The sequence below is a fragment of the Colossoma macropomum genome, unplaced genomic scaffold, assembly GCF_904425465.1.
Source record: "Colossoma macropomum unplaced genomic scaffold, Colossoma_macropomum, whole genome shotgun sequence".
NCBI classification, from domain to species: domain Eukaryota; kingdom Metazoa; phylum Chordata; class Actinopteri; order Characiformes; family Serrasalmidae; genus Colossoma; species Colossoma macropomum.
Window position 1 is genome coordinate 37,743,097 of NW_023494805.1, and position 109,288 is coordinate 37,852,384.

General features: G+C 40.5%; 5 protein-coding genes across 5 annotated transcripts; 3 read left to right on the plus strand and 2 right to left on the minus strand.

Moving 5' to 3' along the window:
- Positions 1 to 3,576: 3,576 nt before the first annotated feature.
- Positions 3,577 to 13,924, minus strand: asip2b (agouti signaling protein, nonagouti homolog (mouse) 2b). Its single transcript, XM_036596646.1, has 3 exons — positions 13,673 to 13,924; positions 7,160 to 7,242; positions 3,577 to 5,434 (listed from the first exon to the last, which is right to left on the minus strand). The coding sequence occupies exons 1-3, from the start codon at positions 13,812 to 13,814 to the stop codon at positions 5,258 to 5,260; spliced, it is 402 nt and encodes a 133-aa protein (XP_036452539.1). The 5' UTR covers positions 13,815 to 13,924; the 3' UTR covers positions 3,577 to 5,257.
- Positions 13,925 to 36,424: 22,500 nt separating this feature from the next.
- LOC118826159 (sorting nexin-16-like) lies at positions 36,425 to 49,347 on the minus strand. The gene is made up of 8 exons (XM_036597046.1): positions 49,228 to 49,347; positions 47,946 to 48,217; positions 46,499 to 46,585; positions 46,252 to 46,400; positions 40,802 to 40,871; positions 39,640 to 39,776; positions 37,763 to 37,909; positions 36,425 to 36,946 (listed from the first exon to the last, which is right to left on the minus strand). Exons 2-8 carry the CDS (start codon positions 48,207 to 48,209, stop codon positions 36,841 to 36,843), a joined length of 960 nt encoding a protein of 319 aa, XP_036452939.1. The 5' UTR covers positions 48,210 to 48,217; positions 49,228 to 49,347; the 3' UTR covers positions 36,425 to 36,840.
- A 2,926-nt stretch (positions 49,348 to 52,273) lies between these two features.
- Positions 52,274 to 65,050, plus strand: LOC118826197 (receptor-interacting serine/threonine-protein kinase 2-like). The gene is made up of 11 exons (XM_036597094.1): positions 52,274 to 52,974; positions 54,895 to 55,048; positions 55,234 to 55,389; positions 56,015 to 56,172; positions 57,605 to 57,654; positions 57,946 to 58,107; positions 58,944 to 59,029; positions 59,271 to 59,363; positions 59,641 to 59,734; positions 59,840 to 60,052; positions 61,267 to 65,050. Exons 1-11 carry the CDS (start codon positions 52,784 to 52,786, stop codon positions 61,647 to 61,649), a joined length of 1,740 nt encoding a protein of 579 aa, XP_036452987.1. The 5' UTR covers positions 52,274 to 52,783; the 3' UTR covers positions 61,650 to 65,050.
- A 689-nt stretch (positions 65,051 to 65,739) lies between these two features.
- Positions 65,740 to 87,496, plus strand: LOC118826044 (Y+L amino acid transporter 2). The gene is made up of 10 exons (XM_036596935.1): positions 65,740 to 65,909; positions 67,277 to 67,806; positions 73,581 to 73,706; positions 74,341 to 74,485; positions 75,976 to 76,099; positions 76,331 to 76,434; positions 77,615 to 77,711; positions 81,747 to 81,896; positions 82,023 to 82,206; positions 86,816 to 87,496. Exons 2-10 carry the CDS (start codon positions 67,278 to 67,280, stop codon positions 86,908 to 86,910), a joined length of 1,554 nt encoding a protein of 517 aa, XP_036452828.1. The 5' UTR covers positions 65,740 to 65,909; position 67,277; the 3' UTR covers positions 86,911 to 87,496.
- Positions 87,497 to 91,361: 3,865 nt separating this feature from the next.
- On the plus strand, positions 91,362 to 98,487 carry wu:fc46h12 (uncharacterized protein LOC568958 homolog). Its single transcript, XM_036597774.1, has 5 exons — positions 91,362 to 91,478; positions 94,982 to 95,090; positions 95,177 to 95,296; positions 96,556 to 96,634; positions 97,269 to 98,487. Exons 1-5 carry the CDS (start codon positions 91,381 to 91,383, stop codon positions 97,358 to 97,360), a joined length of 498 nt encoding a protein of 165 aa, XP_036453667.1. The 5' UTR covers positions 91,362 to 91,380; the 3' UTR covers positions 97,361 to 98,487.
- The last annotated feature ends 10,801 nt before the right edge of the window (positions 98,488 to 109,288 follow it).

A 109,288-nucleotide genomic window follows, 5' to 3' on the forward strand; every position in this document is an offset into this window, starting at 1 on the left:
GTTACCTCGTTATTTCATGACAAATTAAGCAGATAAAATATCTGTAGTTGATTTCAAGTGTTGAAGATTTTGAATGTGGGAGCTCTTCATGGGAACTCTCAATATGCGGAGTTGATGCAAGTGAAGGGGGGCATCAAACCTATCAGAGAGATAGCAGAAACTTTAGAAGGAATGCACTGGCAAGCTCAGCTACACCAAAAGGCCTGGAAGACCACAGAAGACAACTAAAGTGGATGTTGGCAGAATTCTTTCCATGAAAGAAAACGCCCCTTCACAACATCTAGTCAATCAAGGACTTTCTAGAGGAGGGTCTACAATCAGGAGACGCCTTCATGAATGTAAATACAGAGGATTTACTTCAAGATGCAAACCTCTTTAAGGTTTTATTTAAGGGGTTAACTTGTACCAGAATGATGGGAAGAGAGAGGAATGGAGAAGGAGCCGAAGCATACCACATCATCTGTGAAACATGGTGGAGGTAGTGTCGTGGCATGGGCAGCTATGGCTGCCAGTGGAACTGTGTCACTGGTGTTTATTGATGTGACTGTTGATAGAAGTAGCAGGATGAATTCTGAAGTGCTCACAGCTATACGTTCTGCTCAGATGCTGCTAGGACAGCGCTGCACTGTACAGATGGATAATGACCCAAAACACTCCACGAAAGCAACCTATGACCCTCTTCAGGCAAAGAAACGGAATGTTTTTTAATGGCCAAACATCTCAAAGGGAGGAAACTCAGCATTTGGTGATGTCCATGGGTTCCAGACTTGAATTTGCATCCAAGTGTTAAAAATAATCCTTGTATTTCTAATTATGTTGGTTTCTCTAATTACTTTTAAAAATGGAAAATGGAGAGACTATGTAAAAACTGGTGGTTAATGAAAATGTTTGATAAACCCCCTGAATTAAAATAAATTTAAATTAAAAATTAAATCTCGACTGCTTCGTTTCAAATCCACTGTGGTGGTGCAGAGGCAAAATCACTGTCCAAATACTTACAGAACCGACTGTATGTTGTTTCCAGGATGTCAAAGACATCTGTGCTCTACTGGAGCGCGTACGGCCTGCTGGAAGCCAGACCTCTTGCTCTGCGGACAGCAAAACCTGAGCAAAATAATTAGCACAGTTAAGCCCTGATTACACCATAAACTCTTATGTAAAAGGGCCTCCGACTGATGTTTAAACATGTCGTCCATTGCGAACCTGGGAAGGCCGCTGGGCGTTTTCCTGTTGTTCTCGGTGAGCAACGTTTCACTGAGAATTACTGAATCACCATTAAAGATTGATTTTCTGCTTTTTTGCATGTCAGTGCCAGACTTCCACTGTTTCCTGAAGTTATGCAGACGTCTCACATAAGATGCAGCGTGAAAGATGGTCAGAGACAGTTGCTGTTTAGGAATCCTCAAGGCACAGGGATGAACTCTTCCTGAGGTGAACCTATAGAATGGGGTGCCTGATCCTGGTCCTGGAGATCTACCACCCTGGAGAGTTCAGACCCATCACCCTGGAGGCCTTCAGGTGTGATAGATTAGGGTTGAGGCAGTATTCTCTATGTGTGGTAGATCTCCAGGACTGGTCACCACTGATCTACGAAGTAAACTGACCATACCTATACCCTCCTTTGGGATATACAAGGCCATTACGGCTATGTTCACATTACCAGGCTGAAGTGGCACACATCTGATTTTTTGCCCTAATGTGACTCAGATCTGATGTTTTCAGGGCTGTGTGGACACAAATCTGATCTTTTCAAATCTGACCTGAGCCACTTGCATATGTGGTCCTAGATCAGATTTATATCTGATTCGTGGCCATCCGACCTTAATGTGAACGTTCAGATCAGAATGTGCTTTTTCTCCCACTCATTCAGCGTTCCCATGGCAGCAGCGCCGAACAGAAGTTAAAGCAGCTCATCTCACCTTTTTCTCCTTCGTCTCGCTCTAATAATGAAGCTGAGAGCCGATCAGAGTTAATTATCTTCTCAGTGAAGCTCTTTCTGCTCGTTAGTTTGTGCTGATGATGCAGTGATTCATTCACGTGACGTTACTGAGTAGGATCTGCGCATGAGGGTCATTTCAGGACGCCGGTTTGTCACATAAATGACAGATTTGAATCCAAGTCATCACAGCTTTTGGATATGACTAACAAAACATTCTGAAGTAATTAGCATAGTTCAGTCATGCTGTCAAACCATCATTCATTTTTACTCGTTTTCGCATGTTTAGTGTCCAGTGTTTGCTCCTTTAGTTTTGCACTGACACTCCGAGGCTAATGTACACTATGGTTCACAAGCTTGTGAATCACTGTTTTTAAAAATACATAAACAATTTTGGTGCAAATATGTGAACAAAGCAATTCTCACGTGATGCTAATATTTTGAAACAATTGTTTCAAACAATTTGTAGGAAGCTGTAAAACTTAAGAGATGTTAAAAGTTAAGAGCTGTAGAAGGTCTCATATTCGAAAAGCGGTGAGCAAATCTCACTGCCCAAAAATAGCTTTTCATTAATAAATGATAATAAATATATTATTACAGTTTATTATTTAATAGTATTTACTAATTTTGTGTATCATGCTGTATTCTTATTTAAGTACCTTAAACTGTGAACCAACCATCAGTTTACATTTTGCTGTCTATACCATGTCAATATATACTGCATGTTATTATTCAATAACAATTATTAAAAATTAACAAATGATTCCAAACTTTTCAATGGTAGTGAAGCTAACAAGTAATGGAAATTTACACCTCACCAACTGGCATCATGCAAACTACATAAAACATAAATTATCACACTTGTCTCAAATCACAGTTATTAGGTGATATCAGATGGACTTGTCTTTGTGGTTTCAGACATTATATGACACTGTTGTCTACAAAATTAACTGAAGTATGAACAAAATCAGGCTTCAATATGGATGCAACTATTTTTTAACTACACTGTACTTTTGTCCAATTTTATACATAACAGCAGGTCATTCAGTGTCAGAAATCACATGGAAATGTATGCATGCAGTTTGCACAATGATAACCAGTAGTTCCCATTAGTTATCAACTACATTAGCCTTGTAGCTTCAGTAGCCACACACGTCTTGGCCTACTCACTACATTTGCAATAAGGGGGAAAAAACTATGTAAATGTAAATTTTTACTATGTAAATTTTTACTAAACTGTTTCTTTAAAGCACCGTATACATCACTGCTGGCTTACATAATTCTACCATAAGCAAGGTTTTTCCTCCAAGTGCACCAGCTACATTTGATGCCTTAAGGCAGCTGCTGGTTCTCTTCAGATGAGAAGCATTTGCAGACTGAGTTGCTTCAGCGAAGGTGTCTGCATTATACTTTCATATTAACACAAAGAAGCCCATGTCCTCAAACACACACCGCCCTCTTACTAGTGATCAAAACCTGATCTTAGTCCAAGTTAGAAGTGCGTGTCTTTTTCCACATCAGCACCAACCTAAGCCAGCAGAGGAATGTCTATAATAGCTGGGAGGGGGATCGACCTGAAAAACAACCCAAAAAACAACTTTTTTTTAAAGTATTTATTAAAAAAGAAATTACAAGAGAATTAGACAGTAATCATTCTGCTTCAGTCAATATGACCTGACAGTGGGTACGATCAGAACAATGGCTGGCACTCAATGGCTGTAAGGCGTTTCTCAGCCTCCTGTCTTTCGCAATTTTAATATTTCTAAAGGAATGAAAAGCCTCGAGTCAGTAGAAGCACTATGAACCTAATTACTTTAAGTCGGTGGTCGGATTGAGCCGTCCTGCATTCTCTCTGTTTGAGTGAACCAAACAAATACCGGTAAGGCTAGTTGTGACGGTACCATTGAACGCTGCACGATTAAACAGAGAATTGGCTCAATTGATTCAGTGGTACTGTCTAAAGAGAAACATCAGGACCGTTTCAAAGGATTCCTACTGGAATGTCCGTCACAGCAGGAATACTAATCCACTTGGCATAGAGCTGTGTGGTGAAGTTCATATATGCTATACATGCACGATACAAAAAAACTACTATAAACACTATTTACACGTTACCTCAAATGTATTCCATCTGTGCCATACAGCTTGTGCAGGAATTTCAATGCATGTGGAGGTGCAGGTCTGCTCTCATGTGTTAGCAATCTGTGCAGGAACCATGTGTGAGTTTGTGAGGTGTTGAAAGGCGTGTAAAAATGCACCAGTGCATCACTAAAGCTGATTTTGGAACGTCAAAATCATTTATAGTCTAATGAATAACACACAAAAAAGTATTTTTAATCAAAATCACATTCTTAGGCTATTTTAATACCCAAAAATAAAAAACGCTTGGGGTTGTTATTGTCTGTCTTCCGCTTAGGCCTGTGCCTGGTGATGGTTACCACAGTAACAGCCCCCTTTGACAGTAAAAAACAATTTAATGCTAGTTAAAAAACAACTTTTAAACAATGAGTGCGCTTACATGTATTTAATAATCCGATAACTGAAGAAAATCTGATTTTTTCAGTAATCCGATCAACGTGTTTATATGCACTTGAGTAATCAGATAAAGGGAAACTCCAGGTCTACATGATTCAGATGGTAATCGGATTTACTGATCTGCAACCAGCCAATAAACTCACAGAAGACGTGACGTAAGCGTAATGTAAAACTCAAACTTCATGCCGCGGCTTTTTTAAAAAAACATTGCATCACTTTGCCTGAAAATATGAACAAACATCATCTAGAAGATGAAGAAAATTTAATCCAAAAGTGTTTTGCTGCCATTTCGCGGCGGCGCTGCTCGCTTACTTCCAGTACCGCCGTCTGTTTACGCATATACACAGACTAAGAAAATCCGAAAGAAATCAGAGTAAGAGCACTGAGAAATCCGATTACTGAGCTAAAATCCAGCTCTCTATCAGATTTCCTAATCAGATTCCTAGACCTTACTCTGATCTAAGAAATAAGATTATGCTGTTTACACAACCATTTGAATAATTTGAAAACTGCAGAAATCCGATTATGATCGGAATATTGAGCGCATGTAAACACACTCATTGTTAGGAACCGTCTCAAAATTACCTTTAGACATAGTGTTTTAATACCCCCTGCCCCTAAAGTTCTGGTTTACCCCTTTGCTCTGATATTTTCCTCAGAGGATTCTGTCACTGGCATAGGCCTAATTCTACTACTGTGTAAATAGTTTTTAAATGATTCAGAGTCGTATCAAAATAACTGAAAAGAATCGTAACTGTGAGGTCAGAGATCACACCCTTCTGTATGTTAGGTCTTTTTGGGGCAGCCTCCCAGCCTCCAGCAGTGGCAGATAGTGTTGAACAGTCGACAGTGGCAGGAGGCGCAGGGCTCGCAGCAGGGGGTTCGTCCAGAGCAGCTTTCCATGAGGCCAGCACAGCGTCGAACAGGGACAGGGGCCGCACCCACCGGCTCCGGCTTGGGTCTCTGCAACGCACATGGGATACAGATTAGACAGGAAACTATATACCAGATATATGAAATTTCTCATCAAGCTCAACAGTCGCCTTTCTGTGGAATGCTGATACCAAAGATTTAGCATTTTTTAAGTTTCACCTATATTCCACAAGAAAAGCACAGTAAGCTTATGCAACTCAAAGGAGAATTACATACATTTTTCAAAATTCAGCACAACATGTAAATACAGCATTGCACTATAATCAACTGAAGGCAAACGGTAGCATTAGGAGTCTTGCCCAAGGACTCTTAATGGCATAGCGTGGTGAACTTGCCCAGGTCTGTTGGTGGAGGGTAATGGTATTACCAACTACACTGCACCAATTGCTACAAAATCATGCAATTATGAATTGTTATCAATTATGCAGAAATTTTGAAAAATTGATGTAATTCCCCTTTTAAACTCTGAAGATCCTAGTTGCTAATGCCAGCTGTCTCATATACAGATTGCTGGTTTTAATGAGTGATTTGGTAAGTAGCATTAAAAGAGAAATTCCACCAATTGTGAAATGGTTCATTGTAGAGAAACTTACCAACTCAAAGTTCTTTACAGTGGTGGTGATAGGAACCAGGGGTTTTGCCTTGCAACACTCTTCATGTACCCCTCCGCCATGAATATATTTAATAAATACGCTTTAGAGCAAAATTTCATCTAAAAACTATCGTAAAACAACGCCTCAGGCATCAGACAATGTGTTTGTTACTATTTAAGTTAATAACTTTTTTGAGGCAGGTTTTAGAGGCATTAAACTCTTCAAACGTCTCCACTGTGAACAATTCTGACTCTGTAAGTTTCTCTAAAACAGAGCATTTCACACCAAACCATTCTGATTGGCTTTGATGGCAGCTTAAAGATTTAATTAAGCAGAAAAAAAAATTTTATAATATAATAATAATAAATAATGAGAAAACTAAAGGTCTACATGAGTCAGACAATAACCAGAGTTCTGCTTTGCAACCAGCCAATAAACTCAAAGAAGACGCGACATAAACGTAATGTAAAACTCAAACTTCATGACGCAGCTTTTTAAAAAACATCTCGCCATTTTACTTGAAAATATGAACAAACATCATCTAGAAGATGAAGAATATTTAAATCCTTCATTTCATCGAGCATGTAGTTTCAGCATCGCTCCGAAAGTGTTTTGCTCCATCTGTTTTTGACAATGCGCAGACTGAGAAATCCGAAAGAAATCAGAGTAAGAGTTTACATGCACTGATTTCTAAATCGAATTTCTCAACCTTACTCCTATCTAAGAAATCAGAGTGTGTTGTTTACAAGACCAATTGAATAATCAGATAACTGCAGAAATCTGATTATGATCGGATTATTGAGTACATGTAAACGCACTCATTGTTGACACTGTCACTCTGCAACATTAGAGAGCGAGTATATGTGCAGACACAGGGTGCCGATGTATTGGTTGTAATTACAACATTGGACTAATAATAAGAATTCAATTATAACGTCCATCAGCTATAACATACTGGCCGTCAGTAAACTGTACACGCCTATTACAAGCTAGAATTCAACAGTGCTTTTCCTGCTCTAACACACCCACAGGGATTGTTAATGAGCTGATATGCTGGATGAGGCAGGGAGAATACAGATTCTGCAGGGTAGGGAACTCCGGGACTGAGAAACACTGAGATACTGGGTGTCCTTCATAGGTGCTACAGTGTGAAATAACATACCGGAACGTGGACTCTCTGCGTGGATATGTAACGTGTCCTGGCGAAGAGTCGCTTCGGTTTCTCCTCCCCTGGATTCCAGGCCCCTGGAAGAGAAAGAGCAAGTTCTTTGGAATAAGGACTTTTTTAAATATCTCTACAAACGTTTGGGCACCCCTGGTCAAATGACATGTGTTGTTGATTTTCTAAGTGAAAATATGTTACCATCTTTTACAGAGAGCTCTGCACAGTTTAATGCACAATTACTCTTTATTTGCTGAATTTAACATATTGGGAAAACAACAGTAATTTATATAGAATATAAAAATTTATTTGGAATAATTTATTCCCAAACTATTTTAAAGCAAAGTCTCAGGCACCAGGCAGCCATTTCATGTAATAATTTCCTCTGAGGGAGCTTTTAGAGGTATTAAACTCTTCAGACCTCTGGTTTATTTCACCACCACTGTGAACAATAATGACTCAGTCAGTTTCACTAGACCAGAATATTTCACACCAAACCACTCTGAATGACTCTGTTTACATCTTGACCATTTAATGATGCAGAATTCCAAACAATTGGTGGAATTGCCCATTAGGTTTGTTCCCTTAAAAGGATGTGTTAACCTATTCTCACTGCACTTTACAGAGAGACCAAAGCAATTTTAAGAAAGCAATGAAAGCCAACCTAAAGCTCATAAACAAATGGAGACTTCTGAACCCCCAGTGAGGCTTATTTGAGTTTCAGAGACTTTGTTTCCAGTATTTTGGGGACTTAACATGGATGGAAACCACAAAATACGCACTCACAATATACACTAGTATTACACTATTTCCAATGTACAGTTGTACAGTAATAAGTTATGAAATAAAAACTATGATATGTACTGTTGTACACATTTCTGTATGTGCAGTTAGTGAGTCTGAGGTAGACAATAAATGAGATGCAGGTACACAGGGGATAGAATATTGATATAGAAATCTTCCAGATTACACAAGATATGGATAGAATATGTACAACATGTCAATCTATATGTGTAAGTATAGATTGGCTAGATTTAAGGTATTAAAATATTAAAGATTAAAAGGTACTTTTAATGTAAGTCAATGACTTTTTTCCAAGTCATTTTGGGCTGTTTATTTTGGCCTATTTATCATGAAATTTACACACAATGTAAAGGACAACAAGCGTTTTCAGATAATGTCAAAAACTGAAAAACAAGAAAAATGGTGATACAAGGTTTTGTTCTGTTGGCAGCGATAGCCAGTGAGTAAGATGAGTAATTATCCAATGTGACCACTTCAGGTTTGTATGTTAACAGTTGCAAACAATAAAACAAGAAAAGACTCAAAAAAGAAGAGTCATTAACTATTATATATTATTATTATTTATAATAAATTATAATTAATAGATCACGAAATATGTGTGTACATATATATAATAATGTATAATAAAAAACTCTATGTACACACACACACACACACACACATATATATATTTCATGATCATGTCAGCCCCAGTGACAGCAAAGGTACTGCTATATTCAACCATTATTGGTTATGTCTAAAATCACTGTTTACTGACACTTGAGCTGCACGCTACAAAGCTGAATTGTCGAGAAGGGGCTGGCTGCAGACATGCACTCTCAGCCTGTCATGCACCGCCAGCCTATTGATGACGTCAGTGCCGCTCTGCTACGACAGTGTTTTTATTGGTTTTACGAGGAAAAACAGCGAATCACGAACTGCTGGGCAACAAGAGTCACACTGAATGTATATTAATGTTGTCATACTGATAATAAGGTAATTATTATCTTTATAACCTGTCTGTAAGGTACTTATAATTATTATTATTATTATAATTATTATATTATACTATACTATTATTTATTATACTATTATTATACTATTATTATTATTATTATTTTATTTTGTGAAACACTCCCCAGGTTTTAAGGCTTAAAGCTACAGATTGAACCATCTAAAATAATCTTCGTAAAACACTCTCACAGGGGTGGGCAATAGGATGGTATTTTACTGTATTTTATTGTGATAAATTGTGTCACAATACACTCGTCTGATCATATCGTCAGTACTGACTTACTTACTTACTTACTAACTGCATGTTTTATTACAAAGTGGGCGTGGTTCATTGGTTAATTGGATTTAGTGCAGTGCAGTTTGTAAAACCCTGAACAAAAATCATTGTAGTTGTAGATTTATTATTATCATTATTATTATTATTATAGTTTTTTGAAAATGCAACACTACTGGTTCAATTTCATCTGTTCCCACTGATTAAATCTCATAAAAACAAAATATCAAGATGCATCTTCTGTATCATGAAAATGTCCTGAAGTATCGTGATATAATATTTTTCGCCATATCGCCCACCTCTACACCCTCAGGCGTTCAAGGAGCTGAAAGGCTGAAATTTTGTGTGAAAACAGTTAGCATCAGTGGCTGTTTTTCTCATCAGGTTCATATTAAAATGGCTTGTCAAAATGACAGGCACAGCAGCTGAACTGTTTGGCAAATAACAGCTGGCACTTCCGAATACCTCACGAAGCATGAATCTTCAGTAAAGCTGAATAACTTAAGCCTGAAGCTGCCACATTTTTATCCAAGGGGAAAAAAATAAGTATCAGTGTAAACAAGGGAAATGTACATTGTCAGTAATGTTTTACGACCTCTTTGCCGTTCTCCTTTAGTGAATAAACTTCGTCAATACCTGAAATGCTGCGAAAGCCTACAGTGGAGTCTGAAAGTCTGAGACCGCTAGTGAAATTTTGCATTCCTTTTTTAATCCCATATGAAGTTTTTTTTAATAACAAATGGTATTATCTGCATACCAAATCAAGTAAAAAGTGAAATCTTTGAAATTCCATCATGAATTTCAGTCTGTCCCTTTTTGCTTTAATGACAGTGAGCTCTCGAGCTGGCAACGAACTCCACAAGTTTGGGCAAAAGCCTCTAATAAGTAGATTAAATCCACATGAGAGTGGTCCAAACGTGTTTTAATGGAAGGGATTAGTCTCTGAGCACTTTCTGTACAAAGGCCTTAAAGGGGAACTGATTTTTCAAATCTTCTGCACAGGTCAATCATTAAGATGTAAGCAAAGTCATCCAGAGCGGTTTGCTGTGAAATGCTCTGTTGTAGGGAAACTTGACGAGACAGAAATGTTCACAGTAATTCCGATAGGAACCAGACATCTGGAGAGTTTATCGCCTGCAAAAGCTCCCTCACTGGCACTTATTACAGGATATGGTTATCAATACACTGCTGATGTCTGAGACACTGAGTGTGTTTACGTGCACTCAATAATCTGATAACTGCAGAAAGTCAGATTTTGTCATAATCTGATCAACGCGTTTACATACGTTTGAGTAATCAGATAATGGGGAAACTCTGGGTCTACGAGTCAGACAGTAATCAGATTTCTGCTTTGCAACCAGCCAATAAACTCGCAGAAGAAGACGCGACGTAAACGTAATGCAAAATTCAAACTTCATGGCACTTTTTTTATCTGAAAATATGAACATAATAAGAATATTCAAGAATATTTTGAAGGCATATAATTCCCTAAATGTAACTAAAGCCCAGCAGTGAGGTTGCTGAGCTTTACCCTCCTCTGCTATCACTGCAGGCTGGCAGGGTCGCCTACAGAGCAGCGCTAGTAGCTGTTAATGAAGTAATGCTCTTTTTATTTGAGAGTCTCACCTCATAGGGAAGATTTCAACCACTACTCCTTGTAACTCAGTTCCAAGAGGCAATGTGACACTCGAAAACAAGGAATAGGAGTAAAAATAAGAAATGGGATTGAGCCTAATTTTTAAAAATTAAATAAAAATTTTAGCAGTAGGTTATGGGAAAGTCAGGGGAGCCAAACTTTGCAACAAATATAAAATCAGAGATGGATACGGAGCAATTACGCAAAGTATTTCTATCACTAAAAGTCAGCCTGATAGAAATCTCAAGCATTTTCTTAAAGCATTTTCATTTAATGCAATTTGGAAACATAGCAAGTGAAGAACATCCAACAGGAACGTCAGTGCTTCACTTTTAGCTTTTATTGCTTTATGAAAACCTCCTGCAGACCACAAGTAACATCCAGTTCTGTGTTTTGTCTGCTCCAACACACCTCAGCTACTTATCAGCCCTTCCAGAAAAGCTAATCACATGTGAGAGAGCAGAAAAAACCCAAAACTGCAGTACAGAGCCTCTCCGGACCTGTAACGGTCCGGCCCTGTCCCAGCCGAACAGAGTGGCTCTGGAGTTTATCATCTCTGAATGGAAACAAACACAAATCCCATTACTTGCTGATGTTTACAAGATAAATCAGAGATGAGATGAATCAAAGTTTGACCATTTGTCCTACCTAATCCACCGAACACACGGTCCAAGTACTCTGGCTCTAATCCTCTTTTGATGAGGGCCCAGACGCCTAAGGCCTTTGGAAAGGGTTTCTAATAGGATATTCGCTCCCTTTGATTTTCTCGAAAAAGCCTCACCAAAACGAAAATAACAACTGGTTTCCTCCCACCGCTGCTTTAGTCCAGCCTCAAGTGGGACTGGAAGAAAGGTTCACTTGTGGTTTACTCTTTTTTTTTGGGAAGATGACAAGACTTAAGCACAAAGGCTCACCTGGCAGGCTGACAGTACCTCAAATCTGTAGGGCCCTTTGTGGAGACGAAAGTAATTAGAGGAAAGTAATGAGAGGTCCATACAGGCCAACCTAGAGCTTTCAGAATGACACTTTCCCAAACCCAAGTGGGATTCTGAGGGCTACCCTGAGTGGGATTCTGAAGGCTCTAACGAGTGGGTTTCTGAAGGAGGCTCCCAAGAGTTTCAGAGAATTTATATATATACGAAAGGAAAAAAAAGAATTAAATGGGAATATCACTGATTTTCCAAAATGCCAGCATAATTAACCTCTTACCAAACCAAAGTTTTATTACACACTTCGATAACCTAAGAAATGCTCCATTAGTTTGCACTGAAGTCCCTGTAGTTACTGAATAATAAGCCTTAGTATGTAATAAGCCTGGAATGAGCTGTAATAAGCCTGTAGATTTTACCATCATCAACATTCCATATAAAAGCTCAGAAGACTCCTGTAGGTTCACTGGTGGTTTTGGATAGTAAATAAAATGGCTATATTTGTGTTGTAGTCATGGCGACCCCTGGTTCCTATCACCACCACTGAGTCTCTCCAATGAACCATTTCACACCAAACCACTCAGAATGACATCTCAACCCCTGAATTACACAGAAATTTTGAAAAATCTTTTTATTACTAAATTAAAAGTAAGCTACATAACTTAATTTGATTAGTGTGGCCAAGTTGTTGTTTTTGTTGTTTTTTGCTAAGGGGTGTGGTCAGTTTTTTAAAGCAACTGCCCTCTGTTCAACAGATAAAACAGAGTGCCATCTGGTGCAATAACTATGGCATTAACATATGGATTTAGTGGGGGGCAATAAAGCGATATGTTATCGTTATCGAGATAAACTGTCACAATACACTTTTTCTGAGCATATCGTGGATGTCAGTACTTAAAGAACTCTGACTAACTGCATGTTTCATTGCAAAGTGAGCATAATTGAATAAAAACCACTGTACTTGTAAGCAGAGCTGGGCAATAAGGCAAAAATATAATATCACGATACTTTAAGAACTTTTCATGATGGACGATAAGCCGCAATATTTTATTCTGACATCTGATCAGCTGGAACAGACAAAAAAAAACAGTAATGCCACATTTAAAAAAATATATATTATCAAAAGTAATAAATACAATAATTTCTACTAAACATTTCACATCTTAAACTGCAATATTTCCAATTAAACAGCTCTAATTTCGCCCTCTTTGTAATGGAATATGCAGCTGGTGGGTTTTTTAGTACTGACGATATCCACAATACACTCAGAGAAGCACTTTGTGACGTTATGTATCATGATAATGATAAATACCGTCATATTGCCCACCGCTGGTTTATTATTACTATTATTATTATTATAGTATTTTAATATGTGTCATCACAGCTGCTATTTTGTCTGTTCCAACTTATTAAATCTCAGAAAAACGAAATATTGTGATGCATATCGTGCATCATGAAAAGGTCTTGAAGTATCATGATATAATTATCGCGATGTTTCGCCATATCGCCAGCCTCTAGGTGTGTTTAATGAGAAAATCACGGTTAGCTGGTTAGCATCCAGCAGCAAGTCATACTGAAAATAAGACAACAGGTAATTCAATTTCACCCAGAAGAGAGAGATATGAGGAGAGAGAAGAGAAAAGACGGAGATAAACAGGTGTTTTCCCCAGATTAGAGCTGGAAACTACAGAGAAACCGTAAGCTGAGGTGAAATCTGCTGAGGTAAATCGATTTAAGTCTAATTCAAGTCACAAAATAACAGCCTTCACGCGCCAAAATCAAAATAAATCAAACTCCCGAAACGAACAACAGAAACAGAGCAAAGCACAGAGAAATGCGGAGGTTAGGAGCGAGAAGGGAGAACTCCTCAGTCCTACCTGGTCTAGCGGAGGAGGAGGTGATGTGATGGTGAGCCGCGTCGTTTTCGTGCTTTTTATGCGAGTCTGTGGCGCCCAGTGTCCGCTGGACGAGCGAGAAGACGAAGCAGACGCAGAAGCAGAGCCTCAGACCCCCAGCCATGCTGTCCGGGAGGAGCTCGACCAGACAGCCGTGAAACGGTGTGATGGTTCAGGTAGAGTCTGAGCTTAACGGAGTGATGAGAGCAGAGCATATAAACTCAGCTCCGTCTCGCCCAGCCTTATAGCTGGACTGAACAACAAGCCACGCCCCCTTTACCTCTGCTTCATTTTCATTCGGCTGCAGCAGATTTGTAAGGTGGCGTGGTTTAAAAAAAATAATGGAATTGCCTTCCCTTGCCAATGTTTTGCGTTCCCTCGCAATAATTTTGCATTCCCTTGCAAATGTTTTGCATTCTCTCACAATAATTCTGTACCCTCGCAAAAATTTTGCATTCTCTTGCAAATGCTTTGCGTTCTCACACAATGATTCTGTGTTCCCTCGCAATTATTCTGGTCCCGTGCAATAATGTGGCATTCCTGTGCAAATGTTTTGCGTTCCCTCGCAATAATTCTTTGTTCCCTCAAAATAATTTTGCTACTTTGCAATAATTTTGCATTCCCTTGCAAATGTTTTGCGTTCCCTCACAATAATTCTGTTTACTCTCACAATAATTCTGTTCCTTCGCAATAACTTTGCATTCCCTCACAGTAATTCTTCCCTTACAATAATTTTGCATTCTCTTGCAAATGTTTTTCCTCACAATAATTCTGTGTTCCATGGCGATAATTCTGTTCTCTCACAAAAATTTTACATTCCCTTATAAATGTTTTACATTTCCTCACAATAATTCAGTGTTCCCTTGCGCTAATTCTGTTCTCTCACAATAATTTTACATTCCATTGCAATAATTTTGTGTTCCCTTGCAATAATTTTGCATTCCTTGCAAATGTTTTGCGGTCCATCATAAGAACTTTACGTTCCCTCACTAACATTTTCCCACTACATGCTTTATTACAGCTTCCACTCATTTTATAGGACATTTTTACACACAGCCAAAGTTCAGTCTTAGAAGTTGGTTGCATTTTTTGCTTCTCAAGATCCAAGTAATCGCACGTTCAGTGGTGTTGAGGTCTGGACTCTGGGGTGGTCAGTCCATTGTTCAGCTTCTTTGTTTGATGTGTCCGTCTCCTTTTCTCAGTGAGGTTCTTCTTGACAGCTACACATCCTTTCAGACCCACAGCGCTGAGTCATCTTCTCACAGTGGAAGGATGGACAGTAACACCTGTGGATGTTTTCAGATCTGAAGCAGCTTGATTTTCTCCTCTCTCTCAAAGATGAAAGCTTTAAGTGCTGCTTATCTGATGGGGACAGTTTTGGTGTCTACCAGGTCTTCCAGGTGGTTACTAGGAGGCTCATTTTCTCTGTAGCTTTTAATCATTTTTCAACTCCAGTTTTGAAAAGGTTTTCACTTATTTTACACTGACTTGCTCCTTCCTTATTCAGGGGGTTTATCTTATATCTAATCTCCTCAGAAACATCTCCTGAAAAAAGGATGGGCTCTGACTTTTGCACAGTGCTGCAGGTCTAAAACACATATGTTTTAACAATGAAAGCCTTTGTGGTATTTTAATGAGCCGTGGTAGAGGCGTCCAGCTGTTTTTCTTTGTACTTGCACATGTGTAAGCATGTAAACCAGTGTTTGTATAGGATTGGCAGAAGTGTGTTAAACCCTTAAGCTCTAACAGGCCTATTTGTGGGTCCACACTTTTCTAGCGCTTATAACTACAGAAACGTAGCTATTAGTTATAGTAGTTACCAAATAATTTATGCTACTCACTGTGACTTAATCTTAGTCGTTACTGAATAATAGCTAAAGTCATAGAGTTATCAAATAACTTGCCATTGTTACAGACTATTAGACTAATAACTAAATAGTAAGCCTGCCTAGGTTATCCAGTGCAATCTAAATCCCTCAGTGTTTATCTGAAATAATTCAATAGACCTCGACCCAGCCTATAGTGCCATAAAGCCTAGAGATATGTTCTCATGTAAAGTTATAAATAGTCCTCTGTTTTTCAGGGCTGGGAAATCATAATAACCTGTCTCAAGTGACCATCATTAAATTTAATAATGCTGTCTGCCACAAATGCTATAAATAAGAGTTCTGGGAAATATATGGAAATATATGGAAATTCTTGGAAATAAAAAAAACTGCGGTTCTCAAGCAGCGCTGAACATACAGCATAGCATCTTATAGGAAATTTCTCTTTCAGTAAGGTAAAATATTATACCATTGTAGCATTCCTTACCTCTCATGGTAAACAACTGATATTAATTTGATTGCACAAAAGTCAAAATATGATGTTCAATAGTGGTCATTAAATGCATTTTTGCTGATACTCTTCATGAAGCTAATATACAAGAACATATTAAGTCAAGTCAAGTGGTCTTTATTGGTCATTCCTCAATACAACTTGTAGACATTGGAACAAAATGTTGTTCTTCAGGCCCCATAATGCAACACACAACAGCAGTAAATTACACAGAGTGCAGATCACTGCCTGCTTCAGTCCACTGCTGCTCCCACAATCCCTCAAGCAGGAGTCAAGTACAACACCATTGCTAAACTTATCACTCACCAACATGTCCACTGTAGAGGAGATTATTGGTTTGATTATCCCTCAAAAGAGCTCAGTAACACTGAGATTAATAACTGATTACCACATTGATTTATCAGTCTACTCAGGCTTTAGCAGAGCTCAGTAACACTGAGATTAATAACTGATCATCACATTGATTTATCAGTCTACTCAGGCTTTAGCAGAGCTCAGTAACACTGGGATTAATAACCGATCATCACACTGATTTATCAGTCTACTCAGGCTTTAGCAGAGCTCAGTAACACTGAGATTAATAACTGATCACCACATTGATTTATCAGTCTACTCAGGCTTTAGCAGAGCTCAGTAACACTGAGATTAATAACTGATCATCACATTGATTTATCAGTCTACTCAGGCTTTAGCAGAGCTCAGTAACACTGGGATTAATAACCGATCATCACACTGATTTATCAGTCTACTCAGGCTTTAGCAGAGCTCAGTAACACTGAGAATAATAGCCGATCATCACATTGATTTATCAGTCTACTCAGGCTTTAGCAGAGCTCAGTAACACTGAGATTAATAACTGATCACACTGATTTATCAGTCTACTCAGGCTTTAGCAGGCACTTCATTGTTTGTAAAGAGGCCAATAATTGAGGTCTTCTTTAGAATTCATGAATTGCGATCATGTTTGCTATATGCCATTGTTAATAAACAAGCATTGATGGTGTTTCTTTTGAAGATTGTTTTTTTATTTATGTAGTGGTGAGTATTCTAGGTATTCTCCTAAAATGTAAAGAGTAACTGTATTCTGAATACGGCCTTTACAAAATCTAACTTGGACTGAATACAGATACTTCATTTCTGTATTCTGAATCCGTATTCCTAATACTGGTTTTCTGTTACATCCCAAACCTGCATACATATGCATGGATTGGCATCAGACAGCATGTTAATGATGAAATTTTGACACTGACAATTTTCTTTTTAGTTATTTTCCGGCTGTACTGACGTAATTAAAGTGGCAAGTTGAGTGATATTGCTTCAGACCATTTCTGAGATATTGCACTGTTGCTTCAGACCATTTTTGAGATATTGCACTGTTGCTTCAGACCATTTCTGAGATATTGCACTGTTTCTTCAGACCATTTCTGAGTTGTTATACTGTAATCTTAACTGGTGATGATAACTCGTGGCCCGAAAGTTGCTAAACTTCACTCCAGGCTGGTTTACCAATCCGCATAGCGAAGCTGTGAGCACTTGGCGCTATCAATCTGTCGAGTGTGAGGTCATGGTTGGACATTCAAGTATCGATTCCATTTCCTTCTTAGCCTGGATGGGCCTTGAGTTTGCAACCTCCAGCTGTGGAAAAAGGCATAAACAAGTCTCTCTTGGTTCTTTTCTTGGCAGCTTCCATATCTGGAAGGAAACGAATCTATGATAGGTGCTCTTTTTTAAAACATCAGGTGGCTTAGGCCTTCTTGTGTCAACAAACAACACAGAACCAAGTGGAAATCCAGGCCTGATGGATGCATTTTGCAGTCAAACACTTTGTACAGCTGACAGATTCACATGGTGATTGCTGTTAGAGGAAATGGTTCATAGGTTTATTTCATTCTTTGGTAAAAGTTTGGTAAAATTACAACAGGAATGTAATGTGCATATTATTCAACATTAGTAAAGCCCAAAGCCTAAAACCATGTTTTCTTTCTAGTTATGTTAATTTTGCTTTTGTGGGCACAATACAGTCTATGCCCAAACAATCTTCCAGTGTTCAATAAATGTGCAGTGTATTTTGCTGAAATTCTCCATATTTGATGCATGCTGGGTGGTCCTTATCTTACATAAGCATTACCCTCACAAATCACAAGGTTGATGTGGCTTGTCCTGCCCCTGCAACTTTAAAAAAAAACATTTTTTCACACTATCTCTCTCTGAGTCAGATAAACTCACTGCACAAAAGCTAACAACCAAGTGAAAGCTAACCTAGGAAGCTGCGAGTGTTGGAGTGAGGTACATCAATCAAATGTGCTCATTAGAATATCAGGACCAGATAGTTCTCAGACAGGCCTGATGAGCGTTTTTTTTTATATTGGATGTTTAATGTAACACTCAATCTTCGCATCATTCACATATGTTTAATATTTTACTACGTTGGACGTTCAGATTTACATAATTCAAATCATACATCAGTTTATTGTGATGAAGTGCTAGAATGGGAACATGACCATGGAAATATTAAATGTTTAAAAAAATACAATTACATGTTCTGGGACCACGTTTCAAATCCCTCGTCCAGCTGTGCCGTCCAGAGGCCAGACTAATGAAATGGCTCATTGTAGTCAGCACCCACTAAAAATGTATGTTCGTAGCATGTTCCTTGAACAGAAGTCATGGCCAGTGCTCACTATGAAAACACAAGAAGTCATACCATAATTCTCCTGTGGTTAAAGTCTCACACGATCCTGAACTCAACTTTTCTCTTTCTTTTCAGAGCTCCAGTTCATGATTTGTAATTTAAGCTCTACAGTAGAGCAAGGCCAAGTATGCAACCACATTCATCATGCAAGTCCTGCTGTCAGACTTGTCCACTGACCCTGAGATTAGTCTCAATTGGGATGAAGGATGTTTTTCAGAGGGAATTTGTTCCAGAGAATCAAACAGCTTCCGCTCCCCTGATCATCAGCATCATTGGACACTAAGCCATAGCCAGTCTATCAACCCCTTTTGTAGACAAGCCATGTTACTATACATATGTACTGCAAACTGAAGGATAAATTAACAGTGTCAGGTCTGTAATATGGCTGCCATTTTAAATCGGTTTTATGTTTGTTTTGTATTGTTTGTGTATATGTTTTGATGTTTCCCAGCTGGCTAAGGAGTTTGCCATCATATCGACTGAGATAGCAGCGAGAGCTATTTTCCAACTGGGGCTCAGAGTCTTCTTGGCCTGGCTTTTTGGGTGACGCTACATCCAAGATATGATGAGGCCTGGACCGGTTGCTTGAGTAATGCTGTATCGTGGCTACAAGGCTCTCTGGACTGGGAGACCTGATCGAAGTGACATCGCAGCCTGGACTGGCTGCTTGGTTGTCACTGCACTGCAGTGGTGGGGCTGCCTGGACTGACAGTGTTAGGCTGCATGAGCAGTGCTACGCCGCAGCTACGAGGCCTCTCGGTCCACATTGCTGCCTAAGCTGGCCACTTGGGTGACTCTGCACTGCAGCTATGAGGCTGCCTGGACTGGTGGTGTTGGGCTGCAGGACAATGCCCCCCCTTCGAGGCTAAGGACATTTTCAGCCTTCAAGGCTTCCCGGGCCACCCTCCTGTGTGATGCACCTTAGCTGTGGTGTGAGACTTTCCCCCGCGGCTAAGGACTCTTTCCTAGATAGTGATGAAACGAAAACTGACCAAAGTTTTTTTCTCAAATGTGACAATCATGACAGTCAACATGCTACAAATGATGCTAACGTTAGCTTCACTTAACGTTTCACCTGCTCGGATATCTCCTCATCCTCCTTAGCTAGCTTTTTTATACCTGCAGTTCTTGCTGCTGCTTTCCATCTTCACGTATTTAACTTATAAAAATTGCAGAAACAGTGATAAACTCCGTAAGCTGTGTTAGCAGCATCACATCGTCGTGCTTAATTTGATAATCTCTCGAGGCTAATCTTAGCTTCTTACTGGAATTTCCATTCCACCTTAAATAGTGCAGCAGTTATATGCCTAGCACCTGAACAGGCGTCTGAATGAGCTACAACATTTAAGGTGGAACGGAAAATGAGAATGACAAGCTAACTTCAGCTTCGTCTAATCTCTCTCCCAATTAGCAAATCGTGGCTGTAGCACTTGAGCTGGAGGCTGCTAGTTTAACCCTTAAATCACTACATATACACACTTGGATTATTCATTTATAGTTTGTCTGAGTGTTCTTGTGCTTTATTCATTAGCTCATGGATAACTGGCCCAAAACGCTACCGGCCCACCTCCCGACTCTCTCGATTACCCACTCCGGCATTGCTGTGAAGGCCATAGCATATGACAGTGTTTCTCAACCCTAGTCCTGGAGATCCAGTACCCTGCACTTTTAGTGTTTTTTCTGCTTCACACACCTAAATCCAACTAATCAGCTCATTATCAGCCCATTATTGAGTTAAATTGGCTGTGTTAAAGTGGGGAAAGCACTGAAATGTGCAGGGCAGTGGGCCTCCAGGACCAGGGTTGAGAAACACTAGCATATGATTTACATCACTTTCATACTCAAACTAGTGACCTCTTGTGTCCTGTGGATCCTGGAAGAGACCACTATTATCTGGGTAGAAATATTTCCTCATAGGGTAAAAATAATCAGTCATTATTGGTTTGCAGTGACCCTTCCCAAACCATGTGGGCCCAAACCTTGCCAGCAAAAAGACTCCTACAGCATAACTGAGCCACCAGACCCATGAACTACATCTTGTGCAGAAAGATAGCCTTCAATAGAAAAGCTGTGTTTAGAGTTGGAATTGAGGTTGTAGCCCAGTGTTCTGGTTAGGTCTGCGCAATATGAACAAAATGCATTGTTGCAGTTGTTATTAATGGCAGTCAGACTTGTTTCTGCACTCATTGTCCATTTTATCAGCTCCACTGACCATATAGGAGCACTTTGTACTTCTACGGTTACAGACTGTAGTCCATCTGTTTCTCTGCATATGTTGCCACCCTGTTCTTTAATGGTCAGGACCCCCACAGGACCCCCACAGAGCAGGTATTATTTGGGTGGTGGATCATTCTCAGCACTGCAGTGACACTGACCTGGTGGTGGAGTGTTAGTTTGTGTTGTGCTGGTAAGAGTGGAACAGACACAGCAGTGATGCTGGAGTTTTAAACACTGTGTCCACTTAAGAGTATGTGAAATCTCAGGTCAAGAACCTTGGCATGGTTTTTGATTCTGACCTTAAGTTTGACAGGCAAATAAATTCTGTCATTAAAAATAGTTTCCAACTAAGATCGATAGCCAAAATTAAATCATTTCTTACTCCTTAGGGTTTGGAGGTTATACATGCCCTCATTTCATCTCGCTTGAATTGCTGCAATACACTCTACGTTGGTGTCAGTAAGACGTCACTGACTCCTTTACAGTTAGTGCAACATGCAGCTGCGAGATCGCTCACAGGCCCTAAGAAAAGAGATCATATCAATCTGGTTTTAGCCTCCCTCCACTGGCTCGCTGTCCATTACAGGGTTCAAGGTTCTTTTACTTGTTTTTAAGGCCCTTAATGGAGATGCACCCTGTTATATCTCAGTGCTACCAAAAGCTCATTCCTCTTCCAGGCCCCTGAGGTCTTTAGACCAGTTGCTCTTGGCTGTTCTTCGGTCTCAGCTGAAGCTCAAGGGTGGCCGAGCTTTTGCAGTTGCAGCACCAAGACTCTGGAATGGCCTGTCATTGGACATTAGAACTGCCTCCTATGTTTCAGTTTTAAAAGCAAGATTGAAAACTTATTTTTTACCTGTTTATTGGATCATATGTGTACAGCACTCCTCTATGGAGTCCAGTCCAGTCCATATGGGTGTGATGGCGCACTCCTCATGGGTGCACATCTTTTTAAACGAAGACAATAATTATCTAGCTTCTCAATCAAGGTTTAGTTACAGCTCTGGACAAAACACTATATGGACAAAAGTATTGGGACACCTACACATTACACCCACAGGAGCTTTTATTACATCCCGTTCTAAATCCATGGGCATTAATATGAAGTTGGTTCCCCTTTGCAGCCATAACAGCTTCCACTCTTCTGGGAAGCTTTCTAGAAGATTTTGGAGTGTGTCTGCCCATTCATCCCGAAGAGCATTAATGAGGTCAGACACTGATGTTGGACGAGAGGGCCTGGCTCACAATCTCTGTTTTAGTTCATCCCAAAGATGTTCGATGGGGTTGAGGTCAGGGCTCTGTGCGGGCCGGTCAAGTTCTTCCACACCAAACTCACCCAGCCAGGCCTTTGTGGACCTTGCTTTGTGCACTGGGGCTCAGTCATGCTGGAACAAAAAAGGTTCTTCCCCAAACTGTTCCCACAGAGTTGGGAGCGTAAAATTGTCCAAAATATCTTGGTCTCCTTCACTGGAACTAAGGATCCAAGGCCAACCCCTGAAAAACAACCCCATAGCATCATCATCCCTCCTCCACAAAACTTTACAGTTGGCACAGTGCAGTCAGGCAGGTAACGTTCTCCTGGCATCCGCCAAACCCAGAGTTATCCATCAGACTGACAGATAGAGAAGCCTGATTCGTCACTCCACAGAATACGTTTCCACTGCTCCAGAGTCAAGTGGTGGAGTGCTTTACACAACTGCCCATATAGTATAGTTTGAATGGGCCTGATGCAGCTAATAAAATTAATAATTGTATTATCTATCATTTTTTAGGTACTATGCTTAAGTTTGTCTGTACAAGAGATGTTGAATCGTCAGCCAGTACAAGCACAGACCAAGTCCAGCTGTGTGCTTGTAGTGGGGAGCACTGGGGTGTCGGATGTGACTATGTGGCAATTGCAAATGCTTTACATGGCTCACGGGTCAGTTAGGAGGCCCCCTTTCCAGATTTGGTCCTGACCACTGGAAAACAGGGTGAAAGGGGACTTACAGAGAAATAGAAACAGTCTGTAATATTAGAACTACAAAGTGCTCCTATATGATAAGTAGATTTGATAAAATAGACAATGAGTGTAGAAACAAGGGGGTGGCTTTAATGTTATGGCCGATAGGTGTATCTTGCAATACACTGGAAACACAGTAATGAATCCTTGATGAGCTGGCCTGCATTATTTTTGACCGAAATGATTCGCGTCTGTTGGATCATGCAAAGGCCTTGATTCATCCAAACATCAGAATTTTCAAATTTTGCATGTTGTACATTTGTGCATTATCAGTATTGTGAATGCTGAATTCACGATCATGAATAACAAATGATATATCATGCAGCCCTAATGGGAAAACATAGGCCCAATCCCATTTTACCCCTCACCCCTACCACTGAGCCCTTAGCCCTCTGTTTTGCGCGTTCACGTCTAGGGGTAGGGTGTCCTGATTTTTGGTTGAGACAGAGGGGTGGGGTGAAGTGTTATGGCCCTCCAAACAGAGGTTTTTCAGAGACTCCAAACAGAGAGTTATGAGAAAGAAATAAAAACCGGCAAGATGGCTGAACAAGAGACCAAAGAAACCCACAAATGTGAGAAAAAACTATGACAATCATTGTATTGTCTTAGTTTAATGTCATTTCAATGTATTATGGTCCTTTTCTTCATAACAACCATAAAAAATCGCTAATAGTATGCTGATGTCTCAGTAGCTAGATAGCTAATTTTCCCGTTCCACCTTGAGTAGTCCAGCAGTTCTGACGCCTGAAGTGCCAGAATGAAACTGCTGCTCTAATCAAGGTGGAATGGGAAAATTTGAAGAAGAAGCTGGCGAATATCTGACTTCAGCTTCATATCACTGAAGAATTAGGGGTGGGCGATAATAAATAATTGTCCCCTTTTTGAAGGCATATGATTCCCTAAATGTAACTAAAGCCCAGCAGTGAGGAGCTGAACTTTACCCTCCTCTGCTGTCACTGCAGACTGGCAGGGTCGCCTACAGAGCAGCGCTAGTAGCTGTTAATGAAGTAATGTTCTTTTTATTTGAGAGTCCCATTTCGTAGGGAAGATTTCCACCACTACCCCTTGTAACTCAGTTCCAATGGGCAAGGTGACACTGGAAAACAAGGAGTAGCGGTGAAACTAAGAAATAGGACTGGGCCATACTGTACTCTAAACTGCATGCGTGCCTAGGCTCCTAAACCCGTCCAGCTCGTCATTCAACAGAAGCGTAGGCCTCACTGAGCATCACAAAAACCAAACTAGCTGTGGGTAAAGTTGCTGGGTGAGCACAGTGGGATACTTAAAGCTTTAAACAGCTTTAAGCCAGTGCAGCCTTTGCCATATGTGTGTGTTGTGTGGGCTGTGGAGCTGGAACTGTATGTCTCCAAACCCTCAGCTGACCCCCAGCTCAACCTCATGTTCCATCTGCCTTCTTTTGGGTGCCTCAAGCTCAGCGAGAACTCCCACTGCACGCTAAAATCGAAAACATTTAGGTCGGGCAGCTTCCACTGGGTCCCTCTCTTCAATTTCAGCTGGAATGAGGCTCACTCAAGAAACACAGTGTACTCTTCTGGCCATACATTGCTCTCGCAGCCCTGCTGGGATCTGAGCCTGCAGTTTGATGGACTGCAGATGGCAGCGTATGGGCCTGGCTTTGTCTCTCTTTCTCACACAGTTGAATTCTGTCACATTTAAGCTAAACAGAGATGAGAAGGCGCAATCCAAAAATAAGCAGCTTTGAAAGTTTGTGCTTTGGCAAGACACAGCGGGAACTGTGTAGAAAGTGTCAAGAAGCAAGTTTTCAACCCTTATCTGCACTCTTTAAAATGATGGTTCGCCAAGGGTTTTTAGTAAAGAAAATGGTTCTATATAGAACCAGGAACATTCAAAGAACCCTTTGCATGATTACAGGGTTCTTTGCATCATGAAAAGCGTTCTTCAGATTGATGGAGGATGTGCTCTAGATGGTGCTATATAGAATCTTTTTGAAAATGGTTCTATATATCACCAAAAAGCGTTCTACTATCGTGAGGATGTCAAGCTTGTAACCATTTTTGAAAAAGGTTTTATATAGAACCATCTACAGCGCATTCTCCATCAATCTGAAGAGCAATTTCATGTTGCAAACAACCCTTTAATCATGCACAGGGTTCTTTGAGTGTTTATGGTTCTATATAGAACCATTTTTTTACTGAAGAATCCTTGCAGCACCATCATGCACAGCATGAGTGCATTTTTTAAACACAGTTTAGACTCTGAAAATGAGCCCTGAGTGGGGATTTTAATCAAAAGCACAATTACAAACACTTTGAAACACCAGATACCATGTTGGTAAATGAAACAGCTCATTAAAAATGCAGCATATTCCAGAACTTGGAAACCAACTCAGTTTTCTCAGCCAGGGTTATGTGGCTTGTGGTATTTCACCACCAATGGTAATCAGTGACTGCAAGAGATATACAATGCATATACTGACAGACTGTATTGCTTTCAGCATCTTCAACCTGAACCCTCAGGGTCTTTTGGCCTTCAGAGAAGACCTAAAGATTCCTGGGAACTTAAAAATAATAGTTTTTAAAATAATAGTTTATAGTAATAGTAATAATAGTTAATAGTTTATAATAGTTTATAGAGTTACTCTTGAACTCTATAAGTATTAGTTATCTTACTTCATTATTAATGTTTGGAAACAAGGGGTAAGATATTGAAACACTGTCCAATCAGATTTCTTTCTCTGTGGTATCTAAGTACAACCCCATTTCCAAAAAAGTTGAGATGCTGTGCAAGATGTAAATAAAAACAAACTGCAACGATGTGCAAATCATTTAAACCCTATATTTAATTGAAAATAGTACAAAGACAATATATCAAATGTTATATATTAAACTTTATTGTTTTTTGAAAAATGTATACCCATTTTGAATTTGATATCAACAACACGTTCCAAAAAAGTTGGGACGGGAGCAACAAAAGACTGGTAAAGTTGTATAATGCTAAAAAAAAATCACCTGGTGGTTGATGGGCAACAGGACAGTGACATGATTGGGTATAAAAAGAGCATCTCAGAGAGGCTGAGTCTTTCAGAAGTAAAGATGAGGAGGGGCTCACCACTTTGTGAAAGACTGGAGAAATCTCTGTATGCAAGGGACAAGATCAAAAAACAGTATTTGCTGGCTGTGATCTTTGGGCCCACAGACGGCACTGGATTAAAAACAGACGATTCTGTAGTGGAAATCACTGCATGGGCTTAGAAACACTTCTGAAAACCACTGTCTGGGAAAACAGTTTGTCGCTGCATCTACAAATGCAAGTTAAAACTCTAAAAAGCAAAGAAGAAACCAGATATAAACAGGATCCAGAAATGCTGCCACCTTCTCTGGGTCTGAACTCATTTAAATCGGACTGAGGGGAAGTGGAAAAGTGTCCTGTGGTCCAATGAATCGAAATTGAAATTCTTTTTGGAAATCATGGTCACTGTGTCCTCCTGGCTAAAGACCACTCAGCTTGTTATCAGTGACAGTTCAAAAGCCAGTGTTCATGATGGTATAGGGGTGCATTAGTGCACATGACATGGGTGATGTGCACATCTGTGGAGGTACTATTAATGCTGAACGATATAAACATGTTTTGGCAACATATGCTGCCATCCAGACGACGTCTTTTTCAGGGAAGGACTTGCTTATTTCTTACTGACAATGTCAAACCACATTCTGCATGTATTACAGCAGCATTGCTCACTATTAAAAGAGTCCGGGTGCCAAACTGGCCTGCCTGCAGTCCAGACCTGTCACTACTGAAAACTTCTGGCGTATTATGAAATGAAAACTACGATAAAAGAGACCCCGAACTGTTGAGCAGCTGAAATCCTATGTTAAGCAAGAATGGGAAAACATTTCACTTTCAAAACTACAGCAGTGTCTCCTCAGTTCTCAAATGCTTACAAAGTGTTGTTAAAAGAAGAGGTGATGAAACACAGTGGTAAACATGCCCCCGTCCAAACTTTTTTGGAAATGGGGTTGTAGATACAGCCAAGCGAGCTCTCCCATTGGTTGGGACTTCAGGAGCTGACCTAAAGGACTGTTAAATTAACCATCAATATAATTGAAAATGACAGTGGGATCAACCAATTATGGCTGGGCAGTTTAGATAAACAAACATCAAAGACGTCTGTCTAGGCCTTCTGGAAGTTCTAAATACATTACTTGCTGTGAACATGAGCTGTAGTTGAACCAGGTTTCAGTCAATAGTTAGAACTGGAAAACTGTATGCCATACTGTAAAACTGCTACAAGGTGAAATATAGTCAAAAAAACTTTCCAAGTATCTCCATTTTTTTAGATTTTGATTTATCTACATCATTTGAGCAGCTGCCCTTAACATTACGTGAAAATTACATGATGAAGGAACAGAAATGCTCTAAAATTGTGAATAAGATCTCTTCACATTAACTTACTTTAAAATTAAGGAACGTTTTTGCCTTCTTAAAGATACTTAGTATTATGATTTTTATTATTTTTTGGACAGCGACAATATGTTAATGTCTGTTGTCAGTTTAAATAAATATATGGAATGCCTTTTATGAGCTTCAAATGTCCTTGTTCAATCTAGAACGGACAAAAAATGTTAATGTGCTCCGGTTTTAGCTTAGCGCTAACATACTTTGACATACAAATGCCATAAAAGGCTAGCATAAATTAGCATTAGCATTATAAAGGTGTTTTTTTGACCACCTTTAGAAAATGGACAATGGACAAATGAGTGTACAGTCTTACGCCTGTGGTCAAACTACGTATGAACAAAAAATAAATAAAACAAAATGTAATGTGCAAAAGTTTTGCCAAATTTTAGAGTTTTTTCCAATATATTACATAAAACAAATTTCAAATTCAACAAAACGTGTGACCTTTGTACTGTAGATGTGTGTTGTAGTTGTGGTGTTGTGTCTTTTTTTCAGCTCTCGGTTCGTAAACTGTCTGTACTTATAGGAGAGTGTGGTGTGCTTGTCCTTCCCTTGAGCCAAGAATGTTGTGAGAACAGGCAGGCGTAGAAACACAGGGAAGAGAGCCAAAAGTGTGCAAAATCTCTTGAAGCAGAATGAGGGAAAAACCCTTCATGCCTGGACACCAGCAGTAATCATTTCCAGTCAGTCTGGTTCTGAAAGCCATTGACTCAACAAGCAGCAAACTGTTTGAGAGTACAGAGCCAGAACTGCCACTGGAAGCAGAAAGTCAAGGTAAATATGATTCTAATCCAGGCCTCCTTGATCAACAGGTTTATATGATTTATGGTTTAGTACTTTCTTTGCAAAGTAGCTGCGTGTAGCTGTATGTTTCTGATCAAGGAGTGGCAGGTAAGAAGGGATTTTTGGACTAGTCGCTTGACCACAATCAGTCCCGGCCTAAGAATGTTAGCCATCTAATTATCATGGTCTCATTTGGTTAGGCCGGTCTACTGAATGACACTGACCACAGAGCGGTGTAGTCATTTTTGCCATTACACACTGGCTGTGTTTACATGCAAAGGTTTTTGCCAATCGGATTGAATACATTCTGGTTATGGATTCAGACTGAGGTGTTTATTTGCTCACTCTACTCAACAATCTGATGGAAAATCTGATGAGGTGTTTACATCCTCACTATAAGTATTCCGATCCAAAATTACGTGCATGCGTAGAGAACCACGTAGTGTAGACGTTACCATGACAACAAGCATCACGTGAGTCCAGTCAGAGTGAGATGAGCAGCAGTGACCAGTGCTTGTGTTTTTAATTACTTTAAAATGATGTCAGACTCAGGAAAACGTCCTTCACATGTCCTTATTAAAGAAGGCCGAGAGGAAGACGTCGTGTTCTGAGACACATAAGCTGGACGTCCGTCCCACCGCCGTCTTTTAAAGATCACAGCATAAACTTTGTCTCCTCTGCAGACCAGTTTCTGCTCCGCCATGTTGAACGTTATAAACGAACATGATCAGAACAGACTTAAACTTTCTGATAGGGAATGTAATCAGATACAGGTGTTTACACGGATATTATTGTTCTATTTAACAGGTTATTTACAGGATTAACCACCTCGTTCAATCAGAATCAATCAAATTGTATTCCGAATGGCCTCAGCTGGACTAGACTATTCTGAGGTGTTTACCTGGATATATTCTATTCCGATTGAGCTATTAGTCGGATTATTAACCGATTATTAGGTTGCATGTAAACATGGCTACTGAATACTGTGTGTGTGACGTGTGTTGTGTGTGTGGTAAGACTTCTGCAGTACAGTCTGACATTTTTACTGGAAGTGCTCCAAGTCAATCACAGGTCAACCTGCCTCTCATGAAGCCCACTCTGTAACTGCTATAAATCTGATTTGTGCTTGTTTGAGTTGACCCCTCAAACATAAAGCAGTAGTGATAGTGAGATCAAAAATGGACTGGAAAAAACCTTTTAAATCAAATTAACACAGCTAGACCAAGTAAAAATGATATTATTATTATTATTATTATTATTATCATATTATTATTATTATTATTATAACACTCACATGGGCCCCAAAGTTGTGTATGGTGATCATAAAATGAGCGTGCCCACAGTTTTGTTATTCATAGGTTTCATCTTTGGCATATTTGTATGATCAACAACAATAACAAGCTGAAGAAAATGCTTATATCATCTATAATGTCAATAGCAAGAATAAAAACAGAAAATAACATTAATACTAATCATTTATGCACCTGGCAACCCAGTACAAAAGTGGATGTACCTATTTTGCATTCACATTGATATAAACAAATATACCACGTTAGAGGTGGGCAATATGACAAAAATATAATATTGTGATCGTTCATGAAATTTTAGTAATCGGCAATATGTCACAATATATATTCTGATCGGTTGGAACAGAGAAAACAGAACCAGTAGAGCTACATTTTACAAAATATTATTAAAAAATGAACACAATGATTTTTATTCAATATTTGGCACTAAATCCAGTTAAACAGGGCTAATTTTGCTCTCTTTGTGATGAAACATGCAGTTGGTCAGTGTTTCAAGTTATAAAATGCACAATATATTCAGAAAAGCATATTGTATTGTGACATAATTTATCACAATAATGATATATATTGTCATATTGCCCAGACCTAATACCACGTTTCATTTAAAGACATAATACACTGTGCTTTTCTGGTAAACTACTGACTCCGCCCACAAAATAAACACTACTATTCATATCATTAAAAACTAAGATGGTTTGTTTGTTTCACATTTTATTCTTTCCAGTCGTCGTAACTGTCACTATGTTACTATGTCAGTATCTCATAATTATGACTTAGAATCTCATAGTTATGATTTAGTAGCACATAATAATGAGTGTTTAATAATGACTTCATTTCATGTTAAAATGAAAGTATCTCATAATTACGACAAACTTTCTCACTATTATGAGACATTAAGTCATAATTATGAGATATTATACAGTCTTTTTTTCTTCAAGTGGTGTAAATGCGCTTCCTTAAGATATACCTTTGTTTTAGGGGAGACGGATAAGAAAATTATTTAATAAAATTAGTAAAAAAAAAAAGTATTTTGGATTATCCAATGGCTGCAATAACAGTGATCCAGAATGTTCTGCAGTTGAAGGCCAGCTGAAAATTTGGGGTGAAGACTGACAGGTGTAGTGCTGACTGACGAACACAAAGTTAGATCAGTTTAACCGAGTTTAACAGTGTAGATTGTGGGCTCACTATTTGGCAAGCAGCAGGTCACTGTTGCCCATTTCATTTATGCGTCATGACTGCTTATAATGATTTTTAGAGTGTTTATGACCCAATTAATAACCATCAATAAACTATTTTTAACCCCTTAACAAGCCATGGGCTTGCCATCAGGCCCCAAGTTTTATTACACACTATTATAACCTAAGAATCGCTCCATTAGTTTGCACTGAAGTCCATGTAGTTACTAAATAATAAGCCTTTGTATGAAATGAAGGGTTAAGGGTTAACTATTCATAAACCATTTATAAGGTTAGTCTTATTATAAAGTGTTATGTTTATGTATTGCAGGCTACAGATGATAAGGCCTTTTTTGTAACAATGACGTTTGTGCTAAGATCCTAGATTGAATTTAAAGTTGATTATAGGTTAATTTTTGTCTGATTGTTGTTTAATGTGTTTTCTGCCCCCTAGTGGTTCATGTGTGCACTTTTATACAGAGGTTTCCTATATTCCTGTTCAGGTGTTTGTGGTTTGCTGAGTGCTTATATTGTAAAAGGGGTTTGTTGTTGCTATACGTGGGCTGTGACCTGAATGCCTGTTCCTACGTGAGGCACCTGTTCTTGCTTTTGTATATAGTAAATGAAGCATTTTCACTTCTTGGTCAGACGAGTGTTTTGTTTTTTTCATTTCTGACAGTATTCTTCACCAAAGAGCACCTTCATCATGTTTAGTTGGACTTGTCTACTTTTTCCTGGATCTTCCCATCACTCCAGGCATTTAGCTTGATAATTACACCATGTATCCAAAATTATTCAGACACTTCCTCTAATTGAATTTAGCTACTTTAAAGGTGCCATAGAATGCATTTATTCAGTATTTTAAATTGTTCCCTCATGTCTACATAGAAGGTATGTGACTTTGTGCTTACAACCCTATGATTCGGCCCTAAAATGAAACAACATGAAATAATCTGTTGAGCTCTGCTCTGATTGGCTGGTTTACATTGAGGTACTGCGATGGCTCACACAGAAGCAACATGTCTGAATAGACACAGGCTGAAAAATAAAATGAACCTCTGTGTAAATAAACTAGGTCGTCATACTATTTTGTTAGCTATGCTAGTTACTTGGGGTTTGCTAGTAGCTGGCGTTACCTGCTTTTGATCTCGACAACACACACATTATCGAAGCTGCTTATCCTTCTGTGTTGCGAGGGGTGCTGGAGCCTATCCCAGCGGTCACTGGGCAGAAGGCAGCATATAGCCTGGACAGGTCGCTAGTTCACCACAGGGCAGACATACAGACATATACATTCACACCTAGGGGCAATTTAGCATCTCCAATTTTCCTGACAGCATGTATTTGGACTGTGGGAGTTAACAGAAGCTGCCAACCCATGCAGACATGTGGAGAACATGCAAACTCCACACAGAAAGGACTCTGGTCGCCCGTCTGGGGAATCGAACCCAGGCCCTTCTTGCTGTGAGGCGACGGCACCACCCACTCACTATGAAACTTTCAATGTAAGATGATCTGGCTTCAACCATCAAATCTGAATAAACTCACACAGCATGGCTACTTACAGGTTGGAATTGTGATGCTAAAAAAGCTGGAACTGCCCCTCTGCCTCCTCAGTGTCAAAGGCTGAGTGAAGCTGCTCGATATTGTCCAAGGTTTGAGAAACAATCCAGAGTGAAATTTTAAACAGTTTTGAATTAAAGGTGTCCGGGATCCTGTTTACAACACGGGAGCTGAAGGCTTCCTATTTGCCGGTTTGTTTTGCAAATTTTCCTGTTCCACCTTAAATGGTGCTGCAGTTACATTCTGGCACTGAACCTTCTGGCACCCATACAAGCTGTAGCATCTAAGGTGGAATGGAATATTTGACTAAGACTGGTGAATAGAAAGCCAACTTCAGCCTTGTTTAATCCCTTAAATGGCCAGGGCCCACTGATGGGCCTAAAGCTATTATACACTTGTATGTCCTAAGAGTAGCTCAACCAGGTTGCACTAAAGTCCCTGTAGTTACAGAACAGTAACATGTAACGCTGACAGTTCAGTTCTCTGGAAAGGCTATGAAAAGTGCCAACATCCCCTTCACAGCCTGGAATGGGACATTTCTACACATAGTCTGCCATTTTCATTGCTGTTGCTCAGTTGTCCTTGTTTCTTTCTTCACAATACCTGCAGGGTTAGAATGTGAGATTGTGTGTGTAAATTTCTAAGGATTGCTATGTCAGTTCAATAAACCGAACTCTCCTTATACAACTATGCCAACTATGTAAACACAGTTTTCCATTCTACGGCACCTTTAAGGCCAATATATAGTTCAGGCCACAAGCACTGCACTTTCAGACTAACCAGAATTTTTGGGAAAACCGCGAATCTGGCAACACTGCATGACGGAGAAAGAGCTTGTGAGTGAAACACAACGCGTGTGGAAAACAAGTAGTATTTCTGGTTGCCGTAGCAACCCTGCAGCCTAAAATCCTACTGTTAATGCAGTTTCACTGTAGCAGCTGTTTTCTGTTCTGTGCGGTTACACTGCTTCTTCATCAGCTGCTTTGTCATACAAGTTTTCATAGAAACTACAGGCGATGTCCTATTCTGACGTTATGCCGCTGGCGCAGGACTGCGAAAGGCTACAGCGCTGCGACATCTGTTGACCATACTATTTCTTTGTCGGGCGACTCTATAAATTGGCCTTTAAGGTGCATCCATTGCTGACACTGGCATTCAGTTGTTCACACAGCTTCTATAATCTCCTTAGAAAAGCACTGACAAACAGAAGAGCAGCCGCACAAGTCTAAGGTCACCATGTCCAATGCCAAGCTTCAGATGGAGGGGTATAAAGCCCCCCAGCATGTGAAGCAGCATGTGAAGGAGTGATGGAGCTCTGGTACCTTTGGGATGAGTTGGAGTGATCCAGAATTGATCATCCAACATTAGTTTCTGACCTCATTAATGCTTTTGTGGCTGAATTCAGTCAAATCCTCACAGCAATGTTCCAACATCTAGTGTAAAGCCTTCTGAGAAGAGTAGAGGCTGTTAGTGCAGCAGCGGGAGGACAAAATATTAATACCTTTAAATTCAGATGAGCAGGTGTCTACAAACTTTTGGATGTACAGTGTAGCTCATTATGGGAATTATCTGTTGCGGTTTATCACAAAAACCCAAAATACTGCAGTGTGGCTTTTTCTTTGGTATCATTCAGCCTTAATTCTTGTCCAACACTGCCTGTGACTTCATTGCTGAAGAGTTATAGCTACCATGTTGACTTTACTTAATACTACATCTAGAGTGTTTGACTAGGAGTCAAGAGTTCGTTCAACATCCAGAACAGTCTACACATTAAAAGCATATCAGCCCTCTGGGTAATGAACGTGGCTGAAATGGCCTGTGACAGCTCATTATATCACACTAATCAAGATTAACGTTCTATGAGTAACAGCGTCAGTGCTTATACAGCGTCAAACAAGTGGAGAAGGAGAAACATCTGGTCTCCTGCAATTGTTACTGACTAAGAAATCAACGTAGTGCGTCACCAGGTGGCCTATATTGGGCAAAAAAGGATCAGACCATGTTTTAATCGATATGTTCAAATCATATTTGGCCAAACAAAGTAATGACAGACAAACAGTCAAAGCTCATTATCTTACTCTCTTAAAGGGGTGCTTAAAGGGGAATGACAGTGACTTTTCAAAATGTGAAATGGTTCATTGAGAAACCCACTCAGATGTCTTTACAGTGGTGGTGATAGGAACCAGGGGTCACCATGTCTACAACACAAATATAGCCATTTTATTTACTATCCAAAACCATCAGTGAACCTACACGAGTCTTCTGAGTTTCAATATATAATGTTGATGGTAGTAAAATAGTGTTAAATCTGAAAAAAAGGGTTTTTTTGGTATTATTTTACATTAGAATGCACTTTATACCAGAGTGGGTAATCGGGAGATTCTGATAATGTATAAACTCACACATACAAGCACAAGAACGCTCAGACAAACTATTAATATTTATAAAAAAAAAGTGTATATCTGTAATAATTTAAGGCTAAAACCAGTGGCCTCCAACTCAAGTGGTACAGTCCCAGTTCGCTGATTGTAAAAGTCTTGCACGGTGGATTGAAATTCGGTCAAGCTGAAGTTTCCTGTTCCACCTTAAGTGTTGCAGCAGTTACATTCAGACTCCTGTACTGGTACTAGCGTCTAACTGCTGCACTATTTAAGGTGGAGCCGAAATTTGAATAAAAAACTAACATCAGCCTCAAGAGATTAGCATATAAAATTCAGCATGATGGTGTTAATCTGGCTGGCTGGCACAACAAACAGTGCTTTACAGAGTTCATAACTTTTTTTCGACGTAGCAATTTCCATATATGAAACATGTGAAGATGGATATCAGCAACAAGAACTGCAAAGATCCAAGGTGGCACCGAGAAGACAAAACTGAAAAAGCTGTTTAAGGAGGATGAGGACATATCCGAGCAGGTGGACCAGATTTTAACAGTGATTTCTGATATGTATTTGAAAAGTTAATATGTCTTTCGGTGTCGGTTTTATAGGTCTCTCCCCATTCAAAGAGAGCCTGGTCTTGTATGACTGGGAAATAACTACCTGGCAATGCTGCCAGGATGTGCATTGAGTGGACAGACTTCCGACAAGGACTTTGCTTAACCCCTTAAAATCCCAGTCTTGTTACATACTAACGCTCCTTATTCAGTAACTACAGGGGCTTCAATGCAAAATTCCTATCACCATCTCTAGAACAGAACTTTTCACATCAGACTACTCTGAATGACTTTTACATCTTAGCAATTTAATTACGCAAAAATCCATTAAACTCCCCTTTAAAAAGAACGCATACAATAAACCGAAGGCGCAGAAGTGAACTGTGCAAACGATCAGAACGATTAGGTCCATAGAACACATACAAGATATAAGAAGCGCTAGATTAACATGCTCACACAGAAGATAACACTTCACTGCTCCTGGTGATACGTAGCATCAAATACATTAAACAAATCTTGAATTATTCAGGTATAAAGCTGAGCACATAAAAGGCCTTTAAGTGCACTGTTTGCTGATTTAGGACTATGGGGTGGAAAAGGCACTGCATCCACTAAAGCTAAGTTTAAAAGGCTATCATGTGACACAAGTTAAATCCAAACAGTCGCCTCCTTACACATAATATTTCAACTCAGCTGTTCACGCTGTTATGGGGTTCACAAAGGTGTCTTCAGGGGGATACTATTGTTTTTTTCCAAAGTTCATTAAAATTCAATGATTAAGATGTAAAAAAAAAAAAGTGGTTTAATGAGAAACATGGTGTTTTAGAGAATCTTACCAAATCAGAATGGTTCACAGTGGTGGTGATAGGAACCAGACGTCTGAAGAGTTTAATGCATCTTAACGCTCCTCCACAGAATGTTATTACATGATGAAAGATCTTACATGAATATGCTGTTTTACGGTAGTTTTAGATAAAGTTTTGGACTAAAATATATATTTTTAATTTGCTGATGGTGAAGAGGTACATTCAGGGCCTTATGAGGCAAAACAGACCCCAAAGAAAACATTTTTTTTTCAGATGTAGCACTATTTTACCATCATCAAAAACACACATCGGTTCACTGGTGGTTCTAGATAGTAGGTAAAACGGCTATATTTATGTTGTAGACACTGTGACGTCTGGTTCCTATCACCACCACTGTAAAGAAATCTGAGTCTGTTTCTCTACAATGAAGCATTTCACATCACACCACTCTGAATGACTTTGTTTACATCTCAGCCATTGAATTATGCAGAAATTTTGAAAAACCGCTGGAATTCTCCTTCAATCTCCTAACTTCAGAGCCAAGAAAAAGTGAGGATATTGTTAATCATAAAAAAGTAATTTCTTTCTTACCATTTCTCAGCTGCTGTTTTTGAAAAAAAATATATATTATAATATTTTCTTAATTTTACAGGAAGTAAAACTGCTTTGGACCACAGCTGCCCAAAATGTGGCCTGCAGGGCAAAGTTAGCCCACGAGGATGTTTGATTTGGCCCGCCTGAACATTCCTTGAGCCCCACCCTTCTTACCACCTGAAAGTAAGTTCTTTGCTGTCGTGACGTGATGCTGATTTGTCCAATAGCGAAACTGCTCAAACAGATCCAGTCTTCTAAGGGTTAACTCTTAGAAGACACAGTCAATGTGGCCACAAGATCTAAACCTGGTCTTCTAGAACTGCTGATGTTTGGAAACAGACACGGTTCTCAGCTGGTCCACTCCAGCAGGCTCCATAGCTTCTCTTTGGCAACTGGATCTCCAAACTGTGGTGGCAGACAAACAGGAGTTTTATGTACACAACAAACAGTTCAGTTTTTGAGACATTTCAAGAACTTTAGGGTCACAATAATTTTATTCAACCTTATTCAGCTTAATCTGAAAATACCAGCTGGCTTTTACACTGTGTGCAGTTTTTATCACAAGTGGAGCAATAGATATGCTCCAAAATTGCTTGGAATGGAAACTATTATCTTTTCTCACGTTAAAAGTTTGACGAAAAATCAAATTTAAACAGCTTTCCACCTCCCCAGATGAGGTCCATCAGCCGAGACATCCTGCTTCTTTAGTTTAGTGCTGGAGCTACGAGGCTAACCTTCCTAATACTACTCAATAGTCACCCAAATCCTTTCCATAAACACATCCCCAACACTTCTCTCAGCCTCCTCAGAGTGCATCCAGGTCTTCATTAAGTTCGCACAGATGTGATGTGGTTTAAGACAGTGACCAACTGTGAGCCATAAAAATGAACAAAACACCCCGCAAAATCTGACCCCCTTTAAGATTTTGGAAATCTTTAATCTAGCTGAAGGAAGCAACATTATGTTCACAACTTCTGTTGACCTGGATGCGCTGTGAGCAGGCTGACTGGTTGGGTGACTATTGACTTCTAATGTTTCTTAGCAACATTAGCCTTGTAGGTCCAGCAATAAAGTATAGCCACAAAACTCGGACACCAAACATGTCTTGGTGGATCGACTACATTTGGGGTAAGTGGAAAATTGTGTGAATGTTTGCCAAAGTATCCCTTTTAATGCTGTTGTGAGCAGGAAGCGTACTGGGCATAAAGGATGAATGGTCACCTTGTGTCTGAGCTCCTCATGCAGTCCGGCTCTGCTGCTTTAAGCACCTGCTCTGTGTCAGCCTCCGCATTCACACCAGCATCAGCACCGCTCTCACTGATCACTGCTCGGAGTTCACGGAGCTCATGCTGGGTGCTGGAGATGCCACTGCAGGCAACACAACATGTGGTTCAATCTAGGCTGCACATCTTATGTTTGTCTCTCACACACACACACACACACACACACACACACACACATGCATATATATATATATATATATATATATATAGATAGATAGATATATATATATATAAAATTATTTGTTCTTATTGTTTACTACAGAAAAATATCTTTGTATTTTTGAGCCAAAACGTTACATTACGTTACATGTGATAGTACAAGCTATATATTTAGGATTTATTTTATATATATATGTGTATATATATATATATACACACGTGTGTGTGTGTGTATTATATAAAAATGATGAAAAAATATTAAAGATTCTACACTATTTCTCGGCCACTGTTCAAACTGAAGCCAATTTGTGACACTGACCATGTTGAGGCCTTTGTACAAAAAAGGTCATACTGTTTTAGCCTTATCTCTTCTACTAAGGCTTGTGTTCAGACGACTCTCAGGTGGCTCTGATCTACTCATCAGAGGCTTTCATTACTGTTAATGGTCAGAGTCAAGTGCCAGCTTCAAGTCAGAAATTCTGAAATTCATGTAAATATTTCACAGATTCTGCTTTTCATCATCATGAGACCTTTATTAAATTAGAGTAGAATGCAAAAGAGAAGCATTTTTATTATATATGTATAATATATGTATATATATATCACTGCTGTCGGAATTTTTCAGTTTTTGACAGAATTTGAAAATGTCTGTTACCCTTTACATCGTGTGTAAATTTCATGAAGAATGGACCAAAAGAAACGGCCTAACTTGACTGTCTGGTTCCATTGACTTACATTAAAAGTAAAGTAGGTTTTTTCCTTTTCCTGTAGCTGAAGTTACCATTTTGGACATACAAGGTTTTGTTTCGACAACAGCGATATATATATATATATATATATATATATATATATATATATATATATATATATATATATAATATGTAAAATAATATGTATAATAATTTTGGACCATTTCTGTTGGTCCGTTCATCATTAAATTTTAACACAATGTAAGGGTAACTGCAACTTCCAAATTAAACGTAAAAGATGTACGATATAGATGGAAAAAGATTAAAAGTAAAAAAGTAAAAATGACAAAAATGGAGAAGGTTTTTGCACAACAGTGACTATATATACATTTTTTAACTTTGTGTAGTTGATTAGTTGGTGATTTCCGTTCCGTTTGTAGAGCCTATAAATAAGTGCAATCTTTTCTATTGTATACATTTTGAACTAACCATAGATTAGGACGACTGTACAAAGGGATTAGTGAAGAAATAAAAAAAATGTGAGAACAAAAGAATGAAAACTTGTATAATTCCTGCACTTCAAATAATATTCACTAATATTAATTATCGGTCTAGGGCTGGTATGAAGGGAACTGAACAAAGCAGCATCTGACCTTCACTGGATGGAAATATCTGAGTGGCAGAGCTAAACCCTCAAGTCTATCCATCAAACTTCAACCACATCTAAATGCATATGTGCTTCCAACAGCCTCGTATGAAATATGTCCTGCATTCTCCTGAGGGCACAGTCAGCGCCAGTTTGTCCGCATAATTCACATAACGGTTTAACGTTACTCTTCATTGCCTTGAGGACAATAAACATTTGAATGGAGTCATTTGTTCCCCAGACTCAGGCCAGAGGACAATGCTCTCCTTCCAGCCTCTGCTTCCCCAGCAACCAACAAAACAGGTCATGTGGTTACATTACTTCTTTGTTTCCTCCAGCTTGCTGATCTGGAGCTCTCGGCCCTCCAGGATTCTTCTCAAAGACTCGATTTCTCTCTGTTTGTCCAACAGCTCCCTCTGCAGGCGATGGTTGGTCTCCTCTAGGGTCTCGCAGTAGGCCTGTAACAGGAGCCACAAACTGTTTCAGTTTCATGTCCAGTCTGAAGTAATGGGTATCCTGTGGCTAGCTAACCTGATCAAATCAAGCAAGATCAGTCCAGCCAGCTCATAGCAACAGTAATAAAACCTTAAAGGGGAATTCTAAGTTTCGAAATAATTAAATGGTTAAGCTGTAAACAAAGTCATTCAGAGTGGTTTGTTGAGAAAAGTTCCATTGTGGAGAAACTGAGTCAGGATTGTTCACAGTGGTGGTTATAGGAACCAGACATTCACCTCTAAAAGCTCCCTCACAGCAAGTTATTACATGAAATGGTTATTAATTCACTGCCTGATGACTGAGACACTGTTTTATTGTAGTTTTTAGATGAGGTTTGGGCCCAAAACATATATTTATAATCCATTTATGGTAAAGAGGTACATGCAGTGTGTTCAAAATAGCCTCCGAAGAAAACTTACTTTTTCAGATTTACTACCATTTTATCATCATCAACATTACAAATAAAAACAATGCAATATACTTATATTGTAAACAGGGTGACCCCTGGTTCCCATCACCACCACTGAAAAGAAATCAGAGTTGGTACATTTCTCTGCAGTGAACCATTTTACATGAAATCAGACGTTGTTTACATCTCAACCACAGAATTATGCAGAAATGTTGAAAAACTGGTGGAATTCCCCTTTTTCCTGCTTAGGTGGAGTCCAAGCAGAGCTGTATGTAGGCATATTTCAAACAGGAAGATGACACAAGTGGTCAGTGTAGGTCAAGTGGTACACTGGTAAACCACATATTCAAAAACACAAAGATAAATCACTAAATCAACCACACGACTCCGGCTAGCTGCACACAATAAATGAATGCTACCCTTCCGCATTTTGGTTTCCATTCATGACAACATAGAAGTGTTCCTCATCAGGATATTCCCATAGTAATCATTTAAAAACATGCATATACCAATATCAAAAAGTGTACGTATTGGAAATAACAGTGGTCAAATACCACTTATGAAGATAGAGGTTCTTACCCTGCTCTCTTCAAGACTGTCGAAAGGACCAGGTGGGTCATCCAAGCACAGGAACCCTCTTACTGCCTCACTGGGAAAAGAACAGACAGAAGACATCATTCAGTGTAATAACTGTCAAATCATTTACAATGAATTTCCATCATTGTATTGGTACCTCAGAGGTCGGCAACCCAAATGTTAAGAAGATCCATTTTGTCCTTTCAACAAAAATCAAACCACATTGAGAGCCACAATATTTAATGTCCATTTTACCATCTTGGCTGTAAATATGTCTCAGTTTGTGCTGATGTGCTAGTACAGGCTAAAAATACACAGACTTACTTTGCTCTGCTTTAAGCTTTAGCTCAGCTATAGCAGCTTTTCTCACATCTCCGGCAGGAAACTTTTGCACAAAAGTAGAACAGTTTCTTGTAAAACGTCTCTCAGCGTTCGACTTTTTACGAGGCTGAAGTCACCTTCTCATTCGCCAGCTTCTTTGAATTTTCCCGTGACACCCTAAATGGTGCCTGAGGCGCCAGAATGTAACCGCAGCACCATTTAAGGTGGAACGGGACAATTCGAACAAAAAGCTGGCGAAACTTCAGGTTCGCATCTTTTTAGTGTTTCTCGTTGCAGATTAAACAGACCGGAGTGATTAAACCAGCTGGAGTGTTTATAAATGCAAATAAGCCAATTTGTCTCCAAATTATTGATGTATATTAGCAGTTCTACATTAACTCCAACGTTTAAGACCATTTATTGTTAAACTGTGTTGAACGATCAGCAGAGCTTTATTTTACTGTAAAGGAGGATTATTTTATTTTTACCTACAAATCTAATTCAGCTGTGGAGCCACAACAGGGCAGCAAAAGAGCCGCATGTTGCTGACCCCTGGTATGCCTGAAGAAAACAGCGCCAGAGAACTGCAATGTCTTCTGGGTTTCTCAAACGCTAGAGGGCGCTCCGGAGCGAGTCCAAAATGAATGGGTTGATATGGAGCATTTGAGTAAAATCATAGTTTATAAATGCTAAAACATTTTTAATGTAAAAGAATACATTAATTTCACAGAACAACATAAACATTTTAACACCACTGTTATAGTTTAAGAGCTTTTAAACTCGGGTTATAGGAGTTTAAAACGGCGCCTCGTATTCGTTCATGATGTCTGTGAGCGAGAACAGCCAATGAGCTGCTCTGCTCGCCAGCCAATCATCATGCTCTAGCAGTAAAGCCCGCCTCCTGCTGCCCAAAACCCGTTTGCTGTAGAAAAAAGGAAACATACAGGTAAGATTTCTGTTTTTTGAGTGAAACACATCCTTCTACTTTCTAAAATTAGAGAAACGTTCTGGGCGCGGGATTAGAAACTATTTTAACTTTTTGTTTTTAGCCATTGAGCTCCATTTGCTCCCATTCATTGAGGACTCACTCGCGGGCGCCCTCTGCTGTTTAGCAGTCCTGTTTTTGATATAACGGGGGGAACAGGAAGTGGCCAGGCTCCTCGTAAACCGGTTCTGACAGCGCAAGTATCTGCAGGTAAACCTGTTTGACTACTAACAGCCGTCAGTTTCAGTACTCCTTTAGAACGTGCCCTCAAGAACTGGGCCTTGATATTTACTCTATTAGTTCAAGTGAAGTTTGTTAGATGAGAGGCGAGGAACTGAGGAATCAAGTGGACATTAGCAGAAGAACTTGCCCAGAAATCACTGCGATCTGATGTTATTCCCTTTTCAAAGGACAGACTAGGCTGTTTATAAGCCATAGCAAGAAAACACCCATCCATCTTTCAAGCTGCTTATCCTCCTGGGTTGCGGGGTGCGCTGGAGCCCATCCCCACGTTCAACGGGCAGTAGGCAGGAAACGCCCTGGAGAGGTCCATTGCAGGACAGACACATACAATACACATTCACACACACACACACATACATACTCAGGGGCAATTTAGCATCTCCAACTGGCCTGACTGCATGTCTTTGGACTGTGGGAGGAAACCTTCACAGACACCGGGAGAACATGCAAACTCCACACAGAAAGGACGCTGGTCACCCGGCCGGGGAATCGGACCCAGGCCCTTCTTGCTGTGAGATGACAGTGCTACCCACTACACCAAGCAAGAAAACACTTCTATAGCATTAATATTTCAAAACCTTTTTCTACACTCGATTTGCAGTACCTGCTAGAAAAACCAGCATATCATCAACCTTGCATCTCCATTTTTGTCGTTTACTTTTTTCCATAATTTCATAAAGTTTCCATGAAGTTCCTGTTACCCTTTGCATTGTGTCAAAATTTCATCATGAACGAACTGATTGAAATGAGCCAAAATGATGTGGGAAACAATCTTGTTCCATTAACTTCCAATTAAAGCTAAGAATGTTTTTTACCTTTTTCTTTAAAAAAGTTACCCCTTTGTTGATGGGAGGTTTTGTTCTGATCATGACCGTGTGTTGTGTTTTGGATGCTGGATATGACCAAGCTGGGTGTCCAGCTGAACCAGCACCAGACCAGCATAAACCAGCACCGGACCAGCATAAACCAGCATAGACCAGCTTAGACCAGTATTGGATGTAAGCTGTTTTTCCAGCAGGGATGCTCATGCTGAATTTATGTAGCATCTGTTTGCAATGACCGGGGATACAAGCTAAAGGCTACACAGCCTGCAACAACAAAATAGATCATTCATCAACGATTACAGTCAGACACAGCAATTATTCACAAGATGTACATTGTACTGCATTACAAAGCTTGCAGGACTAGCTGATTAGCACACTGAGGCCTCATCTGAGTGATTAGTCAAAGCTGGCGAAGGCATGTTAAAAAGTTCTGAAATGGGCTACAGGTCAGCTGGACTCACCCAACACTGCGGGGAGTTAATATAATAGAGAACATCATGCTGTTTTCAGCGCTCATATTGTGAAATGGGCATATGAAACATGAATGAATAGCTTTTGTTTTCCTTTGTCCTTTGTTTTCATCAAGTTTTTTCTGCTGGGTGATCAATCAGGTCTCGACTCACAGTGGAACTGCTTTGCTTTGTGTGCACAATGAACTGAACGTCTGACACACCTACAGCACTGCGCAAATGTCAGAGACCTACGGAGCCCTGCTATAGATCAAAATAATGTGTGGCCATGACTTAGTAAAGTGTGGGAATGAGATCATTAAGTTGTGGCCACAACTTAGTAAGGCATGGGAACGAGATCCTAATGCGTGGCCACGTCTTAGTGAGGCATGGGAATGAGATAATTAAGCCTTGACCACAGCTCAGATAGGCATGATCTTGTTCCCATGCCTTAATAAGTTGCGGCCACAACTTAATTATCTCGTTCCCATGCCTTACTAAGTTATGGCTACAACCTAATTATTTCATTACCATGCTTTACTAAGTTGTGCCCATGACTTACTTATCTCGTTCCCACGCCTTACTGAGTTGTGGCCACGACTTAATTATCCCATTCCCATGCCTTACTAAGTCATGGCCATCACTTAATTTTCTCATCCCCATGACTTACTAAGTTATGGCCATGACTTAACTATTTCGTTCCCACATCTTACTAAGTCATGGCCATGACTTAATAATCTTGTTCCCACAACTTACTAAGTTATGGCCATGACTTAATTATCTCATTCCCATACCTTACTAAGCTGTGTCCTTGACTTAATTATCTCGTTCCCACGCCTTACTCAGTTGCAGCCACGACTTAATTATCTTGTTCCCTCACCTTACTAAGTTGCGGCCACGGCTTAATTAGCTTGTTTCCATGCCTTAATAAGTTGTGGCCATGACTTAATTATCTCGTTCCCATGCCTTACTAAGTCATGGCCATGACTTAATTACCTTGTTCTTACACCTGACTAAATTGTGGCCATTACTTAATTATCTCATTCCCATGCCTTACTAGGTTGTGGCCACGACTTAATTATCTCATTCCCACACCTTACTAAGTTATGGCCACCACTTAATTATCTTGTTCCCAAGCCTTACTAAGTTGTGTCCACAACTTAATCATCTCATTCCCACATCTTACTATGACACATATTTCTTTTTGTACAGGATGTCACTAGCAGGGCTCCATAGAGACCACCCTTCATTTATTTACTTTCCAGTCAAAACAGCCAACAAGTGCAAGTTATTAATTTTTCAACTTCAGGAAAAAAACAGAAAACATGTTTAACAGAAGCCTCAACGACTTCATACAGAATCTTATTTTGGAGTGTTTAGTGTTTCCACTGTTCGCCTTCACTGTGGCTTTCATTCTTTTTCAGGAGACCTGCATTCAGTTTTTCAAAGAAATCTGCAGTCATGTTTGTCCACAGCTCCAAAGTTCAGTCTTAGAAGTTGGTTACATTTTCTGTCTCCCACAGTCCAAGTAATTAATCACATTCAGTGGTGTTGAGGTCCGGACTCTGGGGTGGTCAGTCCATTGTTGAGCTTCTTTGTTTGATGTGTCCGTCTCCTTTTCTCAGTGAGGTTCTTCTTGATCAGCTACACATCCTTTCAGACCCACAGCGCTGAGTCGTCTCCTCACAGTGGAAGGATGGACAGAAACACCTGTGGATGTTTTCAGATCTGAAGCAGCTTGATTTTCTCCTCTCTCTCAAAGATGAAAGCTTTCAGTGCTGTTTATGTGATGGGGGCAGTTTTGGTGTCTACCAGGTCTTCCAGGTGGTTGTTAGGAGGCCCATTTTCTCTGTAGCTTTTAAGCACTTTTTGTATGTCAGATTTGGAAACTCTTGTTTTTTTTTTCACTTATTTTCATTTGACTATCACCTTTCTTATCTAAGATTATCTTCTATCTAATCTCCTCTGAGATACCCTGTACGTAATGACCTTCTGACTGGGACTTAAATAAGTGAAAGGTGGACACCGATTTCTGCACAGTACTGTATTAAACATCTTACCCTCTGGGGTCTGAGGGCATTTTCTCGATTTGTGCATACCTTCTTAAATTCTCCTTTAAGGGCTCTTCATATAACGATACTCATGGGTTTCATATCAAATTGCCCTGTTATCTTTGTTGCTACTTTCCAAAACGTCAGCAGCTAAAGTACGTAAACACTGTACACGCCATTTCACACGTGTCTCCGATGTGGACTGAATGAAGAATGAAGGGTTTCAGACATGATGGGTCAGTCTTTAGTTATTTCCTGAGAGTGTTCATCGGTCAGTTTCACACAAAATGTCGACAGACACACAAATTCACCAATTACACGCAGTGAGAGGCACATGACGGGTATCTCGGGCCCCACTTCACAGGCTCATAACTCCGGATGTGAGTCACTTATGATCTCGTGCTGAGATGGAATGGAAAGGGTGACTCTACAGATTCGGGAAATGCTTGAACTGTATTTCTGAGCTGTATTATCACAAAGGCAGAGAAACTGATACAGAAACATCCAATTTGACGCGTGAGCGAGTTCACGGACCCCAGAGGGTTGAACTCGGCTTCAGATAGCTATAAAGGCTCGTCACCTGTTAGTGATGTCTTTATGGGCGACCAGGTTCTGGAGGAAAGCCTGCAGGCCCAGCTGTCTCTCTTCCAGGAAGTTCATGTCATAATTGTCTTTGAACCAACGCTTGGGCGGCAGAGCAAGTCTGAATTTGGGGAAGATCTCTTTGAGCTGACACACACACACACACACACAAAGAAGATCAGTGTGAGGCAGTGACTGTGCCTTTATTACTCTACTGTCACCTGACCCATACCACTTCCTCCTACCTTGTCATTAAGCCTGGAGAAGTCAGTGTATCGTCTGAAAATCACCCAGCTCTCGTCAGGCGCCCTCCTCACCAGTATCTTATAGACCTATAACAGACAGAGATGAATTCGTCATCTAGTTAACGATGAATAGTTAGGAAAGTTCAGTTTTACATGGATCATGATTTTCACAGTCAGTCGTTTTCCAAAGCAACTTTTTGGTAGCGTTTCAAAAATAGGTTTGAACTTCCACGTCTAACATCATGTGCGCATGACTGTTACACAGACCCACTTCATTTATTTTCAGAAAGGTTTGAGCATGACAGAACTGCATTCTGAGACAGAGAAGAAGGTATGCCTACTACATCTTCTACAGCAATTCAATTAAAGTACAGGCATCAGACTGATATGGTGGGAAATGCTGGAACCAATAACAAATGAAAAAACTGATTTCTATAATAAATGAGGCCTGAAATATCACAAATATCTTGTAGCATGTAATTAAAAGCAAAGGTGAAGTAGGTCAAGTGACAACAGTACATAGCCTTAAAACAGCTAGCTTTTACAATGAAAGGATAAGTATGTGCATTTTACTATAGTTTTACATGGCTGTCTTAACCCCTTACCAAGCCATGTTTTATTACACACTTCTATAACCTAAGAAAAGCTCCATTAGTTTGCACTGAAGTCCCTGTAGTTACTGAATAATAAGACTTAGTATGTAATAAGCCTGGAATGTTAAGGGGTTAATGGTGAATTACACTGATATTTCTTCATAATTCAGTCATCAAGTAGTAAACAAAGTCATTCAGAGTGATTTGATGTGAAATGGTTCATTGTAGAGAAAGTTACTGACGTCTTAACAGTGGTGGTGATAGGAACCAGGAGTCAGGATGTCTACAATACAAATATAGCCATTTTATTTACCATCCAAAACCACCAGGGAACCTAAATGTGTCTCCTGAATGTGTAAATGTAATGTTGATGATGCTAAAATAGTCGTGAATCTGAAAAAATACATTTTCTTTGGGGACTACTTCGCCTTACAATGCACTGCATGTACGTCTCTGCCATTAATATTTATTTAAAAAATATATTTTAGACCAAAATCTTACCCCAAAACTACCATAAACAATGTCTCTCATGTCTTTTAAACTCTTCAGACATCTGGTTCCCATCACCACCACTGTGAACAACTCTGACTCTGTAAGTTTCTCTAGAACAGAGCATTTCACACCAAACCACTCTGAATGACTCTGTTTGCATCTTAAAGGTTCAGTCATGCAGAAATATTGAAAAGCTGGTGGAATTCCCCTTTAAGTGATGTGTTTCAGGACATTTTAAAGCTTTTAAAAGAAAGAAAATTGTGTTAAAAAATAAAAACAAGGCATCGCACCATCTCTACTGATTTACCACTGTATTAAGGTTTTTATATCAGATGGACGACACCTTTAACTCAGAACCTTACCGTAAACTTGGCCCTTTCCTCCATGACCTCATAGCCAACTAAGGTGGCTACAGCCAGTCTGTCCTGCAGACTCTCTCTACTGGCTCCACTCTCCGAACTGTTTATCCTCCTCAGCCCTCGCTTCACCCATATGTTCTGGGACGATGCATCAGAGCTGGCGGAGAGGTTGCTCAGGCTGGAGGTTCTCCTGTACGCGAGTCTGGAGTGACGGACAGATGGACACCTTTCCACGGGGTAGGGGACAGGGACAAATGGGCCAGCCATCACTACAGCTTTAAGGAAGAAATTAAAGCGTTGTTATAAAGGAAATCTTTTCTTGAGTAGGAGTACAAAAGTACTCAGCCAAAAGACGTCCACAAGTTCTGAGTCCTCTTTAGAAGAACAGTGGAACTTAGTACATTCAGAGTCTGTTAACATAGTTTGTTAGGTGTTATTTTTCTATTTTAGGAAGTTTTTACAGCTGCAAAGTGAGAAATTACTACAAATTACTACACTGAGGCCACAAATTACTATACTGAGGCCATGAATTAATATACTGAGGCCATGAGTTAAGTTTTGTCAACTTGCAGCCTCAATATATTGATTTGTGGCCTTAATATTGAAATTTGTTGCCTAAATATAGTGACTTGTGGCCTCAATATATAAATTCAGGGCCTCAATATAGTAATTTGTGGCCTCAATATAGTAGTTCATGGCCTCAATATAGCAATTTGTGGCCTCAATATAGTAATTTGTGGCCTATATATCATAATTTGTGGCCTCAATATATAAATTCAGGGCCTCAGTATAGTAGTTTGTGGCCTCAATATCGCAATTTGTGGCCACAGTAGTAGTTCATGGCACCAATATAGCAATTTGTGATCTCAATATAGTAAATTGTGCCCCCAGTATAATAAATTGTAGCCTCAAAATATAACTTGTGGCCTCAATACATAAATTGGTGGCTTCACCTTATTAAAACGTAATCACCATGTCATCTTATTGGCTCCATACAGAAATGTTAGCAACAACAAAGCAGTCCAGAAGATGAACCAACACAACAGAATGAAATTCAACCCAGGAAAAAAAAAGAATTAAGCTGTAAAAATGACGTTACAGTGAAACTGAATTAAAGCAGATTCCTCTCCTCATAAACATACTCGTGTACAGTTAACAGCATTAGCTTCCATTAGAAAATACATCAAATCAAAATTGTACTTAAGTACATGTAAATAAGGCAATACAACTTGTTTTAGTTAAAGATCAACGCATTTGAGGTATCAGAATCTAGCAGGTTGCTTACCAGCAGCAGATTAGCTACGGAGGCTAATCAGCGATGTTCGGGAGAGCCGGAGCGAAATGACCGTTAAATGGCCGAGTTTAATGCGAGATTGTTGGTCCAAAATCAGCTGACAGCTTCTGCCTTTACCCCACCCGCATTCCGCCCCCTCTTCTAGGATTGGCTAGTCGCACCCCTGCTTCTGCGCTAGGATTGGCTAGTAGTTCATGCTCGCAGGCCAGCCCCGTGGAATTGGCCAATCGTAGCGGAGTTAGCGTGACGGTACTAGCCAATCCAAGCCAAGAAGGGCGGGACGTGTGGGAATACGGGTGGGATAAGAAGAACCCCGACATACTCACACAATCGCTGGAGTGTTTTCATTTAGAGGCGGGACAGTGAGGTCTCAGTATGATTGACAGCGAACGAAGCCAATCAGATCATGGGAAATATCGCCCTCGCTAAAAAACGGTGTGAAATATTTATTTTGATTGTTTAGCTTGATGTATTCGGTTCATGTTGGAGCCATGCAATAAAAAAATCAAGCAACTCACAAGACCAAAGCCTCCTTTAAAGGGACACTCTGACCAAAATTTAAAATTTAACCATGCTACATCTGTTGTATATCTCCCCTTATCCGACAGTAGCACCACAGTAATTTCTAGAGTGTGATTTTCCAGTTTAAAGACAAGGAAAACCACCTTCTGTTGGTGTATCTTACAGGTGGGAGGAAAAAATTCTCAGCTCCTTTAGCGTGGACTTGTGGTGGCGGAGTGTTTTGATAGATAGGCCTTATGTTATTGCGGTTGTATAACTGTAGTAACTGTTTTCAAACCATCATTACGATGGAGAGAGCTGATAACTCAAACTCCAGAAATGATTTGGCACATAAACAGTGCAACAAGCCAAAAGCTAAAGCTAGCTTGGTATCTGGCTATCTAGATATCTTACCACTGTTTAGCTTCTTTTCGCTGACTTAAAGTCAAAAAACAAAATGTGCATTTTATACTGAATAAAGATAGAATTGCTATTTTGATTTTATTTTGTTCAATGACAGAGCGAAGAGTTAAGGCACTGATGCTACAGTAACACTAGCTTGGTTGAATGTATTAGCCTGTAGCGTAGTAGCTAAGCTAGCTGTCTGGACTGGATGACACAACGGAGGCTACCAAAGATTGTATGATGTAGCCTATTTTGCGTAATGCATGCTGGGTATTGTAGTGAAAGAACATTGATGAAAAAATGAAATCTGTATAAAAATTAATTTGTCAAACCAATGAGGTTGAGGGATACAGTGCTGCACTACACAATACTGTATAACACAGCAAATAACACACTAAGCTGTAGTGTTTATGACAGACCGCCCCTGTAAGTATAATAGTGGGTGATCAGGTTAAGATATAAAATATTTTATTATACACACATCATCTAATCCACCCATCCTTCTGGGACACTGGAGCCTATCCCAGCTGTCATTGGGCGGAAGGCAGGATACACTCTGGACAGGTCGCCAGTCCATCGCAGGACAGACAGACAGACATACACATTCACACCTAGGGCAGTTTAGCATGTCCAGTTGTCCTGATTGCATGTCTTTGGACTGTGGGAGGAAACCAGAGAACCCGGAGAGAACATGCAAACTCCATACAGAAAGGACCCTGGTCACCCGGCCAGGAATCGAACCCAGGCCCTTCTTGCTGTGAGGCGACAGCGCTCACTGCGCCACTGTGCCACCAAATAGTTTATCATATTTTTTATATTCATAAAAACACAGACAAGGCACAAAGTTAAGAAAAAAGCTAATAGGACACTTTTTCTATATCTTTTCTCATATGTATATTATTATTATATTAAACGTTATATATTTCTTTTTTTTCCCACTATATATAATATGTTATAGGGGGAGCTAATAGGGGTACATAGGGGGAGCTGGAGATTCCCAAAAATCTGCTGAAGATTCCCTGAAGCCTATGACATCATGGGAATTCCCAAACCCTTTAGGCTCACTGTAATGCCAGGCCTAGGTTAAAGCTAGCTCAGGTGCATTACTGTATTACCACATTAACTGAAAGGCTTGGTCAGACCTCTAGCCTTAATGTGGAGCTCTGGTTTGTTCTGAAAGTGTTACGGCTCTGGATAATGTGATGAAACACTGGGTCTAACTGTGGGTCACAATCACAGATCAGACCAGCTAAAGCCGATAAGCCGCTGTTATTTTTATCTGACGGAGGCTGTTTGGCCAGGAGGTCATCTAAAACAAGAATTCCAGGAATGTCTTTCAGGAAACTCTCCTCGCTGGATTTAGTTGTGAACTCTGAATTTGACAGACTTTGCTTCGTCAAGTGTGCCTTCATTATTCATAATATAGATGAAAAGTATTGTTCATTGTGGAGATATATATTATTTGGTGAGAGCTAAATGCACACATGCATATATAATAAATCTTATACTTTTAATGGATTGATTTTTAAATGTCTACACACACATCTATTTTTTTTTATTCCAGTGATTTCAGTATTTATCTCTTTATTAACACTATTATTCGTATGTCCATTTTTTTTTTATCCACAGTGTAAATGGAGTGATAAACCTGAACCCTGTGCTGAATTTTTATCTTTATATGGTTGCTTAAGTTCCTGGTGTGTGTGTTATGTTTTAAAGAGTTGCTGCCTCTTCCTATATTTGCTGCCTCTTCTCTGTATTTATTGTAAATAAATAAATAAATATATATATATATTTTTTTTAAATGTTTTGCTTTCAATGAAAAAGCGCTGACGAGCGGCTGTGATTTATGCTCTGACCAATCACAGTGACTTATTTCTCCTGGGGGCGTGGCTTTCACGAAAACGGGTGCAAAGAGAAAATAAAAAAGCCACCCGTTCTGATGTCTCCGCCTCTCTTACCCACACGCACCTGCGACACGAAAAAAGGAGAATCTGAGAGAATGGACAGCCAAAATCGCAACCGTGAGCGCGAGGCGCCATTCTGAACGACTGCGCTTGACGCCGCCGCGTGCCGCGTTCGACTGGCGCGAGGGTAACGGCTGCTAACGGCGCTGCTGCGGTGTACGGGGACAGGGACGGGGACAGGGACGGGGACGGGGACGCTCCGGCTCTCGCCTTTATTTTGGGTTGAGGGGCGTAGCTGTGTGTGTGAGAGAGACACGGAGTGAGTTGGTTGGAAGCGCCACGCAGATTCACCGTAAACTGTCGTGTTTTTTCGTGAAAAGTTCCGAACATTCGTCGCGCGCTCTGCTGCGCGTTAGCTGACACATTAACGTTTACCTAAAAAAAAACAGCCGTTAAATTCGACCCAAAACTGCCGCGGCTGAGTTTTGTTTTCGTCAAAGTTCGACCGTTTCTCGTGTTTTTCACTTCTGTCGGTTCACGTTAGCAGGAGCGCTGAGCGCTAACCGTAGCCGTACCGTTCCCCCCGCCTCTCCTCCCTCAGACATGCCGTTAGCCAGGCGCCGGGGCTCGGCCGCGTCTCTCGCGGTGGTGCCGCGCGGGGACTTTCGCTAGGCAGCGGCGGAGAAACACTCCTCCTCCACCTCCTCCTCCACTCGGTTCCGTTTTCGGTCGCCATGGAGCCGGCGGGCTGCGTGAACATCGGCAGCCTGACGAGCGCTCTGCCCGTGATCCCCTACCGCAAGCTGACCGACCTGCACTACATCAGCAAAGGCGGCTTCGGCACCGTGTTCCGGGCTCAGCACAGCGACTGGAGGACCACCGTGGCCATCAAGTGCCTGAAGCTGGACTCGCCCGTCGGGGAGAGGTGAGCTCAAGGACTCGGGGCTTCGGTTCGGCCTTTTGCACAGCAGCGGCCGAGGCCTGTGGAGTGGAGTTTGTTTTCAGTGACTCCTCGTCTGTTGACTTGGACTTGAGCTGTGCTAGTACCTGAATCTGGGCCAGACTAGAACAGCTAAAGTACACTCTTGAAAGATGGTTCTGTATAGAACCACTAACACTCAGATAACCCTTTGCGTGATGAAAGTGTTCTTTGCTTTGTGAATTGGCTCTTCAGACTGATGCTATACATGCTTATACATAGGACCACTTTGAAAAGGGTTCTGCATAGCACCAAAAAGGGTTCTGCCATTGTTACAAGCTTGACATTTTAACAATAGAAGAACCCTTTTTGGTGATGCATGAAATCTAACTATGTCCTAGAAACGTGAAGAACCATCTTTTTTTAAGAGTGCATGAGGTCCGAAAACTCGTGTGCAGAGTTCCCCTTTAGAACTAACTTACAGTAGTACAGTACGTCCATCATCTGTCAGTCTGTCAGCTAAAAAAACTGAAGTTTGGCTTGGGTTTAGATCCCTTGGGTCTGAAGCAACATGCTGAAGCTCCAAAGTGAGAAGCAGTCCAGATGCTGTTCACCACTAGAGCAAGATAAAATGAAACTTTTAAAAAAAGAAATTGGGAACTGGACAAAAATGGCTCTGAGAAAGTAGATTCCTTTCCTCATGAATACAATGAGTATTATGAGTAAAAGCAAAAGTATTCACAGCTGAAAAGTACAGACTAATACAAACTGTACTCAAGCACATAGAACGGAGTAAATGGAACCAATTACTGTTAGGTTCTGAGCACAGATTGCTCAGTGTGCGTGTCCTCTTTCAGTATAGGTGTAATGTCATATTGGTGTAGACCAGAGGTCGGCAACCCAAATGTTTGTCTTTTTAACAAAAATTAAACCACGTTGGGAGCCACAACATTTTATGTCCATTTTACCATCTTGGCTGTAAATATGTCTCAGTACGTGCTGATGTGCTAGTATAGGCTAAAAAATATAATATAAACTAAAACACAGACTTACTTTGCTCTGCTTTAAGCTTTAGCTCAGCTATAGCTGCTTTTCTCACATCTCCGGCAGGAAACTTTTCCGCAAAAGTGTAATAGTTTCTTGTAAAATGTCTCTCAACGTTCGACTTTTTACGAGGCTGAAGTCGCTTCTCATTCGCCAGCTTCTTGTTAGAATTTTTCCGTTCCACCTTAAATGGAGCCTGAGGCGGCAGAATGTAACTGCTGCACTATTTAAGGTGGAACGGGAGAATTCAAAAAAGAAGCTGACGTCAGCTTTGTGACTTTTTAGTGTTTCTCGTTGCAGATTAAACATATCAGGAATCCAGCTGGAATGATTATAAATGCAAATAAGTCCATTCAGCTCCAAATGATCGATGTTCGTCTTAAATCTTTCTCTTTGGCGTTTCATTATCTACTTACTAGTAAGATTGTTGTCTGCGTTGCTAAGGGGACAAGCAGTTTGCGCGCCAAACTTCAGGGTAAAAGGTTGATGAATTAGCAGATACAGCTCATATTAACTCCAGCATTTATTGTTAAAACTGTGTTAAAACGATCAGCAGAGCTTTATTTTACTGCAAAGGAGGATTATTTTATTTGTACCTAGCAATCTAATTGTGGAGGTCAGTAAAAGAGCTACATGTTGCCGACCCCTGGTGTAGACGGTGGTTACGTTTCTAACAAGTCAGTGTAATGCACAACAGTTGATGATACACCAACCAAAATATCAAAATTAATATAATAATCAGAACTAATTAAACAACTTTGTCACTGCTGTCACGCTTGACTAACACTTTGGCTGTTGGGGCTTGTCTGTTGTAAGCTCTACTCAGCTGTTTCTGAGAGGGGGAATCCCGCAGACCTTACATAATTTTAAACTTCTTTGCAGAGAAAGGAATTGTTTACTGAAAGAGGCTGAGGTGCTTCACAAGGCCCGGTTCAACCATATCATTCAAATCTTCGGTGTGTGCAACGAGCCGGAGTTCTTCTGCATAGTCACAGAGTACATGACCAATGGATCTCTGGATGAACTTCTGCATGAGGTAAGTTTTCTGAGCCAAGCACATTCTTTGACCGCTAATTTTTTTTGGTGGTCGGTGGGGCAGAGGGGTGATTGGGTTTAAATGCTTACAGGGCATTCATTGTAGGCTTTCTTCCTTATTTGGTGTTTGTAACATTTTCTCAACTTTCTCCATCTTTCTCATGTGTTCTCTCTCTTGTGTGGCAGAAAAACATGTACCCGATGGTGGCCTGGCCACTGAGGCTTCGCATTCTGTATGAAATTGCACTAGGGGTCAACTTCCTCCATAACATGACCCCTCCGCTGCTCCATCACGATCTGAAAACACAAAATATTCTTCTGGATGGAGAGTACCATGTGAAGGTTTGTGAGCTTGTCTGCCATTACATTTGTCCTTTTTTTCACCACTTCAAAAGTGATAAACATGCTTCAGCTCCAAATTCAACACCTTTGTTTTAGGGAGTGTTTAAGAAACTGGCATTTCAGTCGAAAGTCTGTTGACTTTCTGTTCTTATTTGGAATGTGAGCCTGTGTGGGAGTACTTCCTCTTGAAATCCATGACTCCTAGTTTTGATATCCATGAGTAACCTTTTCCAAAAACCTCATGATTCCTTGCTAAACTTCACTTTTATTTCCACAGTGGGCACTTTTGGTACTCCTTAACCTCACTGACTATATTTCTGAGCCATTACTCGAAGAGAGTAGGCTCTTATTACCCTGTTTCATCTTCATATGTAAAGTAGAGGGTGATTTGCATTTGAACACAACCTTGATTATTCGAGAAACAGCCTTCTGTAAACCTCTTATATTAATAAGGATGTACTTAAAAGCTTTTAAGTGAGTTCTTTGCTTGATTGCAGGACACCAAATGATTCTTGAGTCATCACTTGGGTTTTATCTGAATGCGGTTGCTATATTAGGGAGTCTTGACCCCATAACCTTGTGGAGCTTCTCATTTAATTTGAGTTTTTTGTGTCTTCCTTGGCAGATTGCTGATTTTGGCCTTTCTAAATGGCGCCAGCTCTCAATCAGCAAAGGGTCTGGCTCAAAGCCTGCCGAGATGGGCGGCACAGTCATCTATATGCCGCCTGAGGAGTACGAACCCAATAAAAGCCGGCGAGCTGATGTCAAACAGGACATGTACAGGTCTGCCTCCTACTGATATAATGTACAGAAAATTTACAGTTGTATGGCAGTCGTCCAATGACTTAGTTGTAAAATGTTTAATGTAGTTTAAAAGGAAAACAAAGTGGATTTTTTTGTTCGGATTTGACCAAACATTCAGCACTGGAAAATTACCTTTTTGTGCTTTTTGTTTTGGGCTTTTTGTAGTGAAAGCTAATAAGATAAGCTTATGAAGATCAGCAGCAAATCAAACACTGTGAACTGTATTTATTCAAGAGTGAATCATTGCTTCTCTTTGAAAAGCAGAGGCAAAGCAAATGCCTTATCTGATAGACAAGTTTACTGATTAGCTGTTTAGAAAGCCAGTGTTATCATATGTTCCAGTTGGCTTTTTTTTCCAGCTCTGTCTGATAGCAGCGGGAAACTGAAGAAAAGTTCTCTGGCTACCTGAAAAATGCTGTCCCTGGCCTGATTTTCCTTAAATGACTGGATTGATTACAACTTAGTAGTTAATAGGCGGAATGCCTTTTATGGCTGTTATTATAAACTATGTCCAGTGGTGGTGTCCAGTCAGATCTCCAGTATTTAGGACTAGTACCATTTCCTCCCCAGTCCATCTGGTCCATATGTTGAAACTAAACTGCAAAAAGTATGTGCTTTGAACCAGCGCAATTACATGTGTGTGCCTATTCAGCTTGCAGCAGTTTTGCTCTACCTAGAAGTGCTGTATTTTGTTTTGGCCCAGACTGCCATACAAAGTGGACTTCAGAAGGAAAATAATAATTACAACAAGAAAAACAAGATATGGGCCCTTTAATTGCATTTTTTTTCCAAACAGACCGAGCAGACCTTACTATCCTGTTAGTTAATGGCTCTTCCCTTTTGGCATGAATTCCTCTGCATTCTCCGCCAGTCTTTTGACCAGACTGTCCAGCTCATCTGCCACCTCATATCCAGTACTAGTTGTGCTTTTGCCGAGGTGGTCAGACAGCAGGCGTGGGATAGTCAGAGTCCTGAAACGATTACATTTTCATTGTACTGTGTCACACATTTTTGCATTTCTGTTGGGCTTCCAGCGATTTCTGAATGCATTCCCAGAACAGTGAACAAGGCTGACAAGCAGCACTCTGCATTCACCACCGCTGACCACAAAGTCCAGTGTGGCCACACCTGCACGGACTCCTCCCTTTCTAAAGGGATGTTTTTTCCAGGCCTAGTTCAAGTGGTTCAGGTCTGTTCTGACCAAGAAGTGAGCAGAGAGTCCGGCACTTCCTCCAGCACATGACCAGACTTGTCTTGCGTTACACCCCAGTTTGTCCCAGATTACTCATAGAGGCCTGTTGAAATCTGTGTACCAAAGCGAGAGTTTTTCTTCCTCTAAGGGGAGTCCCTAGTGGGTAAGCTTGGCAGTTCTTCAGCCATTCACTGTGCTGCTCTCTGCTTCCTCTTTCAGTTATGCCATCATCATGTGGGAAGTCCTGTCGCGACGGATACCGTTTGAAGGTAGTGGAAGTGTTTTAATAAGTCGACTTGTTGAAATATGAAAGCCAGCAGACGTGACACATGAGTTTTTAGCCTTTAGTCATGTGAGCGTTGTCTGTTTCTTTGACTCTGTAGAGCATTAACAGATTAAATTGTTTACATTTCCCTGTCTTTAATTGGAAGGCAGGCAGCATGTTTTGTGATTGACAGAGTTATAGACAGCTGTGGTCAGTATGAGCTACGTGACTCTGCCTAACATGACAAAGCAGTGTTTCGTAACATGCTGAGTAATTGTTTCTCCATCTGTGCCAGATGCCACCAACCCCATGCAGATCATGTTTAGCGTTTTGCGGGGACTGAGGCCCGATACAGGACCGGACAGTCTGCCGACGGACATCCCCAGCAGGGAGACCCTCATCAGCCTCATGACCAATGGCTGGACCGCCAACCCAGACGACCGGCCCTCTTTCCTCAGTGAGTCTCTCACATTTCACCTTGAAAACATTCTTTTAAACTTTTGAACATTCTCTAACGAACACCATTAAACCTACAGTGTTCTCCCCCCATTCACACTGGTCTAGAATGTTCTCCTTCCTTTCTCACTGGTCTAGAATGTTCTTCCTCCCATTCGCAATGGTCTAGAATGTTCTCTCCTCCCATTCACATTGGTCTAAAATGTTCTCCTTCCATTCGCAATGGTCTAAAGTATTCTCCTTACGTTTACACTGGTCTAGAACGTTCTCCCTTCATTTGCATTGGTTTAGAATGTTCTCCTCCCATTTGCAGTGGTCTACAATGTTCCCCCCCTATTCACACCGGTATAGAACGTTCTCCCCTCATTCACACTGGTCTAGAATGTCCTCCCACCCATTATTACATTCACACTGGTACATTTGGCTTATCTGTTCTGATTCTGGAATAGCAAAAAGCCAAAGTGACCTTATCTAATTTGGCCCATATTTCACCTCTTACTAAACTGTGCTATATTTTGAACGCAGAGCTCTTCCCAGAATTGTAAATTACAGTGTGTTTTGTAACAGCCACAGAGCAGCCTGCCTATTTTTACCTTCCCTTATTGAGGGCTTCCTAATCCAAAGAGCCTTTTCCTTACAGTGGCCCGTTTTACTTGCTGTGTTTTTGCCACTTTTTTCTTTGGTTCCTCTTTCTGGTGGTGCACAAGTTTTCCTCATGCATCTTCTTTTTCCTCTTTTTAGTACTTTCTGTCAGGCAGTCAGTTAAAAGGTTATTTGTAGTTGTGTGTGGTGTCTTGGTTTGTGCTTGTTCATGTACATTCTCACTTTTCCCACAAGGCTGTCTTATCGAACTGGAGCCCATGTTACGGAGGTTTGACGAGATTGATGTCCTGGAGGCAGTACTGGAGGTCAAAAGGTCAAAGGTAAGTTTATGTCAAAAGAGGAGAAGATATACATTTGTGTCTCTGAGATGATTTAAATTCTAATTTAGCTCAATTCAGAGGCATAATGGGAATTGTACCGTTACGAATCCAACTTCTGTCAGACCTTTCTGAATGCAAAGAGAGCCACATGACAGATTCTGAGGTTTTCAAAAGATTTCACTTTCATTTTCCACAGTGGCTCCAAAATACAATATTCCTCTTTTTTTTCTCTTTCCTTTAGTTTATGCGGCCGCTGAGCAGCAGCCAGTCGATACCATCAAATGGGAAACCAGTGGGAGAAAAGTGTTTGAAGTTGCAAAGTACTCCCTGGCCAGTCAGTTCCTATGTCTTTTTTTTTTCCACTTAGATACATTTAATGATATCTGCTCATTTTTTGTGTTTGATAAGACCTTTTAAAGACTATGCTTCTGCTTAAAAAGTTGTGAATATTTTATAACTTTCTCAGAAAATTGTTTGGGATCATGCAAAACTACAGTCATTTTCAATTTAATGTTGATTTTATTGTGAAAAGAAATAATGTTGTTATTCCCTTCCAGTGTCGATTAGCTTGTTGTTTGGTGTATAACCATTTTACGACAATTTTGTGACAGGACAACAGCTCCACATCTGGATCAGGGTCCTGCTCCTCCCAGGAGACAGATATGTCCCAGCCAGGCTTTCTTACCATCTCAAATCCTTCTCATGGTAATTCATTCACACTGTTCAGCACCTCAGCTCTTTAATTGGCCTTCTAAATGTAGAATTCTCTATGTACTTAACTGTACCTTATGCCTTCCTTCTCTCTCTCAGGTACACACAGACCCTTGTTGTCAGTTTTGTCTTTGCCCTTGGATGCTCCAAAGCCTCTGATTGATCAGAGCTCTCAAAACAACCTGAACCCAGAGTACCAGACGGCCCAGCCCATCTCTGCATTCAACATCCCTGTTAAACCCCACCCTCCTCAAAGTGAAAGCGACCTGCCCCTAAATATCCACCCACTCACCCTGCAGACACACCAACAAGGTATGTCACATGCTACATTATTAGTACCCAGAGCTCTAACTACTTTAAGGCGCACACAGGTGTTCAGTTGTGCCCACACACAGCTCGTATAATCTCTATAGAAAAGCACTGACCAGTAGAATAGGCCACTATGGGTTACTAAGGGTTACCCTGCCCAGTGCCAAGCATCGGCCAGACGGGTATAAAGACCTCCAGTATTGTGCTGTGGAGCGGTGGAACTGCGCTCTCTGGAGTGACGGAGCATCGTCAAAGTGCTGTTTGGGATCCAAAACAAAAATAATTCAGCATTTATACCTGCCCTCACCAGTAGACATGTGGCTGAATGCAATCAAGTCCTTACAGCAGTGTTCCAACATGTAGTGTAAGGTCTTCCCAGAAGAGTAGAAGCTGTTACTGCAGCAAAAGGGGGCCAAACTCCATTTTAATACTCCTGATTTCAGAAGAAAGTTAGATGAGCAGATGTTTGTAAACTTTTGGATATGTAAATCTCAAACGGTACAAGCAAAATGAATCTATGAACCCACAGAAGCTGAGAGAAGCTTAGTTTATTATTCAAAAAGTAACTACATAAGTAACTGTGTAACTGCATATTAATTACATAGTTATTTGCAAAAGAACATTTCATTTTCTACTTTTTAATGCTACATTATGTATCGACAGCTTCAAGGTTGCCGTTCTTTTTTACCTCATTCTTTGAGTGACTGAAACCTGTGTTTTTGACAGAATTTCTCCAGTTGTTAAATGAGAAATAATTAATATTGCATCGCAGTGTATGTTTTGTAATAACTGCAGGTGATAAGGGCAGGTGAATTTCCCCCTCGTGGCCAATTTCCATCTTTTAGCTTGGTCTCCCCATCACACAATGCTACCACGCTGGGGGGGGTGAAAGGCTAGTATGTGCTTCCTTTGAGGCACATGAAGCCAACAGATGCCCACATTGGCTGATTGGCTGAATAGTGGGAAGAAAGAGGAGGCGCCAAGCCACCAACCAAAAGACAGTGAGGTGAAATATGCTGACTTGGACCCCTGGTCACTGATAGCGGTGGCATTGCAGGGGGTTGAATTTGCGATCTGACAACAGGGCCAACAGCTAGACAGTTGCATCACTCCTGACTTACAAGGGTTAAGTCACTTGTTCAAGGTTATTTCAAGAAAGTGAAAAATAAAAATATTTTTTTTCTGATCGACTCCCTGTCCTTTCCCCATGTTCTCAGACTTCCCGTCGCCGTCGGACAGCCAGGGCCCGGCAGCACGCTGGATTAGTTTGCGGCGGGAGGAGGTGGTACGGCAGATGACTGAGGCATGTTTGAACCAGAGCTTGGACGCACTGCTGGCCCGTGAGCTGCTGATGCGCGAGGACTACGAGCTGGTGTCCAACCAGCCCACGCGCACTGCCAAAGTGCGCAAGCTGCTGGACACGTGTGAACGCCACAGCGAGGAGTTTTGCCGCATAGTAGTGCGGAAGCTTCAAGAGAACAAGCAGATGGGCCTTCAGCCCTTTCCAGACCTCACCTCTCCAACACCTCCCCCACCCTATAGCGCCCCCAGCGCTCCTTTCCTCTCCACCTCCTACAACAACACCCGCAACATGTTCTGATCCTCCAAGCCCTTTCAGCCTTCCTCTGAACTGGACTCCTGTGAGGTTTGCGTCTTTTGGAATAGACATCTCCTGAAAGATGGATCACGTTTTTTGTTCCTTTTTTCAGGTTGTTTTTGCTTTTTTTTTGTGATTGGATACTTGCCTTTGGGGTACATTGTTGGAATTTTTCACATCAGCCCTTGTCAGAGCTTCTAGGCCCTCTCTCCTCCTGATGTGGAACTACAGCCCCAGTTATTTCATCAGAACTGGTTGCATTTGCTGTTGTGGGACACAAGGTTGTTGGAACATTTGATCGGCAAATATGAACATAGCGAAAGCTTTCTGTCCCACTGACTTTGCCAGCATTGTTTTGCCACGACTCGGTGAAAACCTCTTTTATTCAGCAAATTTTGTCTTCCTCTTGAAACCCATGACTTTTCCCATGACATGCACTTAAACAAAGCTCTTACAATGTAGCTTTTTTACGCTGTCCGAATCAGTTGGCTTTGCTGAAATTTATTATTTTTTCCTTCATAGCAGTTTTAGGCCATTTATTAGTCTGATGAAATTTGTAACAGTTGTCATACCTAAAATAATATTGTTAAAGTCAACCAGGTATCTGGATTCTGATCAAATTTAGTTTGGCTTCTTGTGTTTGTCTGTATGGAAATGGCAGCTTTTGAATAGCGTGCACAGTCAGCGGCAGTGTCTGAAATTGAAACTTGCTTGTCATGTACAGTTTTAGGTTTCGGCCGTTCTGTAGCTTGCCTCACCTCAGTACACTACTTATTACTCACAGTGATCCGTGATTTAACACACCAAAATAAGATACAGGTTTCCTGAGTGGAGCATCGCATTGTTGAAATGGTGCCAGAGGACGCTAATACTAATGAAATTAGCCTTTACTAATGCTGTTGCAAATTATTCAAGCATTTGAGAAAGAATGCACATTGATGTGCAATGCTTACGTTGGCATTAACTAAGTTTAAGCATCAGACGCATGGCAGGTTACCAAGGCACTGTAGCAGCGCGCAACAGATTCCTCCATCCAGAGCTGTGATGTAAAACCTCATACTTTCTCACCCGCAGCAGTTTGAGTATAGGAACTACTGAGCAAGTAAGTGAATAAGCGATTTCAAGCACTCTTATTGTTTTGCAAGTTAATATTTACCAGCCTTACGGACTTTTTTCCAGGAGGAAATGGGATTCGTCACTCTATTTGGATGAATTTTTCCATTCTTTGGAATACCAGACATGGCTTGAATTTATAGTCAATCTGTTGGAAACAGTAAGTAGATGGACACGAGGAGACAACTTCAACCGAACAACCGTGCTTTCTGCAGCAAAACGTTAACACTGTAGCAAACTGTCAACTTTCTCTGTTCGTTTCAAAAGGACAGACAAACCAATGCAGCCAGCCAAGCACTTCTGATATACTATATCTATGGACTGAACACTGGTGACCGAATATGCTGCTCTGGGGACTGTGGCTCAGTGCCTTAGCCAGCAGAGCCCATACTGAGAGGAAGAGTGCTGCAACACGTCTCCGGATGTCATGTTTATGAAAGAATATTTAGTCCTGACTGTAATAAGGGACTGTTGAGTCAGATCAGCTGGTTCTTGCCATTTTTAACCTTCACAGCCAGTTCCACCAGTACCTGTTGTGTCTTTGCGTTGCAACATTGTAGAATGTGTCAAAGTTTACACCAGAAGAGCCAGATAAAAAGGTTCTTCGCATACCTTTTTTCGTTCTCACCCTCCATGCTGTTTTTGGCATGTGGCCTAGTTGTGTTCTGAGCTTCACTGGATTGGATTAGCAGAATGAACTCTTAATGCTTCGTGGGTAAAGCCACCTAATAGCTGCGTTCCAAAGCCTAGGCTGCAGCCGAGATGTGCGTTGTCTACGAAGACTCCTTAGTAGCCTGTTGGTCACACCAATGGAACAGACCTCACGAGGCTGCGTGGTGACATCACCAGAGCGGCACGAAACTCCTGAGGGAACTGGTGAAAGAAAGTGGAGCCCGTTGCGTTGAGTTTGTTGCGTTTTTCATTTCCTCACGGAAATGGAGGAGAATGTAGTATGATGAAATACATATACACAAATACTTCTAAATAAACTACGATATGTGGACGAATTCTTTAATTAATCAGTGATTTTACAGTTTATAAGGTAACGAAGACGAATGTAAATACGTGAACAACTTACATTTTAAAACAAGCTCTGCTCCAACCGCTTTGTTTTCTGCCATTTTTGTGGTGCTGTTTTGTTTCTCCTTCGTGTCGCGCAGAGAACTGTGGGTAACCAAAGGCATCTGATGCATCCTTGAAATCACTTCGAACGTAGGCTGCATTTCTAGGCTGTACGTGAAGAATCCTTCACTTTGAAACGGCCTGCGATGACGTAGCAGCCGAGAAATGCAGCCTAGGCTTTGGAACGTAACTAATGTAATGGGAGCTTTTCGCTCATTCTCTCAGCTGGTCTGTGGATTGTTTTGGCTTTATCTTGTGCTTTTACATTGGCATTTTTTGGGAAAAACATGCCTTGCCTGAATTCTGTTCTGGTCTCTGCTTGGAGCGTTTATTCCTTTGTCAGTGTGCATGCCCTGGCTATAAACTCTGCCTTCATTTAGCTACCTAGGAGAGCACTAAGCTGATCTCCCACCACTGTAGCGCTGGACGACTCCCACATAGCTGCCGGTTTGCTCAGTCTTCCCTAAGGCTGCAAACCACACCTTCTTTTCATGCTGCAAACGTCAGGCTATCTTGCGAAGTCAGTTAGTTGGATAGGCCGCACTTTGTAATGATGTTTGGACTCTCCTCAGCCTTGATTCACAGCTGTTTGGCCTGCAGGTTTAGGTTTAGAAGTATTTTTTTCACTCCTCTAAATCAGTATCATAAACGTTATTTGCACTGTGTCCCTCCTGAATTGGCTCATAATTGTAATCGCTTCTTTTTGTAAAGTACTGTGCCAATTCTTAGGTGCTGTGTGGCTGAATACATTACTGCCTTTTATAATTCTGGTTATTAGAAAATCATTGCAATACCATTTTCACTGAACAAACAAACCCAGTGCCAAATGTATTGTGGCAGAATTGTCCATTGCCTTAATGTACAGGCTAGGCCTAAATTAAGATGATTTACTTTTTCTCTAATGGTGTCATTCCTTTGTCCTGTTTTATTTATATATATAAAAAAAAAACATTTTAAGTGCCACATCTTTGGGTGGCTCTTGCCTTTCCTCTGTAAGACTGGACGCTGTCATCTCTCCAGAACCATGTGCACATTACTAATAATGTATAGCCTATGTAGCAATGTACAGGTGGCAGGGATATGATTTTTCTGTATGTGTTCTGTACATGAAGAGGAACTTCCAGAAAAGGCTTATCTTTGAAGGGATGTTATTAAAATGTGTAAAATTCCTTCGGCTCTGCGAGTGCTGTCTTGTCGCTTCAACCAGTAGATCACAAGGCTCGACCCCAGAGATTTCGCAATGCTTATCATGCCAGGCGTCCACTTTTCCCATGGTCTGCTTACACTGACAGGTGGCTCAGGTGATTACTTACAGTCCCTCTTTAGTGAGTGTAGAGTAGACTAGTGCTTGGAAAGTTCTGGGAATTAAGTTCAGTTCAGGCTATTAAAAACTTCAGCCTTGCTGTGTTGCTGCTCCTAAAGAAACCTGTCTACACTAAGAGCAACTATGTTAAATGGAAAGTTGCTGTGTTGAATGACTTTCTAACAGACATAAGCACAAGAATTTGGTCTCTTCCCCTTAGCAGCAAGGATGGTTGCAGTCATTCTTTAATTTGGGATGCTCACATTTGAAGCTGTACTTAATTACCCTTGAAGCTGTTAATCATTATTAGAAAGCGTAAGTCGCTGTTCCCAAGACAAAAGTAAAAATATCAAAATTTTCACGGTTGCATATGTGGTTCAACTCTCCTATTGAAAGGGGGGGAGTCTCTCTATCTCTCTCTCTCTCTCTCTCTCGCTCCCTCTCTCACAGCACATCAGCACAGACGTCCAGAAATAGACGCTGGAACTTGAGAAGCCAACTGTCCTCTGTTTGGAAAAACACCTCCGAATCTCTGTCATCTGGGATTGCAACACCACTCTCTCTGGTGCTGTACCTCGACAGTTCACTCTGAGCCTCCGACTCTCGTCATCTGGACGTGGATCTCTAGGGGAAAAAACGTGTGAGGAGAAAACTTCTTGCCACTGTTATACTCCCCAGCGCTGACCTCCGTCTGCGATACGTCATCACGGTGAGGTGAATAGTAGGTAGGTTTCTCTTTTTCCTCTCTTTATTGGACGTGCTGGAGTGTGACCTTTACCCAAGATTAGTGCTGCAGGGCTTGTTTTGAACTGATTTTATATGTATAGTCTGCTGGCTCATCGGCAGTGAACATGACAAAAGAAGAGATTTTAATTACTTAAGACTGATAAAGTGGCAGAAGAGATGTTCCTTGGGCCTCTGCTTTGTGTTCACTTTGATGAGAAAACTATTTATCCCCATTACAGTTAACGTTCACAGAAGTAGTGTTATTAGATATGAGAATCCACATTTTCAAGCTTGGTTTGTAAGTGTGGCTCTTTTACCAAAGTTAGCTTGAAACACTTCGGCCCGATCCCATTTCTTATTTTTACCCCTACCTCTTGTTTTCGAGTGTCACTTTGTTCCTTGGAACTGAGTTACAAGGGGTAGTGGTTGAAATCTTCCTCTATGAAATGGGACCCTCAAACAAAGAAGACCGTTACTTCATTAACAGCTACTAGCTACTGCCAGTCGGCAGTGATGGCAGAGGAGGATGAAGTTCAGCAACCTCGCCACTGGGCTTTAGTTACGTTTAGGGCATCATATGCCTTCAAAGTTAGAGGGAATATTTATTATTATTTATCACCCACCTCTATTTCTTTGGTGATATGAAGCTGAAGTCAGCTATTCACCCGATTCTTGTTCGAATTTTCCCGTTCCACTTTAAACAGTACAGCAGTTCTGATGCCTGAGGTGCCAGAATGTAATTGCTGCACCATTTAAGGTGGAACGGGAAAGTTAGCTAGCTAGCTACCTAGACGCCAGCATAGTACTAGCAATTTTTATGCTTGTTATGAAGAAAAGGACCATAATACATTGAGACAATGTTAAACTAAGGTAATATAATGGTTATCGTAATTTTTAAATGGAGAAAATACTCACATTTGTGGGTTTCTTTGGCCGTGTAGCCCTAACATTTTGCCCTACCCCTCTATCTCAACAACAATTGTGACACCCTACCCCTAGACGTGAACACGCAAAATGAAGGGGTAAGGGCGAGGGGTGAAATGGGATTGGGCCCGAGGGGCATGCTTGTGAAAAACAAGACAGCATGGGATCATGCCTAAAGAACTGGCCTGTGACATTGCCCTCTTGGCTTGTTACATTACCCAGGCTTGTTATTCAGTAAATAATCTTAATTTAAGATTTATTATTCAGTAGCTACTATAAATCTAAAATGTAAGTGGTGTAATTATGCGAGTGAGGAACTCAAGTGTGGATAATAATTTCTGCAACGCAGGATCCTCCAGTATTTGACTATATAATTAGTCAGTGTTACCTTTACTGTTGTCACATCCTGTTATTCTATGTCTGTTTTTTTTTTGTCGATTAGTATGAAGCAGAAGCTGCTAGCCATGGGGCGAACGCTTTGCCCCTCGTCCCGTGCAGAATCCGACCTGGATCTGAAGGCTCCAGCGGGTGCCGCTTCAGGTCCACAGGGCCAGGAAGAAAAGATGGTCATGAGGAGGGAAATCTCTCTGGCCAACGGCATCTGCCTCATCGTGGGTAACATGATCGGCTCGGGCATCTTTGTGTCCCCCAAGGGCGTGTTGCTCTACAGCACCTCCTACGGGCTGTCCTTGGTCATCTGGGCTCTCGGGGGCATGTTCTCCGTTTTCGGTGCTCTGTGCTACGCCGAGTTGGGGACCACCATCACCAAGTCTGGTGCCAGCTACGCCTACATCCTGGAGGCGTTCGGCGGGTTCCTGGCCTTCATCCGGCTGTGGACCTCCATCCTGCTGGTTGAGCCTGCCAGCCAGGCTGTCATCTCCTTGACTTTCGCCAACTACCTGGTAGAAGCTCTGTACCCAACCTGTCAGCCGCCGTATGACGCCGTCAGACTCATCGCTGCAGCTTGTCTCTGTGAGTCGCAGTGTGAGAAGAAAATATGGCTTAAAAGTTTTGTTTTTTGGTAACACTTTACTGAAGGGTTCTTGCGTAAGCTTTTCATGATAAACTTGTATGTAAAATGTATATGTTTATAAAGCTTTGTTCCAACGAACATTGGGTGTCATAACACTTGCTAAGGTGAAGTAACATCAAAATTGACAACTGACGCTTGTTGGAATAAGCCTTTATAAATGTTTATATAGGTTTAAGTCAGTCATTGTGAAAGGTTTATCACAGCCTTTCGAAATCTCTAAGGTGTTACTGCTTTTTCGTATTATTTCGTGTCTGTTGTAAGAAAAATTTGTATCTTCAGTGCTATAATTTCTAAAGAATAAGAAAAATATGTTTATGGTAACTTGTTACAGAAGCGTTTCAACAAAAAAGTGTAATAACTGAAAACAGCAGCCATTTGCACGCCTTACTATTGATAGATATTTATCCATATTTATAGATAAACAATGTTTTACAGTGTCAGAAACCACATAAGCAAGTCTATTTGAAATCACTTAACAACTCAACATGGATTGATGCAACTGTGTGACGATTAAGGCATGCAGTTTGCACAATGCAAATTGGTGGGGGTATAACTTGTTAGCTACATTAATCTCAGCGAAAGAAAGACGACAACATCAGACACTAAACATGTCTTGGCTGATCGTCTGTCTTTGGGCTAAAGGGAAAACTGTAAGCTTCTATAGGCTGATTAGTCATGAATGTTCAAAGTAAGTTGACGTAAAAGGTTCAAAGGAAGTTGACGCCATCAAAAGGTATGTAAATGAAGGTATAACCTCAATAATTTGTTTATACTTCTGCAGAACGTATTCAACCATTGTTTATTTTTGTTGGGCAAGATTTTATTAGCATGTCATCTCAGGAAGTCAAAACATTCCACAGAAAGGCAGCTGGCTGTTTGAGGGACGTGGAATTTTACTGAATGAAAACTGAGCAGGGTGGCAGACGTTCGGTGGTTTCCTGCAAAGGCCTAGCTAATCGCTACGTGCTGTTAGTCACTGTGGTTAACTTTTACAAGAGAACTGGGCTGTAGTTTCCTGCTTTACTGTCCCCCCCAGTGCTGTTAGATACTCTTTATTCATTATCTTGGGTCTCTCACAAAGTAGGTTTATTAGTAAGCTGGATGATTTGAGTCTAAAGTGAGGATTTTCCATTAGGAATGTCCCTGCTTTTGGACAGGCCTGACTTTTGACTTGTGTTATCTGGCTAAGTGAGACGTCCTGCTTTGTGAAACACCCCCTGGACGTCTCCCAGCTTTGACAGGTGTTGTGTACGTCCTAAGAAAACATTGCCCCTTCAGAAACGGTAGAAATTAGGTACAGGTTGGTCAAATTCTGTATGTGAGAACTCAAATATAGTTAGGAGGTCTTACCAGGAGTTGTCAGTTGGCACTGACTGTTATATTGTGCCAACCAGAAACGAGGCCAGACTATTTCAGTAGTCTGAAGGGGCCTCATCTTGTCTGAGTGTACCTGATACTCTACGATGGGAATTTAGGTGAAAGATCACCAGGCATTGACGTATTCGATTAGTTCAGGATTGAACGATTTTCTCAAGCAAGCGTCATGCAGTCACGGATGTTCCCGACTGTGGCGTCTGTGTTGCTTCACTACGTTTTCCGTTACAATGCCCTTGGTGGTTGTGGCGGAGTTTCCCTGAGTCATTTAATTGCCCCTCTCGCATGTAAACAAAGGTGAAGGCCCATGCAAGTCAAAACACAGCACGTGTTTCACTGCTGTGTCTGGAGCGAGGCAGATCTTTTTCTTTCTCTTTCTTTTTTAGAATCTGTTGCTGAGCCATTGACCCACCCTCCCCCCCCCAGCAAATCCGTAAGCTCGCTCTGCTGACAGAATAGAGGATAGACTGTTCTGCCAGTAGGGCTGTATTCCGGCCAAGCCCCTCCGGGCAAGAACAGACCACAGCATTACGCACTCAGTGCTCACTACTGAGTGGGCCTTGCACTAGCATAATTTCAGTTACTAGCAAAAGCATTAGCATTAGGGGGTGCTGTTTAGACCAGGCCACACAGATTATGTTGAAAGCCATGGTTTGTGAGACTTTATGTTCTTGATGAAGGTTTTCTATTATCCTCTTTCCAGTTGGTAGATTGGATCACATCCAACAAGGTTGAGGTTTAATCCACATTCTTTGCCAAGTAGGGGAAGTGATCTGTTTGTGGGTGTCTCCGTATCGAGTTTTATTTTTTCCAGCTTGTTGTTGTTGTTGTTATAATAATAATAATAATAATAATAATAATAATAATAATTATTATTATTATTATTATTATTATTATTAGTAGTAGTAGTAGTAGTAGTAGTAGTATTACTGTTAGTTGTTATTATTATTATTATTAATATTATTATTATTATTATTATTATTATATCATTACAAAACGTTATGAAATGGTAAGTTTACAGGATGACAAAACATGCTTAACCTTAATACGTACCGTTGTATGGAAACCTTTTAGGCACCCCTGGTCAAACGTTTGGTTGATTTTCCTCTACACGAATTTCAAAGTCTTTACAGATTATAAAAGACTGGGCTTCTCACACTGTCCGACTGGTTTTTGCAGATTTTTGGGCGACTAAAATATCAGGGATCACACACTAAACAATTAAGGATCACATACTACTCATCTTTTAAGCTGCTGCTGAACCGAACTGAACTCATGGGAACTTGTGTTCTCCTGTTACTAGGAGACCCAAATAAACAAAAGCCGAGCTGCTTCTGCTGTTTTCTCTGCCGTTTGCACTGAGACAGGAAAGAAGCAGCAGGTAAACATGTTTAAGTGAGGCTCATGGGTTTAAAAATGTGATCAGTTTGGTATTGTTTAGAGTCTTAAACCTACATAAACTCGATTGTTCTCGTGTCTTGAACTCGGCTCATTAAACAGCTTGATATTTCGCCATTTTTCTTTGTTTACTTGCTGTATTTTCTTCTTTTGCGCTCCCAGTTCTCATTGGCTGTTGCAGGAGTCGGTTCAGATTGAGTCAGTTTACAGTAGATTTCGGTCAGAGTTGGGCTGAAAAAATCAAACGTTTGATAAACTGACGGGTCTGAAATGTGATTGGGAGGCCGAAAAATCGGACTCTGCCCCCGTCACACATGACTCAATTCTCTCTCCAACTGTCCCAAAAATCTGCAGACTAGAGCCACATAACACAGACTCGGCCAGACTGAGAATCGGGGCTAAAATCGAGGTAAAAGTAGTGTAGTGTAACCCCGGCTTAAATGAACATAAGTGAACACATCCTCTACAGAGAACACACTTCTGCACATTTTAATGCACAGGTGATGTTTAATCTTACTGTTTATTTTCTGAATTTAACATATTGGGGAAAAATAAAACAAATGGCCTTTGCAAAGTTACAGCACATTTTATTTTCTATTTTTTCCAATATGTTGAACTACATAAATAAAATAAATTGTGCACCACATTTTACACACACAAAAAAAATTTAAGCTCCCTGTAGATGATTTGTTAATTTATTTTCAACAAAGCGTGTCACTTTTCTGGGTATATTTAAAACATACGACTGTACAGTAATAAAAGGAGTAATTTTGTTTAGTTTCTGTTGGTGCCTATTGAAATGTCCATGCAATCTAAAGGGCAGGAGGTGTTTCAAATGTTGGAGAAAATAAAAAAAAATCACAAGGTTTTGATATGAAAGCGATATGTTTGCATGAGCATTACTGTTCAAATGTCAGAGGCCACCCTTCATTTATTTAATATCCAGTCAAAACAGACATTAAGTGCAATTTATTTTTCGGAAGATTGTTTCTGAGGAGAATAGATATAAGATGATCAGCTTACATAAAGAAGAAGAGAGTCCGAATAAAATAAGTGGGAAAAAATGACTAAAATATGCAGAGAAAATGGAACTTCTAACAACCATGCAAGACCTGCTAGACCAACAAACTGCCCCCATCAGATAAACAGCACTTACAGCTTTCATCTTTGAGAGAGAGGAGAAAATCAAGCTGCTCCAGATCTGAAAACATCCACAGGTGTTTCTGTCCATCCTTCCACTGTGAGGAGATGACTCAGCGCTGTGGGTCTGAAAGGATGTGTAGCTGTCAAGAAGTCCTTACTGAGAAAAGGAGACAGAGAAAAAAGATCATTTGCAAATCAAACAAAGTCCAGACCTCAGCATCACTGAATGTGTTTGAGATGACTTCGGTTGTGAGAAGCAGAAAATGCAACCAACTTCTAAGACTGAACTTTGGTGTGTCTGCAAGTTTCTTTAAAAAACTGAAAGTGAGTCTCCTGGAAACAATGGAAGCTGTAATAAAGGTGAAGAGTGGAGAAAAATTGATATTATCCAACCATCCATCCATCTTCTAAGCTGCTTATCCTCCTGGGATATATACTCATATTTAGAAGGAGACACCTGTGTAATTTTCTGTTAAATACATCTACTTTTTCTTAAAGCTGAAAAATGAATAACTGAATTTACTTTTAATGGCCTTTTTGACTGGAAGTTAAATGAATGAATTTAAATGACTTTTGCACAGCACTGTGGTTTGATTAGTAGCTTTTCCATAAAGTGTTCTATTAGCAGAGTCCCAAAATAAACCGAGATTAGCTCCCAGGTCGTGTGGCTCCCAAAGGTGCGTTAGTCCATCACAGCATGGCGCTTGAACTGTGAACACGCATCTTTCTAAAAAGAGGAATGCAGTATAAGCAGACCAGGTTTTTAAAAGCTGCTGTCTTTGACATGCAGATCTTTTTTCCTCACTCCAAAAAGCTAAAATGCTCCATTTAAATGGCTGACTGCACATGTACGACCTAGAACTTTCCCTTGTGTCACAAACAGTCCTCTGATTGACTCAGACTCTACGTTTAGTGCTGATAATCAGAAAAATACAGCTAAATACACTTAAAAAACGACTCAAAATGCAGTCACACTTATACAAATGAGGCTAAATGCTAGCCATGTGGTGTGTGCATGCTTCTGAGCTGAGAGAGCTGGGGAAGGAGCGGAAAAGACGCCAAAAAGGTGACAAATAACAACAGAGTGCACTTTCAAAATCACACAAACAGGCACTAAAACACATTTTAACAGATAAATAACAATAAATATGACAGATTATTGTAAAATTAACAATGTTTATCTCTGTCTTTCAGTTTACATTGATTTTAAGTATTAAAAATATCTGATATTAAATATGCAACTCAATTTGTAATTAAAAATAAAGCCTGTCTTGCGGTGTATCAGAGTTTCAGCACTCGGCATGAATCCAAAAGGACAGAAAATCAATTCAAAAACATGTCCGCCTTATGCTAATTGTTTATTTTTACTCATAATGACTAATAGAATGAATCACCATCGAAATTATTGCACTTTCAGCTCACAGACACTCCAGACTCACAACTTCTGAAAATGTGTCTGAGGTGCCACTTGTTCTCAGGATCTCTATAAGCAAAAAATGACCGAATTTAGCAGGCGCTAAGTCAATTTTTTTGATCAGAAATGACCAAAATTCATTAAGATTTCATATTTCTGTTAGCATTTACATATCAAACAATGGCATGTCTGAGAAGCCCAGGGTCTCCTGAAAATAACAACATATGGAATGTGTGAGTGTCTGATGTAAATACTTGTAATTGTAATTGATCAAAAAAAAATATTTTAGGGTTTCTAAGGGTTAACCTAATTATTGTTGTTCGCTGCTCCTCCTGCTTTTTGTTTTGCCTGTCCTCTTCGGTTAACTCTTCCTTTCTTTCTCAGGTATGTTGATCTTTATAAACTGCGCCTATGTGAAGTGGGGCACTCTGGTTCAGGATATCTTCACGTACACCAAGATCATGTCCCTCATCCTCATCATTACAATCGGCGTCATAAAGATAGTTACAGGTACAGAAAAAATCATGCAGACGCGAAGTCTAGATCCACTCTAAGAAATGTTTTGATTCCCCTCCTATATTTAAACCTAACCTCAACCAGTCTAGACACTTGAGTGACATACGATACATCACCGTCTGTCGCTCGTACTATTCTTCACAGTTGTGTCTAGAGCAGGGCTGCCCAGAGTCGGCCTGGGAGCATGTTTGATTTGGCACCACGAGAAAAAGTCTTAAACATCTCAATCAGAGAACAAACATTTTTATACTATGTATAACTGACATTTTGCATTTTTCAGATATTTTAGTGACAAATTGCAGCATAATGTTCTAAAAATGCATTTTATAAGCTCAGTTTGAAGCATATCTTCCTTCTTTATTTATATGCTTTTGCTTTTGGCCCTCAGTCCAACATAAACAGCTCTTTGACACCTCCAGGACAAAAGCTTTGGCACCCCAGATCGATAGTTTACTAAAAAGATGGTACCTACATTCCTATCAGGAAGGGCATGAATGGTCATGTATCATGTATATGTTGGTTCATGTATTGATCTGCGTACTCTGATTGGAATTCTGCTCTGAGTGTGCTGAGGTTCTTTGTAACATTTGCTAAGATATTGGTCTCATTTTCTTCTCACGTACCGCAGGAGAAACTAAAAACTTCGATAGTCCGTTTGAAGGTTCCTCCATGGAAGCTGGCAGCATTGCACTGGCTCTCTACTCAGCCTTGTTCTCCTACTCCGGCTGGGACACACTCAACTTCGTCACTGAGGAGATTGTGAACCCAGAAAGGTCTCACAGTCATTCATTTTATGTTCTAGGTAGAATTCAAATGGAGTGCTGTCGAAGGCCTGCTCCAACTACTTTAGCTTCCAGTTCACTCTCAGAAACAATTCCACAAGAAAGAGTTTTTTCAGCTAAAATCGCTGTTGCACATCATATCGTCAGCATGCAGTGTATTCTGAATGATTCTCTTTTTGAATTTTGGATGAATAATTCGAAAATATGTATTTATTACTTTGTTAGGAAAGCTGGAAGACGCTTTTTTTCCTTTTGGGTACACAACATACTTTGTAACTAAATTGTTATTTTTACATCTGGGAGTGTTCGTGCAGTACAGTTGTGTGCAAAACTTTAAACACCCCTGTTCAAAATACTGTTTTGTTGATATTCCAAGTGAAAATTTTCTATGGAGAACACAAAGATGCAAGATTTTTTGTTTAAAAACATTCCAAAACTAACTAAAATTATCAACAGAATGTGAAGAAATAATAGTTGATGTTATGCCAAAGTTGCCTATATATATCATGTTGCAGAGATACCTACCGAAGTTAGCATGCCAACCAGCTAGCCCAGCCCCTCCGGTCTCATAATTCCACTTTGTACCTGAAGAGGTGATGGTGAGTCACTGAAGCGTCACGTCTGTCATCGGTCCAATATCAGAGGATGAGGAAGTAGCACCAACCCAAGGGCGTATCCTAATCCCTTGTCAATCAAGTCAAAGGTACCGCCCCTGGTTAAACCGGGAAAGGTAGCCAATGAAAGGAACAGTAAATGCAATGATGGCTGAAACTCTTGAGTGACCCTTATCACCCCCACCACCCGTCCCCACCAAGAAACCATGTTCAGCAGCAAAGAAAAAAAGTGAAATAACTCTTGTTTTGCTTCTGTTTAACATTGGTGTTGCTTTCCACCATTTAATGAGCAAAGAAATGAAGTTTGGTGCTTAACTCGCAGCATTTCTTCTAGACTGGTAAAGAGAGGGAGGAGGAGAGACTGTGTCTTTGCTTGCCAGTTTCTTTCTGTTATGTTGCCCCCTGTTTGTTTGGAGTGTGGAGTATGAATTTGACAGATTGTCATCTATTAGATTGCTCCTTTAAATACGTCATTTTCTGCGAATTTTAGTACGTGGTTTGTGTTTATTTGCTGAGGTTAGCATATTAGAAGTTGTGCATTAAAATGTGCAGAAGTGTGTTCTCTGTAGAGGCTGCGTTCACTTATTTTCTCTTTCAAAATCAACAAAACATGTCATTTACCAGGGTGCCAGAACTTTTATACATCAAACCATACACATCAAACAGCACAGAATGTCCCAAATAAATGGAGTAGACCTTTATAAAGTTATCTTACATGATGAAAAAGCTACTACGCATCACTGAATTTAAATCTTACTTAACATAAACTTTGCATTGTGGTTTGAAGTTCCATTACAGTTGTCAGTTGTATTCATTCATTGATATTTGCGTTCAAAATTGACTTGGGGTTTTTGTTTTTGCATACAGGAATCTGCCTCTAGCCATTGCCATCTCTATGCCAATAGTAACCATCATCTACCTGCTGACAAATGTGGCGTACTATGTAGTGCTGGACATACCTTCATTTATGGCTAGTGATGCGGTTGCAGTGGTACGTGCCAGTCCATCAGCTGACCACCTGCTTTGATTACTGATACACTGTTTAACCCTCTAAACACCCAGAACCAACCTGTGGGCCCAAAGTGTTATTACACACTTCTATAACCTAAGAATAGCTCAGCTAGTTTGCATTGAAGTCCCTGTAGTTACTGAACAATAAGCCTTAGTATGTAATAAGCTTAGGATTTTATTAACCTAAACTTTTTTTTTTTCCCATCTGCAGACATTTGGGAATCAGGTGCTGGGGCCCATGAGCTGGATCGTTCCCATAGCTGTGGCTATGTCCTGTTATGGAGGACTGAATGCCTCCATCATCGCTGCCTCAAGGTGACTTACCTCTGTTAATAAACAGAGGCAGTGCTCTCTGTAGTAAGACTTGGTCTGTAAGTGTTGTTAGTGTGTGTTGGGAAAATGAAGGCAAAACAGTATTGTTGGAACAATAGTTAGTAAGGGTTATTGATCCCTTGCATACAATAATTTGAGTCAAACCTATGACGTGGAGTTTACCACTGAAGTCTTTAGCCGATTGGTGACAAACTATTTTGATGCTGAAAAAAAAAGAATGGAGGTTGGCTGAGGTAAAGGGAAGAGCGGGGAGAAGTTATGAATAAGTCATGAAGAAAAGCCAAAAAAACGAATGTGCAGATTGAACAAGCCTGTCTCCCAGTGCATAATAAATCAAGCGTCTGTTACTTGCAGGCAGAAATCGTCAACCAGCAATGACTGAAAATAGCTAACGGAAAGGACTGGCAAAGATCTTAAGGAAGATGTCTGATATTTGCAGGTTCAGCAGGCTAACTGTGCGCTATATGCCAAATTTTATGCTTTATTCATTTATTCCAACCCCTTAAATGGCCACTGGTGGGTCCAAACTTCTTTTCCACACTTTTCCACGCTACTGAATAATATGTCTTAGGTTAAGGGGTGCCTAGTCCTTTTCCTGGAGATCTACCTCTCAGATCCAACTCACTTGGCTCTAATATTCAGACACCCCTGAAGGTCTTCAATGTCTGGATCAGGTGTGTTAGATTAGGATTGGAGCTAAACTCTAGGACCAGAATGGGGCACCCCTGCCTTAGTATGTAAAGAGTGGAATTTTAAGAGGTTTAAAAAGTGCCCTATTAATCTGACTGGTGTATTTTTACCTCAGGGCCTACATTCAAAAATACAATTTATTTTTTCCCTGAAGTCTGATGAGGTTTCAGTTTTCATCCAAAAAGCCATCTGGGTTGAAACACTCCTTATAATGTCAATTTGAAGGGGCGGGGCTAAACTATAGCTATAGACAGATAAATGCAAATGTGTTTGTTTCTGTGATATCGACTTTAAATTAAAATGGGTTGTTTTGCTGCCTATTTCCATGGATTGTATGAACAGGATAGTGAGTGATGCATTTGACAACATTAAGTGTTGAATGGTCTGGGCTCTTGCTGCTGTACATGGCATAAAGATTTTTGATTTCGCTACATTTCTGTATGATTATCTTCTACCTTTTTTATTGTGGCAGGTTGTTCTTTGTGGGGGCGAGAGAGGGTCACCTACCAGACAGTCTAAGTCTGATCCATGCTACCCGCTACACACCTGTTCCTGCACTTCTCTTTAATGTAAGTCTAATTCTGGTGGTGTTTCTACCCTTGGGGTGCATACTTTTCACTGATTTGACAGTTTATTAGGTACACCTACATTGTTGCTACCCTTATTGGCCATTATATAAGGTGTACCTACCATATAGATATACTTGTAGTTACAGAATGTAGTCTGTCTGTCTGCTGCAATTCATCAACTCCCTTCTGCCTATCCATCAGGAGAAAGAGACCACCATAAGACCACTGTTGGCCGGATATTATTTGGGTGGTGGATCATCCTCAGCACAGCAGTGATACCTACATCACACTGGGTTTGGCACTGGTACAAGTTTAACAGTTCATAATATCTGGTCAGCAGTGGTTCTTTGGGAGTCTCTTTCCATTGAGGCACAGGGTAGAGTAAGTTCATCAAACAGATTTGATTGGAGGCCAGATTCTTGCAGATCGGATTCTCTTTGAGTCAGATTCCCACCGTATCCCCCCTACCCATATCACTCACACGCTTTCAGACACACTCACATCCAAGTCATGCTCATTCACATCATATGCATGTCAACAGTGAGTCTTTTCCAAGTCAAATTATATTTCTGCAAGACACAAATATGTATGACACTGAACTAATTCTGGTTTTATAACAAATCATTCCAGACAAGCAAGTTCAGTAGTTTAAATTTATATTATTAACATTTGAAGCATCTCACAGACCTGGCTTACAACTCACCAGCTCACTCCTACACATTTACCAGACTGAGGATTCTCCACAAGGAGGTGTTTTTGGCACTGAAGTATTTTTTCTTTGCATTATTGAAAGAAAAGGAACTGTCATGAACCTACAACAGGCTAGATGAAAGCATTTATTGAATATATTTATATATATTTATTGATTTGCAGCAAAACTGCATCATAATCAGTGAAAAATGTATTACTCAAAGGCCTCTTACAAGCTTCAGATGTCCATAGCTGACATAGAGTTGCCATCAATAGTGTTAAGCCCAGTAGAACTGTGAATATACACAGTCTGCTAACATAACATTGCAGTTCCTATAGGAAAAAAGTCTATTCTGTTAAATAGTGGTAGAATATCCCCTATAAATGTCAACACATGGTCAAAAAACAAGGAAAATGACCTCTGTGATGATGTAAATATCTGCTAACACAGATATTATTGCCCGTTGTAGATTAAAAGACATTGTAACTATGCCTAACTAATGCCTATATGGTGATACACCTGATGAAATGGCTCATAAGTGAAGATACACGGTTGGTGTGCCTAATAAACAGGCAGCTTGGCGTATGTAAAAGGACTCGAAGGGGAGGTGACCAAGGGTGAGGTTCAGGCTGGTTATCCAGTGTTTGCAAATTTAGCAGTCAGTGCTCCACGTGTGCTCGTCATGATGCTTTAGGTGTTAAAGCCAGGAACGTTGTTGGCGGACAGTGAGAGAGATGGTCAGGCTGACACTTCTCAGCAGGAAGCGGTTACAACACTTCCCTGCCTCAAAGAGATCAGCACTGGAGTCTCTCTCCCCCTCCCCGTCCTGTTGATCTCCTAGAGGACATCTTCTATTCTTGGTGCTGTGGTTTGAGGCCAGAACGCACTACACTAATTGATTCTCCCTCCTTCCAAGTTTTGGGGTGCGTGTTGATTCAGCTGGCCTACAACTTCCCTCACCATGCAGAGGTGATAGTGTCCCACAGAGTGACAATATATTTGGGCCTAATTCAGCGAGGAAGTGGAGCAGCTTGTTTTGGATAAGTTTAAAGCTCTGAATGTCCCTCCATTAAGAGTGGATGCAACTGTGTTTTTGGCTGCAGGATCTCCTTCCCTCCAGAGAAAACTTCACAGATTCTGATAGTAACTTACTGGTCAATCTGGAATGCTTGGGACCTTCTAATAGTGCTTAAACGTCACCTTCACCAATTTATGATTCCATAGAAGTGGTTCTGCATGTCCAGGCAATATTGCCACCTAAAAATTGACCCCGGAGAAAGGTTAATATCGTCACTGTCCACAGAAAAACATGTATCTCCAAAATGGTAAGTTTACAGGAGAAGGCAAAAACTGTCTTAACTTTCGATGTAAGTTAATTTAAAGAAAAAATGTAAATTTTATTCCAAGTGAATTTGGAGCATTTCTATTGCCCCACTCATCATGACATTTTCACACAATGTAGGACAGGGACAGCTGCCGTGTTCAAATGATGTAGGAAAATAAAAATCGACAAAAATGGAGATGTTTCTCATGTTTTTCTTTGGACAGAGATGATGCAAGGGTTATGTTTAGAGTTCTCTGGTTGATTCAAAGCAGTCTTCATGTGGGTTGGGCCAGCTTAAAATATGTGATTTAGGAGGCAGTTAAAAGTTAATTGAGCTGCTTCCCACCTCTTTGCTTCTACAAAAACGTCTTTTCAGAAAATAAAGTTTTCAGTCCCTGAAAGTCACCAAAAATGATGTTTGAGGTTTCTGGCCAAAAGAGAACAAGTTATATTGCTTCCAATTTTTATGGTTAAATAGGCCTGCAGCAAAGTATAAATTGCTTTACAAATCATTTTAATCACATTAATAATTAGAAAAAGTGGTTAATTCTGTTTTCTCCCAGTCATCACGAATACATTGGTCCTGTTGACCAAGCTTACTTTTCAGTAATTATAAGCTACTTTTCAGTTTTCCTATCACTTTATATTTTTAAATTATATTGCATCCAAAAGCGTAAATAAAAAACTTTCTTTTCAGTCTCTACTAACTTTTCGACTCGGCGTGTCTTCAGTTTCGACCAGATTTTCATCTCTCTGCGCTCTTGTTTCTCAAAAGACCTGTCAACAAAGGCCCACTGGAAAGGTCTTCTCTCCTACCAGCTAAAAGGTTTTCACCTCCTGTTAATTGTAGGAGTGCTGTGTTCCCACTCAGTACAGTTTAAACCTCTTGGACTTAGTCCAAGTGTGTGTGTGTGTGTGTGTGTGTGTGTGTGTGTGTGTGTGTGTGTGTGTGTGTGTTTATTTTCAGGTTGTTGACGCTTCAGTGAGCTGTGGTTCACCAAAACTCACGTTTATTTTTTGTCTAGCAGTCGCCATGGCAACTTTCTCCTAGCTGCTAATAAGGCCTGCCAGGTTCTTGTCAAAGTCTGTTATGGACCACCATACCTGGAAAACACACAAGGCACCTCAGTATAGCTCTGTTGTTGATCTACAGTGTGCATCTGGGTGGATTCCTTGGTCTTCACCTGAAGTGCCAGCAACGTTAGGCTATATTACTCAAGTGTATCTCGCCAGCAAGTACTAATGAGACACTGGTATCGTTGGATCATTTAATAGACCTGGTTATTCATCCAGGGAAAAAAAAGCATAAAAGCAGATGTATATGTAAAGTGTTTAGTGTGTCCACTCTTTACCTTTATTTCAGCTTCATTTCTTTTCAGGAGACTTGCATCTAGTATTTTTTTATTTTTTGAAGAAATCTGCAGGGATATTTTTTCGCACTTTCGAAGTTCCGTCTTAGTAATTAATGGCTTTTTCTGTTTATCACAGTCCAAGTAATCAACACATTCTGTGATCTTGAGGTCTGGACTGTGGTGGGGTGGTCAGTCGAAATCTTCTTTTTTCTCTATTTCCTTTTCTCAGTAAGGGCTTCTTGACAGCTACACATCCTTTCAGGCCCACAGCGCTGAGTCGTCTTCTCACAGTGGAAGGATGGACAGAAACACCTGTGGATGTTTTCAGATCTGAAGCAGCTTGATTTTCTCCTCTCTCTCAAAGATGAAAGCTTTAAGTGCTGTTTATCTGATGGGGGCAGTTTTGGGGTCTACCAGGTCTTGTGCTATTTTTAGGGGTCCCATTTGCTCTATAATTTTAAAATATTTTTTTGAACTGCAGTTTTAGAAACTCCTGTTTTTTTCACTTATTTTCCTTTTGTATGCAAGTCAATTATCTTATATCTAATCTCCTGAGAAATATCACCTGACAAAGAGTAACTTGTACTTGATGACTGACTGGAAATTAAATAAATGAAGGGTGGTCTCTGACTTCTGCCCAGTACTGTATGTTGTTTTGTGTTTCATAGGGCATGATGGGGCTGATCTTCTTGTGTGTGGAGGACGTGTTCCAACTCATCAACTACTTCAGCTTCAGCTACTGGCTGTACGTGGGCCTGTCTGTGGCCGGTCTCATCTACCTTCGCTACACACAGCCAGACAGACACAGGCCTGTGAAGGTACTGAATTAGTTTTTACAGTCACCTGGCTTTGTCTCTAACTAAATGTGAGGGGATTTGATTAAATGTCTTGCACATTTTGCTTTGCCCTCTAGACTTAATATCTCTCTGTCTTCTCTCCTCCAGCTTACTCTGCTCTTTCCGTTCATCTATTGCGTGTGCAGCCTGTTCTTAATCATCGTGCCCCTCTACAGTGACACAGTCAATTCCCTCATAGGGATAGCTATCGCACTGTCTGGTGTGCCAGTGTACTACTTGTGTATTTACCTACCAGACGAAAAGAGGCCAAGATGGGTCAGTCGACTAAATGGTAAGAATTTTGTTTTGTTGGAGAGTATATTCTGATTTGTTTAGTATTCGAGAGCAGGGGTAGACTGATATAAACAATGGCACTGGCAACTCAGGCTCTACGCCAATGAATGTTGTGGCCACAGCAACAGAAACATGTTTATCATAAATAGATAGTATTTATTGAAGGGGAACTCCACCGATTTAGCAAAATTACTTTATCATTCAATAGTTTAGATGAAAACAACACCATTTCAGAGTGGTTTGGTATGAAATACACCTTTCTAGAGAAAATCACCATTGTAGTAATGGGAACCAGACATCGTTCTGTCTACACTACAAATATTACCATTTTACCTGCTGTCTAAAATGACCAGTGAACTGACATGTTTCTTATAAAGTTCTATATGTCACGGTGAGAATGGTAAAATAGTGCTAAATTCGAGAAAAATACGTTTTTTGGGTGCTGTTTCTTCCTTTCAGTGCCCTGTATGATGTGCCCCTCCACCCTGCCCGCCTTTAGTATTGTTTTGGTAGGTGGTGTTGCGTTGAATGGTCAGCAAAACCCAGAGCTTATGTGAGTAACGTTATTCATCAGAAGAGCTGCGACAGATCGCAGTTACACCTTTCTGAATACTTGTTCAGGATGGCGGTGAACTGCGCTGTACCAGGATGCAAAAATAAATGGAGAAAATACAGTATGGTGCCTTTCTTTGGTTGCCATAACAAATACCAGAAATCCTGAAGTTGTGGCTGATTGTTTTGAAGCTATTTTCCACCACAGAAACTGGAATCAAGGTGAGAAATGTTCATGAGTGAAATAAATTGGTTGTCGTTCGCCACAGTGCATATAACAGACTGTCCAAGGGCCACGCAATAAAATACCCATCGCATTGAACAGGCTAGTGACAACAAAAGCATGATGGCTTGCGCGCATCGATCCTGAAAGCAAAATTTTATATTAAAAATACGTTTTAGGCCAAAACTTTTTACCAGAACTGTCATTAAACAATTCAGGTATCAAGCAACACCTTCATAACCATTTTGTGTAATAACATAATGGGATGTACCTTTTTAGAGCCATTAAATGCTTCAGACGTCTGGTTCCTAGTACTATAATGGTGAACAATTCTGACTCATTTCACACCAAACCACTCTGAATGATTTTGTTTACATCTAAACCATGGAATGATTAAGTAATTTTGTAAAATCAGTGGAGTTCCTCTTCAACAAGCATTCTTCAGTAGCAACAGTCAGGTGTTGCTCTGACAGAGGAAACATTTATTATAATCTTTATATTATTAAGAACATTGCTGTTGTAGTGATCTGGTGGTAGCCTCTCAGTGTAACGGCAGCTTATTAACACCTTATTTTATTTAAGATCATAATTCATAGAGCGATATATAGCAAACTTCAGCCAATAGATGAGCACCTATGACACCAGTCAGACCAGCACAACAGGGGGACTACTAGTCACTACACGGCTACATTAGCTACTGCAGTGGGTACGGTTAGCGAAGTCCAAGCCACTCGTTTCCAGAAGTATATTTGACTGGATAGAAATTGTCTGGATAAGGCTCTGCAATTTTTGTCACCTAAATACAAAAAAGTTGTGGCCAGAGGCGTCAGGCAATACACCCTGTTTTCCCTCAATGATGTTTATTTGGATTTAGATTAAATGCTTTGAATTAGACTTCTAATTGACATCTGTAGTGGTTAGGCAAATTTGAAAGGGTGTTTCTGCCCCATTGCTCTTTTAGTCAGGCGGTTCAGAGCATTAAGACTGTGGCAGCTGCCTCCCCACCACTACAAATGGATTGTTAGTTCTATGAAAGAGCTCAGCTCTCAGAAATCCTCCCCAGTCTGATAAAGAGAACACGGTGTGAGAAATTAGATTCTCAAGACATTGGGTCATCAGTAAGGTTCGTGACTGTTAGTGGCACCGTAACATCTGATTCTAACACACTTTGGGTCAGATAGTGAGTGGACCAAGTCAGAAACTGATTTGATGTGGTAAATACGCTTTGGTGTGTAGCATTAAGTGGAAAATTCTCCATATCCACGCTCTGGTTTTGTGGTCACAAGTGTGGGGTTTGTAAGAAAGATGATGGAATTGACTGGGAATAATTGCAAAAAAAAAAGTCCTGCTTTTACTCTGTAAAACTTTCAGTGCAGGCTCCCTGGTAGTATCTGTAGGACTTGTACTGATGAACGAAAAACACTCAGGGCAGCAACAACATCTGACATTATTTTATTATTGAAAAACAAACTGTCTGTACAGATTCAGTGCAGACAAGAACTGATAAAATATGAGTTTGTCAGTTTGAAGCAAGGAATCGGGAACCATATTTGCGTTAATCAAACCAGGGAAATGGTTCAGTCACTCAACATTAAAATGGTAGGGTTCCATATCCACTGTAGAGGAGGTTTTAGTGGTGGAAGCTGCCCATTCAGATGCTAAGCCAACACTAGAGTAGGTCAGAGCAAAACCACACAGGGTCAGCAAACTTCCGATGAACAATACTAAGTATGATGGTAATGAGTGCATTAATGCACGTCTTTACGCAGAATGTTTTTAATGTGTCTGTACAGAGTCTGTACAGTCTTGTTTAATCTGACTATCAAGCTAACTGTTAGCAGCTAAGGTAAGAAAAGCGAACTAGTTAGCTGAATGATCTTAGCATTTTTCTGTAACATTATTGAAAGTTAGTCATATTAAAATGATTTTTAGAAAATACAGTAACCCAGATAAAGTTTAGCTTACCTTAGCACCATTATAAGTCTATGTGATAATAATTTTGACATCAAGCTGTGATTTTATTTTTTCCAGAGTTAAATCCAAAACCTTTTCAGCCTCAGGAATGACAAAAACAGCTCCACCCTTCACATGATCAGGATAGCATGCGTCAGGCATTACATGTTCCCCAGCAACACCTTTCCACCGTTTCTCAATCTAATAATTCTAACTTACTGCTGTGGTCGAAAGAGACAGTAGCGTTTATAGACAGTTGTGATTGGCTAAGATGCGTGTGGAGTATCATTTTGCAAGCGGTCAATTGCATCTAAAGCCAGTAGGTTAGAAATGAGATGTGCTGCTAGATATGATCTAAGAATTGAGCACAGGGGCACATTGGTCTCCATTTTGGCTGCTGTTGGTCCTCAAGTCATAAACAAGGTAGCAGCTTTCAGCAGTAAATGTGACCTCATCATGACTCAGCAGTGATTTGACTGATCTTATTGCTCCCCTTCTCCAAAATTATGATTCCATAGCGTAGGTGGGTTAGATGGAGGTTAGGAAAATGCCTTTAAGACTGACATATGTGACATAAATGACCACTGTTCTGATAGCCAGGCCTGTATTGTGCCTCATACAAAACACTCACTAGAACTCCTGAAACACTCCCTAGAACACTCGCTAGAACTCCTGAAACACTCCCTAGAACACTCCCTAGAACACCTGAAACACTCCTGTATGAGTTCTGTAGGCTGAATAGGCTGATATATGTAAATAAATTGTTTCCTTGACATTAGAGATTCAAAATGGGCTGTTTTTGCAGGTTTCCATATGTAGACTGAATAGACTGGGGAGTGAATGGGATGCTTTGAAACTTTAATGATGTTTACATATTACTTAAAACTTTTTTATTTCAAAAACAAAATTTTGCCGCCCTGTTGCGGCTCCACAGCAGAAAAAATCGAACGTTGAGAGACATTTTACAAGAAACTGTTCCACTTTTTAGGAAAAGTTTCCTGCTGGAGATGCGAGAAAAGCAGCTATAGCTGAGCTTAAAGCAGAGCAGAGTAAGTCTGCGTTTCTGTTTATATTTTTGATCTATACTAGGACATTAGCTAGAACATATTAAGACATGTTAACATATAAAATGTTGTGGCTCCCAAGGCGGATTGATTTTTGTCGAAAGGATAAAATGGCTCTTCTTAATATTCGGGTTGCTGACCCCTGCACTGTGGGAAAGTAATGTCGTGCATTGCATTTCACGTTTTTTCACTGCGGTGATTGCTGTTCAATTTGGCATAAATTCCTCTCCATAACAGTGAAATCAAGCTGCGTCTTGAAAAACAGAAGTTTAGCCCCGCCCTTTTACGCTTATGAGTGTTTCAGCCTGGACTGCTTTTCGAATGAGGCACAATACAGGCCAGCCAATGAGGACAGAGCAGGTTTACATATATCAGCAAGAAAAACAACCTGTTTAATTGTATGATATAAGGAAAGATTGGAAAGTGGTCATATAAAAATAACTTCTATTTGTAGTATGTAGAACCACACAAATGTTGCCTGCAGGGGAAATAAAATACAGGAAAATGCACAGCATGCGTCCTTTTAGTGGTAGGATTACATTGAGTTCTCTGCCTACTTCAAAACAGTCTTCTTAGGTTTGGGCCAGCTGACAGATGTGATTCAGGGGGCAGTCAAAACGGTAATTTACCTTCTTCCCAACGCTTTGCTTCTACAAAATAACTCAGCAGAACTCAGTGTGACCACTGATGACTTCTTTCCAGTTCTCAGTAGAAAGAGTTCTGAGTAGCTGATGATTTAATATCTGTGCTGACCCTGTCTCTGCTTTCCTCTTTTACATGCTCTCTCTCTTTCCATCTCCTGTTCCGTGTGCCAGCCGCAGTCACCAAATACACTCAGATCATGTGCTGCTGCTGCCTGACTGACCTGGTGGTAGATGCAGAGAACCTGGCGGAGAGCAAGACCCAGTAATCTCAACACGACAGAGATTTTAGACTTTTGATATCAAAGATATTAGAATGGTTTTGAGCTTCCAGAGGTGGACGTGAACATTGGCACCGTGTTGCCGTCTCTCTGGCTGCTTGTGAAGGAACGATTTTATTGTTCTTGTCCAGTGGGATACTGTGGGATTTTTGCATATTTGTCATTTTGTTCTCCAATTTCTCATTTGCACATTTAGCTGGTATTTCAGAATATTGAGCAATGAGTCATATTTTTTTATGACTCAGAATGTGCGCAGAAAATATCACGTCTCTTTGTTTCAAGGCTTGAATGCAGCTCTTGGTGTGACGCCGCCAGACCAAAGAGGGACGGTGCTTGGTAACAAAGGCTTTGAGTTATTTTAACCCTTACTGTTCTTAATATATCCTAAACATGTACATGTCTCACACATCAGTCGCCTTCTTTCAGTACTGTAAAGAGAAGCAGAGAGAATGGAATGTTTTCATCCTTTCAAGATCTTTTTGTAACAATAATGAATTTATGGCTTGTTATGATCAAGTTATGGTTTTCTACTATGTGACTTTAGCACTTTTGATAAAGGTTTCTTCAAATCTGTCCTCTGTCTTTCATCAGTGATGTGGTCATTGTGGTCAGGGAACCAGAGAGCGAATTATGGACTGTCCATCACGTACACTTGACTGAAATCATAAAGATCAACTTTAGTTTAGCTGTATGCAAAAGTTTGAACACCCCTGGTCAAATGCGATTTTGTTGATGTTGTTGACATCAACATCTTATACAAGAAGCAAACTTAAATATGGTGTCTCAGCAATTTTAGTGCACAATTTCTATTTTATTTGAGTCAATATATTGGAATATTAATGTATCAGTATTCAGAATCAGAATTCATGGTTCTGTACAGAACCATTTTCTTTACTGAAGAACCCTTGAAGAGCCATCATTTTAAGTGTGTTAAATAAAAGTTCATACATTTTTAAAAGCGTGTCACAATAAAAGTCCTTTTTTGTCGCTTGTGCTATGTAACGTTTGAGGAAATGGGAATTAATGGACAAAAGTTGTTTTTTCAGTTAGGTGCCCTATTTTGCAACATGTTATGATTTCAAACATACAATCATGCCAAACTTTTTTATTTAGAATTACACTGTAGGGCTGTGTTCATAAGCTACACAACAACTACATAAGCCTTTCATCACAGCTGAAATAAATCTGTATAGACACTTATAGAGGTTTTTGCATGATCTACTCAAAGTTAGACTTGTGCAAAATTGTGGGTAAGTTACATTTTGGAGTCATTTCCTTTCATTGTTCCTATTGGAACCTTTAAGAAACTGAGTTAGTTGTGTTCTTATTTGGCTGCAGTAAACTTCCAGAAAATAGTCCATGCTCAACTGTCTCTGTTTTAATACCAAGTCATAACACTTGGTGAGCGAAATGACATCAAAATGTTATATATGTTGATGTGTTTATAAAGGCTTATGTAGGTTTGTCTATGGTCATGAAAGGCCTATGTAACCTTAAGAAGGCCCTTCAGTAGTGTCACTGAATTTTATATGCTATATCTATATATGTTACACTTTTTAATAGTTTGCATAATCTGTATACATGATTAGATGTTCGCACCACCTGACATTTTCATACATTTCAAGGCATAAATGCCTAAAATAAATATTATTTTACAACATTCTCGTAAAGTAGGTATTGCAGCATACATTAGTATTTCATACACAACCCTGTTTCCCCACAGGACACTTTTCCACTTCAACTGAGTCCGTCTTAAATAAGCTTGGGCCCAGAGAAGGCGGCGGTGTTTCTGGACCCTGTCTATATATGGTTTCTTCTTTGCATGGTAGAGTCTTAAATCGCAGTTGTGGATGCAGTGATGAACTGTGTTCACAGACAGTGGTTTTCAGAAGTGTTTCTGAGCCCATGCAGTGATTTCCACTACAGAATCATGTCTGTTTTTAATGCAGTGCCACCAGACGCCTGAAGATCGCTGCCAGCCAGTACTGGTTTTCAGCCTTGTCCCTTGCATACAGAGATTTCTCCAGATTCTCTGAATCTTAATGTTATTATGTACTGTAGATGAGGAAATTCTTTGCTATTTCACATCAAGAAACATCAAGAAAAATTATTCTTGAATTGTTGCACTGTTTGATAGTGCAGTCTTTCATAGAGTGGTGAACCCCTCCCCATCTCTACTTCTGAAAGACCCCTCTCTTTTATACCTAATCATGTTACTGACTTTTTGCTGATTAACCTAATTAGTAGTGAGATGATCCACCAGGTGTTGTTTTTTTTAACATTGCACAATTTTACCAGTCGTTGCTTTTAAATTGTATTTTTAACATTACAAGACTTGGACATAAAAATCATGTCATGTCATTGGCCGAATTGCACTGTCTGAACCAGCTGATATGTTAACCGATGGCTAGAATAGTGATATGATCCTCCCTTAATAATAGAGAATTAACAGAATGGCAGCAGTACTGCTGTGGACTGCTTTTACTGGCTAATTATTAAACTGTAAAATTGGACTTAAAGTGTAGATTTTTTCCCCTAAGTAAGCCACTAATATGAACCCTAGCAATTGGTTTTCCCAAGGCCAAGGGGGCAGATAGTTTCCTCTGCAAGTCAACGCTGCTTTACTTTTCCAGATGCTTCTTGCTTAAAATAGATGGCACAGCCTTCCATGAACTCCCGTGGCTGATATCTAATATTATATTGTCCGCTTCATGGCTGTAAACTGCAGAGCTGTGGACTCTCCCTTCATCTTACTTCCATCTTCCTGGCCCTCGTATCCACTTCACCCGCTCTTTCCAACTTTTTAAGGGATTCCTTAGTTTTTTTTTACATGATCTACTCAAAGTTTGTGACATGCATGTAGATAAAAGTGAGAGGAATAACTGACTTTCATTCTTTCCATTTGTAAGAAATTGAGTCAGTCAAGTTCTTCATTGCTGTACAGATGCCTCCATAACTAGTTCATGCTCCACTGTCTGTCACTGATTTAATACTGCTTTATTTTTGACGTCTTTTGACTCATCCAGTCCGTGCGTAAGCCGGAGGAAGGTCAGCAGTTTAGAGGGAGGAACTAGCTGATTTGTAATGTTCCAAACGAAGGAGGAACTTCACAGCACCTCGGAGCAATCTGGGTCACGGTGACCCAGAGAGATTATTGGCGCTCAGTGTGACTCAGCAGAAACTTAAACTGTTGGGTAATTCTAAGAGAAGCATATCAGACATGAGTCTGGCCTCTTTCTGACCTCACGTTAAAGCATTAAAATGTGCAGGGCAGTGATATTTCACAACTAGAATCAGGAAATGCTGACCTGTAGCGTGTCCCTGTGCATTTGCCAACTAGCTAAGTCATTTTTGTCTGCTGAAGAAGTCATGAATCATATTGAGCACAACATGACCACGAGAGTCAAATGTGTCACTGCTGTCGGAACAAAACTTCGTATCTCCAAAATGGTAACTTTACAGGAGAAGGAAAAAACCTACTTTACTTTTAATGTAAGTCAATGGAACCAGACTTTTTTCCAAGTCATTTTGGGCCATTCATCATGAAATTTACACACAATGTAAAGGACAACAAACATTTTTAAATGACCTCAAAAACTGAAAAATGACAAAAATGTAGATATGAGGCGATATGCAGGGCTCTGCTCCTGCTAGCTGGGCAGTCTACTTGACTAACTTTGAAATAAGCTTGGGTTTCACCTGGATGGCAATATAAACATTGACATGACGTGTTTTGGAGGTAAAAGATTCTTAAAGCTGCACTATGTAAGATGATTTTGTTAAAAGAAGTAGCGTTACTGTATCAGAAGAAAAAACATGCTAAAATACAGACATTTTTACATATTATGTCAAACGCACAGGCTCAAAAGAAGATCTGGCTCAAAAGTATTTCTCAAAACCTGGCAACCGTTTATTGATTATGTGAAACCATGTTGTTTTTTTCTTCATTTTTCTTAAATATATATATATAAACTGACTGGCCATAATATTATGTATGTATCTACACTCATTGTCCATTTTATCAGCTCCACTGACCATATAGGAGCACTTTGTAGTTCTACAGTTACAGACTGTAGTCCATCTGTTTCTCTGCATACTTTGTTACCCTGTTCTTCAATGGTCAGGACCCCCACAGGACCACCACAGAGCAGGTATTATTTGCATGGTGGAACATTCTCAGCAGTGCTGCTGGAGTTCTTAAACAGTGTCCACTCATTGTCCACTCTATTAGACACTCCTACCTTGTTGGCCCAAGTCTAATAGAGTGGACAGTGAGTGGGGGGGTGCTGATGAAACCGTGATCCGTGACTGACTGTGCTGTCCTCCTATTGGCCCACGCTGACGGCCATGACGGTGTTGATTCCATATGTATGAACTTGTCTACAAAAGTCCGGCTCCCAGCATCTCCTCATTAATCGAACTGCTCAGGAGAACCTCATCAGAAGAATCCTGGCCACCATGCGTGTGAAAAGCTGCCTGTTGCTAACAGCTGTAGCGCTGGGGCTCTGGGTGATGGCAGCAGCAGATCCACTTCACGCTGAGTGCAAGGTCATCTGGTGAGTTATCAGCATTTTTTATTCGTTTATCTTGGTTGAGTGGGAGAAATACAACATATTAGCAAAGGGAAAGTCTAGAAAGCCCTAAAGGACCATCGAGTCACGTTTTTTGTACTACATTTTCAGTGATAAGTTATTTTCATTTGTTTTCTCAAGATCACTTGATATTTGTCATTACTACGGCTAAACGAATGTTGTTTTCTCCAGATCTTGAGTTGTTTGTATCATTCGCACAACATAACTGACATTGTTTTAGCAATAATGACATAAATATCTTGAAAACAACTGAAAAATAGAGTGAAAAAAAAAACAAAACATGCAAATCCGAGACCCTTGAGGGCTTCCGTGAATTATAAATATGTTATAATACAGAGGGTTTTGCAGCTGTTCTGAAGTTATAACAAGACGATATACATAAACCTAGATGCAAATTAGATTAAGTGATATGATTTGATATATTTTTAGGACCCGAATATTAAATTCAAAAACATTTAAAAGAAATTATCTGTGCAGGGGTCCTTTTGGAGTATGTTGCCTTGAGGCAACATTGTGCAAGAATGGGAAGAAATTATTTAGAGCCGTGTTCCCTGAAGTGGTGAGACCTGGCTTGTGACTGGCTAAATCCATTCCACTGTTGCACATTGTTGCTTCTAGGCAACAAAAACACATGGCTGCAAATTCATGTAATCAAAAAATTTGATAGTGAATGTTAAAAAAGAGGTTTAAATGTGCCCAGTAGGAGATCGTATGACCAAGTACATGCTTTTTATTGACTTACTCAAACTCTTACCTTCATCATTAAACCTATCGTTGTCTTTAAATATGTACAATGTTATTGTAAAGCAAGGAAAATGAGTTTGTTGCCCTGAGGCAACATCCTGCAACAGAGGGTTAACATTGCATTGAGACTGTTGTAGATGGTTGGTGCACAGTTGATCCAGGTCATAAAGGTTGTTGTGTACATATGAAAACTGGAGCCATGATAGATTAGGACTGTAAACTCTACAAGGTGGTAGATCTTGAAAATGTAACATCAGCCATCTATAAACTGAACAGATTTATTTGCAAGGCTTATAAAAGCATAAAAAATAACACCAGGCTTCCTCATCTGTAAATATAAATATAAAAATGTGAAAACTGTTCAAATGTCCTAAAAATATTAGTGAGGTTCTGGCAAAGTGAAAAGTTGGGCTATTAAGCCAGTGAGGTTTATTTTTTAGCTGCTGACGTTTGTAACACTGCAGTGTCGGATGTGGACTTACACCACAACTGGACACCAATGCCATCACGTCTACTCAAGTCACTACTCATAATGTGTAACCAAAGCCAGTTCTAAAACCAAAGAGCCTCACGTTTGAAAAACACCACCAGGCTTTGCAGCTTCTCGTAAAGATAGTGTGCTTTTATTTTGAAAAGCTTTGTCAGGATGTTATCAAACTGATAAGAATCATTTTGAGATAAAACTGCTTACATACGGTCTTTGAAAGATGAGTGTACTCTGTGATAAGGCTATCACAATTATTACACAGTCGCCTGACCACAATTGCTGACTGCAACAATTTTCCACAGCTTCAATCTTATGTTTATGACGCAACAAACAAGCAACAGAAATTCTGAACTGGGTTCATTTGCAGTGAAAAATGCAGTGAAACCCAACAACTTGGTTTTGACTCATCGTGTGGTCATATGAGGAAGGTCATATAAAAATTCTGTGGTGAACTGTGACTATTAGAGCTAGCCCTTCAGTTTGGACCATAAAAGATGAAAACATGAGGAAAAATCCCACCTCATCCTCACCGTATCTAGAACCTCCAGAAGGCCTAGAGTGACATTTTTCTCACGTAATTGGTCCCATTTACTGGAAATCAAAACATGATTGGCTGATCCCTCTGTCACTTTCTAATTATGCTGATAGTTAATCTAATGATTTAGGCCTTCTCTACAGCTCCTGAAGTCCTGACCAATAGGAGAGCTCGCTTAGTCATATCTACCTAGATACAGCAGAGAAAACAGTTCCCGATTGGCGTATTTTTTGCTGGCTGTTTCAAAAGTTTATCCCTTGCTTTCATCCAACACTTTACAAGGAAACAAGAGTAGTGCTGTAATACTGGACAGTCATAGTTTAAATACAATCATCTACTGAATAAAAAAATGACTAAAAATTATAGACATGCGTTCTTAGGTCCCAGAAATCATTAGGCTTTGTCTAGAAGGCCCTGAATAAGAAGGCCCAAAATAACCCTTAGCTTAGTGACCCCTTACTGACTGACTGAAACACAGATAAATGGAGTGTATCTGTAATACGACCCTCTGGGAAAAATTCCTGGAAAGCGATTTCCTAAACAGTGGGAACGATTATCGTTCCAAATCTCTGGCTTTAAACAATTTAAGACGAAATTCAGCCCCATTATTAACTGGATTTTAGCTGTTGTATCTGGAAAGGTTATCGGACGAATCAATTTGCTGAATTCTTCTGATGCAAGACTAAGTAAAAACATGACTGACCGCCAGGTCAAGGGTCAAGGGAGCTTTCTTGCCAAAATGGCATTAGACATGGCATCATATGACTCTCCACTCACTAACACGGCTCTATATGCGCATAACTTCTTGTGCATAACTTCTTGTGTTAGACTTCCTATCTTCTTTATGAGAAACACCCACCTCTTTCACTTCCACTCGCTGTCCACTTTATAAGCTCCTCCCACCTATAAGTCCTGTACATATGGTACTGTGCAAAATTTAAAAAGCTGTTTATTTGGTCACAAATCACTAAAACTAGAATACAAATAATAATAATACGATAACTATGGATTTTACAGACACTGACCAGCCAATTCATTAAGTCCACCTCCATGTTTCTACGCTCATTGTCCATTTTATCAGCTCCAGTTACTACATAGGAGCACTTTGTAGTTCTACAGTTACAGACTGTAGTCCATCTGTTTCTCTGCATACTTTGTTACCCTGTTCTTCAGCGGTCAGGAACCCCATGGACCCTCACAGAGCAGGTACTGTTTGGGTGGTGGATCATTCTCAGCACTGCAGTAACACTGACGTGGTGGTGGTGTGTTAGTGTGTGTTGCCTGGTACGAGTAGATCAGACACAGCAGTGCTGCTGGAGTTTTTAAACACTGTGTCCACTCACTGTCCACTCTAGTAGAGTCGCTCTGCAAATTTCATGATAAATGCACTAACAGAAATGCTCCAAAATCACCTGCATAAAAAAAAATATATTTAACAGCAACACAGACAGTATATCTGATTTATATGTTCATGGTGGGCCTATTTTTGCCTAGTGCCAAGACCACCCCTGAGAGAGAGAGAGTGTTCACTGTGATGCTCGCTCCACCATTTAAGAGCACTTAAATGCTTAGCACTTTGTGCTAAGATGGCTTTGGGGAACTCAGCCCAGCATCTGCAGATAATCTGTAGGGGGCTACCCAAGGAAAGTGGGACCCTGCATTCTGTTGACCTCTCCCCCTCTCCTTCACTGTGATGGCCAGGCTGTTCGGAATCCCGTGTCGGGAGGTCTTTGTGGCTCTGGTGAATCAGATCAAGGCCTGGAGGACCGAGTCCGGCTGCACTGCTGGAGGGGAGAAGTGCCTGTATGAGGTAAGAGCCACTTCCTCCACCTCCCACTGCCGCTCAACGGTGCGAACTGGTGAACACCTCCCTCTCCCTCTGTCTGCCTCCTTCAGCTGGTGTCTGCCAGGCCGCTGCTCATCACAGCCAAGCATACGTCCAGGCGCCGGGACAACGTGGAGGACCTGAGCTTCGCACTGAGGCCCACAGAGCAGGACCTGGCCTGCAGAGTTACAGTAAGAAACCAAACGGACTCCAGAGCTCTAGAGCTTTGACTCCGTGTCCTTTTAGAACCGTGTCTTTCATTCTTCTCACAAGAAATCAGTGACTACTGAGCCTATAAGCACCGAGCAGGAGTGCATTCAACTGCACTGATATTTGTACTGATATTAAACTATACAGTCATATACAGTCAAGTGAAAATAAGTGAACACACCATCTACAAGAACACGTCTGCACATTTTAATACACGCTCACTGTATTTGCTGAATTCAAAATATGCAGAAATGAAACAAAAATGTGGCCTGTGTAAAAGTTATGGCACATTTTATATTTTACCTTTTTTCCAATAAGTTAAAAAATAGAAATTGTACAGAAAATTGCCATATTTTGGTGTGTTCGCTTTGGAGGGGGTGTTGACTTATTTTCACTTAGAAAATCAACAAGACATGGATTTTCACCAAACTTTGGCACACAATTGCGTATAACAGCTTTCAGTACATACATACATACATACATACATCATCAGGAGCAGTAATGCTAAATAGTCAGCACTCAGGAGTGGTAATGCTAACCAATCAGCACTCAGTAGCAGTAATGCTAACCAATCAGCACTCAGTAGCAGCACCCAGTATCAGTAATGCTAATCAATCAGCACTCTGGAGCAGTAATGCTAACTAATCAGCACTCAGTATCAGTAATGCCAACCAATCAGCACTCAGGAGCAGTAATGCTAACCAATCAGCACTCAGGAGCAGTAATCAGCACTCAGGAGCAGTAATGCTAACTAATCAGCCCACAGGAGCAGTAATGCTAACCAGTCAGCACTCAGGAGCAGTAATGCTAACCAATCATCACTCAGTAGCAGTAATGCTAAATAATCAGCACTCAGTAGCAGTAATGCTAAATAATCAGCACTCAGGAGCAGTAATGCTAACCAATCAGCACTCTGGAGCAGTAATGCTAATCAATCAGTACTCAGTAGCTTCAATGAAACAAGTAGCTTATTTCATTTTTGTTTTTAGCCACTTAACTCCATTCACCCCCATTCACTCACTAGGGGGCGCCCTCTCTACAGTTATGTTTCTGATATAATGAGAGAAATAGGAAGTGGCCAGGCTGCCCTTGAATGTCCTCTGTAAATAATTCCTCCAGTTACACTTGTGATTTCAATGTCATTTCCTCAAGAATTGTTTTTGTGATATAATTGAATTGTTGTGGGGGTCAGAAATGTCCAGCTCCAGCACTAAGTAGACTCGTTCTTCTGTTTTTACAGGGCGTTTCCACCTCTGAGTCGTGGTTCATGCTGGCAGACAACGGCACCAACTACTGCACTCTGTACAACTTAATAGAAGGTAAAACCTTTGACCGTTTCTTGATCTGAAAATAGCAGTAGGTTTGAATGGGTTTTAGCCACTTGAGCTGTTTATTTGGGGAGTAAGTGTTTATTTGGTCGAATATTAGAAACAAATACAATCATATTAATACAATAAAGTGATTTTGTGTGTTAAAGTGTTTGACTTTCTCCTCATGGCAGCCCAGTGTTATTGGGTGGTCATCATTCAGTACCTGGTTTGGCTAATAAGTGCTTGAGGAAATGAAATCAAGTGTGCTGGTGATGGAACTTAACACATCCTGGCGCTGGCCGGGAAACATTGAGGAAGAATCTAGAACCAAAGCTCAAAAGATGTCAACTACTTTTTTTTCATAACAAGAAATTCTTGATACTTTTTACCGTATTTGCATTGATTTGAATCTATTCTACTGTTTCAATGTGTTTCTACCAGCTGAAACACAATTACTGCCCCATAAACGGTTCTAAACACTGTTTAGGTGTCTAAGACTTCAACAGTACAGTTCTATAAATCTGCACTTCATTCTCGTCAGCTGTTATTTATCCTCTATTTGTTTTCTGTGGTGTCTCACAGTGCAGACATTGTCCTTATAAAGTGTGTGATGCATTGGATCTCACTGTGTCGTGGTCTGCAGGCAGTGGACTGGTTGATGCTGAAGGTTATAAGCAGTACACCAATGAGTGGATCTGTCTGGACTACTTCACCGCCAACTGCACCATCTATTGATTGTGTCCAGTCACCCAAATGTTGAACATCATCAAACTGTGCACATGCAAACAGGGGAAAGTGGGGGGGGGGAAACCGCACACAGGTTAACATGTAACTCAGGTTTTTATTTAGTCAGACAGGTTTAAGTAGAACAGCGGTCAACAAGTAAGTTTCACCTCCAACCCAAATCTTGCACGTCTCATTCAGCTGATCTAGTTCTTCTACAGGCAGTAATTAGACGGATCAAGCGAGGTGGATTAGGGTTGGAGCTGAAGTCTGCAGGAAGGTAGATGTCCAGGTGCAGGGCTGGTGACCCCTGAAGATGAACATGCTTTTCAACACCTCTTCATGTTGTAATAGTGTCCTCATGAGTGAATTTCACCAGCAGTCAGACACATTTCTCCACATTCCCTTTAAAGACCTGTATTGTTTTAATCGGCCTCTTGGTGGCTGTAATGTAGCACCGTTTTGAAGCATGTAAAGAACTCTAACCAGGCTAAAGTGCAGCCTCCACAGGGGGGTGGGAGGTTTAACTCTGTTACAGCTAAACCTCTCAAAGTAAATCATACAGGAAGTCCAGATCCCCCATAAAACATCAACACATTTCTTTTTTTGGAAGCTTTTTATTGACAGATTTGTGAAAGATGCATTACAGATAACTGAAATAAAATGCATGTCACTTCTATCATGTTGATATTTGCTGTTCTACTTTGTGGTCAGGATAAATTCAGCAAGTTTAACAAAACCTCCTTTCACTAAAATTAATAATTGCTACAGTTCTTTACTAAAATTACTGACATTTTTCAGCTGCCGTTTCTATGGTGTCAAAGTTTTGAAAATAAAATTACTTGAAAAGTTAACTTACATCGAAAGTTAAGAAGGTTTGTTCATTCTTGTTTAAAATGACTTTTAAGTAAGAAGTCACATTGGCACTCCGTTATTGGCTGAATTGTTTATAAACGATGCTGTGACGCAGAAAAACAATACAAAATACATAAAAAATGTAAAATATTTTTCACATTAAAACTACACAACAGACAGGACTGCCCAAAAAGATGGGCCGGATATCTAAGAGAAGCTCCTTTGCATCTCATGAAACGGGCGAACGGTGACACTACAGGATGTTTTACACTTTGGAAAAGCAAAAAAAAAAACAAAAAAAAAGTTTCTCCAACTCATTCAGGAGCTGAAACGTTAAGTGTTCACAGCCTGGATCCCCACAACTCAGTATTTGTCTTCAAGGGAAAATAAGATCTCCTTCACTCCTCACAGAACGAGCAAACAGGGACACTGGGCTACGGTCCAATTTAAAAAAAAAGGAAAGTAGCGTGAACATGCTGGTTAACTTGATGCTTGTAGCCCAGTTTGAGCTCCATCTGAGCTTCTTCTGGAGATTCTGGGGTTGAACGTGTCTTAAGAAAGGAAATCTTCTTAAATGTGTTTTTTCTTAACTTCATTCTTAAGAAAAAAGTTAGGAAAAAATGTTAGTCTTGAAAAAACGTCTTAAGAATTCTTTTATTTAAGTTTTTTTTGAGAAGTACTTTTAAAAACATTCGTCCAAAGTTTTTTCTTCAGAAAGCTTTGAATTTCCCATTCCCAGCCAATTTGTCAGCTTGGTTGTCACCATGCCAACAACAGAGGCGACTGTGATTGGTCTGTGAGTTCATGTTGCTGCTGAAAGTTTGCAAAAATCAAAATATAGTGTTGCATTTTCACCGTCCGACAAATCACGATTGGTGTGAAAGTTACCGTCAGTTATATGTGTTCAAATTAATTTACTGTCGCCAAAATAAATTGCATGAATAAACCACATTTGGAGTGTAAACACCTGTAATGGAGAAACAGAAAACATTAAAATTACGTTTGTCTCAATGTCTCAAATATGAGCACCTTTAGAGTATCTACTGTTACATTTGTAGATGAAACACATCCTTTATTTACTGCTGCTTTGAATACGGTCCACTGTGTAATATGAGAGTCAATGAAACAAAACAAATCTTAATTGGTGGAACAGACAAATACAAAATCTTTAATGTTTGTTTGTGTAGAAATTCTACCCAAAAAATGTTGTGAGATTTACCAACACAGTACTTGGAGATCCTGTACATGACAAGAAAAAATTCAACAAAGAATGATTTAAAAAGGGAAAGGAGGTTATATTAACATAAACATCGCCAAACATCACTGTAATTGCAGATGATGAGAGCTTCAGAAGAGCAGATGTGACGCTGATGGAGGTCTTCATACCTTCTTAATGCTTCGTATAGTTATGCGAAGGTATTGTGGTGGGATGTACGGTAGATACTACATTAAAAAGAAAAAAAAAATCATAAATTTGATACAAAGCCTAAAATCTTAATAGAAAAATGAACATGAAGGACTAGAAAGCGGCTAAAACTAAGATACCTGTTGTACAAGCTGTTGCAAGATCTGGTTGGTTGATGTTGAATTCAGCTCCCTAAAAGTTTTGATCTTGAGCCGCATCGCTGCAACCACGGGGAAATCTGAGAGGGAGAGAACAATCGAGCAAATCAAATCTCAATTCAAATCTCAGTGCTGGTGCACGTTTGGTTCAGTGCCATTTTTTAGAATGTTACACTGACTACCCTCCCAAAAAAGCAGCTTATTCAAGTGTGTTAGTAGTGTATCTTTCAGGCTAAAATAAGTGAGCATCCTTTCAGTTTACTTTTATGTACTTATCAGAGATTTACTAAGCAAAATTATACTTAAGTATACTTGGATTATACTTATAAGTATTCAGAAAAGTTTAGGTTTATTCCACCTGTACATGTAAGTAAGTATGAGAGACTATAAAGCCACAGTGTTTGATATGGCATGGTGATAAGCAATGTTGCCTTACAGCAAGGAGGGCCTGGGTTCGATTCCCCAGTTGGGCAACCAGAGTTTGCATGTTCGTCCTGTGTCTGCATGGGTTTCCTCCCAAAGACATGCAATCAGGCCAAAGGATAGATATATTTACACCGATCAGGCATAACATTATGACCACCTCCTTGTTTCTACTCTCGTTGTCCATTTTATCAGCTCCACTTACTATATAGGAGCACTTTGTAGTTCTACAATTACAGACTGTAGTCCATCTGTTTCTCTGTATACTTTGTTACTCTGTTCTTCAGTGGTCAGGACCCCCATGGACCCTCACAGAGCAGGTACTATTTGGGTGGTGGGTCATTCTCAGCACTGCAGTAACACTGATGTGGTGGTGGTATGTTAGTGTGTGTTGTGCTGGTCTGAGTGGATCAGACACAGCAGTGCTGCTGGAGTTTTTAAACACCTCAGTGTCACTGCTGGACTGAGAATAGTCCATTAACCAAAAATATCCAGTCAACAGCGTCCTGTGGGCAGCGTCCTGTGACCACTGATGAAGGACTACAGGATGACCAACACAAACCGTGCAGCAGCAGATGAGCTATCGTCTCTGACTTTACATCTACAAGGTGAACTGACAAGGTAGGAGTGTCTAATAGAGTGGACAGTGAGTGGACACAGTGTTTAAAAACTCCAGCAGCACTGCTGTGTCTGATCCACAACACACACTAACACACCACCACCACATGAGTGTTACTGCAGTGCTGAGAACGATCCACCACCCGAATAGTACCTGCTCTGTGAGGGTCCATGGGGGTCATAAAGTTATGCTTGGTGTATATGTATAATCTTACTTGTGGTATATTTCAAAGTACACTTTTATAAACTATAAAAATTGGCCAGTTTAGTCCCAAGAAGTACTGAAATAGTACAATTACAAGTAAACTACTAGTACATTGATATTAGTATACTTACTTCATAAAGTACACTTGGGAAACATACATGAACTTAGGTTTACTTAATAAAATGAACTTTATACTTTTTTGTAAGGGTAGAGATGAGCTGTGGTTTTGTCATCGCTTTGCTGCAGAGTAGGGCTGCACGATAAATCATATTTGTACCCTTATTGCTATACGAGTTTCTACGATAAACACATTGTTAAGAGCTGCAATATCAAAACAGTTTAAATTGTCTCACCCGCCGTGCCAGAGTGACACAATTAGACTGGTCGAAACGCAGCGTTAGAACCAAGAAGTGCTTCTTTGCACTGGGCTTAAACCCTGTGAAACAGTAGTGGCTACTGTCACAACAAACTTGCAACACCATAAGGAGCTTTTTGAGAAATTAAATACATATTTATGCATTTTTAAGGCCTATAAAACGCATTAACGTCACAGACACAGGCTAAAAAGGTGGGTCCGGCACAATGCTTAGGCCTTAAATGCAAAATCGACATTATACTGATGAAGATGTGACAACTAGATAATTCACTCACATCCCTCAGAAGACACGTCGTTCACCGAGCTCTCTTTGAATTCTCTTTCAACGCACTCTTAAGTATAAGACTCATCCGCTCAGGGAAGTGGTCGAAGCACAACCCACATTACAAGATGTTCTTCTGCACACTGTTTGTAATTACATATTTCCACCAGAGAGGTCGCCAAATCCCTAAAACTTACATAGAGCAGCTTTAGAGAAGAGGTTTGTTAGATTTCTGTATATATGATAAAAAAGAGTAATTTAATCATAATTTATCGCTTCTCATATCATCATTGTGACGTCCAGCAGCTTTATCGAACACATTTAGATGCACGATGTGTATATATCATGCAGCCCTACTGCAGAGAGAGAGAGTTTTGAGCAGTCGTGAGTGTTTGATCACTTCTGTGCAAGAAATTGTGAACTACTATAAGTTCATATGCCAGTCTTGGCAACGCACCAGGTGGCAGTGTTGTGGAAAAGCCTGGGAACATGGTGGTGGATGTGGTTGATGGAGAAGCAGCTGTGGGTACCAATGAGATGCTTCCATTGCCTGTATGAGATGATAACAAACGTTAAGATGATCGAGTTGTTGTACATTCACACACACTTCGTGTTCCTCAGACATGTTAATTTAGCATGATATTTTGCTCAGCTTGTCTACGCTATTGGTACTGTAGCATCCTAGAATGTAGCATGCACGAAACAAAACACTTCAATGCTATTGGAACAGACCTCTGAAATCATTCTATATTTGGCCCATGACCATATTAGGAACTTCAGGTCTCTTTGGGGAAACATTTTTTTTGTTTGTTTTCCCTAAAAATCACTTTTCAAGTTTTATCTCGTGTAAATTTTTCCTCCCAAGTGGACCTGGATCTCCGAATTACGACGTTGTTTTGCAGTCGAAATACGACTAATGCTACATGCAAGCGCTGAAATGATGTAAAGTAAGTCTACTATTGAACTTTAACACTTATGTACCAACACCAGCTTCTCAAGCAATAAAATTACACTACCAAACCAACTTAACTCCCACATTGGACATAGATTGCTGGTATTTTGGTGGGTTCGTCAGTCTTATGATGTCGGTTAAAAGCACAGCAGTGTTAGCTTGCATGTAGCAATGTTCATATTTTGATTCCTTGATCGTGTAATTCAGAGGTTCGGCCGTAAAAAAATTCGTATGGCGAAATGGATCAACTTAGAAACATTCAAAAATTCATTTTTCCAAAAGAGAAAATCAACTTAGGGACAAAGTTCCTAATATGGGCATGAGGTCGACTACAGAATAAACTGCTATAGGTTGACCGTGATGTTTTGCCAGCGCACCAGCAGGCAGTCATCAGGAGTGTCTATGACAATGGAGCGATGTTTCAATGAGCTGATGGTTTCATTGGATGACATAATTAACAAAAGGTCAGGCTTCTGGCTAATGTGAGTTGATGTACATTCAACACTACTGATGTACATTCACTATCGATTCCTCACAGACGTAAAAACTTACTGAATTACCAGATATTTAAAGGTAAAGCAGACTTACCTTTTGCTATGGTCCACAGTTAGTTTGTGGCATAAAATCACAAAGCCAGACCACTCAAGTAGCAAACAGCAAGCCTTAAAGCTATGTGTTTGAACAGTTATGCTCAAACCAGGAAGCCTAACATGCTAATCCTCCATGGAAGAGTGCAAATTAAACACTCCTGGGCAAAATGTAATGGTGTTTACTGATGGTCGGCTGATCAGAGTCCAGATTTAAGCCCTAGAGCGGTTATTTCATCTCACATAAAACACAAACTAGCTTGGCAATGTTTTTCAGCTGTTTGAAGCCGTCAATGCTGAGTGGAAAAATACTTTCTGTAAAATGTTAAATAAAATTAATATTTAATGAAGTCAAAGGGAAAAGCTCTCCCATATTAAGTTACTTTATCTATTTGTTTAATGGTTTGTTGTTACGACCATTGAAAGCTTAACGTTTGGCCGTTGGGCTTGGCCCATTTTTTGGCCCAGGTGTGCATATGTACTGTAAATACTACTGGCAATACAGCGTTTTGTTACATATCTGCCTACGCATGCCTGGTACACATCTGTCTGGCGTTCAAATGGTTGAGTGAAGCCTCTTTTCCTATCTGCTCTCCTTAGTTTTGCCTCATCTGTAGCCCACAACCTTACTAAATATACTGCCAGAGCTCAACAGCATGTCAACCCGCATGGCTACCAGATCAGGCAAACATAAGGAAACGCGGATAGAAAGGAAGTTTCGTTCTATTTGGACACAGCCTTGGTCAGAGGTTTGCGTTTGGTTGAATGCAGCATATATTCACTTATGATGTTAGTGATGTCAATAATACTGATAAAAGTCACTAATAATAAAAGTAATGCCAGGCTTTGAAGTTTTAAAATGCCCTCGCCAACCTGGTCTCGGACGCTCTTCACACGTACGTTACAAGTGGCCACTTACAGCACGAAACTCACAGCATTGCCCTCCGCTAGGTTAGCCTCAGCGAGCTAATCAGCTGGCTATGCAAGCTTTAATGCAAAACTTTCTTTGTGTGTGTGAAGTCTAAACATAATACAGAGCCCCTAAAGGGACATGGTGTATTTTTTTTTTTTTACGTACAAATCTGGTGCGCACCAGATACTATCAAGTGAGCACCCAATACTATCAAGTGAGCACTAGACACTATGTAGTGAGCACCCAATACTATGTGGTGAGCACCAGGCACTATGTGGTGAGCATCCGATACTATCAGGTGAGCACCAGATACTATGTGTTGAGCACCTGATACTATCAGGTGAGCACCCAATACTGTGTGGTGAGCACCAGATACCATGTGGTGAGAAAAAAAAAATCACCACATATTATCAGGTGCTCACTACATAGTATGCGGTGCTCACCTGATATTATCAAGTGCTCACCACATAGTATCGGGTACGCACCTGATAGTATCTGGTGCGCACCAGATTTTTACCTAAAAGAAAATACACCACGTTCCTTTAGGGGCTCTGTAACATAGTGGACAAATAGTGAACATAACTGAAGTGGGTGGTCAGCCTCTTACTTTACAAAATCTGCTTGTTATATGAGATTAAAGGTTCAGAGTGAAAGTTCTGAGAGAGTGACACAGTGAACTGTTCACAGTGAACTGTTCTGTAAACGCACCAAGTGGTGTTGTTGTCCTTGGTGTTGTTGTCCCCGGTGTTGTCGTCGTTGGTGATGTTGTCGTTGGTGTTGTCGTCATTGGTGGTGTTGTCGTCGTTGGTGGTGTTGTCGTCGTTGGTGGTGTTGTCGTCGTTGGTGATGTTGTCGTTGGTGTTGTCGTCATTGGTGGTGTTGTCGTCATTGGTGGTGTTGTCGTCGTTGGTGATGTTGTCGTTGGTGTTGTCGTCATTGGTGGTGTTGTCGTCAATGTTGTTGTCGTTGGTGGTGTTGTCGTCCCTGGTGTTGTCGTTGTCGGTGTTGTCATCGTTGGTGTTGCTGTCGTTGGTGGTGTTGTCGTCAATGTTGTTGTCGCTGGTGGTGTTGTTGTCCCCGGTGTTGTCGTCGTCGGTGTTGTCATCGTTGGTGTTGCCGTCGTTGGTGGTGTTGTCGTCAATGTTGTTGTCGTTGGTGGTGTTGTTGTCCCCGGTGTTGTCGTCGTTGGTGGTGTTGTCGTCAATGTTGTTGTCGTTGGTGGTGTTGTCGTCCCCGGTGTTGTCGTCGTCGGTGTTGTCATCGTCGGTGTTTCCGTCGTTGGTGGTGTTGGCGTCAATGTTGTTGTCGTTGGTGGTGTTGTTGTCCCCGGTGTTGTCGTTGTTGGTGGTGTTGTCGTCAATGTTGTTGTCGTTGGTGGTGTTGTCGTCCCCGGTGTTGTTGTCGTCGGTGTTGGCGTCGTTTGTGTTGTCGTCGTTGGTGGTGTTGTCGTCAATGTTGTTGTCGTTGGTGGTGTTGTCGTTGGTGGTGTTGTCGTCAATGTTGTTGTCGTTGGTGTTGTCGTCGTTGGTGGTGTTGTCGTCAATGTTGTTGTCGTTGGTGGTGTTGTCGTTGGTGGTGTTGTCGTCCCCGGTGTCGTCGTCGTCAATGTTGTTGTCGTCGGTGTTGTTGTCGTTGGTGGTGTTGTGATTGGTGGTGTTGTTGTCTCTGGTGTTGTCATGGTCAGTGTTGTTGTCATTGGTGGCGTTGTCGTCGATGTTGTTGTCGTTGGTGGTGTTGTTGTCCCCGGTGTTGTTGTCCCCGGTGTTGTCGTCGTTGGTGGTGTTGTTGTCCCCGGTGTTGTTGTCGTTGGTGGTGTTGTCGTTGGTGGTGTTGTCGTTGGTGGTGTTGTCGTCCCCGGTGTCGTCGTCGTCAATGTTGTTGTCGTTGGTGGTGTTGTCGTTGGTGGTGTTGTCGTCGGTGGTGTTGTTGTCGTTGGTGGTGTTGTCGTTGGTGGTGTTGTCGTCGGTGGTGTTGTTGTCCCCGGTGTTGTTGTTGACGGTGTTGTCGTCAGTGTTGTTGTCGTCGGTGGTGTCGCTGTCGGCGTTGTTGTCGTCGGTGGTGTCGTCGTCGGTGTTGTTGGCGTCGGTGTTGTTGTCGTTGGTGGTGTTGTCGTTGGTGGTGTTGTCGTCGGTGGTGTTGTTGTCCCCGGTGTTGTTGCCCCCGGTGTTGTTGTTGACGGTGTTGTCGTCAGTGTTGTTGTCGTCGGTGGTGTCGCCGTCGGCGTTGTTGTCGTCGGTGGTGTCGTCGTCGGTGTTGTTGGCGTCGGTGTTGTTGTCGTTGGTGTTGTTGGCGTCGGTGTTGTCGTCGTCGGCGTTGTTGTCGTCGGTGGTGTCGTCGTCGGTGTTGTTGGCGTCGGTGTTGTTGTCGTTGGTGTTGTTGTCGTCGGTGTTGTTGTCGTCGGTGGTGTCGTCGTCGGTGGTGTCGTCGTCGGTGTTGTTGTCGTTGGTGTTGTTGTCGTTGGTGTTGTTGTCGTCGGCGTTGTTGTCGTCGGTGGTGTCGTCGTCGGTGTTGTTGGCGTCGGTGTTGTTGTCGTTGGTGTTGTTGTCGTCGGTGTTGTAGTCGTCGGTGGTGTCGTCGTCTGTGTTGTTGTCGTCGGTGTTGTTGTCTCAGATGTTGCTGTCTCCAGTGTTGACTCCATTGTTGAGATGAGGGGGCTCATTAACGTGGTGTTAATCTCAGTTGTTGTGTTGATCAGGAAGGTCTGATTGCCTATAACAGAGGCAACTGACAAACGTTAGGTAGAATTCAAAACCTTCCAATCGTCCAAACTCTGGACGATGGCTTTATTAATTACTCACAGAACTTAAACATGCTGGCCAAACGTAAAGTACACTTTATGTCTTTCTTTACGGTCCACAATTAGTTTATTTCATAATGTCCGCAACAGAATTATTGGCAGTCTTGAACAAGAAACAAACAAAAGCTGTACCAAATGAGCAAATCTGTACAAAGTAATCAGAGAAGCTACATTATGCTAACTCCCTCTCACCTCTGCAGCTTAAACACTGTCCAATGGGGAAACCAGTTAAGTCCACGAAAAACCCTCTTACATCACATAAAAAGCTAATTGGACTGTGTTTAACCCCAGCAGTGTTACTCATTACATATCAGCAATGTTGTGCTAAACACACACACACACACACACACACACACACACACACACACACACACACACATCATCTAAACCGCTTATCCCTCTGGGTCATGGTGGAGTGCTGGAGCCTATCCCAGCTGTCATTGGGCGGAAAGCCAGGATACACTCTGGATAGGTCGCCAGTCCATCGCAGGGCAGACAGACAGACACACACATTCACACACACTCACACCTAGGGGCAATTTAGCACATCCAATCAGCCTGACTGCATGTTTTTGGACTGTGGGAGGAAACCGGAGTACCCGGAGGAAACCCACACAGACACGGGGAGAACATGCAGACTCTGTTGTGCTAAACACTACTGTAAAATATGGAAACTGTTTTAAAGAAAGCAGAAAATGCTTCAAAACACCTTTTAGTAGACTTAGTTTGCCACTTTAACTTGACTATATTTATGACCATTAATATGAATGATCTTCCTTATGCATTTGGACAAAAGGACAGGAAAAAAGTATTAAATGAAAAATAAATACATTAGATTCATTTACTTTTGTTCATACGATTGTCAATAATTCTGGAGCCAGATGTACGTTCAAGATCATAATTCATTCGCCCTTATTATTACCTGAGCACAACAGCCGACTAATTAACGTTTAGGTTTCTGTCTTACTCTATTATATGAAGTCAACAGCTCGAGCTCTACAGCCTCACACTGTTTCTCCAAGGGTCACTTTTCCAGGTCAGGGATTAAGCCTCGTACTAAGATACATTTACTCTCCATTTAGACTGCTAGTCCAGGATTAGGCTTAATCGCTGCCTGGGAAAATGACGCAAAGATTTTGATACTATAGTTTTATATGAAACACTGTAGATGAACTTATGTCTTACCGTAGGACTGTCCATTAGTAAAAGCGATGGCGCCCACAAGCAGCATTAAGAGGAGCATGTCTTCAGCTAGATGTGTCCGCTTGGGCTGACTGAAGTGAAGGACTTTTCATGTGGGACTCTCCCTTAAACTGTTACACACCTTGAGCAACCAGCACTTCCTGTAAGGCAACTACTGTGTATAAAAAATGTCTGGAATCTCTGCATTAATTAGAGAAGCTCACAACTGACTGACCTGTTAACCTGTCAAAAGCCTGGACTCACATGACTGAACCATCTTAAGAGACTTAAGAGACTTATGATTAAATGCTTTTATATATACATATGTATCTATCTATCTATCTATCTATCTATATATATATATATATATATATATATATATATATATATTTTAAAAAATATATACATATATATATACACACAGTTGTATGCAAATGTGTGTGTATATATATATATATATATATATATATATATATATATGTATAAATGCAAATAAATATACATATATAAACTTGACTTGAAATGACATTTTCTGCATATTTTACTGCTGTAACTTTCGCACAGGCCACAATTTGTTTTATTTTTTCCAATACATTAAATTTAGAAAATAAACAGTATTTTTGCATGAATATGTGCAGAGGTGTGCTCTCTGCAGAGGATGTGTTCACTTACTTACACTTTAAAAAATTAACAAAACTTTGACCAGTGGGTGCCCTTTTGCACATGACTGTAAACACACACACATTATATATGGTCACTTCTACTCTAAAATGTGGAAAACAGTAAAAGGAAGGAAAACGAATCTGTGAGTAGATCATCTGAGCACTTGAAATATGTAAACAGACAAATATTTCGAATGCATTAATTTTAAAGGGGAATTCCACCGATTTAACAAAATTACAATCATTCAATGGTTTAGATGTAAACAAAATCATTCAGGGCATGCAGGGTGGAGAGGTACATGCAGAGCGTTTTAACCATTATCAGGGTGACATAAAACCTATAAGACACACAAAAGTTCACTGGTCATTTTAAATAGCAGATAAAATGGTGATATTTGTAGTGTAGACATAACAACGTCTGGTTCCTAGCACTACAATGATGAACAATCTTGATTCGATAAGTTTCTCTAGAAAGGCTCACTTCACACCAGACCACTCTGAATGACTTTGTTTACATCCAAATGCTTGAATGATTGTCATTTTGC

Coding starts and splice junctions, on each gene's coding strand:
- wu:fc46h12 (XM_036597774.1), top strand. CDS start 91,381: ATGCGTGTGAAAAGCTGCCTGTTGCTAACAGCTGTAGCGCTGGGGCTC. Junction 95,091..95,176: donor GGGAGAAGTGCCTGTATGAG/GTAAGAGCCACT, acceptor TGCCTCCTTCAG/CTGGTGTCTGCCAGGCCGCT. Junction 96,635..97,268: donor TCTGTACAACTTAATAGAAG/GTAAAACCTTTG, acceptor CGTGGTCTGCAG/GCAGTGGACTGGTTGATGCT.
- LOC118826159 (XM_036597046.1), bottom strand. CDS start 48,209: ATGGCTGGCCCATTTGTCCCTGTCCCCTACCCCGTGGAAAGGTGTCCA. Junction 37,910..39,639: donor AAGCTGGAGGAAACAAAGAA/GTAATGTAACCA, acceptor TGTTGCCTGCAG/TGGCATCTCCAGCACCCAGC. Junction 36,947..37,762: donor ATGAGGAGCTCAGACACAAG/GTGACCATTCAT, acceptor CTGCCACCACAG/TTTGGAGATCCAGTTGCCAA.
- LOC118826197 (XM_036597094.1), top strand. CDS start 52,784: ATGGAGCCGGCGGGCTGCGTGAACATCGGCAGCCTGACGAGCGCTCTG. Junction 57,655..57,945: donor GCGACGGATACCGTTTGAAG/GTAGTGGAAGTG, acceptor CATCTGTGCCAG/ATGCCACCAACCCCATGCAG. Junction 58,108..58,943: donor CGACCGGCCCTCTTTCCTCA/GTGAGTCTCTCA, acceptor TTTTCCCACAAG/GCTGTCTTATCGAACTGGAG.
- LOC118826044 (XM_036596935.1), top strand. CDS start 67,278: ATGAAGCAGAAGCTGCTAGCCATGGGGCGAACGCTTTGCCCCTCGTCC. Junction 74,486..75,975: donor GAGATTGTGAACCCAGAAAG/GTCTCACAGTCA, acceptor TTTTGCATACAG/GAATCTGCCTCTAGCCATTG. Junction 76,100..76,330: donor CTAGTGATGCGGTTGCAGTG/GTACGTGCCAGT, acceptor TCCCATCTGCAG/ACATTTGGGAATCAGGTGCT.
- asip2b (XM_036596646.1), bottom strand. CDS start 13,814: ATGGCTGGGGGTCTGAGGCTCTGCTTCTGCGTCTGCTTCGTCTTCTCG. Junction 7,243..13,672: donor CTCCTCCTCCGCTAGACCAG/GTAGGACTGAGG, acceptor TTTCTCTTCCAG/GGGCCTGGAATCCAGGGGAG. Junction 5,435..7,159: donor CGCAGAGAGTCCACGTTCCG/GTATGTTATTTC, acceptor TGTGCGTTGCAG/AGACCCAAGCCGGAGCCGGT.